The sequence below is a fragment of the Serinus canaria genome (assembly GCF_022539315.1).
Source record: "Serinus canaria isolate serCan28SL12 chromosome 7 unlocalized genomic scaffold, serCan2020 HiC_scaffold_29, whole genome shotgun sequence".
In the NCBI taxonomy this organism is placed as follows: Eukaryota; Metazoa; Chordata; class Aves; order Passeriformes; family Fringillidae; genus Serinus; species Serinus canaria.
In genome coordinates, this window is record NW_026108147.1 from 5175673 (window position 1) to 5313688 (window position 138016).

The following is a 138016-nucleotide window of genomic DNA, read 5'->3' on the forward strand; positions in this document are numbered from 1 at the left end:
AGCTCCGCCCGCCAGTCCCCGCTGACAGCCCTCACCCTTGTAGATGAGCAGGGTCTCTTCCTGCTGCCTCCTCAAGTACCGCCCTGCGACCCCTGTGAACACAGAGCCTGTTGTGGACCCTGCCCCAGATCCTGCTATGGCAGGACACGGAGGGAGCCCGGGCTGGTGGCTCACCCGTGAACCTGATGGCCGCCTCTCGCAGGGGCTCCTGTGGGCTCTCCAGGTAGGGTAGGGCCCGGCGCAGGTGCTCGGCCGCTCTGCTCCTGTCCTCTGCCAGCTGGAGAGAGCGGCAGGAGGGAAGGAAGGATAGCCCGGGCTCAGCCCCTCGGCCGGACACTGCCTGCGCCCGACCCCGACCTCCCCTGCCCGCGCAGCCCTGAGGCGCGGCCAGCAGCCGCTGGGGCCGGGCTCCCGAGGGGAGGGGCAGAGGGCCGGCTGCTGCCCGGAGAGCCCCGGTGCCGCCCCGCCCCGCAGCCCCGCCGGGCCGGGGCTCCGTGGGCACCCGGCTCGGGCCCGCGGGAGCCTGGAGAAGAGCCCGCGCGGCCTCTGCGCGCAGCAGCGGGCAGTGGGCAGAGCCGCCCGGCCCGCGCACTGAGCACCGCCCTCGGGGGCCTTCTCCTTCACGGAGGCTGGGGATTCTCGGTCGTCCTTACCAAGCGCTCGCCAAACCTCCATGGCTGCTCCTTCTTTACCAGCTGCTTCAGACGCCTCCTCTTCAGGAACTTGACGGCACAAAGCAGCGTTTCCCGAGAAGCCTGGAGAGCAGCAGAGACGCGGAGATGGCCCCAGAGCCCAGGGCACGGCACAAGCGTCCCTGTGCCAGGGCCTGGAGGAGGCTGCTGTCCAGCAGGCACAGGGCAGTAGGCGGCCGAGCCTCCTCTCAGGGGGACAGCAGCAGCACGCGAGTCCTCACCTCTGCCACACGCTGATTCTCATCATGACAGTGGAAGAGCAGTGGGAGAAGGTTCTTGCTCACATACTTCTTCAGGGGCTTTTTTCCCTCGTCCACTACTAGCTCAATCACCTCTCGGAAGAGGCGAGTGGAGAGCAGCTGCACGTGGCTGTTGTTCTGTTGGAAAGGAAGAGGAAAAGAACCAGCAATGGTTTCTCTGGGCCCACCTGGGCACAGGCCTGAAAATCCTATGGTCACAAAGTGTCGGGACAGCACCCAATGCCCATGGCTGGGGGCACAGAGCCTTACATTGTCAATGAGTGGCTGTAGCACCTCAGCCAGCTGCAGGGCGGTGGGACTGGATATTAGGGTGGCTCTGTCCTGGAGCTCATTCAGAAACACAGAGAGGATCAATGTAACCACCTCTCCATCTGCATCCTGCAGTAGGCCCATGAGGCTCTGTGTCAGACTCCGGATGCCTTCGGCCTGTGTGAGACACAATGCTGCACTGTGAAACCATGAACTGTAGAATCATAGCATATCCTGAGTTGGAAGGGACCCACAAGGATCATCCAGTTCAACCCCTGGCCCTGCACAGACAATCCCAGACTGTGCCTGAGAGCGCTGTCCAAACACTTCTGGAACTCCGGCAGCCTTGGGGCTGTGCCCATTCCCTGTGGAGCCTGTTCAGTGTCCCGCCACCCTCTGGGGGAAGAACCTTTGTCTAATATCCAGCTTCAACCTCTCTTGACACAGCTCCAGCTGTTCCCTTGAGTGCTGTCACTGGTCACCAGAGAGCAGAGATTGGTGCTGCCCTTTCAGTTCCCTTGCAGGGAAGCTGCAGACTGCAGTGAGGTCTCCCCTCAGTCTCCTCCAGGCCAAACAGGTACGCTCAGCCACACCACCTATGGCTTCCCCTGTAGACCCTTCACTATTTTCATATCCTCCTTTGGACAATCTCTAATAGTTTCATGGGTTTTTTACATGATGGTGCCCAAAATTGCACACAGCACTTGAGGAGAGGCCACGCCAGCCCAGAGGATGGACATTCCTATCTGTTGCCCTGCTGGTGATGCTGTACCTGTTGCATCCCAGATATCCTTCCTGGCTGCCAGGGCACTGCTGACTCCTACTCGCCATCCCAGGATCCCCACAGGTCTCTTTCCACAGCACAGCTCTCCAGTCTCTCATTCCCTGCTCTAGCCACACAGCCAGGTGGCCCAAGCCAGATGCAGCATCTGGCACCTGCCCTTGTTCAATTTAATATGGTTGGTGATTGTCCACCCTGCAAATCTTCTCTACAGGGCCTCTACCCTCAAGGAAGTCAACAGCTCCTCCCAATGTAGTATCATCAGCAAAGTTTTTCAGTATTTCTGCAAGTGCTGTGTCCAAGTCATTTATGAATGGCTCCACCACCAATGCCACTCTGGCACTGCACCCCCTACCCTGCTGCCGCAGGGCCCAGAGGCCAAAGGCCTGTCCTGAAGCTCTTGGGCAGCTGAAGTGGGAGGCAGGAGAGCTGGGAGCAGCTGCCCCAGAACCTGAAGCCCAGGCAAGGCCAAGCGACTGTGTTGCCCAGCCCCACACTGCCTGCACAGCTTCAGCCCTGCTGCCCCCTTCTCACCACCAAGGGATCTTTGCTGAGAACCACAAGGCCTCTGAGTGCCAAGCGACGCTTTTCCCTGGATTTGCTCTGCAGGCGCCTTGAAATGATCTCCAGGGCACTGTCACTCCATTCCCTCATGTCAGGGCACTCGAGGACCTGAAAGGCACAGGACAGTGATGGGGGAGCCGGCCAGCAGGAGCCTGGAGCCGCACGGGGCTGGGCCCAGACAGCAGCACAGGGCGTGTGCACCGTCCCAGGTAGCTGCAGTGAGAAGAGGGCAGAGAGCTGGGAGGCAGCTCAACCAGGCAGTGCTGGCCTTCAGGCTCACCTCCGCAAGGAATGCCAGAGCGGGCAGATCCCAGTGTGGCTCCCGCCTGCTGAGCAGCCCCAGCAAGCGGAGTGCAATGCAGGAACACAAGGGGTTCGAAGTACGGTGCATCTCCCTGGAAGGCAGAAAAAGACACCAAGACCCTGAGCCAGCAGGAGGAAACGTCTCCCAGCACTTACTCACACAGTTCTTGTCTTTTCCCACCACCCTGCAAGGAGACCTGGGCCCTTTGGGAGTCAGCTGCTCTCGGGCACCCTCCTCTCCCAGCCTTTTCCAGTCTGCTTGGCTGTCCCTCAGTGACAACGCCCTCTGGCCCATGGCCATGGGGACTGTGTGGGGCACTCCAGGCACAGGGCGCAAATGTCAGAGGCAGCAGGGAGAAGAGAGTCTCACCTGGCCAGCAGAGCCACGGCATAGTGATGGGTGTCAGCACAGAGCAGCGTGTCCCAGCCACGCTTGCGTTCCATTGACACCAGTAAATCCAGATACCGCAGATGGCGGAACAGTGCCCTCACAGTCTGCACTGCAAACCTGTGTGCAGAGCAAAGCCCAGGTCACACTGGGTGTGCTGGGGCCTGCCCTGGGGACATAGGAGAAATGGGATGGAGCACCTGTTGGGGCTGGTGGGAAGGCTGAGTTCCTCCTGGCATTCTTTCCAGAAGGTGTTGACCTCCTCTGGCATATCTAATGTGCTGACAAAAACTTGGAAGAGCAGAGCCACAAGGAGGCGGGGAGAATATTCCATAAATGGTGCTGGGCACCAGGGCAGGCGGAGAATCTCCCAAACCACCCTGGTTGCCTGCAAAGGACAAAGCCTCCCTGAGACAGCACTCAGTGCCAAGGTGTCCATGTGGCAGAGCCCAAGCTTGGCAGGGAGAGGCCCAGAGAGATGCAGGGGGAGCACGGGGCCTGGTGGGCCTGAAGCTGCCCCTGGGCCAAGCAGGGGCAGCACCTGAGGCAGGTACATGCAGTGGGGGAAGGAGGATGGAGAGCTGCTGGAGAGGCAGCCTTGGGGCCAGCAAAGGCCAATTGCAGAAACTCACAGCCAGGGCAAAGACAGCTGTTTTGTCCCCATCAGAGGTGGACACGCTGTGCAGGGGCCAGTCCTCCAGCACACAGAGCAGTGTTGGCAGCACTTTGTCCACTGCCATTCCTGATGAGGCTATGGTCCTCCACATGATTTTAGCAGCCCTGTGAGACAAAAGCTATGTGTCAGGAGGATCTCAGCCACAGCGTCATGGACTGGGCAGCTGTAGAGGCCCAGGTGACAGAGCCCTGGTGCCCTGAGAGGCAGAGAAGGAGCACGGCAGCAGACTGGGTGTCTGACATGCCACGACTGGGAAACAGAGAGCCACGTGGGTCCTGGAACTCTCTGCCTGTCTGTCAGACCCCACTGGACTGGCTGTACAGGGTGATGGGCCCTAAGGGCCAGTGAGCCCTGAGACCACAAGGAAGGTGGTTCCCATACCTGTCACATGATGGGGCACAGCGCAGGAGGGTGACTGCAACATCAGTGGGGTGTGCCTCGGTCAGCCTCAGGATGTCCATGAACAGCCTGTCATCTGGAGGTGCTCTGGACACAAGTCTCTGGTGCATGTTCCTCACAAAATCTGGCACCTGGAGGAGGCACAGGGAGAGCTGGAGAGCTGCCAGAACAGCAACTTCCCCAGCTTCCTCTGAGAAGTGCTTCCCTTTTCACCACACTCTGATGGCTTCAAAGGCTCAGGGGGGCCCAGCAGACCCAGCTTGAGGAGTCCCCAGTTCCTGGGGGGATCCAGCCCTGGCCACAGGCTGCTTACTTCATTTGGGTGGGAAACAACTCTCTCCCCAAAAATATCAAGGTTGGGAGCAGAAGCCTTCATGTTTGCCATGCTCTGAGTGGGTGTGATATCAGTGTTGGCCATGTGGTCAGTGTAATGTCAGGGTTTGCAACCTCCTTCTTCTCCTGGCCATGCTGGAAGGTCTCTCCCTTGTCTCACCAAGATCTGTCCCTAAGGGCATATGGGAAAAAAATTGTTAAAGCCTGGGGACAAGGAGCAAGGTGGCTACACAGAGCCTCCCTGCAGCACCACCCTGTCCCATTGCCTCCTCTGGACACTGTAGCCACCAGCACCTGTATCGTGATGTGTTACAAAGGGCCCTGTGACACGCAGCCACATTCCTTCCCACAGTGCCCACCGTCATAAAGGGTCCTTGCACAGTGCTCAGCCAGCTGCACAGTGCCATGTGCCCTGGGGCCTCTCCCCGCCCAGCCTACTTGCCCTGCTGTGGGGCAGCTCCAAAGGAGCCCTACAGGAATAAAAGACACGCTTATGTCTCCTGAGCCCACTGGGACACACGACTGGCACAGACAGTTTTCTTACCCTCCATAACATTGGGGGACATATGGGAGCCCCAAAATCAGAGTGTTCTGCCTTAACAGATTCCAAAGGGTGATGATACTGTACCAAGCAATGAGAAGGATCCACTGCCACTGAGGTTGCCCACAGGCCAACGCATCTTAGTGTTGTGCCTATGACCTAGGCAGATCTAGTGTTGGTTATTACTGCTTGCTTGCTTGCCCTTGTTGTTGATTGGTTTATCTCTTTGTCTCTTTCTCCTGGAGGATGAGAGGCCTGTGTGGAGGTTGCAGTCTGACCCTTTGGGACAAAAATAAAACCCTCAAGAAGAGTAGACTGAGGGGAGACTTCATTGGGGTCTGCATTCTCTCCTTATGAGGAGCAGTGAAGGGACAGCTCCAATCTCTGCTCTCTGTGGCCAGTAACAGCACCCAAGTGAATGCCTGAAAGTGTGCCATGGGAGGTTGAGGTTGGATATCAGGGAAAGGTTGTTCCCCCAGAGGGTGGTGGGGCACTGAACATGCTCCCAAGGGAATGGGCAGAGCCCCATGGGTGCCAGAGCTCTGGGAGTGTTTGGACAGTGCTCTCAGACACAGGGTTGGATGGTTGGGGTGTCTGTGCAGGGCCATCCTCAAAACAATGTATCCCCACAATCCACATTCCTTTGGATGGACATGATCTCTCCATCAATAAACTCATGTTCATGGCCACTGCCTCTCCAGGAGCAGACTCTGGCTTTTCAGTCTTATTAAAATTCACATAAAGTTTTGCTATGAATATTTTTTCCCCTCCTTTTAAATAATGAATGGGCACTCCCCACAGTGTGCCTCAGTGCTGGCTCCGGGTGAGCACTGATAACACTACAGATGCAGCTCGTTAGAGCATGGGCAGCAGGGTGATGATCCCACTGTGTATTCCGCTGGCAAAAACTCCTATTTTACAGCTTAAGCTGGCTGTCAAACAAGCGAGGCGTGCTTTGGATCGAGTCCTGACTCCAGACTGTACTAACGTGGTTGTCTGTGAGAGGATCCCTGGGAAACTGGTCCTTGGAGATGGCCGCAAACATTCTCCCGGCCAGGGACCGCCGTCTCTGTCCTGCCTATGTGTTGAAAGATCGGCAGAGGGCAGGGCAATCCCACCGAAGGATGGATGAGAACAATTCCCAGGAGGCGGTATCCTACTTCAATGCCGTGGGTGGCACATACGATGAAGAGGAGTCCAGGGTGCCCAGTCGACCTCCTCCCCAGGGAGGGTGCAGCCAGCTGGGCAGGGTCCCTGGCAGAAGATAGAGAGGGTGCCAGTGAAAGTGGAGGTGCCAGGGTTCCTTCTCTCGGCATCCTTTGGGAGACACAGCAGTGTGAGGTCCACCCAGGAAGCAGCAGCTAAGCTACCTGCTGCCCAGGTGCAAGGTCCACCTGGAGACAGAGCCATCAATAAAAACACCCTCCCAGAGCTCAGCCGGGACTGAGCTCACGTGCCTGGGGCTGTGACTGAAGGATGTGTGGGTGGGGACCCCAGGTGAGGCCAGCAAGAGCCTTTAGTGTCCTCAGGGGTCCAGCACTTGGGGCAGCCCAAGGTCCGAGAGGGGAGCAATGAGTGCGTTGAGGGCACAGCTCTGCTTGGGGCTGTTCCTCAGGATGGGGGCTGAGGGGAGCTGCAGGGGGTGCCCATGCCCATGGTTGGTCGTGACCAGCTCCCTGCAACCTTTTCCTGTGTGGACAGGAGTTAACGGATTCTTTTGGGGATGACCTGCTGGTTCAGAAAAGCGTAAAGAACTGGGCACTGTGTTTGTAAAGAGGTTCTGCCAGAGCCCAGAGTACCCCCAACACTTGGTACCTTTGCTTCTGTGAAATCCCAGGAGCACCTGGGTCATTGAACTTTGGAAAGGGTCATTGGCTGCCCAAGGCTCCTGGGCACTTGGCTTTCAGGAGTCCTTGGCACTTGGCATGTGAATGTGCGCAGAGTGGTCTCATCCCCTGGAGATGCTCTTTGCCCTTCCCAGCAGATGGGCATCAGAGAAAAACCCCAACTTTCCTGTCCAAGAATTGTAGGCAGAGAAATCAAGCACATGAGCATCCAGCTGTGCTGCTGAGATGTGCCTGAAAGCTAATTTCTGCCAGGGGCTGGGGGCCAGACAGGGGTAGAGGAGCTGCACCTTCTGCAGAGGCCTTGGGGAGGGGGAGTGGAAGGAAGAAGCATTGTGGACCCACAGCCCAGATCAGCAGCCTCCTTCCTGCAGCAACAGCCATGCTCGTAAATAGCAGGAAGTACGGAGAAGCAATGAAAAAATAAATAAATCACAAGAGGCAACTGCCCAAGAGTCCCCAGTCCTGTGGAGCACATCGAGAGCAGAGCAGTGCCCACTGCCCAGCAGGCAGTGTGATGGGAGCACAGGGAGCTGCAAACCCACACCCTTGTCTCCTACCTGCTGCATTTGGAAAGAGCTCTGACACCTAGAGTTCTCTCTGGGACAGAACCAGTTCTTTCCCTTCTACACTCAACCCCAGCATGGGAGGGGAGTGGAGAGGGCCCCTTCCTCCCCACCTCCAGTAGACAGCAAGGGCAGAAGTGGAAGAGAACATAAAGCCTCCAGGGGCCAAATTTGCACCTTATTTCGCTGCTGGGGCTGGGGGTGGGGGGGGGGGGATGGGAATTTGGCAGCTCTCTTTCTTTGGAAAGGATCCAGCTGCCTTAGGAGAGAAATTCCTTGCATAGCTTTGCTGTGAAGAAAGTGCTGACCTGTTTGGGGGCGTTTGCTGAGCAAGTGAAGTCGAGCCAAAGGCAGCTTGTAAGTGCTGGAAGAAAATGGCCCAGGTTTGCTCATCCCCAGGTGAGGCAGCAGGTCAGCCTCTCTGGGAGAAGTGGTTCCTGGGGACCATAAGATTCTTTGTGTGCCATAAGGGAACCCACGAGGGTGTCCCAATGCTCCCTGGCTTCACACACCTCCAGAGAGATGATCCGACTGCAGCACAGAGGCTGCTGGTGCCACGCCATGTGAGCATCAGAGGTGACCTGGCAGCTACATCCAGACACTGGGGCCCAGGAAAACCCCACCATTCCCAGGGGTGAGACTCAGGGGACACCTGGAGAGCTGGAATCTTGGGGTGGGGATGAGACAATGGGTCAGGGAGGGAGCATTTGGCTATGGTTTGACTCAGAGTACATCTTGGGATGCAAGGGACTCATACAGGACACTGATCACTGCAGTGTCAAAGGGGATTTAAACCAGCAGCAGGTGGCTGGGGGAGAGGGCATGGAGGGACTGGAGTGGGAAATGCACCTCATGTTCACTTCTGAAAATGCCAGCAGGAAAACAGTGTAGCTGCAATAAATATGGGAGGCAAATCCAACCTCTTGCAGTGCCAGGAGAGAACTAAAGTGCGTAACTAAGAGAGCGTTGATTTAGTTTAAATGTAAGGCAGCATTTTTTTAGGATGAGGGTGGTGGAATACTGGCACAACTTGCCCAGGGAGGTGGTGGATGTTCTATCCCTGGGAACATTTAAAGTTGGGGTGGACAGGGCTCTGAGCAACCTGGTCTAGTGAAAGGTGCCCCTGTCCATGAGATGCTGTTTAAATGTCCCTTCCAACACAAACCATTCTGGAATTCTATGATTCCATGACTCCATGTTCCTTTGCCTGGATAACATAGAAAGGACAAACCTAAATGTGCTTCCACATCAACACCAGACACCTAAACCAGCTGCTCACAGATTTTAGAGGAGGATGTAATTAGGGGACACTTCAACTTGCAGACTGGATCGAAATTTTGGGGAATAAGACATAAGGATAAAACTTTTGAATGCAGTACATGGTGTCATTCCCCCAGAAACAGTCTGACAACCACCAGGAAAAGGTGCTACTCTGGATCTGCTCTGACAATGAGGAAATGTGTCCAAAAAAAAAAAACCAAACAACTCCCAAAACCAACAAACCAGGCCAATCCCAGCCAAAAAAAAAAAAAAAAATAAGAGTAAAAGGAAAAGTGATGCTGAGGAGTAGAAAGTCTCCCAGAAGAACAGGAAATCTGAAAAAACACATCAAGTCAGATATAAATAGGGAAGCAAGACAAGTAGGAGCAAGCCGGAGGCTTGTCCTCCTAAATATGCTCAAACCAGTGGTGACCAGCTCAGCCAGTCTTCTGCAGGGACTTGGAGGTGGGAAGGGTGCACAGGGTTGGGATGGACACAGTGACAGGGCTTTCCCCTCGTGGCATTCATACTCCCACACAATTTTTCCCTCAGGGTGGGAAAGGCTCTTAAATTGGAATTAAAATCCTGGTGGGTTTATCCTGGAGAGACAAGCTAAATGTCCTGGACAGTTTGGAAGCAGCCAACACCAGGATGGGGACACCAATGGTCAGCAGGAGCATGGTCAGCTCCTCCTGTCCGAGGGGAGCACAAGGATTTTCAAGCCTGGGAATCCTCACAGAAGCAGTCCTTCCTTGGGGCCACTCCCCTCTCTGCAAGGGACCCTGTGCATCCTGGCAGAGGCAACTGGGGCAGAACCTCGGGGTATCCAGCTGCTGAGGAGCCTGGAGCAGTCCAGTCCTCAGTGGGGAGCTGCTAATTTCCATTTCCCAAGAAAGAAACAGCTCCTATTTTGAGTCTTGCTGGAGCAAAGGGCATTGATTTCTTTTTTCACTCTTTTTAATTTTTTTTTTCTCTTTTTTTTTTTTCTCTTTTTTTCCCAAATGACTCAAAATTGACCATTCCTCTGCAGAGGAGATGCCAAGTGCAGCCTGGGAGAGGTGACAGCCTTGAGGCTGCTGGGAAGGAAGCAGCAGGAACATACCCCAAGGAAGCAGCAGGAACATGCCAGGATCTTTAATTTTGAGGCTGTTTCCTCCGTGTTACCTGCACGCTGGGAAAGCCCAGGTATGTTCCACTATCCACAGCATCCCTAGGGCACTGCTGCTCCCTCATGCAGCCACCATCCTGCACTGCAGCCTGTATCCTGTCCACATCCAGCTCCCTGTGAAGCCAGAGACAGCCACGTCAGCGCTGTGCCTGCCAAGGTGACGGGGATGCTTTCAGGGCTGTCCCCCAAGTGACAGCCTGGGCTCAGGCCGATTACTCTCTCCTGGAGGTCCTTGTCTTGCCTGCCTGGGTTTCAAAGCTCTCCCTTGAGCAAACACCTGTCTGGCAATGTAGGAAGGAAGCGGAACATGTTCTTTTCCTCCAGTTAAAAATGAACTGCTTTTCAAGTGGTCCCTCTGGAAGGGCTGGTGAGGGGAAGCATGAATCCAGATGAGTTTCCTTGCTTTGTGTCTGCTGGCCTTAGCTCACACCCAGCAGAGAAGGCAGTCAGTGATTATTTGAATTGAATTGAATTGAATTGAATTGAATTGAATTGAATTGAATTGAATTGAATTGAATTGAATTGAATTGAACTGCACTTTGTGGGTAAAACAGCCACAAAGAGCTGTTTGTGGCACAGTCCATGGAAAGGAGGGAGATCCTGGGAAACCCATCCCAGCCAGAACTTGGAGGCTGCAGATAGCTCCCACTGGCCATAGGAGGGATGTAGAGGGGCTGGAGATGGCAGCCGGGGTGTTCTAGTGTGGGAGGAGAAGGACTCCTCTCTTGAATGAGCAATTCAGGCATCACAGAATGATTTGGGAGCTCTCCCAACCTTCCTGAATTTGGCAGAGGTGAGGAACAGCTCTTGTTACCAGCGAGCCCCAGCCCTGCAGTGGGATGGGGGTTTTGGGCAGGATGTGCAGTGGGATGGGGGAAAGGGGTGGTCTCTCCGTCCTCTCCAGTGGTTCTCTCGGAAGCTTTGGGGGGACTAAACCTAGACCCCCGCACCTGGGGCGTGGTTGCCCGGAGGTCTGAGGTGGCTGCAGAGCTCTGGCCCCCTCCTCTTGCAGGGCTGTCCCGCGACTGCAGAGCGGGAAGGGAAACAAGTGCCATTTCCCACAGCCAGCCAAGAGGCAGGGACCCGAGGGCAAACCGCTGGGATGAGGCATGCGAGAAGCATCCGCCGCGTCCCCTTTCCCATGGAATGCTTCTCCCGGTCCTTTCGTGATGTGTGCTGAAGTACTGGTTTTCCTCTGGAGTGGATGAGTCACGGAGAAAGTCGGGAGGGAGCGGGGGCTGCCCGGACATCCCAGGTGCCCTGTCCGCTGGGAAGGCTGTGGGGTGTGGGCAGAGGGCATGAAACATGCATGTGAACCGAGAAGCTGGGGCTGGCTCTGTCCCTGCAGACACCACACGGCACTCCCCAGTTCTGGGAAAGGAAGGAGGGTCCCTCCTTTGGCCGCCCTTCCCTGGGGAGGAGGTCACTGTGCATATGGGTGAGCTCCCAGCTGTCCCTCTGCTGAGTGAATGGCTGTGTCTCTGCTGGCTCCTCACCTATTTCATTGACAATGTCCAGCTTGGGAGCATGCCAGGCCAGCTCTGTCACATCAGGATTCCGCCAGATGGAAGCTCTCCACAGCGGCTGCAGGATGAGGCCAGGCCTGGGGTCCCCTGCCCAGCAGCTCCGTGTGCAGGGCTCAGGGCTGTGGACCGTGCTGCCTGGAACCTGTCCTGCTCCTGCTGCGCCAGGAGGTGATGGTGTGGTGGTTCCCCCGGCCCCACTTACCTCCCTGTGGAGCCTCAACAATCTGTGCTGTCCCATCCCATCCTCTTCCCATCCATGGGTGAGGTGCGGGTGGGCTCCAGATCCCGCAGCATTTCTGCTGCCAGCCCGGTCTGCAGCCACCCCTAGAACAGCTCATGCTCTCTGCAACCCCTTGCTAACACACCCACTAGCTCTGGCTGCCGGGGCCAGGCGTGGTGCTGCCTCACTCCCAGCCCCGGCAACCCGGCCTGGCTGAGCTAATCCCCCACCTACATGGGCAGGTAACTGTGCTCCCGACTCAGCCAAGCCCTTTTGCCTGCCAACTTTCCTCACTGAGGGATCATCTGGATTTCCAGTTGTTTCCACTCCCTGCCTTCGCTGCCTGGGTCCTTCCCAAACGCCCACTTTTGTGGCTGTGCATGCTTCACCTCTGGAAAGGAGGGATGGTTTTCACGTCATCCCTTGCCACATCCTCTCCAGAGGTGTCAGCTGAAGGTAGGGCATGATGCTGCCGTTTCCTGAGGACATCCTGGCAGGTCCTGGGCCATCAGCAGACACAGAGTTCTGAGCCATAGCAACAGATGTGGCAGCAAGACTCAAAACCAGCTGCTCCCAGTGGTCCTGAGCACTCACACCAGGAGGCTGCCCCGGGAGGAAGTGGCCTTAACACTGGACAAATGGCACATCAAAGTGGCAGCATCAGCCACAGGCTCCCCAGGGGGGTTGACCTAGATGGGACAGCCCTGTCTGGCGGTGGTTTTCTGCTCCCTCTGTCTGCTTCAGCCTTTGTTTTTCTGCAGGGACACTCGCCAAACATTGTCCTCTTCCTTCTCGTCCCTTATTGCCCCCCTGACCCAATTCCTACATCCCCCACTGCTCCCCAGCCTCCTCGCTCGGTGTGGTGGCAGCGGGACTAAGCAGGTCAAAGGAGACTCCGAAGGCAGCCGGGCACAAGCCACGTTTCTGTGCCCTGGTGACAACTCGCGGTGCCCGCTGGCAGCCGCGCCGCTCCCACGGCTCCCGGGTCACGGCTCCTCGGGCCGCCGGCGCCTGGCGACACTCCGCCCCTCCCAGTGCCGGGCCAGCCGTTCCAGCGAACCGGGAGGGGGACATGCGCCCTGGGAATGCATGCCCGCCCCGGAGCCACTGCCGGGGACGCTCCTGGGCCGCAGCAGAAGAGTTTCCAACCCCTCCTCTTTGCCCGAAGGAGGGAAAAGAGGCCAGTGTCCCTCAGGGTTGCCAGGGTGACATTTTTTGGCGACCGTGCTGAGCTGGCAGGGGCTGTGTGCTGGGAGCTGGGGCAGCACCTCTGTCCCCGCACCGGGGTGTCCCTGCCCGGCGCCACCCAGCAGCGTGGGACCACCGGCCCCGGGATGCAGGTGGGAGCCAGGCACAGGGGTGGGGGGACAGCAGGACACTGTCGGATCCACAGAGAGATGAAAAAATGCCAAAGCTTTGCTGGAGCTGGGAGCCTGCGGGGTAGGAGAGCCTTTTTGGCTGAGGCTTGGGAAGTCTGGGCTGGAAGCTGCAAGAGCCACCATCGGAGCACCGCTGGTTTCCATTTGGTCGGCTTTCGAAAGAGCTGCCTCCACTGGCAGCGTGGGTGTCCCTCCTCCCGCGGCGGGCAGTGTTTGTTTGCTTGGGAAAAGATGAGCCTCATTATCTGTCCTCCATGTCTCTTGGACTTTAAAGCTCAGCAGGAGGAGATTTTGCCATGGGAAACTGCCCTGCTGTCAGGCGGGCTTTGCATGGAGGTCTGCTGCGGGGGACTGCGGCCCCGCTGTGGCAGTGCGGACAGCACCAGGGCTGAGACAGGCGAGAGAGGAGGGTGGCAAAACGTGATGCACTCGAACAAACTCAGCCGGGTCAGGTGGAGTTCGGAGGTGCAGCGAGGAGGAAGTGTGGGATGTAATCCAGCTCCACATTCACCTGCAGCAGCGATAACATCGCTGTGCTCCGTGTGTGGGAAGGTCCGGGCAGGCGGTCAGTGTAGCCCTGAGTGTTAGCACCTCCCGACCCCGGCAGCGAAGATAACATTGGAAGGGCCAGAATTCCCCCGTGGAGCTAAAGCAGCCTTCCTAGACCTCCCAACAGACTCTCCCACCCTACCGGAGCACTTATCCACCCACTCTGATCCAGCCCACGTGAAGCCAGGTCACTTCAAACAGGTCTCTGCCATCAGGCAGGATTCTTCTCCATTTTAAAGAAGATTTTTTTTTCCAAGCACCATCCTTATCCCAGGACTCTCCTTCCCCTTGCTCCAGGCCCTGCAACCCATCCACCCCTCCAAAATCCCTTCACGGAAGTGCAACCCCGTGACTCAGGGCTGCCACCATGTTGCCTGTTGTGCAGCTCAGGTACTCCAACCTCTACCTGGAGGGAAGGAATCCAGCTGCGGGAGAAGAAAGGGCCGGTAAATCCCTCAGCATCCAGCTGGGAAAGCATAAATTCAAGCGTCCTGACCACATGAAAACATTCTGCAGCCAAACAAGAGGTAGCTTTGGTGTGTATTCATGGCCCCCAGACCGGAGTTGTTCTGAGGAGCTGCCTGCCTTTGATGCCGTTGAAAGATTTACAGCCAAAATTTGGAAAGTGCTAGCGTGCCCCGGTGCGAGCGCAGAGCCGAGCAGCTGGATGTCATGGTTTATCCTGCTGGATCCAAACCCTGCCTTAGACTAAACACGCCTCTGCCATCATTAGTGAATCACTTCTACATCCCCTCGAAACTTCCAGGGCTTGGATTTCAGAAGCTTTTTGCTACCGCAGGGCACTAAAATGCTAGGGAAGACAAAGCAAGGTGTGGCAGCAGGTTTTGTGGTGATTATCCCGCTGGGATAATCCTGGGGCTGGAGGAAGATGAAAGCTGGGGTATGGGGAGGAGTGAAAGTGGCAGCAGCCCCAGCTTTAACTCCTTTCCCGCCACGGGCAGGGTGAGGTGCGGGGCGCTGCTGCCCTGGCTCTGGCATTGCAGCCCGCAGCCAGAGCTGCCCCGGGAAGGTGTCCAGGAACCCACCGGCTCCACATCCTGCCGGGCTGGACTGGGCTCACGGCACCATGAAGGAGGCAGGATCGTGGAGTTCCCGAGCCCCATGCACTCAATGAGGGCGAACGAAGGACCAGGAAAGGAGAACTGCGGTGCCTTGCTGAAAGCGCCCAGCCCTGCTCCGTGCCCCGGGGCTCGGATAAGTGCTGGGAGAGGGAATGAGCTCAGCTCGCTGATTCACTCCCTCCTTCAAGACCAGACCTGGCCTGCGAGCCGCAGCCCAGGGCCTGGTGGAGTAGGAGGTGTCCAGGCAGGTCCTGCGGGCAGTGGGTGCCCTTTGGGGCCGAGGGTACTCTCCGGCGCCCCAGGCAGAGGTGGGGTGCTCCTCGGGGAGGGATGTTTCTCGGGAGGGATGCTCCTCGGCGAGAAGAACTGTGCCTCTCTCACTCACCAATCCCCGGGGAGTATCCCCGACCCCTGCAGCAGACTGTGAGAGTCCCGGCCCCGCGGACTGGGGGCGGGCTGAGCCCCGGCCCCGTCTCACCCGCCCGGGGCGGGCCGGCCCTGCCGCCCCTCCCCTCCCCGCCCCCCGGGTCGTGCTGATCCCGCCGCTCCGAGCCGAGCCGAGCCGAGCCGAGCCGAGCCGCGCTGCCGGCGCCGAGCGGGCACCATGCGCACGGGGTGAGCGCCGGGGCTGCGGGGGGCACCGGGCCCTTGGAACCGTCGGGGATGGGGGGCACAGGTAGTGCGGGAAGCACGGAGCCGCCGTGGAGAGGCGGCGCCGGGAATCTGGAGCCGCCGGGGAGGGAGACACCGGGACCCTGCGGGGCAGGGGGGGGACCTCGGTGTAACCGTGGCGGGACCCCAGGGGCGCCGGAACCGCGGGGACACCGGGGAAGGCCGGCATCAGGACCGGGAAGCCGCCGGGCTGGGGGGCACGGGTAGCGCGGGAAGCCGGTGCCCCGACACACGAGGGGCTGGGGGGTACAGGAACCCTGAAGCCGCCGGGGCTGGGAGTCCCGGCTGTGACCGTGGGAGGACCTCGGGGTGGGGCTGGGGGCCGCCTCGCATTTGGCACGAAGGTGAGTGACCTCTCTCTCCCCTTCCCTTCCCGCAGGTGCCCCCCGCCGCCGCTGCTGCTGCGGCTCTTTGTCCTACTGGTCCCCGCTGCTTCCCCGGAGCCAGGTAACGTGCACAGGATGCTGCGGGGTGCTGGGGAGGGGAGTGCCAGCCGGCGTACTCAGGGTCTCATACCTCTTCCCTGTCCTGAAGCCCCCCCATCGCCTGGGAGGCTCTCCCCAGCAGGAATGGGGGCTGGAGTCTCTCGAGCCAAATGCTGTGCCCAGTCATGATTCCCGAAGCTGGGGCTGATTCCTTCAATGGCTACATCCCTTGTGGCTCCCGAGCCTGGGGTGTCCCGTGTGCTCCATCCCATCAGCGGCCAGGGATTCTGGAGAAATCCTTGACTGCAGTTCCCTGGGAGGAGAGTGTTTCTCAGGTCCGTGCTGGCTGTGGGACAGGCAGGATGGCATTGCCCCAAAGTTGCCGTGCTCTATGTGTTAGCTTTTCTCATCAAATCCTCCCTGTGGCTGCATGTCCTTGGAAGTGTTGTGAGTGGTTGGGAGCCTCGAGCCTATGCCCTGGGGATGCAACACCTCCCACACCCTTCTGGGCTTTTCTCTGCCTTCGGGGCTCCCTGTAACATCCCACTTCTCAAGCTGCTGGTGCACTGGGAGAAGGGAATTCAGTGCTGACTCAGCTCTCCAGCCCTTTTTTCCCCACGAGGCACATGAGCCGGTTTTCCCACTGCCGTGTTTCTGGTGAACTTTACCTCCCCGACAGGGAAGCTTCCTGCCGGCTGCCAGGCAGGATGAAAGCCCTCCTCTCCTTGCAGCCCGTCTCTGGATGCATGCCCAGTGCCCGGAGGCGGGAACAGCCACGGCTGACACAGGGAGCCCCCACCTGGATCCCAGGAACCCTAACTGCCAAAGGAGCTGAGCTGCAAGTGACAATCCAAAAACAAGGATACAGTGGATTTTCTCTGGGGTAGTGGTCTGATCTTTGGCTTGTGCCAGCATGGTGTGAAGCATCACTCGTGTCCCTCTCTGCTGTCCCAAGCTGGGCATGACATTTCTGTTAGTGGCATCCTCAGGTACAGGTGAACTGGAAGTCAGCCATGAAATTGGTGGATTATTTACTGGATTAAGGCTTTGTGTCATCTAGGAACAGCTCTGGCATTGCTCTGTGGGCAGCGGGGTCAGCTGTGGAGGGGAGGAGGCTAGCTGGGGCACTGGGGATGCCCAGTACGCCCAGAGTGCGTCTGGGAACACTGGAAGAAGCTCTCCAAGTGCCCCGGGCTGCATTTATGATGCTGCTTTCAGTGGCATGGGTGCCTCACCAGGGTCCGCAGGAACAAAGTTCCCCTTGGAGATCTGCAGAGATGGGAACATTGTTCCCATGTGAAATCCTGAATTGGCTATTTTAGGTCCCTGGAGACTGTCCAGTGCAGCTAAGCTGAGCTGGAGGGCTGGGCACTGCTTTAATAGTGGGTATTCAGAGTTATCCATGGCCTTCCCATCCTCTCCATCAGCATCCTTGGGCACTCGGGGCCAGCCAGGATGCTCTGCTGAGCTGCAGGTACATCCTCCAGCTTTGGGCAGCCATGCTGGGGGCCCCCAGGAGGTTCCCCAGGGCGTGCAGAGGGGATGACTGCTGGGGGAATGCAGCCAGCACCGGTCACCACCGGCAGGGAGGTACCTGTCTCACCCAGCTGACTTGGCCATCTCCCAAAGGCAGGCTGCAGATCGGGTTTTAAAGGAATTCAGTGGGTTGGTGTGGTTCTTTTTCCTTCTTTTCTTTTTTTCTTCCCCCCCCCTTGGTTCAATGTCCAAGGACTGCAGGGCCTGTTCTGCCAGCCCGCCTTTGTGATGGCTTATGGGGAATGTTTGCTCCAAAGGCTGTCCTGGCATGGAGATAACCTATCTGTTTATCTGCCTGCCTTGCAAATTTGGGGGCTTAGCTGCCCCTAGCAGGGATGGCCTCTTATCACTGGATCTCTGGGATTCCTCAGAAAGGCCACGTAGCCATGAGGAATAGTGTGGGGATGCTGCCACACATCTGGTCTAGCGAGTGTGGGGGGAATCACAAATAGGGCTGTGAGTGACCCCAATCATTGGCTGGGTCAGATGCTGGCAAAATCCCCATTCCTGGGGGGCAGTCCTGTGCCAGGTCCCTGGATAGGGGCAATCTGCTGGCCAGACCACCCCAATCTGGTGGTAGAAGCAACCATGCATTGGAACAGACTGCTCAGGGAAGTGATGTAATCGCCATCCCTGGAAGTGTTTGAAAATGTGTAGATGTGGCTCTTTGGGACATGGTTTAACGGTGGAACTGGCTGTGCTGGTTTAGCAGTTGGATCTGATGATCTTGGAGGTCTTTTCCAACTGTAGTGCTTCTATGATTCTGTTATCTTCTCTCACACTGAATTTCTGTGCCTTAGTTTGGGGCTGGGAAGAGCCCCAAAAGCAGCCCCGCCTCTCTGCTGTGCTGCTGATGAGGGTGCAGGCAGCACCTGGGAATTCAAGCTGCCTCCTCCCATTGTTATGGACAAAAGGTGCTGGAGCTGCAGGTTGAGAGGCTCATTCCTGATAATTTCCATCCCCAGGGGGCTGTGAGTCCTTCTGGCTGGGATTCCTCACAAGGAATCGCTGTGCAAAACGCAAAACGATTTACAGCCTGTGACACAGCTGCTCTGTCATCAGCACCTGGGGGGGCAGGGGGGTTGACGGGGCATCAGAGCTTTCCTAGCATTATTTTAGGAATGTTCAAAAGACATGGGAGAATTGGTTGTGGGCAGCACCCAGTATTGTGGGTTTGGCTCGGGCAGGATTGGCACCTCTTGGCTCTGACAGCGTCACTGAGGTTCCTAGCAGGGGCTGGAGGAACTGGGGAGGATGCTGTGCTCCAGAAGCTCCTCAGGCTCTTCACCTCCTTATCAGCTAGCAGGACTGCTGTTTGCAAAACCTTATCTGTGCCGTGGGAGCTGCTGGGGAGGGGGAGCTGCTGAGGCTGCCAGCAGCTGGAAGGACACAAGGCTGCGGGCACCTCCCTGCAGCATCTCTGAGTTCCTGGTCAATCCCCCTGGCAGGTGGATCCCATCCCTCCTGCCTGTCCCAAGGAGGTGGCGGCAGGGATGAAGTGGCTGTGCTCGGGTGCTGCTTTGGGGCTGGAAATTAGGTTTAAAAAAAGACTGAGTATTCCTGCAGAGTGGCTGTGCTCCCTGGCAGGAGTTTGCTTCCATTGAAGCACACAACCTTATCAAGTCCTAACCCTAATTCTTCCATTACTTCCCCAGCTCTGTCCCTGAACTTGGTCCATCCACAGCAACCATTCTCCCATAGCTTTTGCCTTGGTTTTAGGTTTCCATGCGGGGTCTGCTGGCCCAGCAGCATGAGTGCCTGGGAGCTCCCTCCCCACTGCTGCTTGTCCCTGGAGGGATGGAGAACTGCTCTTCCCTGTGGCCACTAGAAAACCCTGCCCATACACTTCCATATTCTGGAGAAGCAGGGTTTTTTTGGCTTTTTTTTTTTTTTTTTTCTCTGAAGAGCAGCCTCTCAGTAACACTGCTCCCTATTTATTTTGGCTTGCAGGTGGACTAACTTCTCCTTCCAGTGTTTATGGCGACAAAACTTGGGTGCTGTTAAGCAGCAAATCCAAGCCCTTGGAGAAAACATTTTGCAATCCTGCTTCAAACGTCACTGCCTGGCTTAAAAACTCCCTGAGCTGAAAAAAATGTGCTGCTGGGAAACTGGCTTTGCTCTTGGGGGGGATGTCACCACTGCTTTATGAGGAGGCAGGAGCATGCGGAGCCAGGGGCGAGGACTCATCCAAGGCTGAATCCTCTGATAAAAAAGAGGGAGAGAGACTTTTTGCATGAGCCTGGAGTGACAGGACAAGGGTAAATGTCTTCACACTGATAGAGGGGAAGGTTGGATGGGATATTGGGAAGGAATTCTTCCCAGTGAGGCCCTGGCACAGGATGCCCAGAGAAGCTTCAGCTGCCCCTGGATCCCTGGAAGTGTTCTAGGCTGGGCTGGATGGGCTTGGAGCACCCTGAGATAGTGAAATATGTCCCTGTCCATGGCAGGGGGTGGAACAAGGTGAGGTTTGGTGTCCCTTCCAAACCACCCCATATTCTGTGGCAGGGACACCAAGTCTCTTCTGCACCACTCTGACCTGTCATAATTGTTAGGGATGATACTCTAAACCCTGGAATAACAATCCCAACAAGTGCGCTGTCTTTTTTCCCAAACTCTTGATAGTTTACCAAGAAAAGAATTAATTCTGGCATTTCAGTAGAGAGTTCAAAGTGCTGAAGGAGACATCTGGGATTAAGTATTGATGTATATCAGCAGCCCAGAGGTATGGGATTAATAAAACACTCTAACGATTCTTCTGTTGTATCTGATGACATTTGGGAAGGCATTGGAGAGGAATCCTTTCCAAGAGCATGCTGCAATCTCTCTGTGTGCAAGCCTGGAGGCAGTGTCTTGGATGTTATGAAGAAATTCTTACCTCTGAAGGTGTCAGGGCACTGGTACAGGTTGATGAGAGAAGCTGTGGCTGCCCCTGGATCCCTGGAAGTGTCCAAGGCCGGGTTGGACCGGGCTTGGAGCAGCCTGGGATGGTGGAAGGTATCTCTGGCAATGGCAGGGAGTGGGACTTTTGGGTTTCTACCCACTCAAATCACTCTGTGAAGTTCCATGATGGATGAGCTCCACCTCATCCCATGTCCCAGTTTCCTTTCTGCCAGCTGTGGGGGCGCTCTCCCTGGCTCTCCTGTTCTCCTGCCACATTCCTCATCCTTTGGGTAGCCATGTGTGTGGAGCAATGGTGCTGCTGCCCTTGGGAGGATGTGCTGTGTCCTGCTGATAGGTGGAAGGTGGTTCAGGGGAAACCTGCTATGATTTCAGCTGGTGCTATGTCCCCTTAAATGCTGGGGATTGGGAACAAGTCCCTGACTTTGTGGGTGGAGGAAGGCACATAGTAGCAGCAGCGTGTGTGACTTTTAGTGTCAGGCTTGGTTAGCCTGGGGAGCTCATTGCCAAAGATATCACTGAAGCACAAGGAGCTAGATGGGTTTAAAAAATGGTTTGGAAATTTGTGCAGCTACCAGGGGCTCTGGCATTGCCTTAATATGGATTTGGAACCACTGGGAGAGACAGAGGGAGAGGCTTGAGGGCAAAAAACCTCCTCGCTCTCAAGGTGTGAGCATGGTTAATCAGCCCTTTGAGGGTGAAGGGGTGGTTCCCACCATGCAAAGGTGGACGGCTTTGACCTCCTTAGGAGTGTTGGAATGAAGCAGGACACTGACACCCCCTGGGCTGTGGGCAGGGGCTGCTCCAGGGTCGAGGCTCCAGAGGCTTGCTGTGCTCCTGGCTCTGACCGGCAGCGCTGTTTGGCAGCAGCAGCCCCGGCGCTGGGGCTTTCTCAGCAAGCAACATCTGGTCCGGAACATCCCGTGTCTTAAAAAGGTTGCTTTTGCGGAATTTTTATTGCTTTTTTTTGGCATGGCCTCCCAGCCCTTTTCTAAGATGGAAATTGGTCATTAGTGGATTTTATTGTTGTTTTATTTTATTCCCAAGCTCAGTCTGCTCGTTTCCTCCTCCCCTGGGGACTGTAAGATCTGGCTGTTCCTCTGACCCTGTCCCCAGGTTGTGGGAGACTGCTCAAACGGCCCAGGGTGGGAATAGGAGCTGTGGCACCCAGGACCCACCATTACCATCCCCATGCTCTTCCCACTGTCACCACTGGCATAAATCTGTGAGAGCCCAATGGTCCTTGAGGCTACCTCTGAGTTTTTAATTCCTAAATTAGCCACTTGCCTTCTCTCTGGAAGACATGGTAATCATGTCAATTTAAAGCAATTTATTTGTTAGTCTGTAACTTAATTGAGTTGGAGATTGTTGACTTTTGGATAAACAGCAACTTCTTGATAATCCTTCAATAAGCTGGTGGTGCTCACTTGTGGCATGATGGGAAGGCATCTGCACAGCTTATTCCTTCCCCTGGGGTCCCAAAATGCTTTCCAGAGGGACCAGGAGCCTTATCCTGTGGACCCAGGATATGTGGATGACAGAGAACCCCTGGACACATGATGTGACCTTATCAGTGATGCCAGCATCTCCCCACCTGGGTTCTAAAACTGGAGAAGTGCCCTGTCGTGCTGGGAGCTGGGCCTCAGGGGGGTACTGATGGGTGGGAGTTGGTGGAGTAGAAACCTGCAATGATTCCAGGTGGCACTAAATCCCCTCAGATATCAGGGTGCGAGAGAAAGTCCCAGCCCTGGCACTGTGGGCAGAAAGAGGTGTGTGACAGCAGCACACCTGTGATTTTTGGCTTTTACTATAGATTCTTTGAATGGTTTGGCTTGGAAGGGACCTCAAAGCTCATTTTATTCCACCCCCTGCCGTGGACAGGAACACCTTCCACTATCCCAGGTAGCTCAAACTTCAGGATTTGATTAACCAGTTGTTACTTCTGCAGCTGCTGTAGGCACATCTTTTTGGTGGGGAGATGGTGATGTCAGGCCATGAAGGTGGAGGGTGTGTGGGTGTCCTGGTATCCCCCATGCCTGTGTGTGGTACCCAGTGGGCTTGGCTGGGCTCTTGATCAGAGTCTAATCCCACCAGGATTCTCCTGGTGCTGGGCTGGATGGAGATATCAGACAGTTCCCTCCCAGCTAGGATGCAATTGGGTTGTAGGCCTGGCTCCCTCTGGGTGCCAGGAGGGTGGGAATCCTCATGGCATCCTTCAAGGACGGGCTACCAGCCTGGCTTAAGCCCGCCCTTGGCTGATGCTGACACTGATGGCTCCTTTCCCACCTTCTCCTTGGGCTCAGCTGAAAGAGTTAAGGAAGCCACTGGAGAGGGGCCTCCAGAGGCAACTGCTGGAGGTAATAATCTTCCTTCGGCTCTTTTTTCTTTTCCTCTGCTAATTGCAGAGTTGACATCGTCCCCTCTCATGAAAGGCTCTTTTGTCAGCCGAGTTGCTGGGCAAAGCCCGGGCTTGGCAGCAGGTTTCAAGCCCCGGGCCGTCTCCTGCACATCCCTCTCCGGCGGCAGGTAGTGAAATGACTCTTTCAGCGACAGCGATGTCCCTCCCCCTTTGGCTCCCATCTGAAACAAAACCAAACACCTAAACAGCGGCAAAAATCCCTCCTTTTAGCACACGGGGCCTGATTTTCGGCCGGTTTCGGAGGGAAAGGTCAGCCCGTCTAGACTCTAATCCAACAAGTGTTTTATTTCTTCGCCCGCGGGTGTCCTAGCAACGGGATTAACCCGCGGTGCGGGTGGACATTGGTGGGATCCTGCTCCATCCCGGGCCGGTGGTCTGGATGTGTCACTCCGCATGGCCGGGCAGCCCCAGAGGTGGGCTGGGCTCCAGCCCTGCTCCCTGTGCCTGCCCCGGGCTCTGCTAGCGGCTCCTGGTGCCAAACGTCAGCCCAGCGGCAGGGGAATTGAAAATACTGATGGTAGAACAGGCTTAGCACTTCTGCCCCAAGAAGGACACCAGGCCTGGTTTGGGGACCACACTGGAGTGGAATGCTCCACCCCAGCACCGTGGGACAGCCTGTGTCACTGTAGATCTGACTCTCACAATGGAAATGGGTCTCCCTGTGCATCCCCTGATCCCAGTGCTCTGATCTCCCTCCCAGAGCATTCCTTACCTTCCAGTGCTCTGGTCTCCCACTACATCCCCTGTGTCCCAGGACCTGGGTCTCCCAGGACATCCCTCCCTCTGTTTCAACTGTGCAGAGATGGCTGTTAACCCCTGACATCCCTCTGGCCTCAGGGTCAGCCTTGGTGGCAGCAACACCAGTAAAAATGTGTCTGTTTGGGTCAGGAGCAAAAGCACTTCCCATTTCCTTCATTCAGCTGTTTAATCATTTTATCTCTCTGCTGCTGCTCAATCACCTGATGGCCCCAGTTTGCCTCCAGGTGTTACTGGTGGAGCCTCCCTGCCCGTGTGCAGCCAGTGCTGGAGCTCAGCACCCAAACATCTGATGGGTGGCTCCCAGTGGATGCTGTGCATCCGGAGCCCCCACATCCATGGCACAGCTGCCTGATAACATTGTTCCATTTCAGTCTTTTCTCAGCCTTTCCTCTGCTTTCCCAGAGGCCCCTTTCCGGGCTTTCTTCTGCCTTCTTTCCTCGTGGAGTGGCTAGCCAGGGTTTCTCCCAAGAGCCGTGCAAACTTTGCTATTCCCCCCATCCCGCTGAGCTCTGATGCCCCCAAGTGCGGGGTGCAAAGAAGCCAATTTAGTCCCTGCTGTTACGATGAGAGGAGCCAGGAGCTGGCTCCCAGTACAGCCCCAGGAACTCCTGCAGGCTCCAGCATCCTCCCAGGCAAGGTGCTGGTCCCAGGGCAAGGCTGTGTCAGGGCTGCTGGAGCCTCAGTGCTCCGGCTCTGCGCCCTGCAAACGGCCCCATGCTTTAATGAGGAGCTGGCTAAAGCTGGCGAGGCTGTGGGCCTGGGAGAAGGGGGGTTCATTTCCCCAAATCCCAGCTGGGTGCTCTGGAGACAGGCTGCAGCTTGCCCGGAGTCATGGAGCATAGCTCCTGCCTACGTGTGATTTTTTTTTTTTTTTTTTTTTCCCTGCAGCTGGAGCGGGTTAAGTGGGGTTTTAGAAGCATTTTCTTTTCTCCTGGGTGCTTAAAACAACAATAAATAAAGTCCCAGTCCTGCGAGTGACACTGCTGCTGCTGCTGTGAGGAAGGGAAGATTTATGGGGATTTTTTTTTTTTTAACTTTACAGGTCACTGCTAGTATTTGTGGAATTGGCTTTGCTGCAGGAAAAACTGGTTTCCCGTATTCCCGTTAGGAAGAAACTTCAGTGATCCTGTAATTAAAATGCAGGGGGGAAAAAAGCAATATTTAAGTAGATGCCAGAGGAGCTGGTACTCATAGCTGGGTCCTTTGGAGGCTGTGTGTGTCCTCCGCCTTGTTCTGACCTTGGCTATGCTGCCTGCAGCCTGTGGCAGGAAAAAAAGGGGTTTTTTTTTCACTTTTTCTTGGATTTGTGGCTCCTGTACCAGCCTGCAAAAGCAGAAAAAAAAAAACATTTTGACCACGGGAATGTTTTAATCCATCTTGCAGCAGTTTCCAGAGTTTTTCATCACCTTATCTGAGCTGGGGCTGGCACCAAGATGAACTCCTGTTAGGCAGGGAATGTTCGGACTATTACTCCTCCATTCCATAAATGAAAAATTATGGATTTGACTCATCCCCATCCTCTTGCAGTAGGACAGCTGCAGCCTGCAGGTCTCATCCTGGGGGTCCCAGTTCCCCAGAACTTTTAAGCAGGGAAGGGAAACACTGCTTCTATAGCATTATTTTTGGGGGTTTGTTTTTAAGTGGATTTTGCTGGGTTTTTTGTTTGTTTGTTTCATGGGGTTTTTTTGTTTTGGTTTTGGTTTTTTTTTTTTTTGTTGTTGTTGTTGTTGTTGTGGGGTTTTTTTTTGTGTGTGTGTTTTTGGGGTTTTTTGTTTATTTGTTTGGGTTTTTTTTTTTTTTGTTTCCAGAAAAGATTCACTGCTTAGACATGGATGCTTGGGTTGTAAACATTTTTACATCTGGGATGGTGATATGAGAAAAGACACCCTGACTTTAGGGGCACCTTGAACCCAAAGCGTGGCCATCAGGAACAAAACCATCCCAAATCCCAGAATGGCAGGTTTGGATTGGAAGGGACCTTAAAGTTCATCCAGTGCCACCCCCTGCCATGGGCAGGGACACCTTCCACTGTCCCAGGCTGCTCCAAGCCCCAGTGTCCAACCTGGCCTTGGGCACTGCCAGGGATCCAGGGGCAGCCACAACTGCTCTGGGCACCCTGTGCCAGGCCCTCACTGTCCTCACAGGGAACAATTCCTAATTCCCAATATCCCATCCATCCCTGCCCTCTGGCAGTGGGAGCCATTCCCTGTGTTCTGTCCCTCCATCCCTTGTGCCCCAGTCTCACTCCAGCTCTCCTGAAGCGCCTTTAGACTCTGAGCTCTCCTTCTCTGACAATGCTCAAACACCACCTGGGCATGGTCCTGTGCACCCAGCAGGTGAGCCTGCTTCAGCAGGGCTTGGATTTGCTGATCTCCAGAGGTGCCTTCCAAGCCCCAGCCCTCCGGGACCCTGTGAATGACGTGTGTCCCCCCCCCCCACCCCCGGTAAGGCTGCCCGGCCTTTCCCAGCCCGCCCCCACTTTGAACTCTCTGGTATGTGAATTTTTGCTGGTGTCAGAGGGTCGGAGGCTGCAAAATCCCTCCCGGTTAAAGGGTGGGAATACCAGTGTGTGCAGCTTGGGATAATTACCAGTTGTCAGCAAAACAATAGTTACATTGTAGGGCAGGAGTAAAGGGAAAGGGCCCCTGTCTTGAGAGTAATGTTACTTTTCTATTTAGGTTGCCATAGTCTTTGCTGAGAAATGGCCCTATTCTCTCTAATCCTCCCCTTTAGGCATGCCTGCTGAGTTTTTTTGTGTGGTTTGGGGTTTTTTTTTAACCCCTTATCAACCCAGGAAAGAGCTTATGGGTACCCGTCTCAGTGGTGCTGTGCTGCAGGGATGCCCTTGGCTCATGGCATTCTGCCCGTGGGCTGGGCAGCTTTGCCTTGGGATGCTGGAGTCTGAGATGGTGCCTGGCATCATCCCTGCACTCAGGAGGGGGCAAACCTGTTCTAGAATCTCTGTCTTCATGCAAGCAGGGACACAAATTACACCCCTCCTTGTTCTTGGCACCTGTCCTGTTACAGGTTGTGAACTTCAGTGCATTAAAGCTGTTTATTGCGTTGAATTTTGCTTTAAAACCAAGTGACTTGTAGAAAAAAGGAATAATTGGAAGGAATAATCAAATACTGGATCTGATTGTTGGTTGGAAAGGGATGATGTGAGTTCTGGCCTCATCCAGCTCTTGCTGGCTTTCCCCAGCACTTGCATGGAGCAGCAAAGGATCACCCACCTGTTTGACCCCTTTACTATCCATTTCCAAGGCTTTTTGAACTTCTTCAAAAGATCTAAGTTTTCCTGTTTAAATACTTGTGGAGACATGGCAGGGAAAGGGGGATTTCAGCCTTGGCTGATATTGGGTTGTCATCGCTCAACTTGATTTCAAGGTGTTCAATTGATTGATTTCTCACTATGGCGTTGGGACGTGCACAGCTGGGTGGGTTCAAGGCCTGGGTGATGCTTTCCCTTTTCCAGTTGCCCCCCATCCAAGCTGTTCATGACCCCAGCATCCTCCACCCTCAAAGGGCCTGCCAGGCACCTCTCCGTGTCATGTCCCCAGTTTGGGGGCCCAAAAGGTCTAGCATGGAGCACAGTGCCCTGCAGACAGCAGAGAGCCTGGGATGGGATGCAATGGGATGTGACAATAAAGCACAATGGCCAAGGTTGGCTGCCTGGTACAAGGGAAACTTTGGAAGGAACCAAAACTTTGGAAATGCTGCCAAAGTCAGCGGCACAGGCGAACTATTGTCTGAGGAGTGCAGAGAGGTGGAAGGACCACAGAGTGGACACAGACTCTTATTACGAGCACAGCTGGGGGCTTCCAAGCCAAACAAAGTCCCCTGCACTGCAGGAGGGCAGTGCTGACAAGATCCAGGCTGACTGGATGAGCTGAAGATTGCAGCTGAAATCCCAAAAGAAACCCCCCTCCCCGATCCCCCTTTTCCTTTCCATTCCCTAAGAAAAAAGCGTTCCTGGCCCTGCAGCAAGTGTGTGAGCTTGGATTCTGTTTGTTGCACACTGTGTTGAGGATGAGGTTAATGACCTGCCAGGTGGTTTTCCTCCCTGAAAATCCATGGTGAGGCTCTATAAAGCATCCAAAGCTGTGGCAATTGCCTCCTGCAGCAGCATGAACCAGCTGGCACCCAGCATTCCTAGCTGGGGCGGGTGCAGGACGGATGCTGTTCTGTGGGAAGGAGGCTGTGATGCTCCGTTGTAGCTTCAGGTACATCACTTGGTAGCTCTTCTGCATTTTGTTTGGTGAATTGAGGTTTTTAAGCTGTGTTGGTGTTTGCTTCTGAAGTCCTGGAAAACAGCTGGGGATGGGTGACTCCCGGTTTTTGTTGTGTAGACTTCAAAGCTGGTGCTGGGTTACCCACTGACAGTGCTTTGTTTCTCTGTCACATTGGAGGGTTAAAATCCTGGCATGGTTAAGGGACATCATTGGCTTAGAAAGGTTTGTTTGAACTCTGGGGACATGTACCCACCTGGGTGCCTTGTCCTCCTCTGATTCTCTGGTTGGGATGCCATCAAGTTGGATCACAAACCCTCCATCCCATCCCTCATCTCCCCTCATCCTGCTACTGCAGAATCTGTCTACAATGCTAACTGGGGTGCTAGGAGCATTGATCTCCCTGTATCCTCGGGGAAAGAAGTGCCTGGGAATGGGAATGCACTTCCTCCCTGTCCCTCAGGGACACTGCAACCAACACCCTCCACCAGCTGCCTGTCCCAAGAGTGGTCATGCTGCCGAAGCTGAGGCAGTACTCTCAGGAACTCAATGGAAATTTGGGGCTCCCCAGATGAGCCAGAACCTTGGTTGGGGGTGAGGAGCAGAGTCTTCTCCTGTCCAGGGAGCAATTAGTCTGCAAGATGATTTATTAACATGGAGGAAGATGATCCAGGGGGTTGCATTCCTTCCTTTGCCTTTGCCTTATCTCCGGGCTGTTGGTTGGCCCAGAGGCAGGTGAGTGATTGGAAGCAGAGACATGGCCCCGTGGAGATAGGATGAGGGGGGACTGGGAGCTACAGCTCACCCCAAACTCACCTTGAGTTTTATACACCTCCTTTGGGTTTGGCTGTGCCCAAATATTGATGGTCCCTCTCCACCATCCGTTCTCCGCAGGAAACCTCACGGAGTGGCCAAAGTCACTCCAGCCCCAATTCTCTGCTGCCTTGTCCACTTGTCCATATGGATGGGGCAGAGTAAGACACCAGCACCTCTTGGCTGTGCCTTTTCCAGCCCTACTCAGTTCAGGAGCAGGAGGAGGATGCAGATAATGACAGGGGTCTGGGCATGACCACCCTTCTTCCCCTCCTGGGGCTATTTGATGGCTCCCGCAGGCAGTCGTGACATTTTCATGGTTTATCTTATCGAGGAATTTGCCAGGAGGATGTTTCTGGCTCTCTATGAGTAAATGTTTAGGAATGCTGCGGTCCTGGGGGCTCCCTGGTGTTGCACAGCCAGAGGCAGGGGAGAGCACTGTCCCTGAGGCACAGCAGGGCCTGGCAGAGCTGCACCTGTGTCATTTTTGGGGCTGGGCTGGCTCCTGTGCACCCTTGTCTCCCGCCTCCCCATGTCCCTGGCTGAACGCCCACCCATGGGCTGGGTGCCTCTTTCCGAGGGTTGGCGGCAGGGGAGGTCAGCGTCTTGGGATGTGGAAACGTCTCGGCGTGCGTCTCCAGGAGGGCCTTTCAACTGCTGTGTGGGGCTTTCAGATGGAGAATGGATTAGAATCCCAAATGTCAATAGGATATATAGACACCTGCTGACAGTTCCTGAATTTTTCTAAGTCCGAGAGTGCTCCCACCTCTGTGCTCCTATCAGGATTCCCCCCCTTTCCCCTTCCCCTTCCCCTTTCCCGGGTTCCAGAAGGGCTGTGCCCAGCCCTGCTCCCTCCCAGTCTTTCCTGGAGCCCTGTGATCTCACGGCTGTGTCCAGCCAAGTGCAGTCTCCTGAGGAAGCGTCTGTGCTCTGCTCAGCCTGAGGCTCCCTCTGCTGTCCATCCATCCATCCGTCTCTCTGCCTGTGCGTCCATCTGCTCGGTTCTTGCTGGGGAATCCTTGACCTGTGCAGGATGAACTGCTGAGCTGGGCTGCAGCAGGCTCCCCATCCTCTCCCAAAATCCTGCCGGGAGAGCAATCCTTCCCGGAGAGAAACATCCGTGTTCTTTGACCACATAAAAGGCTGCAGGTCTGGATGACAGGCTCTTTTTTCCTATTTTTATCTATTTTCCCCTTCTCCCCCCACCCTTTTATCATCCTTTTTTGCTCTGTTTTTCTGTTTTTTCTTCCATCTCTTTCTTCCTTTCTCTTCCCCTCCCCTTCCCCCGTTTTGCCTTGTCCTCTCTTTTCCTCCTGCTCATCCCATTCTTCTCTTTTTTCTGTTCTTTTCTCTGTTCTTTCTCCTCCTCTTTCCCCCTCTTCTTTTTTCCTCTCCGTGTCCTTTCTTCCCTCTTTTCTCTTTCCTTCTCTCTCCTTTTCTACTATCATTTTCCACTTCTTCCACTTCCCCCACACACTTCCCTCCACTTCCCACCCTTTCCTTGACTTTCCCAATCTCTTTTTTTCTCTTTTCTTCTTTCCCTCTTTCTCCCCTCTCATTTTCCCCTTCTCTTCTCCCCACTCTCTTTCTCCCCACCCTCTTCCCCCAATCTCTTTTCTTCCCATCTCCACTCTTTTCCCCCACCTCTGATTTTTTCTCTCTTTTCCCTTTTCCCCCCTTTTCCCCCATCCCTCCCTCTATTCTTCAGGCCCAGGACTGAGCCCTCAGTGCCTTCTTAGGGCAGCCCAATCCCTCTTTTCCTGAGGAACTATGTTGCATACCAGACACCAGACAGTTTTGGGAAGATGCAGTCAGCCCCTTTGGGAGGGAACTGGGACCAGGGTGAGGGTCCAGTTTTGCTTTTCAAGAAGTCCAAGGTTATGGCAAGCCGACAGCAGCATCTCATGGAGTGTGCAAAACACTTTTTGTGAGCTTTTAGCCTGGAGTAGGCAAAAGCAAGGGGTTTTCCCTGCTCTGCCAGCAAGCCAGCTGCCATGGCTTCTCCCTGGGGGAATACTTCTCCAAAATATTTCACCAGCTGCTGCCTTCCCGGTCCCTGCCTGGCTGCTTGGTCAGTGGCAGAGCTGGTTGCACTGGACCAAGATGCTCTAGTGCCACCTGTGCCGCCAGCCCACCCTCAGGGCACCTAATTTGGAAATCCCTTTTTTGGGGATGCCCCAGCTCTGGCTCCTTCCTGGGGAGCTTCCAGTGAGGAGGTGTGCAGTGAAATGAAGATCATTTACTTAATGAGGGTCTCCCACGGGACTGCTGCTCCACTCCACTCTCATGAGCTGCCTAATTCCAGCAGAAGGGAGAAGTGGTGGGAATTTCTCTGGCTGGGCATCCTGTCTGCACATGCTTGGGCTACCCCAGCAGGGTGCTGCTGCCCAAATCCTCCTGGCAGAGACCAGGCAGCTCATGGTGGCATGTGATTCTCCCCATGCTGCGAGCCACACAGCTCTGTGGCGGGGAGAGGCTCTGGGAACACCAAGGTTTTCCATCCCGCCACTGGGAATGAAAGTAGCAGTCGCTCCATCCCTCTCAGATATGCCAAGGAGTTCTGCACCACACCCTGACGCCAGGACAGTCAAGCTGGTCAGGACACGCCCGAAAAGGTTGGCAGGCACCTGGCTCCTTCCCCAGGCTGATGGAAGTACTGGAGCTCCGGGAGGGGGCCATATGGAAGCTCTGCCATCTGGACAAATGCGTGTCCCGTGAGGATTGGTGGGGGCTGTTCCACAGCAGGCACCCCTAACAGCATTGGTCACAGGGAGAGCTGCTGGCAGCAGCAGCCAGCTCCCATTTTTAGGGGAAAACTCGCCTGTTTTGCTTCAAAAGTACTGTGGGAAATGTTGCATAAAGCAAAATGAACATCTGAGCATTTGTCTCGGTGATTTTCCTGAATATTTTTAAACTGGAGCATCAGCTCTGGCATGTGGAGATCTCCATTCTGTAGAACCATGGTATGGCACACTCTGACCTTCCTGGTCACACAAAGCCAAGGGGAGCCAAAATTGTCTCCTCCCCATCAAACCCTGTCTCAGGGACACTTCTTGCGCCATGGAGGTGACTTGCCTGGTGTCACCATGGTAGTGTAAGCCCTGGGAATGCTTCACCTCTGCTTGGCCATCCCTAGGAATGAGGGGCACCATCACCCAAGCTGGATAAGTGGATTTGAGGGTAACTTTTTTAAGCAGAGGCAAAGAACAACCAAAATTTTTGGGGCGTGGGAGAGTGCCAGCACTGCCCAGAGAAGATTTTCATCCCAGGCTCCAGGAAAACTTGTGATTGGGGAACTTGTGATTGCTCAGACCTGGCTACGAGGCGTTGCTGGTGCATGATGCCTGGGGGGGAGGGCAGAAAAGCTGCAGTGCTCCCCTGGCCATCCTGCAACAGCACCTGGGGAGTCCTGGCCCTGTAACCGAGCCGAGAAAGTGGCTTTAAACACTTGGCTTTGGGGACTTGTTTTGTTTCCGGCCAGTGGAAACGTTGGAAATGTTTTCTGGGATTTGTTTCTGTCCTCGTTCAGTTTTGCTCTAAGATTATAACCTTTTTCCGAGGCCTGAAGTGGGGTGTCCCACCAAAGCTGGGCACCCCAGGAGGACCATGAGGACCATGTCCATGCACGACCCCACCTTGTACAGCTCTGTATGCTGGTGATTTAACCAAAGCCATCAAGCAGGGAGAGACGATTTAGGATCTTCTGGGCAGGAAGGAGTTAAACATCTGGCAGCAGCTGCTGGGACAGGCAATAGGGTGTGTCTGAAGGCTGTCTTGGCTCCTGGAGGTTTTGGGGTCTCAGGTGAGTCCCCAGGCAGGCGGTGGGGTCCCCAAGGGGCTGTGCCAGCAGCGGGAGGCTGGTGCTGGGGAGAGGAAGGCTTGGCAGGGCTGGCCACTCCTCCTCCCCCTGCTCTGCTCCAGCCGGAGCTTGGGAGGAGAGAGCAATGTGAACACTCCCAGAGTCTGGCTGGGACAGAGCTCCTGCCTCTTCCCTCCTTTTCTTCCTCCAGCCTCTCCGCTCTGCTCTCGGGAGCAGCGGAGCTCGATTTCCCTTTCCGATGGCCCCACCTCGCTTGGGGTTTCTGCTCCTAGCTTGCTGCTTCTCCTGCTCCGAAACACAGCTCCTGGACTGGGTTTGGGACAGCACGAAGACCACAGGAAGCCCAGCAGTACCCAGTGAGGGAATCCCAGAGTTGGAGCCGCCAACCTCAGCGGCGGCTCCGGCTCCCAGCCCGTCCCCAGGGATGTGGGGCGGCGAGGTGGCAGGAAATGTCACCACCCCATGGCAGCAGGAGCCAGATCCTGCTACAGCAGCACCTGTGAGTGAGGGAACTGCAACCAAAATCATGGAGCAGTGGGACAGGAATGCCACAGGGCTGGTGAAGAGCACGGCATGGCCAAGCATCGCTCCTCTCCACAGCATGTCACCTGCCCCAGGACAGCAGGTGGCCAGCAGCCCCACCGACGACCCCCAGCTCCTGGGGACAGGGGCCCACAAGGACCTCCAGCTGCTGGGGTCAGGGACCACTGAGGACCTGCAGTTCCTGGGATCAGGGAACACCGAGGACCCCCAGCTCTTGTGGTCAGGGACCACCAAGGACCTGCAGCTCCTGGAGGCAGGGACTACTGAGCACTTGCTACTCCTGAGAATGAGGACCACCGAAGACCCCCAGTTCCTGAGGTCGGTGACCCCCGAGGATCCACAGCTCTTGGAGACAGGGACTGCTGAGGACCTGAAGCTGCTGGGGTCAGGGACCACTGAGAACCCACAGCTCCTGGGGATGATTAGTACCACAGACCTGCAGCTCCTGGTGGCGGGGCACACGAAGGACCCACAGCTCTTGGGGACAGGGACCACTGAGGACCCACAGCCCTTGGGGACAGGGACCACCAAGGACCCACAGCTCCCAGGCATGAGGACTACTGAGAGTCTGCAGCTTCTGGTGATGAGGAGCACTGAGCTCCTGAGGACAGTGACCACTGAGAACCCAGAGCTTCTGGGGAACACTGAGAACCCACAGCTCCTGAGGACAGTGACCCCTGAAGACCCAGAGCTCCTGGGGAACACTGAGAACCCACTGCTCCTGAGGATGGTGGCCACTGAGACCCCAGAGTTCCTGGGGACGGGAACTCCTACAGCACTGGAGACACAGGTGTCCTTGCAGAGACCAGCAGGTCTCCAGCCAGGTACTGCCCCTTTTCCTTTCTCACCAGGTGACAGTACCCGTGAGCAGGTGCCTTTCCAGGACCCCTTGGCACAACCTCCCCATTACTTCCATGCAGCATCACAGAACCCATGGCATGGCACTGGCCACCCAGGGCTGGCTCTGGCCAGCAGGAGTGGGAGCCAAAGCCCCCCTTGGCCTGACCAGAGGGTGTATAAGGGTGTGGATTCTCCTGCTGCCAATAACTCTGTCCCTTTGGAGTTCGGTTTACTAAATGCTACCATGCAGCTCTACAGGAGTGACGGCGTGGGGCTCACATCCTTCTTTCCAGGACTGATGCCAGTGGCCGGCCATTGCCAGCCCATCCCGACCCACCTGCCCTTCTGCAGCGTGCTGGGCACCAGCCATGTCCGAGTGCCAAATTACCTTCAGCATGGCAGCGAGGAGGAAATTCGGGCAGCTTTGCATGAGTGGGAGGGGCTGCTTGAGTCGAGGTGCCATCGCTACCTGGAGTGGTTCCTCTGCTTGCTGCTGCTCCCCGGCTGTAGCCCCTTGGTTCCTGTAACCCCCCCGCCATGCCAGGGCTTCTGCGAGGCCGTCAGAGACTTGTGTTGGACTCCCTTGGCCGGCAGGCACCTGCCTCTGCCTTGCGATGCTCTCCCTGAGGAGGATGAAGGGGTTTCTTGTGTCTTTATTAATGCTTCTGCAGGTAATGTGGCTGGGCAACATCTCTGTGTTGTGTGTCCCCTGCCCAGACTCCCCCAGGTGCTGGGGGATGCTTCTGCCTTGTGCCAATGGGATGCTGCCGAATCCAAAGTCACTTTCTATTCAGCCTTGGCTTTTCCAAGCAGAACCAGTGAGTTTTGCCTCCCTTCACAAGACCAAGCATCACTCCCAGTGAATCACAGTGGCCAGCACAGGGGATGCTCCCCAAGCGCATTGTGCTGGCATTGAGGGCCAGTTTCCAGGTGCCACAAGGCTTTGGGGTGTCCTGGCTGGGATCAGAGCACTTGGAGAGCTGGCAGCTCCCTGCAGGAGCAGGGCAAGGATGCAGACCCTGTGGCCATCCAGCCACAGCACCGTGGTGGCAAGGAGGTTTCAAGGTGACCCTCAGCCATGGCCACACACTCCCTCTCCCAGAGCAGCCCTTTGGGGTTAATGATTCACTCGATGGCGGCTAATGTTTGATCCCCGCTGCTTGGAAAACAGGGAGAGGTTACTTCACCCCCAGCTTCATCATTCGGTGGCTGTGACCTTCTAGGGACCCAGACAGGGCAGGGGGTGAGAGAAGGGAGTGGGGAGGGGGGTGACTGGTGCTTGGAGAAATGCAGTCGGGATGAAAGCTGGAGCTCCAACCCCCCCCCCCCCCCCGCCCCCCGCCCCGCCTGCCAAAGCCTGTGAATGAGGCTGTGTTTCTGTGACCCCTGCGCGCCCTCGGGGGATGGCTGGGAGATGCCAAGGAGGAACGCCGAGACTGGGGGCTGGCAAACCAGGGTCGAGGACAGGGTCCTTTTGGTGTCAAAGAGGCTCTGTTCGTGGGGGGAGGCACTGGGATCATGGGGATGCTTGCAGAGGAGGGGCATTCCTATCTGGGACTGCACTGTGCTTGCTTGGATGGGCAGTGACAGGAGTGAGTGGGGAATGTGGGGGCTGTGGTGCACCCCACTTGATGTGCTGCTGTGTGCTGGGGGTCCCCTGAATCTTACGCTAGCAGTCTAGGCTCAGGTCAGGCAGGAAGGTCATGGCAGAGTGGCAAGGTGGCTTGGAGCATCCTGGGGATGTTTCCAATGACAGATTCACTGTGTCCAGAGACATCCCCACAGCCATCCTGTGCCAGCACCAAACTCACTGCAGTCCCCACCAACTCTCCATGTTCCCTGGTGCATCCCCAGTTTGCCACAGGGATGATGGGCTGCGATGTTTGGGTTCTGGATGCCCTTTGGAAAAAGCAGGCATGGCCTGAAAGCTCTGGGAATGAGAAGGGGCACTTGGGTTTTGTAGGGGAGCAGACATTTGAAGGGGTCTCCCCTTACCCCTCTGCTCCCCAGTCCCCATCCAGCCTCTGTCACACAGGAAAAAAGTTTGTTTGCTTTGGGAAGTGCTAGCACCCAGCTCCCAGCCCGGCCTCGGGGGGCGAGTGGCATGTTTGAGGAGGAGGGAGACTCCCAGAGCCGGCTGCAGCTCCAAGGGGAGAATGGTTGCAAATTGCTCTTCTTACAAAAGCCTCTTGCAGCGTGTCCAGTCGTCCTGAGCCCTGGGGGGGACACAATGACTTGTCTGGCTGCAGGAATTGCAGCACTGGCTCTTACACCCCTGTGGACCCCCGGAAGGAAGCTCTGGTTTCCTTTTTCCTTAAAGCTGCCATGAATTTGGCTTCCTCCAACCCCAGATAAATGCAGTCCCTGTGTCCTGGCATTTGCAGTTGGAATGAGCTTGTGAGGTGCTGAACATGGGGTGGCTCAAGGGTGGGTGATAGGCTGAGAGTCTGGGGGAGCCCCACTCACTCACCCCATCGGGTTTGGTGTAGGGCTGTGCATATCTGGGAGTGAAAGGGTGCTGGACTCCAGGATCCAGAGGTTCTCCTCTCAGCAGACTGGGTTTGCTCCATGGGGAAGCCTGATCCCAGTATAGGGCACATGAAGGGGCTAGAACTGGTGGAAAGACTGGGAAGGAGATTTTCTCCCAGTCAGGTGTTCAGTTTTGGGATGCCAAGGTTGGGAGGGACTGGGGGCTTGGGTAGCAGGGTGGACACAGAGCAGTTTCAGAGCCAGAGTTTCAGAGGATCAGTGTGTCTGGCTCTGACAGAGCAAAACTTTGCCCCACGTTTAGTTGGTGGCAGTTCTTATGTCCCCACTGCTGGGTCCCTGTCATGGGGCTGTTGCTGGCATTGGGCCTTGGCAGTAGGGGAGCCTGGGAATGTTCCATGTCTCAGGCTTTGGAAGAGGCACCCAGATTTTCATCACCATCCCAAGAGACATGTTTTCCTTTTGGGCTGGGCAAGGTTGGGCTGATTCTTTTTTCTTTTTTCTTTTTTCTTTTTTCTTTTTTCTTTTTTCTTTTTTCTTTTTTCTTTTTTCTTTTTTCTTTTTTCTTTTTTCTTTTTTCTTTTTTCTTTTTTCTGTTTTCTTTTTTCTTTTTTCTTTTTTCTTTTCTTTTTTCTTCTCTGGAGGAAAATGCCTGGCTCCAGAGTTGGGTGGAGGTTCCTGGCTGATCCACCTGAGTTCAGCCCAGGTTACCTCAGGATACACCTCTGATTTCCCCCACTCCCCATTGCTCACATGAAAATCAGGGATGGAACTGGGGACACTGAATTGTGTCAGCTCCTGCTCCTGGCTCAGGATGGGGCCAAAACTCAGCACTGAGTATCCATTCCCAGTGCAGATGCTTCAGCAGTTTTGGAGCCAGGGTGGTTGGGTTTCCTCCCTCCCAGGAAAGGAGAGGTTAAAAAGCCTCTCCTTTGGAGCTGGCACTGGCCCCGAGCGGTTGACATAGGAGAGGAGGAATCCAGCGCCCGGTGTGTGGGCGATGAGGATGTGCTCTCTGCCAGAACAACGGGAGTTGGCGGACACAGAGCTGGCTCACCCTCACCAGATGTTCAGCTGCGCTGGGTAGGAGAGACTCTCTCCAGCAGAACTTCCCCAATTCCCTAATTCTCAACAGGAGTTGGGAAAGGAGGTGACCTCCAAATTTAGAGCATCTGGGAAGCTGAGCTGGCTTGAGCTGCATTCCCAGGCTGTTGCAAGGGGATGGCTCTGATTTATTCCCAGCTGGGGTGACCATTGGATCTTGTCCTGGGATGACACAAAGGGTCACTGTGATCCTGGAATGAGTATGGATGCAACACACTTACCGCGGCTCCATGGTGGTTCAGCATCCTGGGGCTTCAGCAGCATCTCCCTACCATGGGCAAGACCCCTTTGGTTTTATCCCATCTCAGGGAATCTGAGCAACCTGGTCTAGTGGATTGTGTCCTTGCTCATGGCAGGGGGATTGGAATGAGATGGTCTTTAAGGTCCCTTCCCACCCAAGTCATACTATGATTCTGTGATGTCCCAGCTGTGGTTGGAGGGCCAGCAGCTGGGAATGGGGAGCATTTTGGGAGATGTATCTGAATGATATAGTGGGAGCAGCTGAAGGTCATTGTCTTGGCCAACACACAAATCTTGGGGCCGGTGAGTGGAGGGAGCCACTGAAAGACAGTGTATTTGGGAGGCACGGGCAGGGGTGTCCTTGCTAAGTGACCATTCTTGTCTGGACCTGAGACCATCCCCTGTCCTTCCTCTTTGCAGAGAGCCTGAGTGCTGAGATCAGCCTGCTGGAGCTGATTGGGGACCCACCGACGGAGGAGATCCACAGAATTTATGGCCCCGACAACAACCCTGGCTATGTGTTTGGTCCCAACGCCAACACGGGGCAGGTGGCCCGGTACCACCTGCCAAGCCCTTTCTACCAGGACTTCTCGCTGCTGTTCCACATCCAGCCCACCACACCCCGGGCCGGCATGCTCTTCGCCGTCACGGACTCCTCGCAGAGCATCATCTACGTGGGCGTCAAGCTCTCGGAGCTGCGCGCGGGCCAGCAGCAGATCATCTTCTACTACACGGAGCCAGGTTCGCCCAGCTCCTATGTGGCCGCCACCTTCACCGTGCCCACCCTGCTCAACCAGTGGACACGCTTCGCCATCAGCGTGGAGGAGGAGGAAGTTGTCCTCTACCTGGACTGTGAGGAGCATGAGCGTGTCCACTTCGAGCGCTCTCCGGATGGAATGGAGTTGGAAGAGGGCTCTGGGCTCTTTGTTGCTCAGGCTGGAGGGGCTGACCCAGATAAATACCAGGTAAGAGCTTGGGTCACCCCAAGGAGTATCTCTCAAAAGCCTGAAGAGATGTGACACTGCCCATGCCCAGAAGACAACCAGCTCCATATGTGTCCCTGGGGAAGGGGACATGTGAGATGGAGGTGGCTTGAGATGCCACTGATTTATTGTCTTGGGGCTCACCAAGGCAAAGCTCTCAAGCTGGGCTGGCAGGAAGATATGAGGTTGCCATGCAGCTCCCACCTAGCAAACACATGGAGCCTCTTCAGATCTTCCCATTCCTAAAAATACCCAGCTCCTTTGGAGGAGAAGCTGGTTTGTCTGGGAAAATGTCTCTCTTACATGGAAAAAATGCTTGGGCTGGAGCATATCTTTGCTGGCTGATGTTGCATGGTATCTCCAGGAAGACTTTGGAGAGTGAGGAAGGATGTGATAGCTCAGCCCGTGCTTTGAACAGGACTCGTGTTCCAGATAAGGGTTATGGAAAGTTTGGGGAAAATGCCCAGCTGACATGGAAATTCCCAGCAGGACTCAAGGAGAGGAATGTTCAGGTTTATCCTGGGCTGAGCAGGATTTGCCCAGCAACAGAGGCTCTGCTGAGGGGAGCAATGTTTTTCCTGTGGAGTTCTGCAAAGCATGTTTCTGAGCTTAAACATCATCCTGACTGTACTGCCACATTCCCCCTGGAATGGCTTTGGACAGGGAAAGCTCCCCCAGGAAGGGGTTAATCATTGATGGGCTACAAACTGGTTTGCACTGGGATTCCAGTTGCTCCCTTGAAGAGCAATTCTTTGCTTTTGAATAGCAATTTCTTTGCTGTTGAACGTGCTGGGAGGGACAGGTCATGGCTGTGGAAGAGCTCCTCTCCCCAGCTTGAGGGGTTTGGCTCCATATGGAAGGCACAGCAACAGCCTGGGGCAGAGCAGACCCTTTTAGCAGGTAATGCTCTCAGGCTTGCCAACCCCTGATCCCACTGCCTGCCCCTGGTTTTCCCATAGGGAATAGCTGGCCGAGGAGGGAAGGAGGCCTTGGCTGGGTGAGAGGGGAGCGGCATCTGACTACCTCGTGGTGTTTCCATCACTGTCCAGCCCTGCCTCACGTTATCTGGAACTAATGGGCCATCAAGTGGATTAAAGCCTGGCTCAGGGTCAAGCCTCAGGATGAACTTGCTGGGAGGCAGCTGGAGGGGGGGTCCTGGCGCCTCTGCTCCTTCCTGAGTCGCCTTTGTGGCCGTGGCACGAAACCTGGAGGGGCAAAGCCTGCAGGTGATGCAGAAGCCCCTGGGACAGCAGCCCTCACGGGGGCAAATGGGACCTCAGCTAGGGCCTGGCAGGAGGGTTAGTTTGCAGCTGGATGTGGCACTTGGGGACATGGTTTAGTGGGGGACCTGGCAGCGCTGGGTTAGTGGTTGGACTCGATGGTTCTAGAGGGCTTTTCCAGCATTAACAATTCCATGATTCTATGGATTTACTATAAGATCTTTGGTGCTGCTGCTCTCTTTATCAGAGCAAAGAAGCTGCAAAGGTCCCCTATCACCATCCCTCGTGGGACTGCCTTGCTTCAGGGCTTGGAAGTGGCTTTTATGCCATGCCTTTGGAAAGCCCCAAATTTCAACCTTGCAGCCACTGCCCAGCACCACCAGCATGGCTGGACAAGCCATGCGCCAGAGCTGGCATCACATGGGCTGAGCAGAGGTAGTAGCCAGGACCCGGCCAGACACCCAGCAGAGCTTTCACAGGGATCTTTTGGCTGTGCTCCTTGTTTTCCCTCTGCTGAGGGCTCCCTGGCCACAGCTGACTGCTCTGCCCCACGCAAGGACAGCTGGCAGGTTCTGCAGCCCACGTGTTGTATTTCCTGGGATAATCTGCACTTACTATTTATTTGTGTTTTGCAAGCACCGTGTGCATCCAGGCCACTTGTTTATACAAGAAACTACCACATATCCCTTCCTAAGGATGCTGCCTCCAGCCAAACCTCTGTAGCATCCTGGACTCAGCAGGAGAGGTGGTGTGGGTACCAGCCTGAACCCCACAGCTCCCACTGCAAGCAGGGTCACTCAGCACATCCCAGAGCCCAGCCTGGGTCCTTGCAGCAGGGTGGGACACAGGGATGCTGTCGGGATAGGAGTCTGCCAAGTTGGGATGCTGCCCATCCATCTGATCTCAGTGGGGAGGAGCAGGGGACCATGCTGGGAAGTGAACTCTGAGAGAGGAGATACCTCCCCCTTGGTGTGTCTTCTTTGGGCAAGACAACTAAAATAATATTTGGGCTGGCCTGAAAGCACAGGGCACCATGTCTGGGCAAGGAAACGTGATGGACTTAGGAAAATAGGAATCAGGGCAGTCACAGTTCAGCCAGGCTGACTGTGACATAATAATATTAATGAATTATAAGTAGATTAAGTTATATAATAAATATATTATAAATACATAGTTTATATATAATTTAAAAAATTATATCAGTTCCTCTCACAAGCAAATGCCCCCAGCTGGGTGATGACTTTTTCCAGCTGCTCACAGTGCAGACAGCAGATCTCATCCATCCTTTTTCTCCAACTCAAGGACATGGTGGCCGAGCGGCACAGCAGGTCACATCACAGCTGGGTGGCTTGTCCGTGTCCCCCACCCATCCATGGTCTCCTTTCAGGGGGTGATCGCAGATTTGAAGCTCCGAGGGGACCCTCGGGCGGCCGAGCGCCAGTGCGAGGAAGAGGAGGATGACACAGAGGTGAGCACTGGCAGCACAGTCGGGGAGGGCTCGGGGTGCACTCCCCATGCTCCCAGCTCAGCTCTCACCCCTTGTCCATGGGCAAATGCAGGTCTCTGGGGATTTTGGCAGTGGGATGGAAGGTGGACAGCAGCCCTCAGGCAAGGTCGAGGTGAGTTGCTGCCCGCAGGTGTATCACTCAGGGCAGGACCCCAAAATTCTCATGACGCAGAGAGCTGAGTGCCTTGCATGGCTGAGGTCATGAGATGCTTGATGATGTCCCAGCACCTGTCCCTTATGGGACGGCACTGGGAGGTGAATGGTGTCATGGTGTCCCCTCATTGTTGGTGCAGGGTGTCCCAGGGCTGCTGGATGCTGTCCCCGTGACCTCCCCCCCTGTGGCGGGGGGCAGTGGCCCGAGGAGTAGTGGGGGATCCCCGCAGCAAGCCGAGAGGACCAGAGCAGAGGAGACGCTGCGGGTCTCCACGGGAGGTAATTCCAGCAGCTTTCCCCTTCCCCAGGGTGCACAAATGGGGACATGGTGGTGGTGTAGCTGTCTCCAGCCCCGACTGGGTCCTTTTCCTTTTCCACAGGCACTGGTCGGAAAGGCGAAAAGGGGGAGAAGGGGGAACGTGGCTTGAAAGGGGACTCAGGGACCAGTGGCATTGTAGGGCCAGGAAGTGTCAAGGGTCAAAAGGTGGGTGAGAGCTGGTCCCTAGGGGCTCGAGGGTGCCAGTGACATGTCTGTGTTTGACACACACTTCTCTCTGTTTCTTATCTTCAGGGGGAGAAAGGAGACCTGGGTGTCAAGGTGAGCATCACTGGGAGAGCTGGCACAGAGCCATGCCCTACCCAGGCTGCCAGCTCAGATACCTGCCACCCATTCCCATCTCCCTCCCCTCCCTAGGGCAGTGCTGGATTTGGCTACCCTGGCTCTAAAGGCCAAAAAGGAGAACCAGGTGACCCTGGACCCCCCAGGACCCTCTCTCGGCATGCTGATGGCTCGGAAGTGGAGCAAGTCACTGGCCCTCCAGGGGCACCAGGGAAGGATGGAGCCCCTGGCAGGGATGGTGAGCCTGTGAGTCAATTGCCCCCCCACAGGGTGTGCCTGTCCCCCTACTCTACCCACCTGCACACTGACCTGTCCTCTCTCTTCCATCCCTAGGGAGATCCTGGCGAGGACGGCAAACCTGTAAGTAGGGTGGAAGGGGTGGCAAGCTGATGAGGAATGGCCACCCCCTTGCCTTGCCACCTGCTGACCCCCCACTGCTCCCTTTTGCAGGGTGAAATGGGGCCCCCGGGGTTCCCTGGGATGCCGGGGGAGCCGGGCCTGAAGGGGGAGAAGGTGAGTTCAAGTGCTGCCCCCCCTTTCACTATCCCCAGCTCAGCTGCACCCCCAAACTGCACTCTCTCCTCTGTGCTAGGGTGACCCAGGCATGGGGCCGAGGGGACCCCCTGGACCACCTGGCCCTCCGGGACCACCGGGACCCTCCTCCAAGAATGACAAGCTGGTGGGTGCCCTCTGGGACAAAGGGATTTGAGGGATGGGGTCCATCAAGCCTCAGAGGTGTGGAGTGCTGCTACCAGCCCCTGGGTGAGCCCTGGTGCCACCAGGTGCCCTGACATCCCCCTTGTGCTTCTCCCCCAGACCTTCATTGACATGGAGGGCTCTGGCTTCGGTGGTGACCTGGAGAGCCTGCGGGTGAGTGGGGCTGAGTGCCTGTCTTGCCAGCTGGGAGTGGGGGGACACCCTCAGCCATGGCCCCCCCATGTCTCTTCCAGGGTCCACGAGGGCCACCTGGCCCCCCAGGGCCACCTGGCGTGCCCGGTTTGCCAGGGGAGCCAGGACGGTTTGGGATGAACTGCACGGACCTGCCAGGACCACCTGGGCTGCCGGGCAGGGACGGGATCCCCGGGCCCCCCGGGCCAGTGGTAGGTCTGTGGGGTGGTCAAGGAGACCCAGCCCAGGGCCACTCTGTGGCTGTGGGGGACTTGGTGCCCACCAGCCCTACAGGGTTTTCCTGTGCTGGAACCAACTCCTGGGATCTTACAGGGTCCTCATGGTCCTCCAGGAAGAGATGGGGAAGATGGGCAGCCGGGGCCCAAAGGAGAGCAGGTGAGTGGCAGGTTGGCCCTGTCCCTTGTGCCCCAGGAGCATGTCACAGCTGTCCCACAGGCAGCTGGCATCCCTGGCACATCTCTGGGAGGCCCCAGTTCCTGGGCTGGGGACCATCCTGCTCCTGCCTGGAGCTGGGCAGCTTCTTCACACCCTCTTCTCCCTCCTCCTTCCCAGGGTGATATTGGTGACCTTGGCCTCCCTGGCCTACCAGGACCCAAGGTACTGTGCCTGGCGTGGGTTTTTTTGGATTCTTTGTTGTAGACTGGAGGCAGGGATGTTGCCTGGGGGAGCCATCTTGCACAGGAATAGGGAGGGCGGTGCTGCTATTTGTGTTCCTCCCAGATCAGGGCCATATCTCAAAGGTGCACAGAGCTGCTGACCCCACAAAAGATGCTCACCGGGCTCCTGCCACCCTGCCTTGGCTTTGCTCCAGGCACTGCCACATCAGGAAGCCGGCAGGAAAACCAAGGAAGGGTGTTTCAAGACACAGAGGAGATTTTGCTTGGGGGGTGCCCACACCCCACTGGAAAACAACCCATCTTCTGTGCATCACACTCTACTGACTGCTTGCTCCAGCTTCTTTCCACCCTGCATCCCCAAAGGTGGAAGTAAAGGCCTGCTGAGATGGGAGCCCCTTAGAGTTGGGATGCTGCCCCTTGTGATGACCATCCACTACAGCCTGAGCTGGGGGCAAAAACCTCAAAAAATAAGGTTTCTTAACCTTAATTCTAACTTTCTGCACTCCTACCAGGGGGCAGATTGGCTGGCAGCAGGTATAAGGTCCAAGCCTGTTGCTTCCAAACCCATAGCAGTCCCAGGAATGCCTGTGAGCATTCCTTTATGGCACTGAGCTCTGCTGCAGCAGAGCCAGCCCCACGTGCAAAGACATTCCCATTTTATGATTTTAGACGAGCCTCTGGTGGCCACTGTGGACATTACATGGGATGAAGGATGCCCCAGCTGGGCAATACCCCCTCCCACAAAGCCCCTAGACCGGGGAACATCAGGGAGATCCTCCATGTCCTGTCCCAGAATGGATTTGTGAGGGAATGCTCTGCCTCCTGCTTGCAGGCTCCAGGCAGTGACCACTGCCATCTTCCATCTGTCCCCTTCTTGTCTCCTTTGCAGGGCAACAAAGGAGAAATGGGACCAGTAGGACCCCCAGGAGAAATGGGCTTATCCGGCCTTCCCGGGCCCGTCGGACCCCAAGGGCAGCCAGGACCCCCTGGCCCCCCAGGACCACCAGGGCTGGGCTACGAGGCTGGATTTGTGAGTGTTCACTGCAGGGATGGGATGGGATGGGATGAGCCGGAGCCAGAGACAGACACAGCTCAGCCCCTTCTCCCTGCATTTAGGGTGACATGGAGGGCTCGGGGCTGTCATTCACCCCTGGACTACCTGGGCCTGAAGGACCACAGGTAGGGCCGCTCCTGCCCTTTCCCTCCTCTCCATCCTGGGCTCCCTGGGGAATTCCTGGCCATCGTGTCCCCTGCCATCACCCAGTACTCATGGTCCCTTTGTTGCTTGCAGGGTGTGCCGGGACTGCCGGGGGTGAAGGTGAGGAACCCTTCCAACATGCTCCTGGCTCCATCCATGTAGGATGCCCGCAGGCAGCCTGTAGGGATGCCTCTGACACCTCTTTCCTTGCAGGGAGAGGTCGGCAGCCCTGGACAGCCTGGCTTGCTGGGACCAAAGGTAGGAGCACTGGGAGATTGAGATGGCTTTGTGCCAGCACCTGGGTGCGCAGGGCAGTGGGCAGGACCCCTGTGCTCTGTGACCTGGGGCTGCATCCTGCCCTTTCCTGCTCCCATTGCAGGGAGATGCTGGCATGCCTGGCATGGATGGCCGCCCTGGCCTGGAGGGCTTCCCTGGACCACAGGTAGGAGCCTCAGCCCCCCAGCTCCAGAAGATGACCCCCCGACTCCAGGCAGGAGTGATTGTAGCAGCTCCATTCCCAGCAGCCAAAATTCCCCCTCCCTGCTGTGGGACCCAGCTCACACCCCCTAGGATCCTGTCTCCCCCACCTTGTCCCCACACTGGCCACCATCTCCACTCAAAATCATTGCAGCTTGGTTCATTGTCTGGAGCTGGAAGCAGAGGTGGGGTTGCCTGAAGGATTTTTTGAGCCAGAGGTGGGAGGGGGTCTGCACTGGTGAGCCAGAGTCTCTCTCCATTTGGTGCTCACTCCCTCCTGCTCCTCTTTCCAGGGACCCAAAGGTGACAAAGGCAGCACCGGTGAGAAGGTAGGTGCCACCAGGCTGGAGACGAGGACCAGCCACTGGTGGCCCTGGGCTGATGGCTTGTGTTTTCCAGGGAGAGCGAGGCCAAGATGGAATGGGGCTGCCTGGCCCCCCTGGCCCACCTGGTCCCCCGGGACAGGTCATCAGTGTCTCCAGTGAAGATGTAAGTGGTGGCACGTGGCTTCAGCACAGGGCAGGGGAAGGGGTATACCAGCAGCCATTGCGAGGGAGACCTCGCCAGCAGCTCTGACCCTCCGTGCCAAGATCAGGGGGAAAAAACCTCATTTTGTCTCTTTTTGCAGAAGTCCTTGGTGGCTTTTCCTGGTCCAGAGGTAGGTGCCCTCCTGCCACCTGTGCCCACCCCTCAGCAGTGCCAGGAGGGCACCCTGTTTTTTGAAAGATGGGGTTTGCTCTTAGGAGCATCTTTGCTTCTCTCTGCAGGGCAGACCAGGCCGTGCTGGCTTCCCAGTGAGTTGGTGACACATCTGGGGACCACAGGGTGGCCCTGGTGACAGCTGTAGTTGCCAGTCCTGCTGTGCTTTGCTGCAGAGTGGTGGTGATGGAGGGGGAGTTTGGGGCCTGCCTTTGGTGGGTTGGGAATGACATGGACTCTGTGTCCTTTCTGCAGGGTCCGGTGGGACCGAAAGGAGACCAGGGGTCAGCTGGTCCCCAGGGTGCCCCAGGGTTGAAGGTAATTGCTCCAGGCCACCTGCACCCCATTGAGTGGTCACATTCCTGGTCCCCCATTCCACCTGGCCATCAGGTGATACCAGCTTGTCATGGGAGGGAGCCTGGTCCCTGTGTGTCTCCTCCCACCTACTCTTCTCTTGCAGGGAGAGAAGGGGGAGCCTGGCGTCATCATCAGCCCTGATGGGACCGTGGTCACTGCCAAGGTGAAAGGAGAAAAGGTGGGTTCCTGGCAGGAATGGGGGGCACATCCTCATGGGACAGGTGCCAGGTGGTCCCAGTGGTGATGCCCTGTCCCTCTCCATTATTTGCAGGGGGAGCCAGGGCTGCAGGGCCCAATGGGACCATCGGTAAGTCACCATCACCATCCTTCTCCTTGTGTCCCACGGGGAGGGATGGAGATGATCCTAGGCAGAGGGGATGCCTCCATACTGAGCATCCCTCACCCTCATCTTCTCTCCCTTCCAGGGTCCCCCAGGACGAGCAGGGATGAAGGGAGAGATTGGCTTCCCGGGCAGACCCGTAAGACCTGCTCCCAGCTTGTTTGTGTCCATCACCTCCACCGCATCCCCCTCCCTGTTTGCCCATCCTGCACCCACTGAGTCCCACACTCTGCCGTGTCCCTGAGGGATGGGGTGGTGCTGGGGTGTCGGAGGTGACTCGGAGCACCAGATGTGACACCAGGGGCTGGAAGGGGGACGGGGACGAGGCTCATTGTGCTGCTCATCTGCAGGGACGTCCTGGCATGAACGGGCTGAAGGGCGAGAAGGGTGACCCTGCAGACGTGCTGGGCTTGCGGGTGAGCATTGCTGTGACCCCCCCAGCTGCTGGCCCTGCAGGGCGGGGCCCACACCCCGAGGGTCTCCTCAAGGACCCCAATCCCTTAGGCAAAGGGCACGTCTCCTTCTCTCAGGGGCTGGTTGTCCCCCTCCATGGTGGGGACTATCCGCTTTGCAGGACTTTGACAAATCTCGACCCCCCACAGGGTCCCCCAGGCCCCCCAGGCCCTCCAGGACCCCCTGGGCCACCTGGCAGCATAGTCTACAACAATGGCAATGTGAGTATCGCCATGGTCACTGTGATGGACATGCTGGTGACTGGGCCCCCAGTGTCCCCTGCATGCCTGGAGGAAACTGAGAATGCTCTGGTGACATCCTGACTGGGGCTGGCATGTGGGACTGTCACCAGCATTGGGGGGGGTTCCCGAGGATGTTGCTGTCTCTGCAGCCACTCCCTTTGCATCTCCACAGACCTTCAGTGACTCCAGCCACCTGGCGTTCCCTGGTAAGTGGGTGTCCCTCTCCCCACCCCCTCTGGGCATTTTGGGGAACCTCGGCAAAGCAGGGCTGGGGGGAAACCCCCTTCCATCCCTTATAGCTGCAGCTCTGAGATGGCATCTCTGCTGCTCCCCACAGGTTTCCACCAGTTCTCAGGACAAAAGGGAGAAAAAGGTGACACTGGACCCCCAGGACCCCCAGGTAGATAACTGCTGGCAGAGGCAGGCAGAGGGTGGCTCATGCCCATCCTGGCTCCTCACCCCTTCTCTCCCTCTCTCCACAGGCCAGTTCCCTTATGATGCGAGTCACTTCAGTACTAGCCTGCAGGTAAGCCCTTTGCACACTGGCAGCTGGAACCCAGCATTACTTGGGGTACCCAGTGCATCCCAGCTGCTCACCCTAAGACTGTGCCATTCCACAGGGTGACAAGGGGGATGCAGGTCCCAAGGGTGAGAAGGGCGAGCCAGGCAGCACCCCACTCTATGGTCCTGGAGTCTCTGGACTTCCAGGGCCTCCAGGGCCCCAGGGATACCCTGGGCTGCCGGTGAGTACCTCATAGGGTGGAGAGTGAAGGAGGGCACAGTGGGGGGTGGCATTTCTGGGGGCTTTGCTCCAACAGATGTTCTCTCACACTGCCTAGGGTCCCAAGGGGGACAGTATTGTTGGGCCACCGGGGCCTCCAGGACCTCAGGGTCCCCCTGGTATTGGATATGAGGGGCGGCAGGGCCCCCCTGGCCCTCCTGGTCCACCAGGGCCACCCTCCTTCCCAGGTCCCCACAGACAAGGTGAGTACCTGCTCTAATGCATTCCGCCCTGCACCCCCATATCCCTCCCTGCCACCCCAGCATTCCTGCTTGTATCCCCTGCATCCCTCCTTTCAGCTCTGCATTCCTCCCCATGCTGCATCTCTCTCCATCTCACCCTCTTTCCCCCACAGCTGTCAGCATCCCTGGACCCCCAGGACCACCAGGACCCCCTGGACCACCAGGCACTAGCGGGATGTCCTTGGGGGTGAGTCAGGGCTCTGGGCAGGGGTTGCCCATGGTGCAGGCAGCCAATCCCTGAGCTCTGCCCTGGGCTGTGCCCACAGCTCCAGGTCATGCCTACGTACCAGGTGATGCTGAGTGCTGTGCACGAGCTGCCCGAGGGCAACCTCGTCTTCCTGACGGACCGGCAGGAACTCTACGTCCGCGTCCGTGGGGGCTTCCGCAGGGTGCTGGTGAGTGGGGGGGGGCAGAGGGGCACCCCTGCCGGGGCTGCACTGCCTGGCTTGAGGGGAGCATGGGCAGCACTGCCCCAGGGGCTTGGTGGTGACTCTTGGTGATGCTTGGGGTCCCCACACCTGTGCGCGAGGAAGAGGAGAGGGGGGCAGCTAGGATCTGATGTGCCATGCCCTTGCAGCTGGAGGAGCACAACCTGATCCCCAGTTCGGCTCTGGTGAGTCCTCTATTTCCCATACACATCCTCATTCCCGTCCTCCTTCCCAATCCCATCCCTATCCTTCATCCTCATCTATCCGCATCCCATCTACAACCAGCTCTATCCATCATCAATCAACTTCATCCTCTTCTCCATTCATCCCCAACCATATCAATCCCCATTTCCAACCATCTCCATGCCCATCTTCATCCAACCACAACCATCTCCATCCATCCCCAACATTCTCCATCTCCATCCCCATCCCCACCTGGGGGCACCACAGCCCCCTTCATACTGTGTCCCTCTCCCCAGGACAATGAGGTGTATGATAAGCCGCCCAATGTCCACTACGCTGGCCCCCAGCCCCGCGGGCCCCTGCACCCACTCCACAACCACGTCCCCTCGGCCACCGCCCGTCCCTGGCGTGGGGACGAGGTGGTGGCCAACCAGCACCGCCTGCCCGAGCAGCCCCTGCTCCACCACCAGCACGAGCTCATCAACGGGTACTACATCCATCACCGGCCAGATCCCGCCCCTGTGGCCGCCCACGTGCACCAGGACTTCCAGCCTGCTGTGAGTGCCACATGCCAGCTGAGGGGAGCTGATGGTGGTGGCCAAAGCCGTGTCCCTCAAGCCCTGTTGTCCCCTCTTGGCAGCTTCACTTGGTGGCCCTGAACACCCCACTGAGTGGTGGTATGCGTGGCATCCGGGGTGCTGATTTCCAGTGCTTCCAGCAAGCCCGGCAGGTTGGGCTGGCGGGCACTTTCCGCGCCTTCCTGTCCTCGCGCCTGCAGGATCTCTACAGCATCGTGCGCAGGGCCGACCGTGCCGCCATCCCCATCGTCAACCTACGGGTATGCATGTCCCATCCCCTTCTCAACACTCTTTGAGCTCTGATGGATCACAGAATAGGATCACAGAGTCATTATGGCTGGAAAAGATCTCTTTAAGATCAGCAAGTCCAGCTATTAACCCAGCACCACCAAGGCCTGGGATGCAGAGCATAGCAAAGCCACCATCCATCATGAAGCATCCCCTTCCCAAAGGCCTTGGAGCTTCTGGGGCTTGGAGCTTCTGGGCTGCTCTGTGCTGGCAGGGCTGAACCCCCTCCTCCTCCATTTTCCTACCCTTCCCACCAGGATGAAGTGCTCTTCAATAACTGGGATGCCCTTTTCACGGGCAGCGGGGCCCCACTGAGAACCGGTGCCCGCATCCTCTCCTTTGACGGCCGGGATGTTCTACGGGATGTGGGATGGTGAGTACAGAACTGAGTGATGGGGAATTGGGGTTTAGATTATGGTGGGGCAGCAGCAGCTCCCCACCTTTCACCCTTCCAGGCCACAGAAGAGTGTCTGGCATGGCTCAGATGCCAAGGGTCGGCGCCTGCCCGAGAGCTACTGTGAGACATGGCGGACAGAGGACCATGCAGTCACTGGCCAGGCTTCCTCCTTGGCCTCCGGAAAACTGCTGGAGCAGGCGGCCAGCAGCTGCCAGCAAGCCTTCATTGTCCTCTGCATTGAGAACAGCTTCATGACCACCACCAAAAAGTGATACCTGCCCTGGCACCCCTGAGTACCCCCATGTCCCTGGGGAGGGTTGGGCAAGCCTGCACCCCAGCACCTCTGGGCCCCTCAGCCCCCTCCATGCGCCCACTCTTGCCCCGCAGGGATTCCTTCTCCTTCAGACCTGACACCAAAGAGCATTGCCATGGCCCCTGCCCTGGGTCGGCAGGGGCTCAGGTCCCACCTGGGGCAGGGCAGCCATGGGCTGGTGGCCTTCCTCCTCCTCTTTTAACTCCTAATATTTAACCACTTGAGCTTGTTCCCCTCCCTGCCTGGATGCTGTTTTTGGGATGGCTGGGTGAGAGGATGCTTGGCAGGGAGATTTCAGTGCTGCCATGTGGGCTGTTCCCCGCAAAAGCCTGTGGGGCCTCTCTCACCAGCCCCCCGGCCCTGCGCTGTCCTCACCAGGAGCTTGGGGTTGGACCCAAATCCCTGCTGCCAAGACAGCAGCATCCCACCCAAGGGATTGTCCTATGGTGATGCTGGGGCTCTCCTAGATGGTCTCCATCCTCCCCAGGTAAGGCACGTCCCATCATCATTTTCACCTCCACCTCCCAGCCAGCAGAGCTCTGGTGGGGATCTGGTCTTCCCCATCCCATCCACGCACCCTGGGGACCCCCAGCTGTGCCCCCACAGCCCAGGTACAGCCCCAGCCAGCCCAGCACAGGTACTGGGTGACGGGGTGGCCCCAAGGCGTGGCCAGCTATGCCCCTGGCATGTGCTTCTCTGTGTGTGCCCGTGTTGAGCATGTGTGGTACCGAGGGCAGGCACTGCCATCCCCCCATCCCTGTGCCATCTTTGCTGGGCTCGAATGGCAAAGGCACAGCAAAGCTGGTTGGAATTGGTGGGGGTAAATCCAAGGTGCTAAAAAAAAAAAAAAAAAAAAAAAGAAAAGAGAAAAGAGAAATTTGTAACTAGCTTTTTTGTTATTCTATGAAAATTATTACCATAAAAGCTGTGCGAGTCACACGGTCTCTATTTCTTACAGTCTACTGTATTTTGTGTAATTAATGCAATTTAAAGCGTGTGGATCTTTATATTATTTTTTTGTCATCAGTTGTGTGCTATAAACCATTTTCTAAAGGCACTGAATAAAGAAACATTCTCTTGTAGCCTGGCTCCGTGCCATGATGGGGATGCAGTGGGATGGGGTCCCCATCCATACCCCTATGTGACAGACGGCTGTGGCACATGGGAATCTTGCCCCCACTCTGTGTGTGGGGACAGGGAAGGGGCACAGCCCTGTCCTCACAGAGCAGAAAACATGTCCCAGCAGTTACATCCTCGACAGAACAGCACCCAGGACTGGCAGTGGGACAGGACACCAAGCACACGGTGGCGATGACAATGCTCACTTGGGGAGCCAAGAGCTGGCCACAGTGTCATGATACCAGTGCTCAGGCTCATACGGTGCCCGCCTCCGGGCTTTTCTCTTGTGCTGAAATTTCCACTGGGAGCTGGCATGGCTCCTTGGCCAGGGCCAGCTCCACTGGCTGCCTGCGGTGGCTGTGCTGGACACCCACTCTGATGGCCGCCAGGAGGTAGACCACGGCCAGCAGGGTGAAGTAGCCAAAATACACATAAAACTGCAAAAGAAGAGAGAGGGAAGAACAGCACTTGGAGCCCTCCCTTCATCCTGCACCATTCAGGGACCACCTCCATCCTAGGTGTGACCCCACCCATACCTGGGGATGCACAGATAGGCCCAAGCCCCTCTTGTCAGCCACGATGATGGTGATGATGGTCTTCAGCACTGTGGCAAAGAAGGTGTTGACTCCGAAGACCAGAGCACAGAGCTCTTTGGAGAGGGAGGTAGCAATCTGGAAACTGGGAAAAATGGGAGCACTAGTGAACTCCTGGCATCAACCTGGCCACTGGGGTGGGAGTGGATCCCCAGGAGCACCACGCACATGGCAATGGGAACCAGGAACTGATGGGAGCCACGGAAGAGGATATAGGCAGCATAGCACAGCCAGATGTTGGTGGTGGAGTTCATAAGCAGGAGCAATCCTGCCTGGAATGCCGTAACCACTCCAATCACCAGCTCTGACCACAGCTTCCAGCGGATCTTCACGTAGCCAGCACCGAAGGAGGCAACAGCTCCTGAGGAAGGATGAAGGATGCTGTGAACACCTCAAAGATCCCCTGCCCTACCTAGGCTGGGACCCAGCCCAGTAACCATTACATCATCCCCAATGCCAAACCACAAAAATACCATAAGGACCACAATTCCCAAGGGGTGCAGCAGGACAGCAGTGACCCCCTGCCTCTTTGGTGTCCCCAGCCATTCCCATAGGAGGCAGCTGGATGTGAGTGTCCCCCCACACCCCCAGTGTCCCCATCCCAGGCGAGTTACCCAGCAGCGTGGAGGCAGCATCCACGCCTCCATTGTACACCCGGCGGTTGTCCGTGGTGGGAGAGATCTCGTTCCAGAGGATGTGAGCATAGTACAGCATCAGGTAGTACCCAGCCGAGTTAAAGACCCACCACAGGGACCAGAGGCGGAGCTGGGGCTGCCTGGCCAGCGCTCCCAGCTCCTGCAGCATCCGGCACAGCACCATGTCCCGCCAACCCCGTGTCCCCCTCCCGCTGTCCCCCCTGGCCATCCTGTCCAGCTCGGTGGGCACAGCAGCGTCACCAGCCCCCCCAGGCCGATTGAAGAAGAGGCTGCGCCGGGGCCGCTCGAGGAAGAGGGTGAGGATGAGGCCGAAGCTGACGAAGCCCAAGGAGACGTAGTTAAGGGTGAGGAAGGGGACACCACCCAAGGTGACGCAGAGCTGGCCCAACACGGAGCTGGTGAAAACCCCCAGGAGCACAGCGGAGCGGGAATAACTGGCCATCCGCTGGTAGCGGGACGGGGTGACCAGGGAGAAGATGTAGGAAGAGTAGGCAATGCGGGCAGCCATGGTGATGCCGTAGAAGAACTCCATCAGCTGCATGGCCAGGACTGAAGTGCCCAGCACCAGCAGCAGCCAGATGGAGATGTGACTCAGGCTCTGCAGCACCAGCACGGGCTTGTAGCACAGGTAGTCTGTCAGCAGGAAAATGGGCACCAGCACGGCCATGTAGGAGTAGGACAGCACCGGTGTGATCGCATTGGTCACCTGCCATGAGGGCAAAGAGGGGCTGAGCACTGGGCACATCCCTGGAGATGTCCCCCAACCTGCAGATGGTATGAGCACTGGCTGCTGACCCTCATGGCAGCACCTCCTCAGGGAGGACTGTGACCAGCAGCATGCTCAGCTGGGGGTCTGGCTGAGCCTTGGCTCCTTCCCGTGCTGGGAATGCAGTGTTCCCACAGGCGCAGCAGCCAGCTGGGATTGAGTCCCACATCCTTTGGTTGGGAGGAGATGACATTGTGGCCCCTCCTTGTCTAACCCCATCGTTGCCAGCAGCCTGGCAATGCACAGTGCCATCATGGAAAAGTCTCCCCAGTGGGATGGGACATGACTTCTCCCAGCCCAACACCCTCCGACAGGCTGCTAAGGTGGGCAGGGGTCACACACTGCCCCCAAAATCAGTTGCCAGCCTGGTTTTATGCCAGGGCAAGATGAGCCTGGGACTCAGGGTGACCTCACAGCCAAGTGAAACAAGGCCCCACAACATACCACCTTCCCTGCCCAGAAAGCACCACCATGAGTCACCACCATGCTGCCAAGCCCAGGACACGACACCCCTGTGCACCCCAGAAGCACTGAGGGATGCTCTGGACAGCACCAGAATGGTGATCATGGCCATAAAGGGGGACATCAGGGTGGGAGACCGGATGCCCACCGCTCACCTCTGCCTTTGTGAAGTTCTTGTCGGTCCCCAGCAGATAGGGGGTGATGAAGCTCTCCCCCGGTCGGATCTGTGTCATGAAGCCATAGAAGCAGAGGTAGCAGACTTGTAGCTTCCAGCGCTGGTCCAGCACCATCTCCAGCGCCGGCTTTTTGGTGCCATCATTCTTGGGCATGGCTGTGCAGCAGGACAGCAGCATTATCCTGGGAGCCATTAGCTACACAGGCTCTGGTAGACCACGCAGCCTCTCTCTGTCCACAGGCACTCTTGGACGCATGGAAAACCAGGGCTCTGCAGTTTCTGTGGAAAAAACAGCATTTGGCACAGGCTCAAAATTCCTCCAGTATCACAAGGCAAATAAATACCACTACCTTCTCCCCAGGAGATGTTCTGGGAAGAAGAAAAGCAGCCATGCATCTCGCTGTGCAGAAGCGGGGGGGGGGTCGTCATTTTAGGCAGCATTCGTACATCACGTGCATCCGGAGCCTGGATGCACGGACATCTGGATCCACAGCAGGGCATCCTCAGCTCCCATCACCTCCTTTTCCTCCGCTTTAAGGCTCAGTGGGGTTTTGCTGCTTCTTGGAGCAACACTTCCCTCTGAGCTGCAGAGGCAGAGGGATACAGATGCCCTGCACCCAGAATTTTCTGGAGGGGATGGCACAAGAATGTGCTGGCTGTGGAAGTGAGTTAATGTGCACACCGGGCATGGGGCCACCTGTGTTACTCAGTAGCGGAGTGGCTGGCAGGACTTCAGCTGAGCTGCAGGCAAGCGGCTGCCCCTTGGCTCTTCCCAGGGGGACACAATGCCCAGCCTGGGGAAATGCAAAATGCCACGAGATTCATGGTCCAGAGGGGGATTAAAAGCTCAAATCCTGTGGTTTGGCTGCAGAAAAGCTGTCAGTGCCAGGAGATCCAATTAGCAGTCATGGGATGAGGACAGGGACAGGAGAAGGCCTGGACTGACGTCCTCCCAGCACTCCCCACTCCCACAAGAAGTCACCAAGTGACTTTTCGTGCCACATGATTCCTTATATTCCAATACACGCCACAGGAGCAAGGTTTAGAAACTTGATTACCATGATAACCACAGAACAACTAATCACAGTCATTAAAAAGTAAGTTCATGGTCCCAGTCTGCGTCCCACTGAATCCTGCATGGTGAAATTGGGGGATAATCGTCCCCCTGCTGCCAGATAACAAAGGATAAACAGGGACATGAGCCAGCACCGGTGGTGGTAGAGGAAGCTGGTGGTAACCTAAACCTACAGGACGCTAAGTGTCCATTTGCCCAGTGAGGAGCAGTGAGGATCCACTGCTCCAGCAGCATTCCATGGGATTTCAGCACTGGTGCCTGAGTGTCACCAAAACACTGGTGTGCCAGAGCTCATGGCTGGGCAAACAGCCCCCAGCCCCTAAACAGATCCCTGGGGATCACAGAGGTGCTCACTTACTCGCTGCCCAGTGTGCCTGTCCAGCACTGGCTGGAGCACTGGCCCCTGCAGTGGCAGGAAGGGTAAGGGGCAATGAGCAAGGGCTAAGCCCCGGCAAACACCCACCCCAGCACCGTGCTGGGGCCACTGCCAGCTGTGAGTGCCTGGACTCTGCTCCATCACTTTCTTGTCCCCAGGCTGGGCTGTAGATGTCACCTGCAGCAGCTGCTTGCCGCCACGTGCACCATAGCCCCTGTGGAACGTTTGCCACCCTCTGCTCTCCATTCCTGCTCTGTCCATCCAGGAGGGATATATACATGCATCCCTACCCCAAAGAAAACCATCCACACTAAACCCATGATGCAGCTCCACGAAGCTGCTCCACTGCCAGGAGCACTGGCTCCTAACTCCCAGCATGTGTGTCCCCATATACTAAGGGACTCCAGACAAGAACCCACCTGGATGCACCCAATCCCCCTTCTGCAGAACATCCACGGAGCCTCTCTGCTCAAGGTGAGTGGGCACGAGTCCCTGGTGCAAGCCAGGGAGTGGAGGGAAGAGGTAGAAGGAGAAGAGAGAGGGAGGAGAGGGAGCAGAGCCGGTCCATTATCACCGTGTGAACCTGTTTATCACCGAGTTATCTGGGTGTGACCTTGACATGGATCACTGTCACGCCACACACCGCTGTCAACTCGGGGTCAGAGGTGACACGGGCGGCAGAGCTCAGGCTCAGCTGCCCGCAAAGCCACCGTGGTTCAGACGGGACAGCCCTGGGGGTCGGCGTGATGCCCTCCGCCCAGCCGCGTGCCGGTGACATACAAGGCACCACGAGTTTTGTGCGGAGCTGCCACGCCGAATGGGGCGCGCGAATCCTTGGGGTACCTTCCCTAAAACAAGGGCTGGGAAGCTCCTGAAAATGCACCCTCGCCCACCGTACGAGCACCTCTCTGCCTCCCACCGCCCAGCACCAAGGGATGGGCGCTGCGGGGTGGTGAGGGGTGCACTTAGCAGAGGAGAGTGTTGGAGGTAGGCGGCACCTGCTCACCCTGAAACAACGGCGGGGGAAACAACAGAGCACGGGGAAACAACACAGCACCGGGCACACATCCCCAGCACCCGGGGTAAAAAACACTGCCGGGCATCCCAGGGACCCCACCGGGCACGTCACCGCCCCGGCGACACCCGCACCCCGTACCTGCTGGGCGGCGGGCATGGGCACTGCGGGCAGGGGCAAGGCGGGATCCGGGGCTCCCGGAGGCCACCCGAGCCCGATCGGCGGTGAGCCCGGGACAGCGACAGCAGCTGCAACAGCAAGAGCAGGAGGAGGAGGAAGAGGAGGAGAATGTAAGAGTACCTCGGGAAATGTAGTCGCTCTCCACGTACCGGGCGGCGTGGGGACTCCGAACCCCACAGTGCAGCGGGAGGGAGGAAGGGGAGGAGGAGGAACAGGAAAAGCCCGTCCAAGCCGGAACAGAGCTGCGCCGGCACCTGTGTCCCGTAGAGGGACAAATTCCCCTCCAAAAGCGTCGGCAGGACGTGAACGACCCCCTTTTCCGCTGCCCTCAGCCGGGGTTCGCTGCTTGCCCATCTGCCGTGACCTCTGGGCTGCGGGCCCTGGGGGACGCTGGCCCCGCCTTGGCTCCCTCCGCTTATTTATGAAACCCATGCCTGCTTTCATTTATTTCTGTACCCCGTTTGTTTCCTGGGAATGGATTTGTTCCAGTCTACGCTGTGACGTATCCCAGAGGGTCCCGAACAGTTCCCCGCTGTGCTCCAAGCAGAGCTCGCGAAACTTCTCATCCCCTAGCCAAGCCTGGCAGCAACCCCCGAGAGTTGCTTTTGGGGTGAGTCCGGCCTTCAGGACCTGAAGGGGCTGAAGCACGGCCGTGCACTTCTTCCGGAGGGAAGAGCATCCCTAGAGGAGGTGGAGGCCCCCGAGAATCGGGCCTCGGAGCTAGTGCCCCATCTCCCGGGAGATGATGCATCTTCCGAGTGCATCTTCCGAGGGCATCTTCTCTCCCCTCCTTTCCTCCCCCTTTCCCAGCGCTCACGCTGCCATAAGCAAATGCAAGCTGACAGGCCTCGGCTATTCCGCTGAAATATTTATGTCTTCCCTCCTGGAAGTGCGGCAGCAGGATCCCAAACGTCCGGGGACTGTCACACATACACACACACACATGTTCCACCCAAGCCAGCCAAAAGGTCTAGGCAGCTCTGGATATTCCAACCCAGAGGCTTCCAGCCCTACTGAGCCCCCCCAGGTGGTCCTGGGGAGGGTGCCCAGATCACAGCAGACGTGTCCGCCAGCTCCCTGTCTTCACTCTGTCCCTCCCGCGGGCAGGTGGGACCTCCCTGTCCATCGCTGATGGCCAGGATGGTGCCAGGGTTAGGTCCCTCCCTTAAACGCAGCCGGATCCGGGTGCAGGAGCTCCGCAGGGCGTGGGTCCGGGGTGGTGTTGTCCGGGGCACCCGGGCAATGCCAGCATCCTGGGGTAGAGTCACCGTGGGGCAGTCACTGTGGTCGGTGTCACCTGGGACTGTCCCCAGCCACCACAGGGCAGCGGCAGGGACTGGGTAGGGGCAGAGCTGGTTTAGGGGCAGGAACAGGGGCAGGGGCTGTATTAGGGAGAGGGCAATGACGGGGCAGGGGCAGGAGTAGAGACTGAGCAGGGGGAAGAGCAGGAGTAGGGGGAGGGGAGGAGCAGGTACGGGGCTGCGGCAGGGGCTGAATTAGGGAGAGGGTAGTGGAGGGGCTGGGGCAGGAGCAGGGGCTAGAGGAGGAGTTGGGGCAGTGAAGGAACAGGTTTAGCGACAGGAACAGGAGCAGCGCCTGGATCTGGGACGGGAAGGGACGGGGCAGGGGCAGGAAGTCGCGGGGGCGGGCAGAGTCGGGAGGGTGGCGGGCTGGGCTGAGCGCTCCCGCTCGGCTCCTGCTGCCACCGCCCCTGAGTCAGCCCTGCCGCTCCCCCGCCCTGTCCCAGCCGTCCCTCGGTCCGTCCGTCCGGACACAGGTAGGACTTTGCCTTCTCTGAGGGGTGTGTTCTGGGAGTGGGTGGCCCGGGACTGGAGGGGGAAAGCAGGGTCCTCGTGCAGGGGCGCCGATGGGTGTGGTGGCGGCAACATCGGGGCTAGGCGGCTCCCGGTGCGCCATCACTCTGGGGAGCGGAGGGCGTGCACCCACCGACCCTGTCCCCGTGTCCCCCCCCGTCCCCAGGAGGTGCCCCCATGTGCTGCCACCTTCCCGGCTGGGTGGCTCTGCGAGGCTGCTGGGAGTTTTCGGTCCCTCGTTCCCAGCCTTGGGAGGCTCCCGGGCTCTGCTGAAACAATCCCAAAGTGCTGTACCCGCTTGGGGATAAGTGGGGGTCCCCAAGGGGAACTGCTTTCCCATCCCGCTCCCACTCGCTAGTGCAGGGAGAAGCGTGCATAGGGATGGGTGACGGCGGGGATGCTGCATGACTTTGGGTGGGAATATCCCGAGGGGTCCCACGGTCTGTTTCTGAGCCCTGGCTGCTGGTTTTTGGGTGCCAGCACCCATGGTGTCTCATGGCGTCTCATGGTCACACTGATGACCAGACACTGGCTGGTCACCAGTGTCTGGCTGGTGGTCACTTACGAGTTCGTGCTCCAGGTGTGGTGGTTACCAAGTGGTGCAAATGCAGCCTCAGCATCAGTACTGGGGGGAGAAAAGGGGTCCCAGGCCTCAAAACTTCTGCTGTAGCTGGGTAGATATCTCCTGGGAACCCATTTCCCCAGGCAGGACTTTTCTGTCCTTCCTCTGAAGACAGAATCATCATAGAATCACAGAATTATTTGGGTTGGAAAGGACCTTAGAGACCATCTAATTGTAGCTCCCTACCACAGGCAGGGCTGTCATCCACTCGGTCACTAAGCTGGTTCTTCAGCATGTGCCTCGAGGGACCTCGAGGAAGCAGTGGGTGCCCTGCGCTGGGCTTTTCCCCACTGGAGCCACCACCTCTCATCGCACAGAGCAGGCTCAGGAGGGGTCAGTTTATTCAGCTCTGGCTCCTGGGGCAGTGTTTTTTGCCCACTTCCTTTCAGCAGGTCCTCCCGGGGTCTGGATGACACCCATTCTGGGGAGGGATTTGTGCAGCAGCCTGGCCAGTGCAGCATTCTCCGGCATGCACTGTGCTGCAGAGATCCCTACCCCATGCAGATGCTGCATGGCTCTCCAGGAATCACTGCAGGGATTCCCCCAGTCCTGCAGTCCGGCAGGGCAGATGGGGCAGCTTAGAGCCGTGGTGCCCCTTGGGTGTTGGGGAACGCCCACTGCTGTGGCACAGACTGGGTGTTCCAGGCTTTCGAGGCCTGGGAGGTTCATGCTGCCCATCCCTAGGAGAGCCGAGAGCTTTGGTGCATCATGGGGGATGCAGTACAAGGGAGCGGGTGGTTCTGGTGGGAGGCGCACGGCGCTGCACCCAGGGTCTGGGTGAGCTGGCAGGGGCACAGGGATCCCCCAGGGTTGAGGGCATGCTCAGCAGCCCCCACAGCAGACTGTAAGGAAGGAAACTGGGGATGGAGAACCCTGGGGAAAGTGAAGAAGCCATTTAAAGTCTCCGTGACCTAATCCATGCTTTCAAGGAGCATTTGCATAGCAGCCTGTGGGAGAATGCGAGAGGGAAATCTCTATCGGAGCTCCTTTAAATGCCTTGGGCAGGTCCATGCAGATACCAAAACACTGCCAGACTGCTGGGGTAGGTCGAGTGATGCTTGGGTTTATGGGGCTGTAGCAGGATGCTCCAGCCCAGCTTAGTGGGTATCAATGTAACCCTCAGCACCTTTCCCTTCTCTTTTTGATGGCCCCAGGAGAGGCTGGGCTTGTTTTGGGGCTCTGTCCAGCACGGCTGCAGTGCAGCAGCCACTTCCAGGTGGACTATTCACTCCCAGCCCTGGACAAGGAGCATCATTCTCCATCTTCTTGCCCTGTCCCAGCTCAGTGATGCTCGTGCCTACTGCCATGGCCATGGTTTGAAGCTCCCACCTTTCCACACTTCAGGAATATTGTTGGGGACTGGTTATATGACAAAGGTCATGTAGACATGCTCTAGATAGCTGAGACATAGAAAAGTACCAGACCCAGCTAATCTGAGGCCCCGCACCTGTGAAGATGCTGTGGCCTTGAGTATAGCTGTATTAGGATAACAAAGATGCTGTAGCCGAGAGCAGAGCATGAGAAAAGAGAGATGTAAGTTGTAAAGAATGAGGAAGTAAGAATAACCAATAGATTGCTTAGCTTACAGAATATGCATGAGTTTATTATGTGTTGTGCTTAAATGTCTGATGCTCTAATCAATAAAGGAAGCTTGCTGATTCTCATATTGAGATGACCCGAGCCTCCCTCACTGCGACAGAATGGGTCCATTGTCATCAGGTGAGTAGGAAAGCAGGGTGCTGCTTCCTCTCTGCCTGCCTGCAGGGAGGAAAACCTCCTTCTAACACAGAAAATCCCACTTGTCCCCAAGGGGCACTTTTCTGTCAAGGAGGGAATATGGGATTCTCCAGCAGGCTAGTTCCCCCTATTCTGGGGAAAGCTCATCAAGTCTCGGCACACCAAAAATGAGGATCCCATCAGAGCTATGGATGGTTGGTGGGTTCCTAAATGAAACAAAGACTCAGGACTGCAGAGATCAAGAGCCTTCCCCTCAAAGCAGTGAAAACTGAGAGCTTTAAATTTTCCACCTTATTTTTTTGAGTTGTGTTGTCATTTTTGTGGACCCCAAACATTGTCCTGTTTGCTGGTCAGGCTTTGTGGTGGGGCATGGGGAAGAGAAATGACGTTCCCCATTTGTGGGGCCTGTATTTCCAAGCCCATTTGGTCTGGCAGCAGCCCATCACTAGGATCTCATGGCATGTGCCCCCCGGCCCTTGCCAGGGCAGTGTTGGTACCTGGTAGGTGCACACAGGGAAAACCCAGCAGTGAGCAGAGGAGGAGAAAGGGTCTGCATGGCAGGGCAGCCAGCCAGCTTCTGCCAGGAACGGGTTAATCCTGGAACTCCAGCTCTGGTATCCTATTGCTGGCTACTTTGGATAAAAGCTTTTTTGGCTCTGTTTCAAGGGCATCAGGCTGGAGGATGACTCATACATCCCTGCCACCAAGGAGCAAACACTCTTGTCGCTATTTTCCTAGCGCAAGGTGATGATTTCCTGAAAATCCAAGTGCCCAGATGCCTCTGATCATGCCTTATAGGACTCTGCTCAGCTGGGCTGGGGAAAGCTGCATCTAGGACTTGCTTGTCTTGAGAATTGTGGTGATGACATCTCTGGCATGGGTTCAAACGCTTGTGTCCCCAGGATGGGGACCTGCTGTGGGGGGCAAATTGTTTGCAGGATGTTCTTGCTCCATAACTGCCTATCATCCCTTTATTCCGCAGGGAAGGAGCCACCCATCCAGCTGCAGCACCACCCTTCCAACACTGCCAGATGTGCCTCCAGGTTGTTCTGTGCCTGCAGCCCACTCCAGAGGTGAGGAGGCAGGAGCAGCCCCACCCCAGGCTTGGTGCTGTTCAGGGGACCCTTGGGGTGATGGTGACATGTTCCCCCCGGCAAAGGTCACACAGGCTGGTGGCCATTCGAGGCTGGACACTACTGTGGGAATGGGGTCACAACCATGAGTATGGGGACATCACCACTGTGGGCACCACTATGGAGTGGTCCCCTTTTATCCAGGTGATGAACAGTGATGAGGTCCCTGCTGTACAGCCTGCTCTGAAAAGGATAAACATGAGGCCTTTGGGTTGTGGCAGTGGCTGAGGACATCCAGGGAACATCTCCTTGTGTGCAGGCAGAAAATGGAGGGCTTGGAAAAAGTTTTGAGGTTTCAGGGTAGAGTCATTTCATAGCAGGCAGCCTAATCCATCTCTGAAGTGACCCTGCTTGGGGTCGGAGCTGGGCCAGAGACCTCCAGAGATGCTCACTCACTCCATGCCTCTAAACTTTCCTTAAAACATAAAAACAATTCCCTATTTAAAGGCTTTTATTGGACTGCTAACATGAAGACAGGGCATGACGACATGAGCCCAGGGTATGGGAAATTAAGCCCTTCCCTGGCGCTGTGTGGCTCCATGGGACAGGGAAGCCTGTCCATGGTGGTTTCCTCTGTGACTCAGTTTCCCCACCTGAAAAACAGGTTTTTCTGGGGCTCCCTCAAGAAAATTTTGGGATTTTCCCCAAATCTCCCCTCCAGCGCATGGGGATGGATTTGTGGGGGACTTGAAATTGCCTGTTTTGACTGCATAGCTTGAGTGATCATGATCCCCAGGGACACACCAATGGCTTACCATCTGTCCCAGGCCATTCCTTTAGATGTGTAGTGGCGCCCAGAGAGGTGGCACTGATGCTGTGCCACACTTGTGTGTATCACACCTCATCAGGGCTTCCCCAGGCTCTTCTGGCCATTCATGATCCTCCATCTGAGGTGTAGGGTGCAATCCAAACCCAGATGCCACAGATTCCAGCCTGTACCTTTTCCATCCTCTCCCTGGGCTGCAGCCTCCTCCTTCCAAGCATTTCTGAGAGCTCTTGTGCCTGTCCTCATCAGTGCTCCCGCCTTGGAGTTTTCTGAGTAGAGCTCACAATATCTGGCAAGACATTTGTCCATTGCAAGCACACAGGAGGAGTTTTCCAGCCCTTAGGGAAGGGAAGAGGGGCACTAGAAGGAAAAGAACACAACCCAGAAGAATGAAGGGTGGCACAAAATTTGCTGACCTTCTTACTTTCTGGGGCCTCGGGAGCAGAAGGAAAATGAGTTGTAGAGGGTTGGTGCTAGTGGATGGCCCTGGGAGTGGGACCAGGCTATGTGTCCTTGGACTGACCTGTGGTTTGGGGTCTTTGGAGCAGAAACACCTTTCTGAAGGGCATGGGGTGAACATGGCTGTGGGTGGTGTCCATGGTGGGATCTGCTGTGGGGCTTTGACATTGGCACATTGTCATTCCCAGTTCTTCTAGGGATATCTGTGTTTTGGAGAGAGCGTGTTTGGCTCTCTAGATCTCATCCTGTGAACCTGGACTAACCCTCTCCTCCAACAGTGAGGAAGGACCAGGGATTCCACTGTGGGTATGCACCTTATCCCAGTGGCTGCTCCTCCGGCTTTCCACACCCACCAAGCACCTGAGTCTTGAAGAAGCCTCAGCCTATCATGGCTGGAGAGCATTTTGGAAGTTTTAAGAGCTCACCAGATGTGGTTTTCCACAGAGAGACACCAGCTGCTGCACCTCTCTGCACAGGGCATGTAAGGCTTTGCTTTCTGTGACCTGAATGTCTGCTTGTCCCCAGACTGGGTCTCCACTAGGTACCCAAACTCCTGGTGCCTCCTCTGCCCTTGGGAGTGCTGTGATCCCTCTGGGTATGCTGGGTGCTGCTGGGTTTGCCAGAGGAGGGAGGAAAAGGTAGAATGTTGAGCTTCCCCCCGCCTTGCCAACCGATTTGTCCTCTAGGGGATTAGTCCCTTCCCTGGCTTGCAAGGGGATTTGTGGCTGCTCCATCTGCTCGAGCCCAGCAGGTGAGCGGGTTCCAGCAAGGAGCAGCCTGAACCCAGCTGCTGTTTGCATTCCCAGGCATCCCAGGGAAAGGGTTGCACCTTTCTTTTGGGCATTTCTGTCTATATTTGCTGGAAAGGAGCAAAAATCCCTGGAGCCAGGCAGGTGAAAGTCATGCTTGTAATGGGGTTTAGACCTGAGACTGTTTGCTGGTGGAGGTGGTGAAAACCATGTGAAATAATGTCAGTGTTTTTTAGCTGCTTTTTAGGCTGGTGAAAAGCCTTGAGGATGCTCCAGGATATTTGCAGAGAGGTGTTTTCTCTGTAAATCCACTTGGCCTTTAGGAAAGCAGGCAGGCAGGTGGGGAGAAGAGCATTTCACTGTGGGATCTGGCGGGGAATGGGGCTGTTTGCTGGCTCACAAGTACTTTTAGATCCAGGTTTTCCTGAGGGGAAAGCTGGGAGATTATTGGAGTGATACAGGGCTCTCCCTTCTCCTGCTCCATCGCTTCTGTCTTGTCACTAGTGGAAGGTGGTGGCTAGGGAAGAGGCTAGAGGTGAGTCGGGGAAGAGCTTGTGACAAGTGGGCTTAGGGAGGCTGGATTTATGGGGACTGGCAGAACTAGGTTTGTGGAAGCGTGGAGGGGCTGCTGGGTGACACCGGGGCCTGAGGCATTGCTGAGTGCCATCATACTCCTGGGATGTGGAGACCACAGGATACAAGGAGCCTTTACCCGTGCCCAGATCCCAGCCTAGAGCAGGTCTGGTGTGCTGCTAGACCCAGGAGTGTGCTCCCTGCCATGCTGCTGCCTTTTCCTGAGGTATGGGGTGACATGGGACCCTGCCAGACCACACCACCCCCGGCTCCCATAAAGCACCAATTTCTCTTTTAAGGTGGCAGAAAAACACAAGCAGGGGGGATTTGGACAGCATGGATGAGCTGCTGACATGTCAACCCCGCGGCCTTCGAGCTTACCCACCCCTGTGGAGCTGAGGGACGACCGCTGTTCTCCTTCCCCTGCTGTGTGGTCAGGAACACCGATGGAGGCTGCCAGGTGTCAGCTCAGAAATCTTTTAACTTTTCCTCATCTCCACAAATGGACAGTGTCTCCACTCATTAGGACCCACCCAGGGGGCTGCTGTCAGCTCTGCTCATGGCTTTTCTCAGCTCGTCTCTGCCCAGGCTCCTGACAGCTCTGCAGCGCTCAGGTTCCATCACATCACGGGGCTCTGCCTGTGGGGCTGCCCCTCTGCCAGATGATCAGCACCTCCCCTCTGACCCCTGCCCCAGGCTCGCTGCCTCCCCCTCCTCATGAGTAAAGTTTGCAAGGATTTTTAGTTAAAAGGCTTGAAAATCTCAGGCACTGGTGACACAGTGTGTGTCTGTGTGTGTGTGTGTTTCTGTGTGTGTATATGTGTCTGTGTGTGTCTGTGTGTGCTTGAAGCTGGAGTTGGTTTCCCTCGCCCAGGCAGCGCATGGGAGGAGAAGGCAGCTCTGAAAGCTGCCCTTTGAGGCTGATGCATCCCGACAGCTTGTTCACTGGGACATCAAAGTCATTGCCTCTGTCTGCGTGGAACACCCGAGCAGGCGGGTGATGGGAACACAGGTCAGGGGAGGATCCCTCTCTCCCTGCACAGGGAGCGGCGCCCAGAACCCCAGAGCAAAGCAGATCCCGGCAATGTGGGGGCTGCTGCATCCCCAGGGGAGGGAAGGGAAGTTCCCTCCAACACAGAGGGGGCTGGCAGCTTGGGGGTCGATGCAGGTGGAGCCATCTCACTGGTATTCCTGTCTTTGGGGTGTAGTATGGATCAGGGTTTGGTAGTATGGTGGGAGAACATCCCATCCCATCCCATCCCATCCCGTCCCGTCCCGTCCCGTCCCGTCCCATCCCATCCCATCCCATCCCAATCTCCATTCCCATCTCATCTCATTCCATCCCATCCTATCCTGCCCCCTCCCATCCATTTCATCCTGTCATATCCTGTCTCATCCCCATACCATCCATCCCATCACAGCCATTTCTATCCCCATCCCATCCCATCCCTCCCTCACCATTGCACAGCATACCTTCCAAAAGACCTTGAATTTTCCCTGGAGGGTCACAGCAAAGCTATAGGACCTCTCCAAGCTCTCCACTCTCTCTGCAGCGCTTGGATCTTATGCCAACTTGTGCCCCATGGTCCCAAATATTCCAAGGAAGGTTCCTGATGGTAACAAAAAGCCAGGGACTCACCAGCGAGGGGAAGCTGAAGTCCTGAGTTTGCAGGAGAGGCAGGGTGGGTGTCACAGCAGGCTTTGGTATTTGGGAAAGGGGAGTGGTGTGGAGTAGGGGATGTGGTATTAGGGGTGGTAGGAAAGCAGGGAGTTTTCACAGCCCTGTGGGACCAGGCACGGGAGCTGTTCCCACATGGAAGTACCACCAGCTCACCTTGGAAGCTGGGTATGAGCAAGGACCCACCCTTGGCTCCTTTCCCTTGGCATTCTGCTGATGGCCTGAGATTTGTCCATATGTTTGTGTTTCCTCTATTCCCATCCCAGACTAAATTTTGAGCCCCCTGGAATGGGGTGGCCGAGGGCTCTAGTGCAGGTGTGTTCATCAAGCTGCAGGTGCTGCCCAGCCCCTGAGTCCCTGTGGCTTCACTGGGATGAGTTAAGGGCAGTGAAATCCTGTAATCTCCAGAGGCTGATTTTTAGGATTGATCACATCGGTGGATTGGAACTCCTTGCATCCTCAGGTGCTTTTATCTGGGAGCAGTAGGTGGGGTTTTGCTGGGATTTGGGCACTCTGCTGTTCAGAAATTACTCCTTCAGCATCCTGAATGATGCTTTTGAACATTCCTGACCAAATTTCTTGATGAGATGAAGTCCTTGAGAGCTAGCAGGCGAGCTGGCCATGCAGGGATGGAGCCATGCTCTCCACTGCCATGGATCAGCAGGTGGAAAGTTTTTGGTGGGAGAAGCCTACTGCTGCCTCTCCTGGCAATGCATGCTTCATTGGAGAGAGCAACCAGGAAAAAAATTCAATTAGTTCCTTTGCTTTTACTGTCAGGGCAGCCACAAGGTGCAGGGCCTTTAGCCATGCTGGAGGGAGGATTTGGAACATGATGGCAAGGGTGATAGTCCCCCAGCAGCCCAAATGTTGCTTATCCATCTCATGATACCTTTTAAGACAATTCCTGAGTGCCTTCGACTGGTCAGTGATGTGCCCAGCAGAATGTCGTGTAAACAGCCCCACTGGAGTTGTCAGATGGTGCTTAAAGCAGCCAAGATGTCCTTTGCAGTGCTGAGGTTTCTACCTGGAGGCTGCTTTTGAGTTGCTTGAGGTTCACTCTTACCTGTGCTGGAACTGAGGTTGTCTCAGCACAGCAAACCAAACCTCCTGTGTGCCTGGAGTGACCTGCACCCTGGTGGCAGAGAATACCTCCTGCATGTGCACTGGTGCCTGCTGCAGGAGCACAGGGTCATGGCTGGGATCTCACCTGCAGCTTGGTGGGTGGAAGGGGTGAGACATAACAAGGAGCAGAGCTGCTGAAAGATGGACCCATTTTTGATTAAGAAAACTGCTAAAAAATTCCTTAATGCTGTGGTTGCTAAATGCTAAGCCTTGCCTTGGGATAAACCTAGGACCCTGAAGATGTGTAGAAGTCTCTTCCCCCATGAATTTATGGGATGCAGGTTGATTTGTGCCCACACTGGCTCTGGGAAGAAGGATTGGGGTTTCCTTGCAACCCCTTGTCCTTCCAGCATCCCTAAATGCTTGCCTGAGCTCCCTTTTCATGGGTATGTAGATGAGACTGGTGCCATGATGGGGATTCTCCCTTCTTGTTAACAATCCTGGAATCAGTGACCAGCAATTGGTACTGATTGGGATAAAACAATTACCAAGGACTCCTCTGATTTGGCCCTGGGCTTCCCTGTTCCCTGTGTTGCCCTTGGCCGCGGCAGCAGGGCTGGGAGGATGCTCTGTGGATTCCAGGTGGGGGGGCTGCCTGGGCTCCTCAGGGTGCTGAGATGTGCTGTCTTCCAGATCCTTCCCTGCCTCCTGCACTGCTGACCACCAACTCTACAGGATCCCCGACCTGGCCCTGCGTGTCCTCCAATGGTGAGTCACACTTCGAGGTTTCCATCCTTTCCAGACTTTTAGTTTTGGCCAGAGCCCATGGGACTGGATGTTGTGATTGCAGCAGTTACTGTGATTTAAAATTTATCTGGCTGGTGTAGGCTCAGTGGAGAGCAGGGAAATCCTTCAGAGTCCATCCTGGCACCTGTGCTGCTTGCAGGTGACACCAGCTAGGGATCTAGCTACTACCTTGGAGGACATGGAGAGAACTGTTGAGAGAAAAACCATAAATTCTGAGGACAGCTGGTTGCTGAGAGAGGCGGTGTATGCTCCATCCTTGGAGGTTTTCAGCCCCAAAGGGATAAAGCCCTGGGCAACCCGCTCTGACCTTAGTGCTGTCGCTGTTGTGAGCATCAGCCGGGCTGAAGACTGATCTCAGGAGGTCCCATGGGCTCCCCTTCCACTGACAAGCTCCTTCCCATAGCTGAGGTCACTGGGGATGAGCATGGAGGTTGCTGAGTCACCGGGAGAGGCAGGTTTTCCTTGTTAACGCATAATGTGCCCCAGCACACCAAGAGCAGCACCAAGTTCAAGCAGGGGATCTACAGCTCACCCACCCTGCTGCCTGGGGAATATTCTGGGCAGTGGAGAGGCTTTCCAGCCCTCTGGCACTCGGTTTATTAGTGGCTGAGGCTGCTCCATTGATTGTATTGATGGGTAGTGCATGCCCCAGTTAACTTATTGGGAACAGAAGCAAAAATCCAGCTGGCACTCGGAACCCATGGTGCTGAAACGTGCTGGATCCTTTCCACCACTGCTGTATTTCTGCAGGAAGCAGGCCCCTGGCTCCACAGCTGGGCACAACCACAGGCAGGTGACCACAGAGGAGGTCTGCTGGGCTGTGATCATCGTGAAGTCTCTCTGGCATTCCAGGGATCTTCTCCACAGGATGAATTCCTGTGGTTGGTGGATGCTGAGGATCTGCCCAAACCTGTTTGCAGTGTAGAAAAAAAAAAAAAAGAAATTCTGCTTGCCTACCTAAACACAACCTGGAGGTGATGCTCTTGATCATTCTCCCCTGACCCCCAACCCAGTTTGTGTTTTATTTCTCTCTCAAGTTCACATTAAGCAGCTTTGGTCTTTCCTCTGTGCCATGTTTTAACCTCTGCCGTGTCCTGGTCTGCAGGCTCGTGCTGTGGACTGCTGGGTTCCCCCCCACGCTCAGCATGCCCTTTTCTGGACCTTCCCAGGTATCACTCTGGAGCTCAAGGCCATCCTGTAGGGTAAGGTAAGGTCCTTTCCACATCATACAATCCCAGAATGGCTCAGATTGGAAGGGGCCTTAAAGCTCGTTTTGTTTCATGTGGACACTTCCCCAGGCCTTGTCCAATCTGGCCTAGAACACTTCCAGGGATGGGGCAGCAACAGCTTCTCTGGGCAAATCTTGGAGGAGGGATCTTTGCAGGTCCCTCAGGCTGTAAAACCACATGCAGGGAGGGTGCTGGGGTCTCTCTCCTGCATCTGGGCAGGTCTCTCAACCCGCCATCTCCTCCCTCGCTGCCTGCTTTCCGCCACACTGGCCATTCCATTAAAACCAGCGAAAGAGCTAAGCTGGGAAGTGCAGAGACAGGGTGATTTTCATCAGCCACCCTGCTTTTGTGACTAAAATAGATCTGGAGTGGCCCTAGGCCATCGTGCTGTCCCAGGCATTGACTGGCACGAATGGATGGCAGGCCAACATTTCCATTAATGGAGGGGAGGATGCATGTCTCCAAGGGAGAAGACAGCTCCATAAAGCAGAAATGTACTGACAGACAAACCCATTTCTCTTTTCTCCCATTCCTTTTATGAGTGTCACTTATCCCTATTTTCTGCCCAGAAAACATCGGGAGAGATTGGCCAGAGCAAACAGCCTGCACCTGCAACACAAGGGTGTGTTTTGGATAGGGGGATGGAGGTTTTCCAGCGGAGCTGCATGTGACCCAGTAAGGTGCAGCAAGGATAGAACTTGCCAAAAAAAACCTGTGAGGAAGTTTATCCATGGCCTCTGGTGATGTGGTGGGTACTGGTTGTGTCTGGTCTGAGGTTTCCCCCATCACCTGTCCAACAAGTGTGTTTTATTCTCTGGCTTTAGTGAATACACTTTCCTACAAGATAAGGCTAAGTTTTGGTGAACATCACAGCATCTCATAGCTCCCATCTCCCTCTGGTGATGCCTCTGACATAATTTTTCTGCCTTCTCATGCTCCCTCTCCACCATCCCATCTCTTCTCCCAGGTCTGTGTCCCCAGCCCCTCTCTCACATCCACAGGAGGGAGAGGAGCCTGATGCTTGTCTCTGCCCAAGCCCTCCCCAAGGTTGTGTCTTGGACCTCTTGCCCCATGGGATTCCATCGTCGGAACTCAAGGCTGGTCCTGTGTGTGTGGTGACATTTTTTATAGCAAAACTACATCTGGGAGAGACACCTGGAAGAGCACAAGGTGGGATTGTGGGCATTGTCCTGTGCAGGGTCAGGAGCTGGCCTCGATGATCCTTGTGGATCCATTCCAACTCAGGATATTCTGGGACTTTACATGAAAAAACTGCTGCTCCATCTCCCATCCAGGTGATGGGATGAGTGGTCACTACTGATGCTGGAAGATGGAGACTCTATGGGGTTAGCAATGTGCTCAGGTGGGAATGCTGATCTGGAGATGCTGTGGGGTGGGAATTGTCCATTCCAGCAAGGCAAACAGCTGTGACATGAGGCTGCAGGGTGGTGATGGGGACGTGCCCGCCAGTGCCAAACCATTTCCCAGTTTGACCCTTCTGCTCAATCTGAATTTGAAGGTGAATCACCCATCGATCCAAGCTGGGCTGATTAGCACCATGCCCTGCGGAGAGCTCGGCCCCCAGCACCACCACCTCCCTCTCTCCCCTTTTGTTCCTGCCTCCCCTTCACGCCTTTCCAAAGCCATCAGTCAGAGCATAGCACCCTGGTCTGCTGACCTTGCTGGGGGCTAGGGGGACAACATATAGGTCCCTGTGGAGAGCTGTCCCACCGTCTGATGGGCTTCTCCCGGTTGCTGCTGCCACCTCTGCACTGCTGGTAAGCCTGGCAAGTGCCTGCCATCAGCTCGGGGGTGTGGGGAGGCATGGGACAAGGCAAAGGGGTTGATCCCCATTGTGCCAGAAGCCACCTTTTTAGTAGGCAGTGAGGTTATCTGCCAAGCCATGCACTAGTTCTCCTGATGGCTTCACATGGGCAAAATACAATTTGAAGAATCTCTTAATCTTTAGCTAAAATGTCATATGAACTGGGAAAGTGTATTTTCTTACCTATTGGGAAGCAAAACCTGATTTGAGGTTGGAAACTTAGAACTTGGCTTGGCTAATATGTAAAAAGTTCGGGTTTTGGGAGGAAAGAAGATGATGCGCCTTTGCTTCACGTCTTCTGCGCTTTAGCCACAGATATTTTCCTGCAGCTGAAAATAACAAACCATTTTAATCTAAGTATTGCTTGTTCTGATCTTTTAATCCAGCTTGCTTTCTATCGGCACAGTGGCCTGAAATGATTTATCCGCCTCCCTCTCTATTATATAATTATTGGGAAGATTACTGGGGAGCCAGCTTTAGCTTTGCTGGGGAAGGAAGAGGGGGCTGAAAGATGGGGTGGGGGTTCATGGAATCACCGAATCATGGAATGCTTTGGGTTGGAAGGTACCTTAAAGGTCATCTCGTTCCAAACCCTTATGTGCAGGGACACCTTCCACTATCCCAGGGTGCTCAGGTTTCTTCTCTGTGGCCATCAGAAAACATGTGAGGGGCAAGCAGTGAGCTGGATGCTTTGGGTTGTGGCCATAGTTTGCATTTGAAAATTTTAGTGTAGGAAGTTTCTCCCTCAGCGTCTATTTATTGGAATTGAGTGTCCCGTGATCGGGCTGGAGCGTGACCCTCCAAGCAAGAGAAGATTTGGGTGAAACCCTGCACTTTTCTGCACTTTTTGGGGCCTTTTATGGCTGTACATGTGGTTTTGGGAACAGCATGGTGAGACAGTCTGGCCTTGGGAAGGAAGAATCTGGAATTAGGGACTGTGCTTCTGATGCTTCCCGTCTGTGCAGAGCTGTGGAAGGGGGGTATCTACAAGGAAGAATCAGCATTTGGAACATGGTGGTGATGCCAAGAAGGGCTGGAGGTGGCCATGGCTGCTTCACCAAGCTCAGCTGGTCCTCCCAGGAGCCTTAGGTGCCACCCCATGATAAAAGGTCTTGATCCCTTGGGTGTTGGGGTGGCTGGGTACAGCTGCTCTGCAGAAGGGCTCTGCCAAGGGCAGATGCCCAAGGTAGATTTGGCCTTAGCTTTCAGGTGAACAGGTATATCCCTGGCATGGAAAGATGGCACAGCCAAGGGTTGGCACAGCCCAGTGGATACTTAGGTTGCCAGAAAAATGCCTCTTCTGGCTGGTCCGACTGGCTTGAGCTCTGATGGACAAAACATGAGGGTATCTGAGGGCTCCAAAAATTCCTTTTCCCTTTCCCAAACAGAATGTCTGGACACCGAAGGGCTGGTACCTGCCCTGACTACTGAGGGAAGGACAGGAGATGGTTGGCCTGTGGACCACAGCCAGCTGGGATGTGGTGGCTCACAGGTGGGATGAGGGGACACCCCGAGCACCAGTCAAAATCAGATACTGAGAGCAGTGGCTTGGCTTTCCTTGCTCCACATGGTCTTGGGGATCTTTTTGGGATGCCCAGAATTGTGCTGCATTTTGGGCTGGGTGAGTGTCTGGGGAGGGGACACTGAAACACCTTTTGGGCCTGGCATGGCCAAGGGCTGGTGGGAGCGGGCAGTGCCCACCTGGACTGTGCCACGCTCCCTCCACTGCTCTTGGTCCAGACAAACAGCTTCCCAGAAAGCTGTTCCAGCAGCCTCCAAAGGAGGAGATTGTCATCTTTTGCAGTAGTTGTTTGGTGCATCAGCCAGGAGGGCAGCAGAGGATGGGAACAGCTGAGGAGGGATCAGGAGCAACATCGGGGCATGAGATCATCTGGTTTGGGTGATGGAGCAGTTGTAACATATCCGCTTCCTGCAGGGAGCCAGCTGAACTCTGGGATGTGCAAGGCAGGGCTTCAGCCTGCTCCTTCCAACCATGCTGCTGCCTCTGAGATGGAGGATTTAACACAGCCCTCCTATCCCTCCTGGAGGCTCTGGCTCTGCACTGGGTGGCCAGGCACCCTCTAAAACATGCCTAAGTTTCCCCCTGCGCACAAGCAGCGCACCAGAGCTCATTTGGTGCTGAGATCCTTTCTCCTTCATGTTGGAAGCGTTGGCTGGTTCACCCTCATCGCCTCGGGGCATCCAGATTTGCTCAGTGGCCTTAAAAAAAAAAAAAAAAAAAAAAAAAAAAAAATTGAAGTCCATGAAATGGCAAGAGCATCAGCAGTGGGTGCATCCCCCTTTCAAGCAAACCCAGGGATTTGGGAGAAAATAGGTCACGTGCCCTTCATCCCATGCCACGTGGTGGATCTCCCAGGGCCAATGAGGTTGGGAGCCCTTCCGTGCTGAACAGCGGAATAAGAAAAAAAATCACTGGGATTTTTTCCCCCCTGTAGCATTTTTCATCCTTTCCAAACGTGAAAAGACTGGCCATCTGTCTGTATCCCCCTCCTGCCAAAGCGGCACGAAAGCAGTTCTTTGGGAAAGGTAAGGAGATATCATAGATTGTCTTGGTGGAAGACCACCCGCCGCGGGCAACTTTTCCCACCGGTGTAAGTCAGGGAAGAGTCCTGGAATGAGCTGGGTCCTGGACTCTGGTGTGGGTTGGAAGAGCTTTGAATGCTTTGGAGCAGTTTTAAGGGAATCTCTCCTGGAGGAAATTTACATCTGTGGGAGTGTGAGGTGGCATTATGGGGGACATCGGCACGCGAGCAATGGGATTCCCTTAAGTTAGCGGCTGCTCCCCAAATCTCTCCTGGGAGAAATTTCCAGAATATTTTTGGGATATTATTTTGCTAAATATCTTTTTGGTTTTGTTTTTGCAAAAAAAAAAAATATATATTTCCGAATATTTTTTGTGAGTTAAATTTGCCAAATCTTGCTGCAACTTTGTTTTGCAAAATCGTCATTCTCGAAGTATGTGCTTTAGTTAAATTATTTATTAAATAGTTAAATTAGTTATTTTAATTAAATTCCATTTTACCCATGCCCGGCAGCCAGTGCCACCGTGGGTAGGGAGGCATCCATCTCTTCCTTAACCAGAATATCCAGATGTTCCTAAATTCCATGATTTGCAGCTCAGGCTTTGGACTGTAAGTTGTGTGTGCTTTTGGGTGGGAATGGCACAAATGGAATTTCCTTCAAGGAGTGGACACTAAAATAACAGAACAGGGATGTTAATCGTGTCTTAGTGTGGCAACATAATAAAACCCCCAGCCCTGATTCATTTGATTTTTATCTTCTGTTATTTTGTTTTGTTTGGTTTTAGATATTTCTACTTTTTAGTTCCAGTATATTTCCAAACTTTTAATATTTTTATTTCCATGGAAACTAGAATTCCATTCTAGTTCGAGTATTTTAAAAAAATATTTCTGATTCTATTCCAAATCCATTAATTTTTAATGCTATAAATATTCTTATTATTTAATTCTATCCCATTTTCATTCATTTTCTTTCCCTTTGCTGTGGAAATTTGATTTAGAGAGAGGAATCCCTTTTATTATGATGCTCGCTTTGTTTTCTGTTTGCCCTCAGATACCCATTTTTCTCAAAAAGGGTGTCAAAATTCTTCCTGATACTGTCATGTTTCTGTTGCATTCTGCTTGGTTTTATGATCACATTATAAGTAGAAAAGTGAAATATTAGTGGCAAATGTTGTAGAGTACTTAAAAGCTGAATCAACCCCAAATTATCATCTTCATACTATAAAGGAAAAATATTCTCAGATATGTTTTTCTCATAATTGGAGATTTCTGGGATAATGTGATTTGAATGTGACCATCTTTAAAAAAATATAATTTTATTAATTGGAAGTCACGTCCAGCTTAAAAATAAACAAGAAAAAAACAGTAGCTCAAGGACGTTGTGTTTAAGTTTCCATAAAATGATTGACCTTTGTTTTGACAGATGCAAGGACAGATGCTAGTCTGCATTTTGATACGGAAACCCAACCCTGAATTAAAAAAAAACCAACAGGCATTCTTTCCTAATAGCTGGGGTTTTGCTCTTAATACAGAATTCTAGAATAACTCAGTAATATTTCCAAAGCTCTTAATCTTGGACTTCTCCCTTTCTTTTAGGGATTCGTTTGTATAAATATTTTCAGCGTTCTCAGACACAAAAGCAAAATTTTCTTCTTGGGAAATAACTGCAGGAAATGTTTTTTTAATCTTGCTGAATTAAGAGGATGCTTATTCCTTCAAAGAAAAATGGTCATTTTGAGGTTGGGACCTCAAAGGCTGCTGGGGCAAATCTCTTTATAAGTGCCTCCAACATTATTTCGTTGCTTTCAAAATAGCATTGGAGAAGCTGCATGATATTAGCGTGGAATGCGGGGAGAGAAATGCTGTTGGGATTGCTGGCAGATGGAGCAAATCCCTCAGTGGTGGCCAGGTCCCTTTGGGGGTGGACCAGGGGCGACGGGGAGCTGCTCACCACCCACCTTGAGGGATACTCCCCTTGTATCCAGGTATACCAGCCCGCCATGCTGCTTTGGTGGTCCCAGGATTGCTTTTCCCAGGGGATCAGTTGCTTTTTCCAGGTCCCCTGTTGAAAAATAGGTGTTTGCTGTGGAGCAGGTGGAGAGGGCACCTTGCTGGTGGCATGGGTCTCCCTGGTGGGGTGGAACGTGCCTGGCACACTGGGATGAGCTTGGTCCTGGTGGTGGTGGAGCACTAGGAGCCCTGACTGTGTGCCTTTGGAGAGCAGGAGATGGTCCCCAAACCTGCAGGGTGGCACCTCTGCCCTTGAGCCCCCCAGTCCTGCAGCATGAGGGTGGGTGACAGCCCCGATGACGGGAGTCTGATGGTTCTCTGCAGCTGCTTTATGGCCAGCTGAGTTGGAAAGGGAATTTGAAAGCTTCCCCAGTCAGTAAGGGCTGTCTCCATCCGCTGAGCTTTTTCCCAGCTTTCTGCTGAACGCATCCATCCTGGTGCTGTGATAGCATGCACACACATGGATCTGGTTTAATTTATTTATTTAATTTGGGGGTTGCTAAGTGAGCTGGCAGCAGGCAGTGGGGGCACCCTACTGCCACCAAACCCCCTCCATTCCATGGATGCAACTTTGGAGCTGGATACCACCCATGGCAGAGGCATGATATTGGTGGCGCATTCCCCACAGATATTGATAGAGATCCACAGCCCTTCAGGAATGCAACCACTGCAGTGGCTGTGCCCTCACTTCCAGGGCCAGGTTTGGGGACAGGGGCAGTCATGACCCCATCTCTGACAGCCCCAATTCCCAGCAGAGCCAGTTTACCCATTCTCTGACTGAGGTTTGGCTCAGCATTGAGACCTGAGGTAGGAGAGGACCTACCACAGGGAGAAGGGGGAAGGAGAGGCGCCTCTCCTTGATTGTAATTGGGGTTGAGGTTTAGCTGAAGTGAAAACAGATCAGGAGTGACAGTTTTGGAGCCTGCTGTCAGGGTCTGAGTGCAGCACGCTGGCGATCCACCCCCGAATGCTGAGGGGCCCCATCCTCCTCCTTGCCAGCTGGAGCGGGAAGAGCCAGCACTGTGCAGGATGGGGACAGTGCAGCCCAGCAGAGCCACCACACAGCCCTGTCACACATGACCCTGCAGCCCCTTCCTTTGGGCTGGGGACAGTGTCGGGTGGGACACGGCCCTGTGGTGGCTGTCGGTGTGGGATCCCCTGCTCCTGACTCTTCTGGCCCTGCATCAGTGGGGGCTTGGCAAAGGGGGGATGGGGTCAGTCTGCATGCAGACCAAGCCCCTCGGGGTGCTGGGTCACTACTCCAGGGAAGGCAGAAACAAGAGTCCAATTGCCCACTGATCAGTCTCCTGTTCCCAAAGAACATCCATGGCCAGGGTGAAAATTATGGATTTGAGATTGCGGACAAAGAGCACTGGATTCAACCAGGATTGATGGGACCAGGGTGTTTGTAATTCCCCCCATCACCCTTGATTGATCCCCACATGTTTTCTGTGGTGCACCTAATCTGCCCGTTACATCCCCAGCATGGCAGCTGGGGGGGGGAGTGGGAAGACCTGTTCCCCCATCCCTGGATCAGGAGGGGCTCAGACCTGCCCCAGGTGCTTTGAGAAGTTGGGTGGCATTCATGAGAGTAGCCGCAGCCCCCCATGTTTCTGTCCAGCAGTGCCTGGACAGACTGCTCCGGGGCAGCCCATGTGCTCCAAACCTCATCCCTGTTTCCAGGGATTAGAGAAATGGAGAGGGGATGAGATGAAGCAGTAGATTGCTTTGCTCTCAGGATGAAGGGATTTGTGGACTGCCCCCAGATCACTGGATTGAAAATGGAGGGAAGTAGATTGAAAATGGAGGAAATTATTGGGATGATGCTGCCTGTGGGATTAAAGCCAGGGCAGCCGGCAGGCTCTGGAGGAGGAGGTGAATGAGGGGGGTTGTGGGATGGCTTCTGCTGGGCACTGTGAAGAGATGCTCCTGGTTGCATCCTTATCTGTTTTGGAGGATGCCCTGGAAGGTGGGCACTTTCTGCTTTCCCAGGTCCATGGAGGGCTTCTCCTCTGAGCTGTCCCCCAGCTGCAAGGATGTTGGGAATGTGCCTGGAGCTTTTTGCAGTGCTGCACCTCTCATTTCCAGAATGCTGGGGGACAGCATTCTGGAAATGAGAGGGAACAAGCTGCTTGTCTCTGGAGGTCCGCACACCTCCCTGTGCTCTCTCCTTTGCTAGCATCCAGCATGGATCTGTGGCCATGAGCATCCTTTTTGGGGAGTCTTTTGGGTTCCCCTGAAAAATGACATCTAAAATCTGGCACTTAGGGGGCTGATATTTGACTGTCTCATCCCTTGGGGTATTTTTCCAACTCTGATGGCTCCTTTAGGGCAAGATATGGGTCCTTTGGGGCTGATGCACAGCCCTGGCAGAGCATCCCTGGGGCATCTGTGGAGGCATCTCCTGCTGCAAGGTGGCACCTTCTGACTTCTGTTCCTTGGCCTTTGGCTGGGAGGAAATAACCCTGAATTGGGTGCATTTGGCTTGGTGTCAAGGTTGTAAATGTGGTTGTTTAACAGAAATGAGCTTTATTTGCAAACACATGAATGTTTGGAAGATTTAAAGAGGGATAACTGGCAGTGTGGCGTGGCTGTGGGGAAGCTCTTTTCTGGGATCTTCTGCAGTGCAGCTTAAGCCCCTCACTCAAAGCCCTGTGTCCCTCTGCCCTCCTGTGCTGCAGAGCCTTGGTTCCTCCAGCCCTTCCCTGTGGGTCCGTGTTTGCTGGCCCCAGGGGTGTGGGGTTGCTCTCTGCTGCCTGGATCTCCTTTGAAGAGCCAGTTCACCATTCCTGGTTTCCTTCTCCTGGTCTTGCAAGTCAGCTTGTCACTCTCAGCCACTTTCAGGTGGATGGGGAGCATTTCCTCTGTGCACTTAATTGCACACAGTTAAGTTGCAAAGTTCTATCTTATTTTCTTCACATTGCCACACTCATTTTGGCTTCTTGCTCTGCTCGCCAAGAACTTCTCCCACTTGGATTGTCACCTGGCATTTTAACAGGAGTTAAAACCAATGTTTTGATCAATGTTTTGGGGGGTTTTAGAGCATTTCCCAGCCATTTTCCAGTGGTTTCACCCACCCCAGCTCCCTGCACATCCCACAGTTACTCCGCTCGCCAGCAGGCTTGGTCTGGCTGCCCTCTGCAGCACTGCTTGTGGTGCTTCCCAAGTCCCACAGGCAGTCAGGGATGTGGATGCGGAGTGTGGCACTGAAGCAGTCCCTTTCCTGGTCTCTGCAATGCCAAGCGATGACGTTTGGGATTCTTTTCCCTGGCTCGGCTTCTGCAGCAGAGCCCGCCCCACTCTGCAGTGCCGAGCGCCGCAGCAGGTCCAGGCTGGGGGGGCAGTGTGGCGCTGCTGGCTCTGCCTCCCTCAGCCCACTGGGGCACCTGGCATCAGCCAAGACCCAGCCAATGCTTGATCCTCGCTGGACCATCAGCAGCTCCCATGGATGCTCCCAGCTTCTCTAAAATAATGGCTTGATCTTGGAGGGACAGCTGGTATTTCAGGAAAAAACTGTAATTGCTTTTATATATCTTTTAATCTGCTGGCAGACCAAAGGAGAAAGAGTTGATGTTCCTTACCCCAGGAAATGTTATTTCCTTGGCACTCAGGGTCTTGTCAAAGCTTTACAGACATCTGCCAGTGCTTCTGGTCACCGAGTCATGGTGGACCCAGCTGCAATGAGCATTGGCTTTCATCACCTCATAGGGGGAAGTTTCTGATGCACTTATGCAGTGTGACATTCACTGAAAATACTGTTTTCATTTGCAAGTTGTTCCAGAAGTAACTAAAGGAGTGATTTGGAAGTGGCTGAATTATAGCACAATGTTCCCATCCCCTCCCTGCTCACCCCAACCTTCCAAAATCAGCTTTAATTAAACAAATGAAGTGAGGACCCATTATTCTTTGAATAACTCTTAATAATTCTAATAACCTTGTTGAGGTGGGGGTTAAACAGGTTCAAGCCACTGGTTTTGCTCAAGGTCTCACAATCAAAAAGCCCCAAAAACAGCCCAAACAAGGTTTTCTGGCTTTCCTAAAGACATCTTACATCCTGCTGCTACTACATTCCATTTCCCTCACTCTGTGTCTGACCTCTGCTTGCAACACTGCAGCAGCTTGTGTGAGCAAATGGGAATTCTGCATCCTGTAGTTCTCTGCAGATGCATCTCTAAGGTACCTGAATTTCATCTAAACCTGCTATTAACAGAAACCTCAAGGTTTTGTCTTCCACAAATGTATCAGGGCACAGAGATATGTACTCTCATCCTGCTGTCCTGTTGCAGTAGGGAAAATTATGTTCCTAACCGTCATCCTGGGGAGGCTGGCAAGGAAAGGCTGCAGTTTGATCCAGTGATCTTGACACAAAAGACTGCAGTAGTGGTTCTGCCATCACGACAAAACGAGCAGTTCTCCCTGGACTGAGCTTGCTTTGGTGGAGGCTAATGCCTGAGCCCATAAGTGGGGTTCACCAGATAACGGAGAAAACCAGGAAATTGGCTAGGAATTTCCTGGAGGAGAGGGCAGGTGTTTGGCTGGGATGTGGCTGTGCCCACTGCAGTGTGACTGCGCTGGAGCTCTGCATCATTGTATCAGTGCAGACATTCAGAACAAGAGGAAATGACCTCGGGATGTGCCCCGGGAGGTTTAGATTGGATATTAGGAAAAATGTCTTCATGGTAAGGGTGGTCAGGCACCGGCACAGGCTGTCCAGGGCAGTGGAGGAATCCCCATCCCAGGAACTGCTAAAAAGGCACATGGATGTGGCACTTGGGGACAGGGTTTACTTTGACAGTGCTGGGGAAACAGTTGGACTCAGTGGTTATAGAGGTCTTTTCCAACCTAAATGATTCTGTAAGGCTGTGATCTCAGCTGTAGGGGAGCAGGGAAATGGGAGCAGGTGACTGAGGAAGAAGCCTCCAGAGATGCCTGCTGTGGGGGCCGGAGCAGGACATTAATCTCCTGTGCTGCTTTTAATGATTATTGTCAGGGAAGTGGCAGAAATATCCTGCTGGCTGATGGATAGCATAGAGCATCTTTTTGGTAAAATGTTTCCACCAAAGCTGGAGAGTGGAGAAGAGGAAAGGTCAACCAAAATGACTACAGCTATGGAAAATGGCAGCAGCTGGAATTGCAGCTTTGTTCCCAAATAGCTTTTGGTGTCACTCATGTAGATGGCGCTACTGCCCTCCCACCGCTTCATCTCCCAACAGCTAAAGCTCGTTGGTGGCTGATGCATTTCCATGTGGTTTAAGGTTTTTCCTCCTTCCAACCCTGTCTTGACCTGGCCAGACTGTGCTGTCATCATAATCCCAAGCTGGCTGCACTGCCGAGCTTCCCAGCCTCTAAAGCACCACGCTGGAAATCACCGGATTAGGTCTTAATAGCAAGATCAAGTCAGCGTGATAGGAGTTGGGAGAAAGCTCCTGCTTATGGAGATGGACAGGCAGCCCTCCTTGAGAAAATGGGCTAGAAAGCCTAAAATATCAGAAAAACATCCTCTTTCCTGGCCTCTCTGGCTTTTCTCTGCTTTTAACACATCCATCGTTTTCCAAGGGTTAGAAAACCCTGGTCTGAATTTTGTGAAGATGCCCTCACAGAGGAAAATGCTGTCTTGAGTGTTGGATGTTCTGTCCCAGATGTTAATTCCCAACACTAAATTCTGCCACCCCTATTTGAAATCCTGGCTGTGGAACATTGCAGTGTGCTGGAGGATGCCAAGGGTTTGTGGCTGTCTTTAACATCTGTGCTGGTGGGGTTCCTGGAACACCAGAGAGTCTGAGAAGTATGGTGGATGTTTTCCAGGATGGCATTACCACTGAGCAACCGAGATGCTCCAGGGCGGGGTTTTGGGTGTGGTCCTTCGGGGAGGTGGCACAGCAGGGATTGCACAGACCAAGGCCTTGCCCACCCTGCTCTTTACCTGCACAGGTCATCACAGGCTCTTGGTCCACAGGGCTCTGAGGTGTTGGATTTTATCAGCCTGCAATGACCAGGAGAAGCTGTGGCTGCCCCATCCCTGGAAGTGTTCAAGGCCAGGTTGGACTCCAGGGCCTGGAGCAACCTGGGATAGTGGAAGGTGTCCCTGCCCGTGGCAGGGTGGTGGAACAAGATGAGCATTAAGGTCCCTTCCAACCCAAACCATTTTTTGATTCTGTGATATGCCTATAAGAAAGTGGGATTTTTGGAGGCCCGGTGATGGGTGTGGGGGGGTGATGGAGACTTTCTCCTTTGCATTGGCTTGGTGGTGCCTGTGAACTTTCCACTCAGATGTTTCAGGGAGGGGGTGAGTTATGCAAGTGGGGCGTCTTTGCACAGAGTTCTCCTTTCTGTTTTTGGACAGCTTGAACAAACATTACTATGCCCCCCAAAAACAACTCTAGGAAGCAAAGCTTGCTAGCATGGGGCTTGTGCACCCAGCGAGCCCTAGGAATGCATGGCAGGAGGAAGAGAAGGACAAGGGCTGGCTTCAGCAAGCACAGAGCCAGCAATGTCCCCCAGCACCCCTGCAGAGATTTGGGCTCTGCTGAAGCTCAGCTGAGTCTCTTGCCATCAGGGATAGCAGAGGCATGATTCCCTGGATCCCAGCATCTGCCTTTTCCAGCTCCTTTGTGGAAGCTAGGCTGGAGAACAATATCCAGCCCAGAGCTCCATTTCCCTCCTCCTGCTCTGCTTTATGTGCCTCTTCCTGTATGAGAGATGATCGTGTTATTAAAGTAATTCAATACACAGTGTTCAGATTTCCCCTAATTGAAAGGGAATTGCTCGAATTTTAGGGATGTGTTGGTATTTGTGAGGTATCAACATGCATAAACACAAGAGCACCAGCTGAGGGAATTGCTCCAACCTCTAAAAAATTGGAAAAGAGAAAAATTGGAGTGTGTATGTTTGCATGTGGGGAAGAGGAGTCTTCCTGCTGTTCTGGGCTTTAATTTTCCTTCCTATGCCTTGATCACTGATTCCTGAGTTGCTTTCTCAGACATAGGGGGTTCGTGATAGATTAAGGAAATTTCCCAGAATTTAATATATTTCCCAGAATTTAATATATTTGAACTGAGGAAGAACCAGATTGCTCTGAGAACTGATGATGTCTCCTCCAGGCACTTTTGCAAAGGCAGCTGCAATTAACAGGCCTATTTACTGTGGAATGGGATCATCCTTTGGAAGGACATTGTCCAGCTTTGGTGCAAAAACTTTTGGCTGCTCCTCATGCATGGAAGAAGGATGCTCCAGTCCTCCACCTGTGGTTGCCCAGGTGTGATGCTTGGCAGAGCCTGGCTTGACTCACTGTGCAGCTTCCCTTTTGGGGCCTAGCTTGACTCTGTCTCCTAATTCCATGCCTTTGACCTCTGTGGGGCTGTACCTGCTTCTCACTGGGCTGGAGCTGGGCTCTGTATCTAGTCTGGACATTGGGCTGCCTGTAATGGTGTCCTCAGGGCTTTCAAGTGGGTGGACAAAGGAGCCATTTCAAAGCTGTGGTGAACAAGGCAGAACACGATGGTGAAGAGGAAGGGGCTGAGATTGTTCTCTCTCCAGGCAGGGAATGCTCTGAAATGCTCAAAATGGCATTCCGGGGGATAATTTTTCCCAGCCCTTTGTCCATGTAGAATGAGGGCTGTTGGGGGAGGCCTGTGCCCAGAGTAAATGCTTTGGATCTATTGTTGCCATGCCTTCCATTGAGCTCATGAGCCCCCTATAAAATACTTACCTTTCACTAGTATGATTAAGAAAAGGCCAATATAGCTTTCCTGCTCACTGGAGCATGAAGCGTGTTTAATTTAATAATGCTGATAAATCTTAAAGCCAGGAGCATTTGGCTAACACATGACCCACTTTTTCAATCAATTGGAAGCATTTACGTAATGGCCTGATGCAGGGTTCTTCCTGCAAGAGATGTGGAGCTGGGGATGGCAAACACCCTCCCTGCCACAGGACCAGGGGGAATGGCTTTAGACTGAAAGAAGGGAGGATTAGATGAGATTTTAGGAAGAAATTCTTTCTTGTGAGGGTGGGGAGGCCCTTGCACAGGGTGCCCAGAGAAGCTGGTTCCCTGGAAGTGTCCAAGGGCAGGTTGGACTCCAGGGGCTTGGAGCAGCCTGGGGTAGTGGAAGGCGTCGCTGCCCATGGCAGCGGGGTGGAATGGGATACCTTAAGTTCCCTTCCAACCCAAACCATTTTATAATTCTGTTATGTCTCTGGTGAGGAGTTTGTTTCCTGGCACATTGTGAGCACTGGAAATGCTGGCCTGTACCTATCTGCTTATTGACCCTTTCTGGCACTGCCTTCCATGCATAGGAGTCAGTCTGGGGTTAACTAACACAGCTAGTTATTTTCCTTCGTTGTACACCTTACAGTAGGGACAGTCTTGACAATTCCTGATCTTGCCTGTTCTGTTACAGTCTCTCAGCCCATTCCTATTACCTCAGTCTCCAATGTCATCACCTTTTTCCTCGAAAATATTCTCCTTCTCCCCACCCTTAAAAGCACCTTTTGGCTTGGCATAGAACCAGATGGTTTGGGTTGGAAGGGACCTTAAAGCTCATTTCATTTCACCCCCTGCTATGGGCAGGGACACCTTCCACTATCCCAGGTTGCTCCAAGCCCTGTGAAACCTGGCCTTGGACACTGTCAGGGATCAGGACCCCACAAACTCTCTGGGCAGCCTGTGCCAGTGAATCTGTTTTGGTGTTCATCACATTTCATTTCTTATCCTTCTTGTGAGGATTCCATCCTTTTTTTTTTTCATTTGTAACATGCAGGAGCCTCAAGTCCCATGTTTGCATGTAGGTCATAAGCAGCCTCATTCCCAGTGAGCCAGTGTCCTTTAGCTTCAGGGAATTCTATCCCCCTGCAAACCACGTGGGTTTATCCATTTTGGGTTTCATAATAACCTCTGGGAAGAGGTTTTGCATCAAACCCATATCCCAGCCACCGTCTGTGCATTGCTGCCATTTATTCATCCTGACTTGCATTAAAGCAGTACTTGAGAACTTGTTTATCTCCTGCTTTTTTTGCTCACATAAGTCCCTGTCTGAGCAAAGGGAAATGCCAGATGCTTGTGAGCAGGATGAAAAATATCTCATCTGATACTGACTGAGGGATTAAATAATGTGAGGGAGAATTGCTCTGTATCCCTCAGCATTGCACGTAGAAGGATGCTGGCACCTCCCTCTGGGACGGGACTGCTCTCCCCATGCAGTGGGCTGCAGGGACATGTCATATGCCACATCCTCATGCAGAGATGCTCCTAAAGAGGCATCAGGCATGAAAAATGAAGGATTTGTTGCCATTCTGTGGTTTTTATTTATTTCCCCCCCCCCTTGACTTCAAAACATCAGTGACCCTCTAAAGGGCAGAGGAGGAAAGAAAGAGAATGGAAAAGGAAAACAGCATGGCTTCCTTAGATATTTGTGACATGAATGGCTGGAAGGGGTGTGGTCTGCAGTCTGTCCATCTGGGAGCTCTCAGGTCAGGATGTGTGGCAACCAGGATGCCAGTTCTGTCCTTCCCTTTCAGTGGTCCTGGAGTCAGATAGACAATTCCTGACCACTGAAAAGGTGCCTTGTGGTTTTCTTTATGCTGGAAATGGTGAGCTTTAGTTTGCTAGATAGGTGCTGTGGATGCTTTAAAGCCCCACTGCAGCTGCTGGCCCTTGGCCAAGCTGCTCATCTGATGCCCAGGTCCAGAATTGCTTTTTATCTACTCTGTGGGGGTCTGTCCCACCCCAAGGAACTTATTCTGAGAGCCAATAGTCCCCGCTGTGTCCCCAGGTGATCCCGCCAAGGTGCTGCCTGTGCCGGGCTGCTCTCCCAGCTAGCGCACGTCTCTCGTCCCTGGTAGGAAATGGAGTCCAAGGTCTCCGAAGGCGGCCTCAACGTCACCCTCACCATCCGGCTGCTGATGCACGGCAAGGTAAGGGGTTCCCACAGTGGGGGTGTCCTCACAGATCCCTGTCCCACCTGCCCAGCCCCACACACAGCTCTGTCCAGCTGTCCCAGCCCAGGAATAGCTGTCCTGCCGGCAGGGAGTGTGGCATGGTGCTCCTACTCCCTCTCATTCCTGCCCCTCAACCCTGTCCCTCTGCTGGGAACAATGTCCACCAGGTCTTCACTTCATTATGGGGTTGGGTTGGATTCTCATTGCGTTTTCTAATGTCAGTTCCTCTGGTTTTGGCTTTTTCTCTGTGTAGGAAGTGGGAAGCATCATTGGGAAGGTAAGGATGCCTTTTAATGTACCTTTGATGCTGTTCCTGCGCCTGTGGTGTGGCATATGCCATAGTCACCTCTTCCCTGTGATGTCCTGAAAGGTGTTGGGTGCCTGGGCTAGTTGCTGCATTTGTCAGCCAGGAATTAGGAGAAACCCACAGAGGTGTCAAAAGACCATTCCCCTGAAAACCTCACCAAACTGTTTCCAGCTGCTTCACTGGGTGATGGCTGGGAGTTTACAGTCATGTTACTCTTGTGTTTTCATCAAATAACTTCATTATGAGATAACACACAGGTACATTTAAATTATATTCTAAGTAATTCTATAGCCCCTGTCTCTGAGGCCAGGGGACTCCATTTACCTTGTCCAAAAAAGCTTCCTGAGTTGCTCTGGTGTTTCCACAATGTTTTGGAAAGTCCTGGCTATACAGGATTAGGGGGTTTTTTGTGTGGTTTTAAAAGAAAGGTTTATGGTGGCAAAGATTTGCAGCATGAACACATTTTCCTGTATGCTTGGGCCTTATTTTTCCATCAGCATGTCCAACTCTGGGAATATTCACAGTTGTGAATTTGTATATATATATTTGATGATTTACATGCTCAGCTCTTCAGCTGACCATCATGTGGGGAGGCAGGGCCAGGCATCACAGCTCCCATGTTTTTGGCTTCACATTGGTATTATTAGGGAGATGCATTTTTGGTAGGGTTGTTTTAAGGGTAGAAGTTGTGAATTTTCAGTAATGGCTTGGTTTTCTCTCTTGTTTCAGAAAGGAGAGACCGTGAAGAAGATGCGTGAGGAGGTGAGCAGCCAGAGCTGCACATTGCCCTCTGTGATATGTGTAGTAATTCCCAGGGTCAGGAGAAGCAAGCCAGCTGTCCCCAGAGCTCTTTATATCAGTTTTTTCCCTTCAAACTCAAACTCCTGTCACATTTTCCAGAGTCAAGTATTTAATGAAACATTAAAATTAAGTCACTTGTGAGATGCTTTGAATTTTTCCAGGGTCTTTGTGCCTGCAGCTCCCAGGGAGTTGTCAGGACAGTGAGTAAAACACTTCACAGGCAATGACCCCACAAGCTGGTCTTACCTCGATTCCATGGGTTTGCTTTGCGATAAAACATTGGAAACCCTTTCTAAGGGTTGGGATAAGGCAGGGCTGAAATCACTGCAGAGGAGGGGTGGGAGTTTGGAAGGTTAGCTGGAATGCTGTGAGGCTGGCACAGGTATCAGGCTGAGAGAGGACCCACCTGATTGCTTGGCTGTGGCTATTCCAGGACTCCTCTTCTCTTTCCAGAGTGGGGCAAGGATCAACATCTCAGAGGGGAACTGCCCTGAGCGGATTGTGACCATCACTGGCCCCACTGATGCCATCTTCAAGGCTTTTGCCATGATCGCCTACAAATTTGAGGAGGTGAGAAATGTGAGCCAGCCCATGGCTGGGGACAGCAGTGTCTGCTTGGGTTTTACTAACTGGGACATGGCCTCAGCATAGAACCTTTCACACATCTCTAACTAGGGTGGGTCTGGAGCACAAGTCAGGGAGCTGGGGGACTCAGCCTGGAGAAAAGGAGGCTCAGGGGGGACATTCTCACTCTCTACAACTGCTTATAAGGAGAGTGTAGCCATTTAGGTGTTGGTCTTTTCTCCTAGGTAACAAGTAACAGGACCAGAGGAAATTACCTCAGGTTTGGGTTGGATAATAGGGAAGATTTCTTCACTGGAAAGTCTGTCTGGCCTGGGAACAGGCTGCCCAGAACAGTAGTGGTCACCATCCCTGGAAGTGTTCAGGAGGGAACTTTAGTCACCTGACCACAACATGTGTAGATGTGCCACCTAGGCACTGGATGTGTCTCTGGTCAGGTACCAAGGGCTGATGTGCTGCACTTTTCCTTCCCAAGGACATAACCAACTCCATGAGCAACAGCACCGCTACCAGCAAACCTCCAGTGACACTGCGGCTGGTGGTGCCAGCGAGTCAGTGCGGCTCCCTCATCGGCAAGGGGGGTTCCAAGATCAAGGAAATCCGAGAGGTAAGGCAGATTCCATTTAATTATTGCCCTTCAGTGCAGCTCCTTGGAGCTGATCTGCAGCCAAGGGGGAGCTGCCTTGGGAAAGGGGATCCCTGTGCTGCATCACAGATCACATTGCTTCCCAGAATGGTGTGGCTGATGTACGAGCAGCATCCCATGGAATGCCACGTGCCGGGCCCTTCGGAGGTGCTTGGTGTTGGGGCTGGAGCTGGCTCTGAGTGAAGGCATTCAGCTGTGGGATTTCTCCTTCCTCTCTCTTTCTGTCTCCAGTCCACAGGTGCTCAGGTCCAAGTGGCTGGGGACATGCTGCCCAACTCCACGGAGCGGGCAGTGACAATCTCGGGGACACCCGATGCAATTATCCAGTGTGTCAAACAGATCTGTGTGGTGATGCTGGAGGTACAGTCTGTAACAAAGAGGGTAAAGTACATATGGAAAAAAAATCCCAGCTGGCCCCACCAGAGCGCTGGGAGCTGTAGAGCGTGTCTCTCTCGTCCCCTTCAGCACGCGTTGTCGGACCACTCTCATTTCCTGGTACCTCTGCTGGAAATACACCTCATGTCTTTTCCTCACCATTGTCCGTAGTTTCTAGAGTCCCACACTGGAAGCCTGTCTGGTTGGGTGCCCCAAAGGAGGTGGTTTGTGTCAGAGCAGGGGGTGGCTTGCGGGCAGAGGAGTACCAGCAAGCTGGGACAGCCTGGCATCCCAGCAGCACTCAGGGTGCTGTGAGAAGGATATGGGGGCTACAGACAGCTACTGCTCCAGGAACCTGGTCTCTGCCTCACAAGTTCCACAACCAGGAGGAGAAAGAGGCCAGAGCATCCCCTGAACTGGGGGAGCTGGGACTGGGAGCACAAGGCTGTGTTCCAGTGAGGCACAGTGGGAATGGTAGTGAGGAAGGCTGGTGGAGAGCAGGGACTATAGGGCACATGGATGTATGTCCAAGGTGCCCTTTTCTGGGATAAATGGTGACAAGCAGAGCTGGAAGATCTCTGCCATGGAGAAATGCTGCTGTACCAGTTGCTGGAGATGACCTCAGCCACATGCCTCATGTCCACACTTGCCACCTCAGATGGGAGAAGCTCGAGGAGGAAAGCCCCTGGGACACAGGATGGTGACACATTCCACTCCTGGTGCATCCCAGAGACAGACAAAGCAGGGACCAATGTAAGGCCCTCTGCCTAGCTGAACAGCCCTTTCACAACAGGAAGGAGCATGTTTCCCACAGAAGAAGCTTCAGATGTGGATGGCAAGGTTTGGTGAAGGTGCTGCAAAGCCAGATGGAAGCATCTTCAGCTTGGCAGCAGCACATCTCAGCAGGGATAGCCAGGAGCCACATTACCCATCCCTGCTGGTTGTGATGCTCAGGCAGCTGCACTGCTGCCAAAGGAAATTTGGATGACGAGGTCACAGACTGCAGCACCGATGACATCCGGGTCATCATCAGACTGCAGCAGAGATGAGCCTGAGGTGATGCTTACCAGGTGTATTAAAACGTTTTTCTCACAAAGCAAGATGTGCTGCTCCTCTGTACAGCTCAGCCATGGGAAAGAGAAAAACCCGCAAGTCTTCTTGCAGTCTGAAATCTGGAAAGTGCCCTGGCTTTAATGGCTCACAGAGATGTTCCATATCACCTTTCAGTCTTAAACAGATAATCCTGTCTCGTCCCCTCCAAGATTTGTAATGCAATAAAAGAACAAGTGGGTTTGGGATGATGGAGACGTACTTTGATCAGCTTTCCCACAGACAGGTGCTTAACAGCAGGATTTAGATAACACTGCTTTCCTACAAGTAGATATCCAAAGAATGACAGGAAAAAAAATTTTTCCATGAGATAGTGTAATTTCTGTTGCCTGTCCTTATATAGCAGTCGCCGAGTTGTTTAATTTTGGGTAGAAAGCAAGAGGAGAGCTGAAATCTCTCCTGATCCCTAGAAACTTCCATGTTTCCTATAGCCTGTAAGTTGTTCAGGAGAAAACCAGAGGAAGAACCTGGATGAGCCGCTCCTGTGCATCACACCTGCGGCTCATTCACTGCAGCTCTGCTCAGACCTACCCAGGGGCCCGACAGAGAGCAGCAAGAGCACAAAATCATGGAATCACAGAATGTGTGGGTTGGAAAGGACCTTAAAGGCCATCTAATTCCAGCCCTCTGCCGTGTGCAGGGACACCTCTCAGCTGACCACAGGTGCCTCACAGCACCTGCATCACAGCTCAGATGGCAATGACCGCATCAAGGCCTGAAGATGACCTTGTTCCAGTGGTGAGGAAGATGAGGGCAGCCAAAGAGCTTGAGTATGGTGCTGCGTTGCTCAGATGGGCTGTACCTCCCCGTCTTGCTGTTTGAGGCTCTCCTCAGGGTGTTCTGGAAAGGGTTCCGGGAGCCTAGAGCAGGCGATGTGGTTTGCGCAGAGCAGAGCAAAGCTGAGGGAGGCAGCGGAGGTCCAGGAGGCCATTTAGGGGCCCGTGCCTTGGCAGAGGATCTCCCGTGCCCCAGGATGTCCTTGTTGCCCATGAAACCCCTCTTTCCCCCATGTGCTCCTGTCCAGAAACGCAGTGTTGCCTGGTGTGGGTGTTGCCATGGCGGCCCCGGAGGCCATGCTCCATTAGGTGCTTTCTAACACTCATTTTGCCGCCGTTTCAGGAAAGCTGTTCTAATGTTCTCTCTCCCTCTCCTTATCCCTTTTCCTAGTCCCCACCAAAAGGTGCCACCATTCCCTACCGCCCAAAGCCCGCCTCCACCCCTGTCATTTTTGCAGGTGGTCAGGTAAGAGCCGACCCGCTTGCAGCCTCCACTGCCAACCTCAGCCTTTTACTGCAGCACCAGCCGCTGCCCGTTAGTGCACTCAGGTTTCTTGCCTTCTGACTTGCATGGTGTCATCCCATCCGTTGTGTGCCACGGCAGCTGGACTGAAAGATCTTGGCTTAGCTCCTATGATGGATGCTGGACAGTGAGCAGAAGGGAACAGCAAGCCTGGGGAGACACAAAGGAAGGGCTGGAATTTACTTCACTAGACCCAAGTTCAGTATTTGTCAGTGGTTGAGAAGGAGATGATTAGAAAAGCATGGTTGAACAAGAGGATGTCACTGCTCTCTAGCACCTCAATTAGAAAGACCTTTGTGTAGCTGTAATTGATCCAAGGTTAGGAAGGGTTTGTCGCAGCTACTCCTCTGCTCAGGGCAGCCACCATGGGAGAGCCGTATCCCCCTCCCTAGTGCTCAGCTGGTTTGGGGTACTGCTTCCCCCTGTGCCAGAGCCTGCACTGTGTCACCCCACTGACACTGCAGCCTTGCAGACATCACGTGCTATTTCCAACCCTGAGCTTTGGGGTTGTTTTTCCTTTGTGGGATAACCATCTCACAGGTGAGCTGGAGGTTATTCTGAAAACAAAAATCAGCAGAAACAAGAGCAACTGAGCACACGGCTGTTTCTAAAGAGGGAACTTACACTGTTGCTTTCTCCACCTCATCTCATCACCCTACCTGGTGACCGAGGGCCTGCCTGTAGATGCTACCCTGCTGAGGTGCATGACATCTAGCAGGGGATGTACCTTCCAAGAGCTCCAGCATCCAGGTAGGGCCAGCACCACAAAACCACAGCTTGTGCCACCCAGAGCAGTTCCACACAAGTTACTTAATTTCTCTCCAACCATAATAAATGGAAGGACAAAGTAAGAACAGGAGCAAAGCCCAGAGCACAGGCTATTTCAGGCTGAATTGGTCAATCATTGGGATCAGGAGTGTGTCACTACATCTTAGCAGCCGTCCTGGAAAAGAACTTTGAGTCCAGCTGCCTGGTCTGTTCAAAAGGGAGAGTGAGATGGAGGCAGCAGATCTTCTGCTGTGAATGGCTGGTTTCTTGGACAGAAGTAACATCATGGGAAGAAGAAACTGTCTCTGAAGTGAGAGTTCTTCCCAATGTTGGGAGCCCTTAGGCTCTGCCCAAGGGGTGGCACGGGGCAGGTGGGCCGAGAACAGATGGTGACAGTGGTGACAGGTGTGTGGGGTGGGATGAGCCTTCAGGAGCTCAGTAGGCTGAGTGATGTAGCAGCCAACAGCAGCTGCCAAAGAGACCAGGCGTCAAAGGTCAGAGTTGAGTTGCATCTGTCCAAGACACCTTCCTGCCCTTGATTACCTTTTTAGACTCAGTTTTTCTAATCAAAAACCAATGGCCAAATTAAACCACCAGGACAGACAACTTTTCAGCCTCTGTCATGTCCCATGTGCTGGGATGCTGGTGGGCACTGGGACAGCCGTTTTCTCTTTTCCTCCTGCATGATTTTGGGGGTTTCCTTCACACAAAGCACTTTGCACTTTGCAAACAATGCAGCAAATTTGCAGGTGGTTCCAAGGTTTTTTCCTTTCATTTTTCTTGGCAATCTTTACTCTCCCTTTTCAAAGTGTTCTCCATCTCTTTTGCCATTTCAGAATCATCTGAATAATGTGTCAACATGTGAGATATATTTTACTATCTGGTTAAGTCCTAAATATTGGTCTCTCTAGTGTCTGGCTCTTCACCCACATTGGTGCTTATTTTGAGATTATTTGCAAACAAAAGAGGAAGGATTGCTACAAAGGATGGGAAAAACACACAAACCCCTTTGCCTGGCAGATACTTGCATGGATTTATCAATTACAGCTGGTGAAAGGCATCACAGTGCAGGCAGCCCTCGCCTCTATGCCTTTCCAATGCCCCAGCAGAGCACTGGAATGTACAGGGTGGATGTAAAGCATCCACTGGGACTTGTGCACCTGGAAATATGGAGAGGCTCACGGAGCTGGCTTGCTTTTTGGGATCACGCTTGGGCAGTGATGTCAGTGTGCACCTGCTACACAGGTTCTGTTGTCAGAGGGGCACCAAAGATCACCCACTTTCAACCCTCATGCAACTGATCCTTATTTTTTGTACAGCAAAGACCAGCCACAGCCTGATATTCCTGCTCCATGCAATGCTGGCACCTATAAAGAGCTGTTTCATTCCTTCTGAAAAAGCCAAACTGAGCCTGAGCCCTTGAAGTCAGATAGCTCAGCATGCTCTAGGTTGAATGGGAGGTGGAACATCTCCCTTCTGCCACAAGGATTTGGTGTCCCAGGGAATTTAATGTGATACAGGGGGTCCCAATGGAGGGATGGAGTTCTCTCCTCATGTCCTGCCAGCCCTGGTAACATCTTTGCTTTTCCTTTACAGGCCTATACAATTCAGGGACAATACGCTATTCCACACCCAGATGTGAGTTTTACCCTAATTTTTCTTATACCGTTTTCTGTCACCTGCATGCTACTGTCAATTCACATAATATTAATATTAGCCAATAATATTAATAGCGTATTTTCAAAGTAACTGGCCGTTGTAGTATCTCTAATACCTTGAGTAGCCTTTTAACCTGTTAGCACTAAACTTTATTACTTCTGAGGACTTGGCCTGATGCTAAATTGTTTGCAATATTCAGTGCTATCCCTTTGTTCTGAGAGAAACCTGTGCATTTTGTGCCTCAAAATGATCAAAACAGGGAACAAAACCCCCAAAACCTTCCTTTCTATTTTCCCCTTGTCTTTAAAATGTTGGTATGCCAAGGGCATATTTAGCTACTGAGTGCCTTGGTGGGGTGGGAAGAAGCTAGAGCTCTGGCTTCTTCCAAGCCTGGGCAGGGATGTGGCTTTCTGAAAGGGTGCTTCTTTGGGTGACATGGAAATTGGACAAACCCCTCACCGTGTCTCCCAGAGGGATGGGGAAGGTGTTCATGCTGAATCTCACCTTGCTGAGGGCCCCAGACCAACGTGGTCACCCTGGATTTGGTGGCTGTCTCGCTGCTGTGGGTGGCAGGGCAGCATGGGGACAGCCCCCACTTCACCTTGGGCTCCTTGGTGCAGAGACAGGAGCTGCCCTGAGCTGCTCTCACTGAGGCTTGGGCTCATCCCCTGGGCTCCCATGCCTGTGGGGGGTCAGGGAGCACTTTTGAGGGGGGACATGGAGGGATCAACAGCTGGAATGTGTGCACCTGAAATTACCAAGGGAAATAGAAAATCAGTCTGTTTGAAGGATTTCTTTGAGGAAAGCAGTGAAGCTCAGCTTCTGAGGTGGTCATGGCTCTTAGAAAAGTCAGGGACTTTCTAAATGTGTTTCCAAGGGGATAAAATACCCATCAGGTCCCATTGCAGATGGTCCCTCCTGCTGTGAGGCAGGGGTCTGCGGTGGGGCTGAGGATGTGGCAGTGGGTGGAAAGCCTTCTCCAGTCATCCACCCATGGCAAGGGGTTGATGCAGCTCAGAAATCCCTTTTCCAGTGAGTGCCTTGGGTACTAATTAATGGAATTACTTTTTCCATAGTTGAGAAGGTGGCAAGGCTGTTTGATACCATGAATGCCTGCCCCATATGGGAACATTTGGGAGCTGTAAGCTGGATTTTCATCCTAGGAGAAAGGGTTTCACTGGAATTAGAGGAATCCAGGCTTTGGTGTGCCATGTGACACCAGTATGTGTGTACTCTGAATAGCCTGCTGTGATAGTGGATAAGAAATATTCCTAATTATGTACTCTTTGCTTTTGCTCCATAAGCAGAATACAACTAAATAACCTGTATAGTTAGGGTAGATCAATGCAGTCTTTATCCCCGTATTTCTTTGCAAGTGGTGCCAACAGCTCAGTGTTTTCCTTGTTCGTATATTCCTCTGATTGTCAGGATTAAAATACAATTGCTGACTGCACTCTGCCCCACTCCCAGCAAATTTCCTGAATAAAGCTGTTGGTACAGGAGCTACTCACTCCATCCTTACTCTCAGGGTGTTCTTTCAATGGTTGGTCATTTTAAACAATGTTCAGTGCATAATCCAGTCTAGAATGTGCTTTTAGGGCATTTTAAACACATTTTAGGTGTCTATGTTTAGTGGCTGCCTTTTGCAGAGCGGGCAGAGTTTTGAATGCCCAGCATGTTCTCCTGCCATGATTTTGTCCCTGGAGAAACACTCCAGGACCGGGGAAGCTTTGGCTCATAAGGGGCTTCAGCATTGCCTGGGTGTTTTTGGCTGTTTGGGATCTGATGGATAGGAGGATCATAGAGTCAGAGACTGGGTTGAGTTGGAAGGACCCTTAAAACTCATCTCGCTCCAAACCCCTGCCATGGGCAGGGACACCTTCCACTGTCCCAGGCTGCTCCAAGCCCTGTCCAACCTGGCCTTGGGCACTTCCAGGGATCCAGGGGCAGCCACAGTTTCTCTGGACACCCTGTGCCAGGGCCTCAGCACCCTCACAGGGAAGGATTTGTTCCCAGAATCTCATCTAACCCGGCCCTCTGTCAAGGTAAAGCCATTCCCCCCTTGTCCTGTAACTCAGGGCCCTTGTCCAAAGTCCCTCTCCAGCTCTCTTGGACCCCCTTTAGCCCCTTGGAGTATCTCCATGACCTCCTCTGGACTCACTCCAACAGATCCATGTCCTTCCTGTGCTGAAGATCCAGGGCTGGATGCAGTACCTCAGGTACAGTCTCACCAGAGCAGAGGGGGACAATCCCCTCCCTTGACCATGAAAGATGAGGAAGAGGTGGACATAGCAGCTTTTTCTATGACACCTGGATGCAGCCATCTTCTCCTCTCCTAGATTTTATTGCTCTAATTGCAGGGGCTGTGTAAGTACCACTATCTGAACTATGTCTGGAAGGTCTACTAGGTCAGTGTTAGAAAAGATTTTGGTCTCCCCCACTCGGCAAAGCAGGACCTCTGTCCCAGGGCATGGCTGGAGCCCACTGGGCAAAGAGATTTCATCTGGAGTCCTGCCAGCGGGACCAGGTGTCACGAGCAATTCCAGAAACATGATGCAGCTCCAGGATAGTTCTGAAGTTAAAAAACAGTAGATGCTGATGTCCCTGCTCCCTGCAGGAGCAGTAGCATGCCCAGTGTTATCTGGAGACAGCTGTGTTGTGGCAGGAACCCATCATATCACACCTTTGGCTAAAATAAGCCAAAGACAGCCAAAATAGGCACAGAGATGTGCCTATTTTGTGCCTAAAGATGTGCAGACACCTCTTTTTGCTGAGTAGTGAGACCTCTCCCCTGAGGCAGCAGAGGCTGGGTGTCCTCATGCCTCTCCAGGCAGGACAGGGATCCCTAGAGGTAACCTGTCCAGGAATTTTCAGGTGCTTCACTCCTTCCTGCTGCTTCCCTCCAGCCTCCCCCAGTGTGTGCAGGCCCCCACATCAGCTCTTCCCAGCATTTCCCCCTCACTGCTGCCAGCCGGACCTCCTCACTCTCCCTCCCCAGCCCTGCTGCAGCAGCAAGGAGGTGTTTGAGTCTTGTTGTCCCCCAAAACATTGAAACTATAACTCCTGCCTCCCCATTGCCAGGGATGATGGGCAAAAGAAGCAGTTTAAATTTGGGGGAAGATATGGTGCTGACAACTCCCAGAGCACCTGTGAAAGTGGGAGGTTGTAAAGAGTCTCCCTCCTGCTCACTGCCAGTCTTCAGCCCAGTTTGGTTTGTATTATTTTCTTTTCCTGTCTTTTTGGTTTTTTTGTTTTGTTTGGTTTGTTTTTTGTTTTTTGTTTTTTTTTAATTTGGAGCAGTAAAACTGAGCACAAAATGTATTCCAAACAAACACCTCTCTATAAAACTTCCTGACCAGGCAGCAAAACCTCCTCGGCACAACAAGGGATACAAGGATCTGAAATACCTACTGGTCATGACTAAAGCCCATAATTCCCCATATTTCTAACAAGCTGGCATTTAGAAATGCAGTTCATCCATCTCCCAGGGGCACTTCCCATTGGAGGCACAGCACAAGAACGTGTGCTGCGGGGACAAGCGGTGACAATGTGGCTCTGGTGGCACAAAGAGGGTTCCTGGGTGCTGGCTGTGACACCCACTGGCTGGCCCTGCACTGAGGCAGAGGAGTTGAACTGACACTAAGAATGGGCTCCTTGCTGGTATTGTACTTCAGACCCTGACCAAGCACTTCTGTCAAAGATTTGGGCTTTATTGTGCTATACCCAGGCCAAGTCCTTCCTGCTAATGTTTTTGCCATGTCTCACCATGGCTTCCTGGTTTGGTTTTTTTAGTTTTTTGGGGTTTTTTTATTTTTCAGTTTGTTTTCCTTCTCCCCTACCTGCCCCGTTACAATTTTGTTCTTACTTTTCAGTGTGACTTGTTGTACTCTATGACAATAACCTTCTTAGCTCTAATGTCCCTCCTACCCCTCAGCAGTTGACCAAGCTCCACCAGTTGGCTATGCAGCAAACCCCCTTTACTCCCCTTGGACAGACCACCCCCGCTTTCCCTGGTACGTACCCACACACCCTTTCAAGATATCCTTCTCTTACCTGTAGACTCTCTCTCTTTCTAAACTCTTGTTGTTTAATGGAAGTGAGCAGGTCGAGTAAAAAGTGGCAATATACATGGGGAGAGGTTAAGGAGAGGCTTGACGGATGTTGTGGGGGGTTATGGTGCTCAAGGCTAGCTCTCAGCCTGGGCTTTCCCAGCAGAAGCCGTGAGCACCATCCCTCCCTCCACGGAGGAGGCAGCATCCTCTGCCCTGCACCGCTCCAGATTCCGGTGGGACGCCTGCGCTCTCCCAGTGGGACATCTGAGCTCTCCCGGTGGGACATCCGTGCCTTCCTGGCAGGAGCGGCTCGGGGCCGGCTGGGGGGTGCTGCCTCGGGGAGCGGTGCTGAGCCAGGCAGGACGGCCCTCCCGCAGTGGAAGGAGGCATGGCTGGAGGGGGCTGCGCTGATGGGAGGACAGCCGGCCCCGGCATGGCCCACGCCTTGTCCTCAAGGCCAGCATGTTCCCGGTGACCTGGGAAGCAGATAGAGCACAGGGGATGGAGGTACTTAAAGTACTGCTTGGAAATTACTTTTCTGACAGTATGTTCATCATATTTTGAGCTTCCTAGATGAAGTGACATTGCTTATCTCCTTGAAGGGAAAAGCATTAAACCTGTTTCTTCTTTGCTCTTCAGGAGAAAAGCTGCCCTTACATTCCTCCGAAGAAGCTCAAAATCTGATGGGCCAGTCATCAGGTAAAACACAAAGCTAGAGGGAAGTAAGCAGGCTTTGGTTGAAATGTATTCTGTAAATAGGACTGTGCTGATGTTGTGCTCCAAGAGGAATCATGGCATTCATGGAGAGGACAGCAGATTGTCTTGGTGGGCAGGGAGAGATCAGGCAGCACTCTTCTCCTTGGTGCAGCACGTCAAAGGAAAAGTGCCTGGGCTTTATTACCTGGCTCTGTGATGTTTGTGTGTAACTGCCATAGAACCACAGAATATCTTGAGTTGGAAGGGACCCACAAGGATCATCCGTCCAACCCCTGGCCTTGCACAGACACCCCGACAATCCCACCATGTGCCTGAGAGCATTGTTCAAATGCTCCTTGGGCTCTGGCAGCCTTGCTGCCGTGCCCATTTCCTGAGGAACCTGGTCAGTGCCCCTGCACCCTCTGGAGTAAGAACTTTTTCCTGATCTCCAGCCTGACCCTCGCCTGGCACAGCTTCATACTGTTCCCTCGGGTTCTGTCCCTAGCCACAGAGAGCAGAGATCTCTGCTGCCCCTCAGGTGTGGTGAGGTCCATCTCAATGCTGTCTCTGTACCAGGAAGATACCAGAGTCATCACCCTTATTCCTGCATTTAATTTTACATAAACTTTGCTCAGAAACAACAGAACAATGCCAATGGGAGCAGCCATGACATGCAGTTCTGAGCCATTCAGGGTGAGTTGCAATTTTAGTGGGACAGGACCCTGAGGAGCCGAAGCATGACTGCAGTCTTGGAGAAATTTTCCTGTCAGATGTCCCACATCCATCTGTATGTGAGGAAGAAATTTGTCTATTGTTTCCTACCATTGCATAGAGGAGCTGTCTTGAGACCTGGAGGCTCACAGTCAGGATAAGCCAGACCTGGGGCACACAGCCATCCCATGCATGCCTCAAAGGTTTGGTGACAGCATCTAATTATGAAAACAAGCGTAGCCGAGCAAATAGACCCCACAAGACTGCAGAAATACAGATTTATGACACTGACCTGTGCAGCCATGTTTTCTGCATGCCCCCTTTGCCCTTTGCAGTCACCCAAGGCATCAATCCTGCCCTGACACCCTCGTTACAGCCTCAAGGACTGCTTGTACATATCAGAAAAGGAGGATCTGGAGTGATGAAATAAATAGTCTCCAGGTCATGGAGAAGAATGTGGCCATTCCTCAAAGGCTGTGTGATGCAGGGATGGTGCAGTACCATGGCACCAGGTGTCGCAAGGGCTTTCAGCATCATCCATGTCATCTGAGTGTGGGATGGAGGATGCTGCCTAGAAGTTTGAGGAGTTTAGTTTCTATTCCCTAAGATCCCTGGATACATCAGTGCTGCTGCTGAGCTGAGCCTTGTAACACATGGCCAAAGGAGAGGGACACCCTCACCAGAGGGATATGTCTGTGATAGGTGCAGTCCACCTTGTCCCAGACTGTGAGGAGGCTCAGTGTACCAGCCAGTCCAGGTGAAGTGTGTGCTGTAAAGTCAGCATTGAGCATTGACTGTGATATAATACCTGGGCAGGAGATGTTTTGTGCAGGTTTTGGCATTAGTACCCCTGGCAGGGGTGAATGACAGCAGAGGGCTGCCAGCTGGAGGATCTGCATCCTCATTCCCTGCAATTCCTCTCCTCTCTGTGGTCCCAAGTGAAAAATCTGGTGAGGAAGCCTCCTGCAGGCAAATGTCAGCAATGTGTGTCTGGGAAGATGCCTTCAGGAAAGCACAGGAAGTACACTGTCACATAATCATGGAATGGTTTGGGTTGGAAGGGCCCTTACAGCCCATCTTGTTCTACCCCCCTGGCATGGGCAGGGACACCTTCCACTAGACCAGGTTGTTCTAAATCCCATCTACCCTGGCTGTGAACACTTCCAGGGATTGGACAGCCACAGCTTCTCTGGACAGCTGGTGCCAGGGCCTCCTCACCCTCACTTCCTAACATCCTAAGATCATGCATGAGCACATCAGAGATAACCAGAGCTCCTCTTCCTCTATGCTGAGGCCCTCCATGGAAATATGTGAAGAATTGGGTGCTGCTGCTGTCTTGTTTTGCAGGAGCCCTGCAGTTCCAGTCTCTTTGCATTTCTTCATTCTGCACCTCCTTAACCACCCTTTTTCCATGGATACAGATCTGGCAGTCTCTTCTGCTCTTACAAGCTTTCATCAGTGGTTTATATCATAAGGATAAGGACTTTTCTTTTCCCCAGTTACTGCAAATCCCTGTCAGGCACCATACAGCTTCTTTCTTGCAGAATTCACACAGGACGTCCCTGCTTCAGCACTGAGATGATTTAATATGGGAAAGCTAGGAGCACTATGGCATGGTGTCCTCTTACTTCTGGAGCTGCAGTCACAGGGTATCCTGCTGGCGCCAGCCATTCCCACCATGGAGGAGAGAGCTCTCCCTGACCCAGGGGAGGGTGGGAGGAAGCATGCCCCTGCCTTCGCTCCTCACTGTGTGACTTTGGAGGGAAGCAGGATCTAAATCTCCATAATGTTCATCTTGCTTTTTCTTGGGAATAAGAGGGACAGCTGGTCCTGGGTCCAGCTAGGTTGCATGTCTTAGCAGTCTGGCTCAAATTAAGCATGAGAGTCTGCGGGGCTTAACTTGCAGAGGACTTGTACTGCTGGATCCCGCAGGGACACTGGTTTTGGGGCACCAAGCTGCTGTCACACACCAGCAGCTCAGTGCTGCTGCATCCAGAGGGGGCTGGAGTGTGCATGGACAGCATTCCTGTGGAGCAGATGGGTGTCCCAGCTGGCATGCTGCTGTGTGAGAAGGTGTTTAACCCACCTCTCTTCGCTGATACTGGAACCTTGCGCCCTCCTCTGAAGCCATTCCCAGTGGAAAGGATGAAGGGTGGGAAGCAAGGCACTCGTGGGATGCAGGGAAGGTGACACCCAGCTCCAGCAGAATTAGGTAGCAGCTGTCTTCCTCCTCCTTGTCCCAGAGTGTGTGATCCCCTTCCCCTCCCAGCCCGGAGCAGGACGCAGCCTTGGCAGTGTTGTGGGAAAGCAGCGGAGCTCCATTGCGTTGCCTCTGCCAGCTCTAACCATGTTCCTTTCAATCTGCCCAGGTTTGGATGCCAGTCCCCCGGCCAGTACTCATGAACTCACCATTCCCAATGATGTAAGTAAATCCAAGTGCTTCCTTGGCATGTCCATGTGTGCGTGTGTGTATACACAAATATACTTATATATATATACATATATCTATGTATAATGTGCAGCCATTTGGCTTTGTTAAATATATTTAGAGATGCCCCTTCCCTATGTTCCGTCATCCTTGTGTAGTCCGTTGGAGATCAGTCTGCAGCACAAAGTGCCCATTGGGCTTTACTCCATCAGTAGCTTGCCTAGGTACAATCCGTAATGCTCCATTTTCCTTTCCAAGTGAACTCAGAACTCGTGAAACATGCCCAGTTGACAGCATTTAGAAAGGGAGAGAGCTCCCATGCCAGCCCTGATTAAACTCTTAATTGCTTAATCAGGCCGTTGGGGGTCTGAGATGATGTTCCAGCTCAAGGGTAGTGATGGGGGTGGTGGGGAAGAGGAGGTAAGTAAGTGACATTTCTGATGCCACAAAGTACCATACAAGTGTCTGAAGGACAGTGCGTCTCATCTTAGTACTGCTGGCAAGCAGCTGTGGGGTCTGACAGGTGGAAGCTTTTTGTTAACATGGGTGCTGGACCAGGACATTTGCTGGGAGGAGGCTGGAGCCATGCTGGGCTGGGAGGAGGTGGGATGGAGAGCACGACACAGCCACCACCTTGATCCATGAGCCTCACTTGCTTCTGGACTGGTTTCTATGGATTAAGACCCAATCTGTGCTCACATCAGGATGAGGGCAAGTGGAGGGATGACATCCAATCTCTGTTCCGATCTCCATCACTAACAAGCACCTTCAGCCCATCCTCATCAGGAGTCTCTGGACAGGGCCTGGCAGCTGTTGCTCCTTCTTTCTGCTGTTCACCAGCAGCTGGCAGTGCCCTGGAAGGTCAGCAATCCCGCTGCAGCTGCCGGGCACCTCTGCCAAGACTTCTGTCCACCCAAGAGACATGGCAGTGCAAGAGCCTGTGAGCACTTGCTGACTGAAACCCTTGGAGAGGCTTCACCCTGGGCCAAATCACCATGGGAGGGATCTGCAGAGGAGACAGTGGGGGCTGATCCCAGATCTGCTCCACCCAGCAAGGACCCCTCTCCAGGAGGCTGCGGAGACCTCTTCAAGCACTCCTGAGGTTCCAGCAGCCATGTCTGCTGAGCATGGAGGACTGTAGCAGTGAAGGTATCTTCAGAAATATAAAGAGACCCCTTGCAAAAGAACTCACATGGGAGGAAAGGATGCCAGGAGACCTCTGAGAAGTCAGGAGCACTTGGAGCATTCACTCACCAGAGACCCAGCTCTCACCAGACTGGGGAGATATTAGATGTTATCACCTGCATCTTGGAGAACTGCTCCTTAGCTCTCCCCATTGTTGTTTCAAAGGCTTTTAAACACCCACTGCCACCCTCTCAGGAAGCAGAGGACAGGTTTGGATTCCTTTAAGAGTCACCAGGTGTGTTTTAGTAGTGTAGCTTGGAGTTGTGCTACAGTGGAACGAAATTGGATGATACCCACCTTGCTGCTCTTCTGACTGTCGGAAACTTGAACACTGTTCAGCTTGGGTGTAGCTGAGCATCTGCCTAAATAGTTTGGCTCCTCAGGTCTCTCCAGCAGATTTTCACTTGCTGAACAATCTCAGAGTTATTTCTGTGATGTGAAGATCAGGATGGGCTGAACATCCCCCCACAGACCCTGGGACAGTGGATACCCTTCCAGTGTATATTCAGGTCCATATGGGATAAACCACCATGGCAGCCCCATGGTCTGATCAAAGGATCAGGGAGTATTTGGAGGAGTAATCATCTTTACTTATACTGTACAGAAATCCAGCAGCTGCCAAGATAAACATCCCATGTATAAAATGCCCTTGAAAAAGAGCTTAAATGGCCAAAAAGGGCATTTAAGAATGAGCGCTTCATGCCTGTGTTGGTCAAGCTGGATATCCCTGTATGTGTTACCAAGCTTTGGAGATTATTTGAAGGAGATGCACAAATGAGCAAAGACCATTGAGAAATTCAAGATACTAAGGATCATTGAGGAAGTTCAAGGGATGAACAGTTGAGGAAATTCAAGTCTCCATCTGGCTCTGAATTTTTCAAAAGAGTATGAAAGACATGTTTTTACATAGGATCCACCTTTTCTGTGGGTGCCACAGCTGTGTGGTGCTCTCTTGTGCCCGCTGGCAAGCCACTGGATTGCACCAAAAGAGCTAGAGGCGGTAGCAGAGGCACTGAGGGTGTCTCAGTGGGATGGAAGGAATGTGGGATGGGGTCACTGCACCAGCTGATGACAGGACTCCTGCGGTTGGCCTGTCCCCAGTGAAGGCAGCAGGCTTGTTTCCTTTTAGTAATGTGTCCAAACCACCTTTGGGTTTGCTGTGACTGGGAAGGGGATAAGTACTTGCAAAACACTGACCATTCATTAAACCATGAAAATTATTATTACTGAAATGAGCCCTCCTTGAAGCCCTCTGAGGTGCTGGGCATCATGTGCAGATAATGGAGATTCTTCCCCACAAGGAGCAGAGCAGGGCAGGACTCTGGATGTGTCCCTGGAGGACCACACTCAGGCGCTTGTAGAAATCACCCCAGCCTGTCCCTCTCCTGTTTTCATGAGCATTAAGGTCACTCTTGTCCCAGGTGTGCTCACGTCCTGCTGGTGACTGCCAGAGCTGCTGCTTCTCAGACATTCCCTCCATGCTTTCTTTCCTAGCTAATAGGCTGCATAATCGGACGCCAAGGGACCAAAATCAATGAAATTCGGCAGATGTCGGGAGCGCAGATCAAAATCGCAAACGCCACAGAAGGGTCATCGGAGCGCCAAATTACCATCACAGGAACCCCTGCAAACATCAGCCTTGCGCAGTACCTCATCAACGCCAGGTGAGACACCCTGTTGGCCTACACTGCCTCCCACCACAGCCAATTCCATCCCACCACAGCCGATCCTGTCCCACCGGCTCACTGGGAGCAACCCACACTCCTGGTGCCATGGGCCAGCAGGGGCTTCCCAAGTCTGGCTGGGATGGACAGTGTCTTGCTAAGACCTCTGAGCAGGGACCAGACATCGCCAGCAGGGCATCTGGCCTCAGCTGGCACTTTGGCTGGGGACCAGGAGCCACCATGCTGCTGGCAGAGTGGCCACAGGTTGCTCCAGGCGCCTGCCTCCCCTCCACACTCACTCAAGGATTTTGCTTGTGGGTGGGCAAAGTTGCCACCATCTTTCCTGTGGATGAGGCAGGGGACAGGGATGGGAATGGTGCTGAGCCACTGACAGGGAGGCGTCACTTGGGACCTGCTTGCTGGGATCCCAGCATCGCTTACTGCCTCTTCCACGTGCTTCCAGGCCTCCAAAAGGCTTTCCTCCATTCAGTGAAAACAATCAGTTCAATAAACGCAAGACATGGGAATGGCCTGACTGCTTCCTTTTCATGAAAAGCTTGGCACTGCAGGACTTCACAGGGGCCAAGTGTTCCCAGCACTGCTACTGTCTGGGGAGAGATGCAGCCCGTGCCATGGGGAGGCATAGCTGCAGAGATGAGCTGGGGACCTGTTTGCCTGTGTCTATGGACTTGTGGGAAGTGAGTTTAAGGGGATACAGGACCTTTCTGGTGTCTTTGCACCCACCTGGCAGAGCCACTCAAAAGGGCCCATCCGCCTGGGCAGGATTGATGCCGTGCCAGCCTGCCACCAGCCCTGGATGCACGCAGGAGGGAGGCTGCTGGCAGGGCCTCGAGGACGGGGGGCTGCTGGCACTGACGGACACATGTTGGGGTGTGGGCTGGGAGCACCGGTGAGGTCTGTATGTGCTTTCTTCTCCTTGCACCCAACCCACTCGAGCCCCAACCCGTAGTAGACCCCCACCATCCCATCCTGCCCCTCAACCCCGCTGCCTATGCCTGTGGCACCTCTCCCCCTGCTCGGGTGAGGGATGGGGCCAGCCCCCCACCCATGGGCATGGCTGAGTGGCTTCCCTGCAGATCCTTGCCAATGCCCCTTCCCCCTCCCTGAGACAGGAGAGAGAAAGAAAAGAAAAAGAAGTGGCTCTTAGTTGCTGGAAAGGGCTGGCTGAGCTGCCCCTGTGCAGAGGTGACCTGGTGGGGCTGCACAACAGGGCTCAGCCTCTCCCATGGTTTCCAAACCAGAGCAAAACAAAGTAGCCCAGGGAGCTGGCATGGCTGCCTGTCCCCTGTGGAGGGATGCTGCTGGAAAAGAAGCTGTGCTCTGGGATGACTCCTGCCAGCACCTCTGGTAGGTGACACCCCTGCCACAGCCTGGCTACAGTGAGGAGAGGGAAAGCCAGCCAGCCATTGTGGTGGCTCTATGCTCCAGCCCCCCATGCCCTCCTCGGGGGATCGCCAGGCCACCCAGTGATGTTCTGCCCACTCCATCTACACAGGATCTGGGCAAGAGGAGGAGCGCTGCCCCGCAGGGTCTTCATTTTCTTTTCTGCTCTGGTGATTAAGCACTTGTTTTTTGTCTCCCCCCCACCCCTCTCTCTGCCCCTGTCTATTCTAGGCTGACGTCTGAGGTCACTGGAATGGGTGCACTCTAATTTCCACCCACCATCCTCCACTCCGCACCACCCGACCCTCTCCAGCCACCGGCACTCCACCCAGCCTGTACTGCCTGTACATTTACTGTCTTCCCTTTGCCTCCACAGATACTCTTTTCTTTACTAACGTATATATATATATATATATATAAACACACGGGTGCATATGCACACACTGGAACATTTCTTTACAAGCTCTTTAATCTGTGCTCCCGAAGCTTCTCCGAAACTCTTTGGTTATGGTCCTTGTTTTCAGCGTTAGGGTGTTAATTCTTCATCTGCTTCATCTGCTTTTTGGGGACAAGGGAGGGGGGAGGGGGGACATTGTTTTTTTTCTCTCACTGGCAAGACTTCAGGAGCTGGCGGGGTCTCTAGTGTCAGTCTAGAATAGCTACCTGTCGTTGGAGCTGATGTTGGCTGTACTTTCTGTAGCATATGGACATAATGATGCCACCCAGAGCTGTGCATGTTTCAGACAACTTAATTTTTCTCACCCTCCTTCCTTTGGTGCTCCCCCTTGCTTGTCCTGGCTCACCTTTGCTGCCTCATGCTACCGCCCTCAGGGTAAGGGCATATTTTCACCCTGTGTTATTTGGGAAGCAGAAGCCAAGTATGGGTTCAGCCTGCAGGCTTCTCTCTTGAAACATGGCATGGTCCAGTCAAGCCCATTTTCCTACTAAACTAAGGGAATCACACACACACACAGATATATACAAATGCTCTGGGTTTTTTAACTAATAAGCACCTAGAAGTGGGAAGAACTCAGCTGTATGGGATTCATACCCCCAGGGGCCTTTGAAAGCACTCTTTTGGCAATACTCCACAAGCAAAACCTCAGGAAGCTCTGTGAGCCAGCTGTGTTTGTCATTGTTTGTGTTCAATAAATGTCTGTGCAGCTCTGGTACTGATGGGCTCTGATTGTTCTTCTCCTGGGTCACCCCAACAATGCCAGCCCCAGCCTTCCCTCTGCATCCTTCCACACCTTTTTAGCCACTTGGAGGGAAGGTGGGGGTTGTATGCAAGAGTTCTCCATTTTTTTTTATTATTATCATTATTATTACTATTATTACTATTATTACTATTTCTCATCAGCATAATAATTTTTTTTTGTTTTTATTTTTTTAGAGAAATGACCAATGCACTTCCTGAGTGATTCCATGCTTTCTGTTTTTCATTTTTATTTTCCAAAGGGAGAGTATTTGGCTTGCATAATCCTTTGGTTTTTTCCTAAGATTAATTTATAAGTTATGGTGTGACAGCCATCATCTCTCACTGCCCCCTTGTCTGGACGGATCTGCCATGTGTGTCTCCCACACCCTTCCCCAAGACCCTCTCTGCCCAGCCCTGCCTTCTGCTTCCAGGCTTTTCTTCTCTCTCCTGCCTCTCCAGCACGGAAGTGTACATTTTTCATCTGTTAATTCCTGACTGTCCCTTTTCCCGGATTGCACATGAGGGGACCATGATGCACCGTGTCCCCAGACAGCTGAAGCAGCCACACAGTACATTTTTGCACTGTACCACATGGGAAATGCATTGTTTTTCGAGGTAAGCCCCAAGACTTCCTGGGCCTTTCCCTCTCTTTGACCCTCAATACCAGCAGGCACCATTGGCAGTTTCCCACCCTTCTCCTGCCAGGATGCTTGGCCACTTCTCCTCCTGTCTCCAGTACTGCCTGCTCAGCACTCACACAGGCTCTGTCAGGGATCCCAGGCGATGCCACTGCATCACTGGAGCAAAGGATGGGCAGGGGGTTGTGGGCTCCAGAAGGGAGCTGGTGAGGATGAGAGCACAGCCCAGGAGCCCAGAAAGGTGAAGGTGGTGCCACTGAGCATCAAGGTTTGCTCTGCCCAGGTATCCTGAAACCTGTCCATGCTCAGTTGTCTGAAGCATTCCAAGCTTCTGTGGCTGAAAGGTACTGTCAGGTGCTCCCAGATCGTCCATAAGGTGCTTTGCTGCCTGTCTCCAACCCCTTGTCCTGCTCTCCCTGGCACTTAGGGTTCAGCTGTGCATTTTGGGTGGCCCAGCAGCCACACAAGCTCAAGAGCATCCCCTGATTCCCCATCCAGAGGAGCACAGCTGCTGTGGGGAGTGCTGAGGGGCTCAGGTGGAGCTGGCAGCCTTTGCTGTCACCTCCCCCATGTATTTGTGCTGATGCTGAGGATAGAGGGAGGCAGGCACCAAACAGGGCCTCCTCCAAGTCACCTACTGGCCAGCAAAGCACAGACCCACCTGCCAAGGTGGTGAGTCAGCTATTGGCAAAGGGCACTCCTCATTTTCTTTTGTTCCTCATTCTGCTTTAGAACAAGTGTTTTATCTGTTGGAAGAATGAAATATCTGTGTGTGAGACCCAGTGAAAATAACCACCCCAGTGGCCTGAGGGTGAGGCATGGCAAAAGCTTCCCATCCCACTTCCACCACACTCTATGGCAGCCTGGGGTGCTGTCCCCTCAGAAGGGCGATGGTGTATGGAGGAAGCCAGCCCATCTTGCCATTCTTAGCTCCTCTGTGGAGCTGTAGGACAAGCTGGAGCATGAGGAGAGCTTCTTCATGAGGAGAAGATGGAGGCACAGCAGCAGCAGAATCACATCAACCAAGATGGAGAAATCCATATCAGGCCAACAAGGTTGTGGGATTCAGACACCTGGGGAAGGCCAGGGAGTGTGACAGCATCCTGGATACAGAAATGGCTTTGCACAGTGCCTGCAGATCACAGCTGCCCTGAATTCCTCTGCTCTGTTTGTGTGCTCCCTGTGCCACTCCCCACCTCCACTGAGAGAGTACTGCCGAAAATAGCAAATGCCAGATTGGGTCTGCTAGATGCAGCTGAGCTCAGACACTGCTGGAGAGGGGGAGCAGACTGCAGCAATACCTCTGCACTCATCCCCACACCAGTGAACCCACGGATAACACCCCTTCTGGGTACCGTCCCCATCCCAGCCCACTGCCAGGCATCCATCACCCAGCCAGGCTACAGGAAAATCACCTCAGGAATCAGGGGTGAAGCAGAAGAGGCTGGATATGAGTGTTGCTCTGGCATCAGGCAGGTGTCCGAGACGAGACGTTGTGTCAAGGCTTGTGCTGCTACAAGGATCTGTGCTCACGGGAGTGCTCCAGGGAATGCTGGATGCAGCCACAGGGGAACAGGGGACAGTCCAAGCAGTAGCAGTCACCTGGGTCACCTCACAGGAGCACTGCACAGTCATAGAATCCTAGAATATCCTCACCTGGAAGGGATCCACAAGGATCATTGAGTCCAGCTCCTGATACTGCACAGGACAACCTGAAGCATCCCTCCTCCTGGCATTCTCTTTGACTTCACAACTTTTCTTTGGGGGTCACATTGCCAAGCTTATTTTGCAAATTTAAAAAGGAAAAAAAAAAAAGATGAAACTGCAGTGTTATGTGGTAATCAGCTTATCCATCATCATCTGGACTTGGGCTAGCTTTGAAGAAAGAGGTGTTGAAACCATTGCAGCATCTCCTGGGAGCATGTTGATATCAACAAGGATAACAACAAAATTATGGAATGTATCAAATTCAGCTTTGATTTCCTTGGGATGACTCAAAAGGAGATTTGCTATTTTCTTTGGAGGGAGCCTCAGTGTTTTACTTTGATTTGTGATAGGTCTTGGGTTTCCATTGTAGATGAACTTAAAATACTGTGATGATGTGTTCACAGCCATGCCATGGGGAAAAATCTCTAATATTGCAGTGAATATTCAGTACAAGGTGAATGTTCCAGTTAATCAATGGAATAGCTTTAGTACATTGCTTTTCTCTCCCAAACAATGCAATATTATCCAGCCAGAATGATTTAACATTTCTGGAAGCAACCAACTCAGTCAAACTCTTTAGGAATGAGTGATTTAGGGGGATATTTTGACTTTGACTAGAAAGTATTGGTCCAATGCCCCCTCCAGCCCCTGGAGTGTGCGGGTCTCCATCAGAGAGGGGCCAGTTGAGGTCTGTGCTCAGCCCTCTAGCCTCAGCTAAAGGTCCCCACTTCCCTGGCATATCCTTGTCGTGCTCCCAAAATTGTTTGGAATATTGTTCTGTGCATTTTTCCCCCCTAGACTGTATTTGCAGATCTAGTACAGAATAAGGCTGAAAAAAAATAGACTGTTTCCCCTAAGGGAAAGTGACTTTCACCGGGGAGACTTTAAATTTCATACTCTCTTTCTGCTGTTATTCCAGCATTTGTTATTGTATCCATGCTAGTCACTTTTAATTATATTAATTCCCAGTTTATGCTTCATTACCAAGGGTAATCTCTTGCCTCCTGTACGGGCAGAGGTAGAGTTTCTGGGAGATCTCTGTGTGGTGTGGCAGGGATGAATGCTTAATCCCATTTTCTCCTTGGCCACAGGGATGGAAAGTGTCTCCCCCAGCCTTGCCTGGCTGAAGCCCCCCGCTCCGGGGGCTTAGCCAGTCCCCGGCCCTGGGCCTCTCCGGCTGGTCACTAGATGTCCCTATTGCCCAGCTTTTCATGGATGCATCCGCAGCCACACCGGGATGTGGGCGGCAGTGCGATGTCCGTGCTTCCAGCCGCTGCTCCGAGACGTGCAGAGGACATCCCGCGCTGCTGGAAAGGGAGCGGGCTTTTGTGTGTGTGTCCGTGACACTGGTGATGGGCAGTGACATCCTGTGAGCGGGTGACTGGCACCGTGCCCCTCTGCAGGAATGGTCCCGTCAGTGCTGGGACCTTCATGGAGGCAGTCCACATGGGCAAGGATGTATGTCGGGCATCTCCTTGGCCATGGGTGGCACAAGCCACCCCCTTATGCTGGCCTGAGCCCCTCTGGCTGGCAGGAGGACAAGGTTTTGCTGGGGAGGTCCAACGGGTCTCCGTGCCTGTGGTCCCCAGGGAGGCATTCCCAAGCTGGCTGCTCTGTGCCTTGGCTGGCAGCAGGAGCCTCTGCAGCTGCCGGAATGACTTGCAGAAAGGTCATGGTCTCCATGCAGTCCCCCTGCTCCCATGCTGGATGTTACAGGGAGCTGGGACTCTGCTGAGAGGGATATTTTTGCTTTTCCTTCAAAAGGAATGCAGCTGCAGATTCTGATCTGCTGTGCTATGCAGAGAGCCCCAGGCCCCCATCCAAAGGGTAACGTGGCAGTGACTTTTAGGAAGTACTGAATGTACCAGATGTGCAACTCCCTCCACCCAGCTGTGCAGCCTTCCTCCCACTCTGCCCCAGCGCCCTTGTCCTGCGAAGAGGAAGATGACACTCTAGATCGCTCCTAAAGCATCCCAGAGATCAAATTCAGCCAAGTTCAAAGCCAGGCTGGCTCTGGATTCCCACACTTGTATTTAGGCAGTTTAACTGCAGCGATGTCTCTTCCCAGAAATGATGATCAAGTCCACTCTGCACAAGGGGAAGAAAACCAGCCAGGAGAAGGGGATGAGGATGGAGCAGTGGGAGGAGGCTTTGTGTGTGAGCCCCACGCTGAACAGCAGAACTGTGGCTGATTTAGGACACACGTGCTGTTTCCAGAAGGAATTGCTTTGATTCCAAATGGATAGGCAGGAATGTGCATGAGGACTGGAATATTTGAAACACACTTGGAGTGCTGTGTCCTGGTTGCCTGCAGGCAGTGTCACTGTTTGTCCCTGGAGAAAGCCTGTGTCTGAGAGAATTTGTGTCTGGATCAAATGGGATGAGAGGCACTTGTCTCTGGAGCTTCTCTGGGTTTTCTTGTGTCCAGTGGGACTGGGTGGCACAGGACTCCCCACGGGAGCACGGGCACATTGAGGATGTGAGATGCTCTGTGCAAGCATGGGCGCAGTGGTGATGGGCCAGCAGCCTGCTGGCAGCATGGCCAGACACACAGAGCACTGAGGGATGGGGCAGCATCACTCTGGAACTGAGGATTGCGTGCACAGCTTGAGATCAAACCGCAACAAATATCCAACAGGATTTCCCAGTGCAAAGAGGAGCAGGCCATAACGTGCTCACCCAAAAGCAGTCAGCGGTGTGGAGGGTTTTTTGGTGGGACGACATTGCAGTGATGTAACCTGACACTGCTGCTGCAACTAGTGATCTGGTTTTCCCAAGGAATGCTGCTCTGCTGCCAAGCATGTGGCCATGCTCCCAAATCTCTTACAGGAGCACTGCAAAGGAACTGCCAGTAAAAAGCCAGTTAAAAATGCAAACCCAGAGAAACTGCCATCTCTCTACTTAAAACAAATTTTCAGTTGCAGACTAAAATTTATTCTTGTTGCAAATAGACCTCCCTTCAACATATTTTGAGCTGAAGTGTGATTTCCAGAGGCAGGGTGGTGCAGTGCAGCACCAGGCAGAGGTTGTAGAGAATGTGTGCCCTTCCCCAGCACTCCTCTCTCAACAGCCCATCACCCCTAGCACAGCTGTGCCCTTGCTCATCACCCCCAAATCTTGTTGATGGGGTCCAGCAGAACCAGCTCTCCACAGTCACCATCCCTGCAGCCTTGGGTTTGTAGGGCAGAGGACAGGCAGAGATACTCAGCCTGGCAATAGCCTCAGTGTGTTCAGATGGCTTCTCTGAAGCTCCCAAAAGGCTGCTCTCAGCTCTCAGTGAGAGCCCATTAGGCAAATGCAGCATGCCAGGCAGCACCTGGGCTCACCTGGCAGCCCAGCTCATGCTGGATGTGTTTGGTATGAGCTCCCATGCAAAAAAAGGGAGAATTGCTGTGGTGCAGCAGAGCTCTGTGTGGGCATGACTCCTCCAGCTTGGCTTTTTGTGTGTGGGTGATTTCGGCATCGCACTGGAGAGTTGCTCAGGGTGTTGAAGCAGCCTCATGTTCATGTAGCCTGAGACGCCAGGTGGCACCGGTGCGGGAGCCCTGGCTGAGCCCTGACCATCTCCCTTGCTTGCCCCCCAGCTCTGCAGACCCTGACCCCCACGGGAGGAACACCTTCACCGCCTGACCTGGTGCCAATGGCTGATGCTTGACCCCCCTCTGAGGATGCTGCCGGCTTCCTGCGAGCTTCTCCCGCTCCTTCGTGGCACCCTTGGGGCCACTGCCCGAACCCCCCACCCACGGCTCTCCAGACCCTGCTCCCTCGGCCTGGGCACAGGGCAGCAGTGGGCTCGGGGGGCTGGGGCAGCAGGTCTCAGGAGGACAGCAGCTTGCAGCCAGAGTGCAGCGGTACCCACTGCGAGCCAGTGCTTCCCACCGCCCTTATCTGTGCTTCCTCATCGCCCCTCACGCCCCTGATGCTTTGCGATGTATTTTGTGGCTTATCCGTGTCATTGCAATAAAGCTTTTGTTGCTTGAGGTGCCCTCCGTGGTGTGTGGAATGAGGCTGGGGAGCCAAGTTTGGGCAGTGGGGCATCCACAAGGAGAGAGGTGCTGGGGGTGCTCCCGTAGCAGAAAAGCCTCCATGCCCCCAGAATGTTTCATGGGGAAACAGCCCATGAAGCAAATCGTGGTTTGGGAAATGGGCCTCAGAGTCCTGGTTCCACTCAGCATCAGGAAATGATCCCACATGGGAGCAGGGCTGCCAGGAGGGAGGAGGAACGGGACAGGGAGAGCACAGCAAAGAGAATCCAGAGCGTTCTTGAAAGGCAGTGACAACTGGGATTCATTATCCATCGGGAGACGTGTTTATAGCAAGTATGAGTCACTGCCGGGCCCTGGGAGCAGCCCAGCAATCCAGGGGCTGCTAGCGATCCAGATGGTCTACAGGCTCCCCATCAAGCCCCACACAATGGTAGCTTTCAAACACACCCCACCAGCCCACCATGTGCCAGCCCTGCTGGACCTTGGAGCAGCCCTGGTGCTATTTTTGGAGACACTGGGGCATGGTTTTCCTCTGGGATGCTTCCTTTCTACTCGAGAACAGAAGCCAGAGTCCTTCCCCAGCTCTGCATGTTGCCCTGGTGCAGTGAGGGTCTCCATCGCCAGCCCATCCAGCCCTGGGCTTGACACACATCCAGGAGAGGCCAGCACTGCCTGCCCATACCTCTGCCTTATGTGGAAACAAAGGCAAAAAAGCTATATTAACCTTTTTTCTCCATCTGGAATTATATTTACTGAGTGCACATCACCCCTTCTCCTATTTGGCCCTGCAAAGACGCCATGGCAGGCAGGCAGGGCAGTTCACCCTTCTCTGCACCCTTGCTCAACCCCAGGGAGCAGCAGCACCAATATCTGTGGAACCTGGAAGTTGTCCTCCCCTTGTTTGTGCCACCTCTGACATGTCCTCGGCTGGAGTGCCCAGCCCTGCTCCCTGACAAGCCAACCACAACATACAGCTCCAGGCCTGGCACCCACTTTTTACTAAAACCCAGGTTTTCTGGGTTTCTCCTGCCCAGCAATTTATTGTATGCTTTCACTTGGAGAAAAGCCGCTGTTGCTGTTCCCATCCCCTTCCCAGAGGAGCAGCGCCATAGAGACCACCCCAAAGCAGGGTGTCACCAACAGGGCAATGCTCTGGGAAATGAGGCTCAGGACTCCTTTTCCCCCTCCCTGCAAGCCCTGGGCCATCCATGAAGCACCTTCTGTGGCCTTTGCTGAGCTGGGAGACTTTCCCAGAGTCAGAGCCAGCCCCAGGTGGGAGCAGCCCTGGGGAAGGAGTCACTGGAGCTCTGTGTGCAAACCCCCCCAAAGGTTATTGTGTCCACCCACCCCAGCACACAGCTTGAATCCCTGCCCAGGCTGGAGAGGTGGGATGCAGAGGCATGTGAACCACCTGAACACACTGGCTTAACCTCTGCAGGACTCATCAGCTGCAAGAGAAAGCTTCTGTGCCCCACTGAAGGCATTTAAGGGTGCAGAGGCCCCACAGCCCCGTTCATTGCATCCAGCCCTTTTGGGCTGGCTGCAGCTCTGTGGCTTCCTGCTGAGAGGGTGAGTGTTTGGACATTAAAACAGCCTGTTTACCTTTGGCTATGCCTCTAAAAAATAATAAACTCGTGGGAGGGAGAGGCTTATCTTTACACCCTGCTGGGATTCCGCTGGCTGCAGCTTGTGCTGGAATCTGCTGCATGGAGCATAGGCTTGAGGAGAGCAATCCTAGAACCATGGGGTGGTTTGGGTTAGTAGGGACCTTAAAGACCATCTCATTCCACCCCCTGACATGGGCAGGGAGACTATCCACTATCCCAGGCTGCTCCAAGCCCCATCCTGCCTGGCCTGGGACACTTCCAGGGATCCAGGGGCAGCCACAGCTTCTCTGGGCACCCTGTGCCAGGGTCTCAGCACCCTCAAAGGGGAGGATTTCTTTCCATATATCCAACAAAAACCTATTTTCAGTGTAAAGTCATTCCCCCTTCTCCATGGCTGGATGGTTTGCAGTTGCTCCTCATCGTCTGTGAAAGATCCAAGGAAGATTCACGGTATTGCTTAGAGTGGGCTGGGAAGGCATTCTTGCCAGGAAGGATGGTTGACTTGTTTCATCCTTCTAGGAAAAGGCTGCAGCTGGATCTGGCTCTGGTGTGGAGGGAGCTGGGCTGCACGCCTTGCTGCATCACAGCACTGCTCTGGAAGGGCACAGACATACCCGGAGCCTGGACAGCTGCTGGGGTGGTAAAAATAACGAGTATGAACACGCATGCTTAATAAAAATGGGAGCAGAAACAGCCTGGGAAGGCGCTTCTGGGAACTTCTGGGAGTTTGCTAGACACATGCAAGCTCCAGGGCTGGGGTGGACCATCCCTGTGGAAAACTATGGAAAGGATCCGGTTGGCTCTGTGTTGTACTGTGCCAGGAAACCAGCTGAGATACACAGAGGGCAGCCAGCAAGGAAGATGCTTTTTATGTCTTTCCCAAGGCTTTGGGATTGATGCTTTGGTTTGATGCCTGCATCCACACGGATGCAGAGGGGGGCTGCAATCCACGGCAGAGGAGAAGCAGGTTTTCAGCCTGTGTAGCTCGTCCCTTTGCAGTCCAGTGATGCAGGCCAGGCTCTGGAAGCGTGGGGCTGGCTGGAACCAGATGGAGGCAGGGCTGTGTCTGGTGGCTGCTCCGCTTTTCCTTGAGTGCCTGAGGCCTGCCTTCCCCAGGGAATATGTGCCCAGCCTAGCAGGAATGCTCTGCTTCCTGGGAATCACCCAAGCCATGTCTTTTATCGCAGAAGAGCGGAAAATATTCCCTGCTCAGCTGCTGATGGGGTTAGTGCGTGGTTTTCCATCCATTTTTCCTGGATGTACTCCACAAGAGGGGGTTCCTCTGTCCCCTGCCCTTCCAGTGATGTCCCCAGGGCTGAAGGTGGCATGTCCCAGGGTGCTGCCTTTTCTCCAAGAACAGGAAGACAGTGCAGGTGCTGCTGATCTTTCTGGTTTGAGCCAGTTTTATTCCCAAGCAATGATGCTCCCAACTCCCCAAACCCCATGCTTTGGGCTGTTTCTATTTTCTGAGTGAAAAATGGAGGTGGGGGAAAAGTCCCGGAAGTGAATCTTGCTGCCCACCTTCACGCCTCCACTGTGGGACAGAGAAAGAGAGGGTAACTCTTAAACTGTGGGGTACCCCAAATGTGTGTCATCCTGGCATCCTGTGGCTCCCCTTTGAGTTGTGAATCCCTGCAAGCACTGGGGTGGCCCAGGAAAGGATCCTGAAAGCATTATCTTCTCTCCTCCAGCTCCCATGCCGTATCCACAACCTCCCTTTCATTCGACCCTCTCATCTTCCCTAAGAAGCTGAGCCAAGCTTTCCCACAGATCCAGACAGCTATTAGGGAAATATTATTACCAGATGGTTTGGTTTTTTCCATAAGAACAGAGGCCAGAGTGAAGTAATGGGGAAAACATTAACCCAGCACGCACCATCCTGGGTGTGGGGACATGGATTTGCTGCTGGAGCCGTGCTGTGTCCTGTCTGTGCCAGCACGGTCTGCAGAGTGGGCTGGAGGGGGCACTCACACCCTCTGTGTGCTGCATGGATGGGAGCTGGAAATCCCCACTGGAGTGATGGTGACCCCCTGAGGTGTCTTGGGAAGGGAAGAGTGTATCCCCAAGCAGCGCTGGAAGGGAGGGAAGGTTCCCCCTGGCCAGCTCGGACACAGCTGGCAAACAGCACAGCAGGCAAGATCGTGCCGGGTCAGCGGTTCAGAGAAGCATCATGTCCCTGCTGGGCTGCATCTTCTGGGGTGGCTTCGAGCCCTTAGCAAGGAAAGGGTGCCAAGCCCGCTTTGTAGGACTAGCAAGGGTTTTGGAAGATGGTTTGTCTCTTCCACAGGGTGTTTTTGCAGGTGGGTGGATGCCAAACTCCCCTCTGGTGCTGCCTAGGCCTGCTCTGCCATAGTGAGATTTTCCCTAGGCACCTCTGGGAGACGTGACATTTTCCTCCTCAGAGGGGTTTCTCCATTGCCTCTTCCTGCAGAGATCCGCTGTGGAAAGCTGAATTGTCATGAGCAGAAGCACCACAAGCCACATTCTTTCCAGTGGGGTTTGTGGTTGGTGCAGCACTGGGCTCACAGCATGGTTGCTTCTATAGCACAGGACCGAGCAGAGAGATGGGGAGGTCACTGAGATGGAGGCTGGGACAGACAGCTTGGGGTCCTACAGCCAGTCTGGAGAGGTGCAGCCCCTGGTAACCAGACACATGGAAATATCCATCATCCCTAACATTTCCATCACTGGGTGCCCACATCCCCAAGAGTGGGAGGAAGGTGAAAAAGATGACTCAGGCAGTTGGCAGGGCACTGGTGTGCTTTATGTGGTTACAACCAGGGAAATTTTGGTGTTCCCCAACTGGGGCATCTCCCAGAACCATCTGAGGGGACAAAGTAGCCCCAGCTGCAGGCTGGCATTCGGTCCTTCTCTGCTTTCCAAAGCACCCTTTGGTTCTGTATGTACTGATGGGTTCAATCCTGGCTTCTTCCATGGGAATTAATTTCAGCTCCTTTCCATGTTTCCTATGGAAGCACTATTTTCCGTTTCCAAGTGGATTTGATTCAAGGGAAGAGTTAATATCAGAAAAACAGAGCAAACTCACTCTTTTCTCAGTCTCTGGGAGAAGAAAAAATTCTGTCCCAAGTGCACTTTTTTTCCCCAGCACACAGTTTGGTCTGGAATTGGACTGAAAGTTTAGTACAGTGCTGTGGTCTGGGGAAAGAGAACACCCATTCCCTGGGGCACTTAGGCACCCTGGAGGGGCTTCCCTCACCCATCTTCATGACACTCCACGGGGAGGATGATAGATGGAGGAGGTTCTCAGCTCTTTTCAAAGGGGATAGAGCCATAGGGCTCAATTTCTCTGCCCTCATTGGAAGAGGAAGGGGACGGGGACATCCCTCACAGGCATGTGTTGGATTTCAAGACGTGGTAGCATGCTGCTAGTTCCACTGTCTTGGGAGTGCATTTGTTTCCTGCAAAACTAGCTCACACTCTTCCAAACAAATAGCTATTCAATGTCCTGAGGACACTACTGGGTGTTGTCCATAGTTTAGCACCACAGACCTGGAAAAGACAATGATTTAAAATGCTTTGGAAGCTGGACACTGCTCCAGTCCAGCGATGTGGTGAGATGCTCCTGGGACATTGTGCCTGATGACAGCCCTGGGGGGGCCAGGCCTGGGTTCTAGGCAGGGACTGGGGTCCCCAGTGGGGTGGGAGGAGCTCCCCAGGGCATACGGGATCTGACAGGCTGCAGCTGCTCGGGGCCTTGTGCAGTCAGCAGGCGCGTTGCTCAGGCCATACCATGAACATTAAATCTTTGCTGACACAGCCAGCTGGCCTCCAGCTTTCTCCAGCTCTGCAGAGCTGCTCCCAACAGGGGTTTGCTTTTCCCTGCCTGCAGGGAGAGGGTGGTCAGCTCTTCTGCTTGGGGTAATCCCTTGTGAGGGGAGAGAAGAAGGGAGAATGCCAAGAGGAAATGACTCTGCTGAGCTGATGCATGAAGACAGATCCCTTCCTAGCAACCCCTTTCTGGGAGCTGCTGGCTGGTTTTCAAAATCCCAGGAGAGTTCCCTTGTGGGAGCCTGAGGAGGTGTGTTGGAAAGCCATATCAGGTCTGATCCCCATGAAGTGTCAGGCAGCAGGACTTGGCCCTGGGCAGGTGCTTGCTGTCTGGGAGAGCATCTTCAGTAGGTTTGACATGTTGTGAAAATTTGCCTTGCAGTGCCTTCATCTCCTGGTGCCACGTGTGCAGCCCAGCAAAGCCTGCACAACTCAGTGCCTGGGTGGTTGGCTGGACTCGATGATCCTTGATGGTCCCTTCCAACTCAGCTTATTCTGTGATTCTGTAAATTCATGTTGGAGTGAAAAAAGGGCGCCTGAAGTTTTTTGTGTTCATGAGGTTTCAGTTCAGCACAGTCTGCAGATTATTTTCCACTGGTTTTGGATGCTGTTTATCCAAAGAGTCATTATTTGATGTATCTGCCTGTGTAGAGTGGGCAGGGTCCTCCACTGCTTAAACTTGTAATTAGTGGAGCTTCAGGGTTCTTCTGAGTTGTCTCAACTTGGGACACTTCCAACAGCCAAACCTGCAACATTTCTGCATGACCATCCCCACAGAGATGCTGTCAGAGGACAGGCAGGATGACAGAGGTGATAGCAGCCCTGCATGGTCCCCCAGTGTGGCAGGTCTCCTGCTGCCTCCATGCCCCCAGCCTGGGTGCAAACTTTGTGCCAGCTGGGTTTCTGCTGTTGACTCTCTGTTCTTTGGAGCCACCAACATTTTATTTAATGCCTAATTTTATTTTATTTTATGCTTTAAAATGTTTTATTTAAAGCTTTTGGTGCCCTCCTGTGTTTCTGGGAGCAAGTTACAGCTAAAGCTGTACCAGGCTCAGCCCTCAGGTATTTCACCTCTTCCCCTGCCCCTCCATAGCAATTAATGCTCCCACCCATGCAGGGTTTGGCAGGACCTGGGACTTCTCCAGGACTATCTCCAGCTCTGGCCATAAAGAGCAGATGGTCAATCCCACCTTGGGGTGCCTTCCTCAGGCTCTCCTACCATCTTACCAAGTGACAAGATGCTCATCTCCAGATATTTCTAAGGACTTGTGCTCCCTTTTCTATCTCCTGGCCTTGACAGCTTTGACCATTTTCCCAACTCCCTGCCCTGAGCATGGCCCTGAGGAGAAGGGCTTTTTGCAATCTTGGGTGACCCTGTGGGTTTCTCCTCAGTAACAAGCCTCTCTTGTTCCTGACTGGCTTGAGCAGAAAGCCCTGAAAGTCAAGAAAGTGAAGAAAGTGCTTCTCCAAAATTGAGAAGACAGTCTCTCCAAAAGTCTTTGAAGAAAGCGCATCTCAAAAATTGTTGTGCCTCCATGGTGCCCCCATGCCCCCAGCTTCAGCTGTGCCGCATGTTGGGGACTCTCCTGGCAGAACCCAGACCAGATGTCCTGCAGGTGGGGATGTGATGGGAATGTCTGTCCCCCTGGCGCAGCTTTCTTGTCCCAGGAGCTGAGAGGAAAGTGCTGGCAGGTGTCCCAAGCCCCCCTGCTCCAGCAAGCAGGCTGAGCCCCGACACTGGTGGACACTGCCTGCTCCAGGGCTCCCTGCCAGGCTTGTGGGGGTCCCAGGCACCAGTGGCCGGGCTGCCATCGCAGGCACAGTGACATCCATTAAAAGGGTAAGGAGAAATGCTTCCTAAGTTTGACTTACAGCTTACACCTCCTGATCCCTCCCTCTGTCCTCCAGCTGGAGAAGTCTCCTCCTCACCCTTACCCTCCTGCCTTCTCTTCCTCCCACAGAAACCAAGAGGAAAGCGGTAAAAAAATAAAAAGTATCTTCAGCGACTCCTGCCTCCGGACCGTGGCCTCGCTCAGCTCCTAGTTTTTCCTGCCCTGCTTATTTCCTTGGATCCAGCTCGATGGTAATCTGAACCGAGAAACATGAGGCTGCGAGACTTTCTGCTCACTCTGCTGCTCCCGGCCAGCCTCCTGTGGGGGGGCTCATGTGCTCAGCGCCCAGAAATCATCACCCAACTCTCAAGCACAGAAGGTAAGCCTGGAATGCTTTCCAGGGTGGTTTGCCTTCCCGGGATCAGCAGAGAAGCCTGACTGCTGTTTCTCTATGAGATGGATGCCTCTGCTGCAGACACACCGCAGATTTGTGGGGACGTTTGGGCTTGCTGAGGAGAGCAGTGTAGGATTAGAGAGGATCTGCAAGAAGTACCCACTTTCATGTTTTTTGGCTCTTTTTCCTTGGTTCTTTCTGGTCAGGAGTTACCTGTAGCGGTGGGATGCAGGAGAGGGGTATAACAGCAGATACCAATCCAGCTTTCTGAACTATTCTGGGCTGGATGCTGGCTCTTAAGGGAAGTTTATGTTGTTGCTCTTTCTTAAAATAGTATTTTTGGCAGGATGGGTCAGAAAATTTTTACTTTCTTATTGCATTGATTGCTAAAATGGTTTCATTTTTTTGAGTGGTTCCTGCAGCTGCATGTTATTTGGTATAATAAGTAGTATAGGTCTTGCAAAGCTATCCTTTGAATGGAAACAGGGAAGAAAGTATAAGTGTTAAATGACACAAAATTATGTTTTCTGAAAAAGTGAGCTTGCTTACTCTTGATTCCAAGGGGGTAAGGATGTGAAAGCATTCCCCTTAGCCCAGATCCCAGGAGTCTGCTAAGAGGGAAATGGGGTGGGCAGTGCAGGAAGCCTGGGAGGGGGAGGCGATGCAGCAGGACTGCTGGCCAATTCCTGCCTCTCCACTTCTTCCCAGACTGCCCTGTGGACCTGTTCTTCGTCCTGGACACCTCAGAGAGTGTTGCCCTGAGGGTGAAGCCCTTTGGGGACCTGGTTACCCAAGTGAAAGATTTCACCAACCGGTTCATTGATAAGCTCACCCAGAGGTACATCCCCCAGGGGTTCATCCAGACTGCTTTGGGGATGGAGACTGCTGCTAAGTGGGATGCTGAGATCCTCTGTGTGTCTGTCCACAGAAGGAAAGAAGGAAAGCAGGGATGCTGGGGAGGGGGATAGGAGCACCCCCCCCCCCCCCCCAGTGCTCAGCTGCTCGGTTTTGTCTTTGTCTGTGCTGACAGCAGCCGCATGGCTTTAACAGGGCTGCTTGCACCCAACCCTCAGGAAAGGCAGGAATTGCTGGAGTGGCAGACATGGCAGCCCAACCCTACCACCTCCGGGTGGCTGTGTGGTTATTGTGCAGTGCCGAAGGGATGCTGGTCCCTATGCTCAGGCCCAGAACCACCTGGGTGCAGGGGTGGCAGCAGGACACCTCTGGGGTTAAACTCAGCACTCACAAGGTGAGCTGCAGAGCAAACCCTCCCTTGCCACTGGTGCACCCCAGCTTTGGATGTCCCTTACCCACACCATTCCCCAGCTCTTTATCTGCCTTCTCACCCCACCCTGCAGCCACCAACCAAGGTCAGACCCTGGCTTTCCCAAGGGAATGCCCAGGGATGCCAGGGTGCACTAAAGCTCCTGGATATCAGAGGGGGTGGTGCTGGGCTTGACTGCAGGCAGGAAATCCATGGATGCACAGGAGCACCACAAGTGCTGGAGGCATGTGGGTCTTGCTGAGCTCCTCAGTGCAGCAGAGGATGTGTGCTGGTGCCCAGAGGGGCACTGTGGGGATGTCCCAGTGCTGCACCAGCAGGAAGGGCAATACCCTATCTCAGGAGGGTTAGGAGGGGGGCAGCTCACCTGTCCATTGCCCAGGCAGAAGAGGTGTCTCACAAAGCTTTGAGTGACCAGGAGCCTTGTGCTTGGGAACAACCTGCCAGGCCTCCATGAGTGCAGCATCACTCTCCCCTGTGTTCAGGCCTGCAGGCTCAGTTCTGCAGTGGGATAGAGGGAACAGCAGTGGACAAGGCTCAGGTGGCTTTGAGACAGCTCCTGATGGGCAGAGAGAAGATGTGAAACACCACTCCTTTGGGACTGGCCCCCGCTTACTGAAAAAGAAATCACATCCCTTTGGAATTGTTCCCCATATCCTGAAAAGATTTTTTTTGGGGGCAGTGGCCAAAGCACAGGTGGTGCTTCTTTCCCAGGGAGTCACAGGTGCTGGATATGTCAGTGCACAGGACAGGGCTGTAACACACACACACACACACACACACACACACACACACACACACACACTCATCCTTCCCCAGGTCAGAGCATCCTTCCAAGGGAGGCATCCCTCTCTGATTTTAACACATCTGGCACTGGAAAACCTCTTTGCAGGCAGTTTTAGTGGTTACCTGCCTTGCACACACACACACCTGGCTGTCTGGCTCAGCCCCTCCTGTCCAGCTCCAGCCCCTGGCACCTCTTCCAGAAGCCTCTCTTGTCAAGCTGTTTTATCCCTGCAGATGCCCACCCACTGCATCGCTTTGCCCTTCCACCCACGGGACAAGCTACCCTGGGATCCCATGCTGTGCTTTGCATGGGAAGCATGTGCCAGCTTTGCAGGAGAGCATGGAACCCTGGCAAATCCCTGTTCTGCAGAGGATTTGCATTTTCTATGCTGGTGCGAGGGAAGTGAACCCTGTGTCCTGGTGTGTCCATGCAGGTACTACCGCTGTGATCGCAACCTAGTGTGGAACGCGGGAGCACTGCACTACAGTGATGAGGTGGTGCTCATCAAGAGCCTCACGCCGATGCCCAGTGGGCAGAGCGAGCTGAAGAACCGTGTGTCAGCTGTCAACTACATCGGGAAGGGCACCTACACCGACTGTGCCATAAAGCGTGGCATCGAGGAGCTGCTCATCGGGTCAGGCAACGAGGCCACAGCAGGCACAGCAGGGTGGGGGTGGCGTGCCTCTGGCTGGTGGAAGGTGGGAACTGCTGGGTTGGGACATCCCTGTGGATTGTGAAGAGCTGTTGCCAGGCTGGGAGAAGATATCACAGCATGGGGACAGGGGTGGCAAGTTGCTCTAGCTTTGCTGGGAATGAGGCACACCCTGACCACAGGCTGGGGCACTGTCTGGGGTGAGTGTCCCCAGGTGTCCAAACCACTCCTCTCCAGCTAAATTCTTTCAAAATTAAATCCTGTGTTTAAACCCTTCCAGTGGTTCCCATCACAAGGAGAATAAATACCTGATTGTGGTAACTGATGGACATCCCTTGGAAGGTTACAAGGAGCCCTGTGGGGGCCTGGATGATGCTGCCAATGAAGCCAAACTCCTGGGGATCAAAGTGTTCTCTGTTGCCATCTCCCCCAACCACTTGGTAGGGACCACACAGCTGGGATGCTCCCGGCAGGGGGTTCCCAGTGGGACCATTGGACCCCCAGTGTGACAAAGAAGGGGCACTCAGAGCCTGCACAGGTACCCACAGGTCTCACTCTGCCCTCCCCACCCCCAGGACCAGCGGCTGAACATCATTGCCACGGACCATGCCTACCGCCGCAATTTCACTGCCACCAGCCTGAAGCCCACCCGGGAGGTCGATGTGGAAGAGACCATCGACACCATCATCAACATGATTGTGAGCACTGCCCACCCCTTCCCCAGCCCGCCCCTCCCCAGGTGCCCCGTCCCTCTTAAATCCCTTCTCTTTTCTTTCTTGTCTTGCAGAAACTTAACACGGAGCAATCGGTGAGTGTCCCCCTGTGACGAGCCTGTCCCCTGTGGGTGACCCATGGCTAGGAGGGCTTGGTGGCACAGTCCTGCCCTGCAGGCAACCTCTGTAAGCCTGGGAAGCCCCCCCCCCAAAGCAGGGTGCAGGCTGACCCTGCTACTGCCACCTCCTCTAATGCTGTTTCCTCCTTCCCTATGTGCAGTGCTGCTCGTTCGAGTGCCAGGTGAGTCAGGATTTTGAGAGCCCTGTCCCCTTCCCTCTTATCCCTTGGTCCCAGGCTGTGCCTCAGGCTGGTCTAACTCACACATCTCTCCTGCAGCCTCCCCGAGGGCCCCCTGGACCTCCTGGTGACCCCGGCCATGAGGTGAGGGACTGGTTGTGGCTGTGCTGTGGGACTGGGACAGTGGGATGGGCTCACTGGGGATGCTCAGAGACCTGGAATTATTATCACAGAACCAAAAAGGTTGGAAAAGGCCCCCAGTGTCACCTGCAGGGCATGGACCCACACCATGCTCCCATATGGCCAGCACCATCTGCTCCTTTTATCCATGGAGCATTTCTGCTCCCATCCTCCCTGCTCTTCTTTCAACAGGTCATTGTTCTGTTCCTGGGGATGATAAACTAACTATGTTTCTTTCCTGTACTGCAGGGAGAACGAGGCAAGCCAGGTCTTCCCGGCCAGAAAGGAGAGGCTGGAGACCCAGTAAGTGAAGGACCAGCCCTGGTGACTCTGCACAGGGGCTGTCTTTTGGCTACTTCTGGCCAGACCTCTCGGATGCATCCTCACCAGCATCATCCTGTTTCTATGGGGTGTGCAGTCATGCATGCTGTGCAGTGGGGAGGCTCCTCCTCTTGCTACAAGGCTTCCTTGTTCCTCACTCAAAATAGCCATCCCTCCTGCAGGACATGTCTCTGACTCATGTGTGCCAGCCCAGGGGTAGACTCTGGGCTCCCTCCTGCGTCCTCTGACACAACAAGCACAGCAGTGTTAGAGGGAAATCTTTGGTAAACAACCTGAGAGCATGAGGAAACTATTTCCCTCCTCCTCCTCCCTCTTTTATTTTACTAGGCACACTTATTTTTGGGAGACACTTTTCTCCCTCACACCTAAGCATGCAGTTACCCATCTTGTATGCTCCCAAACTGGAAATCCCATCCCATGCATTTTTTTCTTCCCAAGGGTTTTCTGCCCTTCCCTTTCCTTCCCAATGACATGTCCCCAACCACCCAGTTTCCCTCACCTCCATGAAGAGCTGGAGATGGTGGAGGTGAAGGCAGGTCCTCTTGGCCCTCCACAATGATCCTGTGCTCTCAGACTAGGAAAACAAGGAGCAGAGTTATGGGAGAGGCTCCTGTGTGACAGAATGGCAGCTGTGCCTCATATCAAGAGTGAGAGGGGGGGTGGTAACTGTATCTGCATCTCTAACACCGTGTTTCTGTCCTCTAGGGCAGACCAGGAGACATGGGACCTGTTGGCTACCAAGGAATGAAGGTATGAAGGGCTGCAGGCTCACAGAGGTGGTTCAGAGGTGGGCCATGGGCTTTATGCTGCCAGTGTTCTCATCTTCCCATTTCCCTTTCTCCCTTGCTCTCTAGGGTGACAAAGGAAGCCGAGGAGAAAAGGTGAGGACAGCAGGGATGTTTGGGAGAGATACCTATGTCCCCATGAGTGGTTATCCTGGGCTGGCCCTGCAGCTGCATGGTGTTGGGGTCTGCTATATGCTCCCACATCCACCCCTCCTGCTGGCACTGCCTGAGCCAAGAGCTGGGATCCAGCAGGATCCAGTGGTGTGCAGAGGAGTGGTGAATGCCTGAGTCCTCAGACTGAGCTGGTGTGGGGACTGCACTCCTGTGGGGGGATGGATCTGCTCCACATAGCTGTCTGACACCTCTGTCCTTATCTCTGCAGGGCTCAAGAGGAGCCAAAGGAGCCAAGGTCAGACTCTGCTTTTGCACCATTTTCCTCTGACGTTTGGGAGGCATTGGGAATTTGGGAATCACTTCATGGTCCTGGTACTCTGTTTCAGGGTGAGAAAGGCAGGCGTGGAATCGATGGCATTGATGGCATGAAGGTAAATCTCTGCTCCAGGGCACTTTGCTTGGCCTGAGCACCCTGGCTTTTGTCCCTCCAAAACCACTGTGGAGTCTGGGGATGAAACCTGTGCGGCAGTGGAGTTCCCTCCCTGCAGGGCCATCCGTCTGCCAGCCAGGGATGGGGCTGGAATGTCCCTTCCAGGGGTCTGGGAGGATGGATGGGGTCTTCCTGTGAGTGTCACTCATTGGAGACCCCTGTTCTGGCTGCCTGACAGGGTGAAGCTGGATACCCTGGATTACCTGGCTGCAAAGGCTCACCTGGATTCGACGTAGGTATCCTGTGGGTGCCCTTTGCATGCAAGTGAACGGCTCTGCCATGTCGGTGTGTGTAAGCAGGGAATTGCTTGCAAATGTGAGATGCTTATAATCCAGGCATGGCACCTTGGGGCTGACCAGGCCTCATCCTTGCCTGGAAGCTGTCCTCAGTTGCCCTGGGGTTGCCTGACATTGCATTTTCCCAATTTCCCTGCTTTTTCCTATGCTCCCACACATTTGATGACACATTTGTGGTGGCACCAATGTCACTGTAGTCCAGCTACAGCAGCCCAAAACCACCTTTTCTGTCATTTTCCTCTAAGCTTCAGAAGTGTTTCAGCAGTGTGGGTGCAGCATTGCTGGCACAGCTCCATGGTGCAGAAGTCCCTTCTGGCCATGTCCCTTCTGTCCATCCCAACTGGGAGCCGCCTGTCAGGCTGCTGTGATGCTCTGTCCACGCCCAGTTTCCTGCAGATGGCGTCACCAGTTGAGATTTCAGTGATGCTGCCTTTAATTTCAACAGGGAGCTCAAGGCCTGCCTGGACCGAAGGGAGATCCTGGTGCTTTTGGACCTAAGGGAGCAAAGGTGAGTTGCTCTGCCCAGCCTCACACAGAGAAGGGATGCAGGAGGGAGAGGTGGAAATTCCTTGCACTGACTGGGGCAAGCCTATCACAGTATCAGAATGGTTTGGATGGGAAGGGACCTTAAAGTCCCCCTCATCCCACCCCCTGCCATGGGGGGTGGAACCTTCCACTAGACCAGGTTGCTCCAAGCCCTGTCCAACCTGGCCTCTTCACTAGAGGAGGCCCCCATCACCCACAGTGTCGACGGTTCAAGGGTGCCCACAAGCCTGGCACAAAGCATCCCTGAGATATGAGGGGAGTGCTGTGTAAATGTGGCTTTCACTGGGAGTGGAGTAGGGAGGGATTTTTTGGGATGGAGAGACACCAAAACCTGAAAGAGGCTTGGGGTGCACTGTGGCTTCTGACAGCCTCTGTGCTGTGGGAGCTGAAATCCACTGCTGGATGCAGTCTTGATGGTGCCTTGTGTTCTTGTGAAGGGGGAGCCTGGGAATGATGGAAAGCCTGGCCGACAGGGGATTCCTGGCAACCCTGGAGAGAAGGTGGGTGAAGAAGCACCCTAGTGTGAACATCCTCTTGCTCTCTGTGAGAGGACTCCTGCTACAGCCTGGGCTTTGAAGCAGAGCTTGCCCAAAGCTCTCCAAGTGTGCAGGGCTTTGATCCAGAGCTGTCTGACTTCTTGTTTGCATCCCTGTGCATTGCAGGGAGCTCCTGGCAACCGGGGTGAGCCTGGACCAGACGGAGAGACTGGTGACGAGGTGAATTCTCTTCCTGTGATGCCTCTGTGTGTTGCTACTGGCCATCCCCACCCCCTGACCACCCATCTTGTTTCTCCACAGGGTGCTCTAGGTGAGGATGGTCCTCCCGGAGAACGGGTAAGTGAGAGCAGCTCTCACGCACCCCCAGGGCAGGGGCTGGTACCCTCTGGAAGAGGAGGAGGGGGCCTGGGGCTGAGCCTGCTCAGAGGTGGGCAGTGAGGGATGGGTTTGGCCTGCTGGGAACAGGCCCTGATTTTGTGATGCCACCCTCTCTTTGCAGGGCAGCAATGGAGAAAGAGGACCCCCAGGCTCGCCGGGTGACCGTGGGCCAAGAGGACAGCAGGTAACTACACCCACAGGGCACCCTTCTACATCTGCTTGCCAGAGGGGTGATGCTTGGAAGCCAGCGGCTGGGAATAGGTGTCCAGTAGCTAACTCCACCAGCACATGGGCCAGCAGGCAAGCTCAGTGCCTTGACATGCCAGTTTGGGAGGGATCTGCTGTTGCCCCTTTATGCTGGCAGGTGATCACCAAACAGCCAAAATACAGAGGAGAGCACGCCCAGCAAGCCAAGAGCAAGTGAACAGCTGTCAATTCCTTCCTCACAACTGGAAAACTAGTTAATGAAGAGGAAAGAGTCAAGGTGTCCTCCTCTGGGTGCTCAGGGGCTTTGTGAGCAGGCAGTGGCTTGGGCAGGAGGGCACAGGTACAATCAGCAGCAGGACAGCATGAGTGGGCATGGATGGAAGGGAAAACACTCTTCCCTCCCCTTTTGAGTGGTAGTCACTAGGAAAGTATGTTTCCAGCCTGCTGGGGTGAGTCATCAAGCGTGAGCGTGGGAGGGACAGGCAGGAACCCTCAGCAGGCCAGGACAAACATATGGCAAGCAACAGCCATGCCACACATCATAGGGAGGGGCAAAGGGTGCTCTGTATAGGGTGGGGGTGGTGGGAGCCAGGGCATGGCACAGCAGCATCCCATAATCCCATCCACCATTGTACCACTCATTTCCTGTCCCTGCAGCGAGGACAGCCAGGATCCAGCACCAGCTTGGAGGGGGGCAAAGGTCTGCCTTGGGGAGGGGGCAGCTCTGGCAGGGGGCTTCTGGCAGCCTCCCCCTTCCTGTTTACTGCTCAGGGAGTGTCAGCACTGCTGCACGGGGTGTGTGGGGCAGATGTGCGGGAGATGAAGGCAGCCAGTGTCCTGCAGTTAAATTGTTCAGCAGACGATGGGCTGTTCCTTCCAACTTTGAGTCCAAGCACGAGGCTGTGTAGCCTTGCCAGAAACGTCTCAGGGCCATTTGGAAGTTGGGTTTTATATTTGTTGTTTGGTTTATGCATCTGGATGCTTCTAGGTTGCAAACAACATCTTTAGGTCACCAACCTCTCAACTGCTTCCCTCAAATTCCCCTCTCCTCTGCCTCCCTGACTTGTTTGTTCCTGGCTATGTGTCTGGATGGGGAAGGTGCTGCAGAGCCAGCCTCAGTTTGGCAGTCACACTGCCCTGTTGAGATGCAGCTCTGCTGGATTTGTGGAATGCTGTTCAGGGAAAGGGAACTGAGCCATGTCCATGGGGTATTTCCTTCTACTGGAACTGTTGGGGTGCAAAACCATTGAGACTCAGGTTTTCTGTGCCCTACTGGCCTGTCAGTTCTCTGCAAAGCGCCCTAGCTCAGGCTTCTGAGTGTTAGCAAAGGAGAGGGGAAAACATTGGCAGTGAGAGGTGAGGGTGTCTCTCTTCATCTGCGTCTAATTCCCATAGAAATCCCCTTAGCTCCATAGGGATGGCAGGCTGGAGGAAGGATGCTGCTATTCTGGAAGCTGTGCTCCTCTCCATGCAGACTGCCCAGGGCAGGAGCTGCTCTAGAAGGGCAGCCACGGGTGCAGAGTGTCGCTAGTTTGGGTCCAGGGCCAGCTCTGTATATCTGCAAAAGATTAATCTCTCCATACTTTTGCTTTTGTGGCACAAAATGGGCTGGAAAATGTCCCCTAGATGCAAGCTTCACAAGGCCTTCCTGTTAGGGCTATCTTCTTGGATTCAGTATGGCCACCCTAGCCTGTCTTTATCTTCCTCCATCTCTGACAGCTTGCTGCTCAATTCCTGAATCTGTCTCAAATACTTGCCTGTTTGGGTGACTGCATTTCCATCCCAGTGTGGGTGCTGCACCCCTGCTCCCTGTTGTACACAGGTCCCTTTGCACCCACACCTGCTCCTCTGTGTGTGTTTTCAGGGAGAGCCAGGACCACCTGGTGACCAAGGGCGGGAAGGACCCCTCGGTCCACCTGGCGACCAGGTAAGAGCTTGGTTTAACCTTCTGGATCTTAGATGGAAGTGTTTGGGTCATCAGGGAGAGTGGGATGGGAGGTTTAACTGATGCCACAGCATCTTGGGGCAACTTCTCACAATCTTCCAGACCAGGAAGCAAAGCTGGTGAAGAAGGGCAGGGATTTCTATGAGACCCCAGAATATGAACAGGACGAAAAAAATGGAGACTTAGATGCTGGGCTGTGGGCAGAACAACCTGCATACCATTTCTCAATCCCATGGAAACAGATGTCAACACATCTGACAGAACTGGAAACTGGCAAGTGCAAGATGCAACCACACACAAAATGTTCAGGGGCCAGAAAAAGCTCACTTCAATCAGGAGTGAAGTGTCAGTGAGATATCTTGTGTCAGTGAGGATATCCTGACATGACCCCAGCAGTGTCCCTGACACCCTTGGCATCCTGCAGAGACAGCCTCTCCCAGACCCAGTGTTCTTCAAGTCTGCTGACTGCAAGGTGTGACTCTCTTGCTCTGGGGTCTGCCTGTGCCTTGTGTGCCTCAAGGAACAGATCTCAGACTGCACAGGCTTGCTGGAGAGCAGGGTTGACCACCTCCAGCCTCAGGAAGGTTTCTGTCCCCTGCTCAGTTGAAGGCTCCTTCTTCCCAGTTAATAACTTGAGGTCTGGAGGTGTTGCTGGGTCACTCCTTCATGGCATGGCACTGATTGCAATGGTCAATAGGATATTTGCACCTGAGCAAGCACACTTTGACATCACCCTTGGATTGGGGTCTGTAGGACAACTCCCCTTCTACCCACACCATCAGAGTTTTGATGGATCCCAAGATAGAGGAATGTTCAAGATAAACACTCCCACACTGGCAGAGCGGGACTCCCACAAGAGGTGAAGCATAGAGGCCAGCATGCAGACAAATGTGAGATAGCTTTTAAACTCCTTTCTCCTTGGCCAAGTGTTGGAGAGCCCTTGGAGAAGATCTGGAGTGCAGAACATGAAGGGGAGGCTGTTGCATTCATATTGTCCCTAGCATGGGTGACCCCCATGTCAGACCTGCACTGTGCAGAGAGAGTTTGGCAGTGTCCAGCTTGCTCAGGTGCCTTTTTGGGAGACAGCCCTGGTGGGAAAGCAACTCTTCAGATGTGTGTATGTAATGATCCACTGATCAGTGCTGCAGGCTGATGCCAGCAAAAGGGGGGCTGGGGCTGGAGCCCCAGCTGCCTCTACCTCTGTGTGGTAAAGGCACTTTCCAGGTTCAAGGCGGAGAAAGACCATGTAGAAGACAAAAATTTGATGTAAGTATGATGGGGAGCCAGGCTGGGACAGATCCTACTTCCAGCCAGCCTTTCCTGTTGGGGAGGAAGAAGAGAAAGAATGGTCTGTCCTGTGGGCCACCAGTTTTCCCTCCCCACCACTGAACTTGAGTCAAACCCCTGTCAGAGAGGGAAGCATTACAGAAGCAGCTCCAGTGCCTCCCCAGGCCAGAGGCTGCCCCAGTGCTCCCACCACTCCAGTAAGATTTGAAAAGCAGTTGCAAAGTGAGGATAATTTTTCCATGAGCTGAGGAAAAATGCTTGTGTTTGGCCAAATTAAAAATAAATGTGTGATTAGGTTTGGGTAAGAGTGGAACCTTGGCAAACACAAGTATTTTTCAAGCCGTGTTATCTGTACCTTGGAGTGTGTTTCTCTTGGCAAGGGGAAAGTTCTCCTGCTAACCTGTGACTCCCTTTCATCCTGTTTCTATCTGAGAGAAGCTAAAGGCCAGCACGCTCTTTCCCTGAGCCTCATGGGACAGATCTTGTGGCCCTTCTCTATTCCTGGCCATGGTGTCCATCCCTTCTGTTGGGTGATTGTTGCGCCCAGAGAAGTAGTGGACAAGATTTACTCACCCAAAATCCTGCGTCATCCATCATAAACTCCTCCAAGGCCATGAGGGATTTGTGCTGTGTGACTGCAGTGAGGATGAGAGTGGCCAGTGTGAGCCAAGGGTGCCGTGGCTCCAACCTTGGCTGGTGTGAAGGATCACAAGTTCCTGTCCTTCCTTCCAAGATTTCTCTCTTCTGGGCTTTTGTACAGAGGTCACATGCCTTGAAGCAGTTCAGTGCTCTGCACTGTGCTATTTTAAGTTTTCTACACCCACAAGGACACCTTTCCTTGGAAGAAGGGTGTGTATGGCATGTATGGATGTTCAGCACCAGCTCTCTGCATCCCTCTGTCCTCTCCATTGCCCGGGGACTTGCTGCACACTCAGCTCCATACAAAATGCTGTCTGAATATTTGATGTGATGCCAGAGCATCACTGCCCACTCATTATCCATCATCATATCCCACCTCCTGGAAAGCAAACCCTGCAAAGGGCTGTGGGCACTGAGCAGAAGGTGGAGGGGCTCCCTTGGGCATCTGCAGAGCTCTCAGAGAAAAAAGCCCTCCTCCTGCCTCCTCTCCTGTCTCGTGGTATCCCTGGCCAGCCCTGCAGCTGGTGGAGCAAGCAGCTGCTGCCTAGATGGGATGTAGCAGCATGACAGCTTTGGTCTATTCCAGCACACGCTGCCAGGGCTCTGCAGCCTCCTGAGAATAGAAACTCCCCAGAGCCACCCTGGCTGTGACCCAGACTTGTACAAGCCATAAGGCACATGGAGGTTTGTGTCACCTTCAGGGTGATGTGCTTGAACCAAGGACTGTCCTCCAGGGGCTCCTGTGTAACAGCTGATGAGGTGCCACACAGTGTGCTTTGATGCTGGAAAGCATCAGCCCCTCCTCCCTGGTCCTCTTCCCACCAGATCCTCTGTTACTGGGGTGAGCTCTGAAGGAGAGGGATGGCTTTGAGGGCCTTGGCTGCCACTAAAAGCACATGATGCGTGGCCCATACCTGCAGAGTCACATCTTGGTCCAGAAAGGTTTTGGGTTTGGTTCATGCTCAGCAGGGATCTACCTTCCACAGGGTTTCCCAGAGAAAATGGTGTTAAGGGAGGAAGGAGGAAAAGGAGAAGCCAGGCATGGCTCCTGAAGCAACTCCCCATCAGTATTCAACCTCATCTATAGGTCCATTCTGAGGCTTTCCAAGATGGACCTAACTTGCTGATGGGCACCTCTACCCATCAAATCACAGATCAAAGGAACAAGCCCTTCAGGGCAGGAGTGGCAGCAAGAGAAAGCCCCTTTCAGAGAGCTTTCTGTGTTTCCCTAGGGTGAGCCGGGACCTTCAGGACCCAAAGGCTACAGGGGAGATGATGGCCCCCCTGGCAGTGAGGTCAGTGCTGTTTCATCATTGCTTCTTCTGCAGGGAGGGGATGCAAGGACGTGCAGCAGGTGCTGCTCATTAGGGCTTTCCCCAGCTCCCAAGGATACTGGAATGCTATTGAACCTATCGGTACAGGCTCCAGTACTGGCTTCCTGGCAGACACATCCAGGCATTTCCATGGGTCCTTCAGGCCACAGCTGCCTTTTCCCCCACCTCCCACAGGTCATGACTTGGAGAGGTTATAGCTACACCACAAACCACATAGCTTCCCATCACAAGAGGTGGGGAAGATGCTGTCTGGGGGCAGCCGCCTGAATCTGCCAGCAGGTTTGATCCCCAGGGTGGGGAGCAAATGGAAGCCAAGCACAGCTGTTGGCTTACATAGAAATCCTAGAACATTTATCCTAGTTTGAATCCTAGTTTGGGTTGGGACTGATCTTAAAGCTCATCCTGTTCCCCCCCATGCCATGGGCAGGGACACCTTTAACTATCCCAGGTTTCTCCAAGCCCCATCCAACCTGGCTTGGAACACCTCCAGGAATAGGGCAGCCACAGCCTATTTGGGCAATCTGTGCCAGGGCCTCCCCAGCCTCTGAGTAAAGAATTTCTTTCTGGCATCAATCCTCACATTGCTCTTGTATAAGAAGAACACCTCCATGGTGGGCTTGTGTTGGTAGCTGGTTGCCTCAGAAGTCATTGTTTTCCCAGCTCAGGTGATGTTGTGCAATGCTTGACTCCTTCTTCTGCCCCTTTCAGGGCCCAAAGGGATTGCCTGGAGCACCTGGGCTGCCTGGGGACCCTGGGCTGATGGGAGAAAGGGTGAGTGGTACTGCTGGGGAGATACACTCTCCAAGGAGACCATCATCCTGATGCCATGCTATCTGAGGGGTCTGCATTTCTTTATCTCATCTCTGTCTGCCTTCCTTTCCAGGGGGAGGATGGTCCTCCTGGGAATGGCACAATTGGATTCACAGGTGCCCCAGTAAGTTTTTTGTGCTGCCTTGAAATTGTAATACCACTATGTCTACTTGTCCAACCTAACACACTTCCTTTTCTCCATCCCCAGGGGCAGCCAGGAGACAGAGGCAACCCTGGCATTAATGTAAGTGTGCTGCTTCCTCAGCCACACAGGATTTACCCTTGGTGGTGGTTTGGCACTTGGAACTTCTCCATCAGCTGCATGTTGGAATGGGCTCCTTGAAGCAACCTGCATCCCCAAAACCCTCTTTTCTCTCTGCCCACCTCTCCCTGCAGTGGATGCTGCCAGTGGAAGTGTTCTGCTCTGGCCTGTAATTAACACCAAAGGGCAGCAGCTTGCGCTGGGTGCTCTCTGAAGCAGTCCCAGAGCCAGAGTTTGGGGTTGGGAATGTCACCCAGGGGGCTGGATAATGCTATGCTAAGGGATTGATTTAGTGTTGGGTTAATGTTTGGCTTTGATCTTAGAGGTTTTTTCCAACCTAAATAATTCCATGATTCTGTAGCAGTGAAAGCCACTGAAGAAGTTCTCATCATCAAGAGCACTGAAATCTGGTGCTGCTCTCCACCCCTGTCCCAAGCCAGCTTTCATGAGTTCACCACACACCAGCATCAACTTCACCAAAATAGCAACAGCTAGTCACGCAGCAGTCTCATCCATACTGTTTTTCAGGGAACAAAAGGCTATGTCGGACCTAAAGGTGATGAAGGGGAAGCTGGCGACCCTGGCAATGATGTGAGTAATCATGCTGAATCCTCTTTTCCTATGAGCACAGTGCAGGAGCTTTGGGCAATGATGAGTCAGAGCTCATCAGACTTTGTAAATCTTCAGCGTTTGCCTCTGAGCAGTGACTGATGGATAGCAATGGGAGCTCCCTCCAGGTGTTCATTTTGTGTCTGACAGCTGGCAAACCTCCACATTTATTAAGGTGAGGTGGACATCACCTCTGCAAGGCTTTGTATGCTTCCAGGTGGCACTGATGATGATTGCACTGGTTATCTGAGCTTTATCACTAGCCCATGGAGGGAGAATTCCCCAGTCCCTTCCAAGTCTTCATTTAATTTGGTACAGCAACCTCAGATAACACTTCAATGGTGAAGCAGGGCTCATCAGACATCTGGAGGGAAAGGTGCTGGGAGGGAATCCTTAAAATCAGAGGGTTTTGGTAAAGCTGCAAAAGGCAGGCCTCAGAGACAGCAGAACTGTGATTAGAGCTAAGGAGTAGCCATAAGATTCGTCAGTAGAAAAGTTATATAAGGAGTAGAAAGTAAGGACAAATAGAACAATGGTCTGTGTATTAACGCTTGGATAGAATAACTCATTAAGCTACAGAAAAGTTTATCTACCGAGATATTAGGAAGTTCTAAGCTTAATAATGGAGCTCTATGCATTGTGTTTTAAGGCTTACAAGCAGGTATTGTATTCAGAATAAGCAAGCATTGTTTTAACTAAAGGTACGTGTGCTTACAGTGGTTGGATAGTACTACTGTCAATATGCTTTTGCTTTGTGTGATTGGACAAAAAACTTTTAAAGTGAGTTGTAACATTGAGTTCTTTGTCTGCTGCTGGGGACGTGAGCTGCGGGCATCTTCTCATTGTCATAACCATGTAATGAGACTGATGCTGGAAAATGCAACAGCTCGAGACGTGTTCCCCAGCAGTCCTGTCCCGTTGGTGATTAGTACAGAGACCCCTGGCCAGCACTAGTGCTGCCCCCTGACACACACAGATTTATGAGTTGTGATTTTGTTTTCATTCCAGAACCTGACCCTTGGGCCCAGTGGCATCAAAGGAGCAAAGGGCCACAGGGGACGTGAAGGTCCCCCGGTAAGTAAGGACCCTGTCAGGGTTGGTCCCAGTGGCATGCATCACACCATCCCTCCATCCCTTCATCCATTCCTCCATCCCTTCATGCCACACCATGGGAGCAACACCAAGCCACGCACACACTGTGTGTGCTCACTGCCTTCCCATCTGGGTGTATGTGGCACATGTGGAAGTGGATCTCTTCCTTCCACCTCCGTGCAGCAGCAGGGAATCATGCAAACAAGCAGATACACCTTCTCCTAGCCCAGTGCAGGGGCCAGCAACTAGGAAGCCAAGAGGCTTTTCACAACTCTGCATTGCTTGGCAAGGTATCCTTAGAGTACAGATAGGACTGATTGCTCCTGTAACTCCTCTGTGCTTCTGTCTGACAGGGACCACCAGGACCCGTGGGGCCTCCAGGACCAGATGTGAGTGGGACAGGATTGGGGTGCTGCCTGCTGGCCTGCTCTGTGCATTGCTTTTGCTGTTAATCAAACATTTATTCTCCTCTGTTTTCAGGAATGTGAAATCTTGGACATCATCATGAAGATGTGCTGTGAGTATCCCTGTACCTCTCCTCCCACCCTGCTCAGTGCCTTGCTAAGCAAGAGGCGGCTGGCTTTTTCCTGTCCTCAGGCAGCGGAATGCCATCCATGGGCATCTCTCCCCTTTCATGAGCCACAATTAAGTGCCCTTGATCCACAGACCTCCAACTCCATCTCTAGAGTAGTTCATACAACTGTGTCTCACTTGTATGTGGCATAGACTGGTTTGTCTGTGGTTCTGTACAGGAAAAACATGAGCAAAATTGTGTAAAAGTCCTTGAGCGGCCCATTTTGCAATGCTTTTTTTTTCTAAATATCATGGTCTACTATTCCCCCCGGGGGAGAGGGGGGCCTGCTTTGGGTGTCCTGCCATGGGGAGAAGCAGCACATATTTCCTGCAGAGGACTTCTGGCCCATGGCCGGTAATGAAGTGCTGGAAGGACACAGGGTACATGGAGAACTGACTTTAGGCTCCATACTCTGGTGATTTACTTAGCTTTTATTTTTGTTTAGATAAGAATGCACCAGCATGTGCAGACACAGAGCTATGTGTGTGTGTGATGCTCCAGGTCAGAGCATCACAATCTGAAATAGGAAAGAATCTGGGTATTTCAAGTGGGAGAGAAACCTTCACGAGCTTGGATTCTCCAGGCCAGGTGTCTGTGGGTTTGCAGAGACGCAAACCTGCAGTCTGCATTAGGGTGTGAAGAATCCTTTTGTCAAGTATTTTAATGTTGTTTCTTTCTCTCCCTTTTCCTCTAGCTTGCTGCGGTGAGTGTTACTTGGCAAAGTTGCTCTGCAAACATTTGCTAGTCCTTCTCCTTCCTTGCACCCCTCCTCCCCCACTCTCACTACATGGAGATGTAGTGAGAGCCTGTGAGGGAGAACCAGGTATGAGCTGGGCAAGGGAGGGCAGGAAGCAATCTCTGAGAGTGCAACACAGATTAGAGGCTGATGTGGCTGGGTTCTGCAACTGGAAACCGGCTGTCAAGGTGCCCTGTGTGGCACCAGCAGCGTGGATTTTCTCTGCCCATTTTACAGTTGGGATGTCTGTTCTGGGCACACTATGGATCTAGTTCTGTCCTCTTCCTTCCAAATCTTGTGCTGGTCAGCAGAAGAATGTGCTGGGCTTTATTCCCTGATGCTGCCCTGATAGGTTGGGTTTGCGGTCCAACAGCTTGAAGGGAGAGCCAAGGGCACATTATATTCTTCAATAAT

At 53.9% G+C, this 138016-nt stretch overlaps 4 protein-coding genes across 32 annotated transcripts in view; 3 read left to right on the forward strand and 1 right to left on the reverse strand.

The window, feature by feature from the left end:
* The first annotated feature begins 15343 nt into the window (after positions 1–15343).
* On the forward strand, positions 15344–51631 carry COL18A1 (collagen type XVIII alpha 1 chain). 5 transcript variants are annotated; one of them, XM_018911847.3, is made up of 43 exons: positions 15344–15395; positions 15832–15899; positions 37986–38530; positions 41156–41236; positions 41328–41387; positions 41569–41707; positions 41809–41912; positions 42000–42026; positions 42123–42293; positions 42381–42407; positions 42498–42560; positions 42640–42726; positions 42864–42917; positions 42998–43147; positions 43269–43331; positions 43509–43553; positions 44463–44603; positions 44690–44752; positions 44865–44891; positions 44985–45029; positions 45151–45213; positions 45542–45577; positions 45648–45737; positions 45877–45906; positions 46016–46042; positions 46203–46265; positions 46408–46482; positions 46576–46611; positions 46730–46783; positions 46995–47060; positions 47247–47318; positions 47512–47545; positions 47677–47739; positions 47822–47865; positions 47960–48082; positions 48179–48323; positions 48476–48549; positions 48629–48757; positions 48940–48975; positions 49270–49530; positions 49614–49811; positions 50097–50212; positions 50295–51631. In XM_018911847.3, the coding sequence occupies exons 1-43, from the start codon at positions 15385–15387 to the stop codon at positions 50506–50508; spliced, it is 4020 nt and encodes a 1339-aa protein (XP_018767392.2). In that variant the 5' UTR covers positions 15344–15384; the 3' UTR covers positions 50509–51631. The 5 variants fall into 5 exon arrangements, with proteins under 5 accessions (XP_018767392.2, XP_050843505.1, XP_050843503.1 ...); XM_050987546.1 differs by lacking the exons at positions 15344–15395; positions 15832–15899 and adding an exon at positions 32805–33718 and having other exon boundaries at positions 48653–48757; XM_050987547.1 differs by lacking the exons at positions 15344–15395; positions 15832–15899 and adding an exon at positions 32805–33718 and having other exon boundaries at positions 47677–47712.
* SLC19A1 (solute carrier family 19 member 1) lies at positions 51423–57220 on the reverse strand. Of its 3 annotated transcripts, none has more exons than XM_030233178.2 (6): positions 57087–57220; positions 54301–54599; positions 52876–53623; positions 52430–52622; positions 52205–52346; positions 51423–52105 (listed from the first exon to the last, which is right to left on the reverse strand). In XM_030233178.2, the coding sequence occupies exons 2-6, from the start codon at positions 54511–54513 to the stop codon at positions 51923–51925; spliced, it is 1479 nt and encodes a 492-aa protein (XP_030089038.1). In that variant the 5' UTR covers positions 54514–54599; positions 57087–57220; the 3' UTR covers positions 51423–51922. The 3 variants fall into 3 exon arrangements, with proteins under 3 accessions (XP_030089038.1, XP_030089037.1, XP_030089039.1); XM_030233177.2 differs by lacking the exon at positions 57087–57220 and adding an exon at positions 56928–57075; XM_030233179.2 differs by lacking the exon at positions 57087–57220 and adding an exon at positions 56191–56887.
* A 1361-nt stretch (positions 57221–58581) lies between these two features.
* PCBP3 (poly(rC) binding protein 3) lies at positions 58582–113119 on the forward strand. 23 transcript variants are annotated; one of them, XR_007780569.1, is made up of 18 exons: positions 58586–58743; positions 62122–62212; positions 68253–68327; positions 69472–69573; positions 85744–85885; positions 86163–86186; positions 86946–86978; positions 87471–87587; positions 88075–88206; positions 88477–88626; positions 90898–90972; positions 93394–93435; positions 97391–97469; positions 98148–98207; positions 101285–101337; positions 104023–104192; positions 105828–107409; positions 112724–113119. XR_007780569.1 is itself a non-coding variant. In XM_050987550.1 (17 exons), exons 5-17 carry the CDS (start codon positions 85817–85819, stop codon positions 112767–112769), a joined length of 1050 nt encoding a protein of 349 aa, XP_050843507.1. In that variant the 5' UTR covers positions 58583–58743; positions 62122–62212; positions 68253–68327; positions 69472–69573; positions 85744–85816; the 3' UTR covers positions 112770–113119. The 23 variants fall into 23 exon arrangements, 15 of the variants coding, with proteins under 15 accessions (XP_050843519.1, XP_050843512.1, XP_050843513.1 ...); XR_007780570.1 differs by having other exon boundaries at positions 97394–97469; XR_007780571.1 differs by having other exon boundaries at positions 58587–58743; positions 88477–88605.
* A 7309-nt stretch (positions 113120–120428) lies between these two features.
* The window catches only part of COL6A1 (collagen type VI alpha 1 chain), a 23267-nt gene continuing 5679 nt past the window's right edge, over positions 120429–138016 (forward strand). The window contains exons 1-29 of the mRNA XM_009088203.4: positions 120429–120732; positions 121456–121585; positions 123250–123450; positions 123749–123908; positions 124044–124166; positions 124256–124276; positions 124462–124482; positions 124579–124623; positions 124909–124962; positions 125707–125751; positions 125856–125882; positions 126169–126195; positions 126287–126331; positions 126569–126622; positions 127132–127194; positions 127670–127732; positions 127895–127948; positions 128030–128065; positions 128229–128291; positions 130179–130241; positions 133418–133480; positions 134228–134290; positions 134403–134453; positions 134538–134573; positions 135120–135182; positions 136209–136274; positions 136646–136681; positions 136773–136809; positions 137561–137569. Coding sequence (XP_009086451.1) covers positions 120624–120732; positions 121456–121585; positions 123250–123450; positions 123749–123908; positions 124044–124166; positions 124256–124276; positions 124462–124482; positions 124579–124623; positions 124909–124962; positions 125707–125751; positions 125856–125882; positions 126169–126195; positions 126287–126331; positions 126569–126622; positions 127132–127194; positions 127670–127732; positions 127895–127948; positions 128030–128065; positions 128229–128291; positions 130179–130241; positions 133418–133480; positions 134228–134290; positions 134403–134453; positions 134538–134573; positions 135120–135182; positions 136209–136274; positions 136646–136681; positions 136773–136809; positions 137561–137569 — 1828 coding nt within the window. The 5' untranslated portion in view covers positions 120429–120623. The remainder of the gene's footprint in view (positions 120733–121455; positions 121586–123249; positions 123451–123748; positions 123909–124043; positions 124167–124255; positions 124277–124461; positions 124483–124578; positions 124624–124908; positions 124963–125706; positions 125752–125855; positions 125883–126168; positions 126196–126286; positions 126332–126568; positions 126623–127131; positions 127195–127669; positions 127733–127894; positions 127949–128029; positions 128066–128228; positions 128292–130178; positions 130242–133417; positions 133481–134227; positions 134291–134402; positions 134454–134537; positions 134574–135119; positions 135183–136208; positions 136275–136645; positions 136682–136772; positions 136810–137560; positions 137570–138016) is intronic.

Bases quoted from the DNA above. Each gene is read 5' to 3' on its own strand.
- PCBP3 (XM_050987550.1), top strand. From the start codon at position 85,817: ATGGAGTCCAAGGTCTCCGAAGGCGGCCTCAACGTCACCCTCACCATC. The intron at 87,588-88,074 runs GTGAGAAATGTG...TTCCTTCCCAAG, and splicing joins TCGCCTACAAATTTGAGGAG to GACATAACCAACTCCATGAG. The intron at 90,973-93,393 runs GTAAGAGCCGAC...TTTCCTTTACAG, and splicing joins TCATTTTTGCAGGTGGTCAG to GCCTATACAATTCAGGGACA.
- COL18A1 (XM_050987545.1), top strand. From the start codon at position 32,878: ATGGAGCAGTGGGACAGGAATGCCACAGGGCTGGTGAAGAGCACGGCA. The intron at 42,294-42,380 runs GTGAGTCAATTG...TTCCATCCCTAG, and splicing joins CTGGCAGGGATGGTGAGCCT to GGAGATCCTGGCGAGGACGG. The intron at 49,812-50,096 runs GTATGCATGTCC...CCTTCCCACCAG, and splicing joins TCCCCATCGTCAACCTACGG to GATGAAGTGCTCTTCAATAA.
- SLC19A1 (XM_030233178.2), bottom strand. From the start codon at position 54,513: ATGGCTCCCAGGATAATGCTGCTGTCCTGCTGCACAGCCATGCCCAAG. The intron at 53,624-54,300 runs GTGAGCGGTGGG...CCCTCATGGCAG, and splicing joins AGAACTTCACAAAGGCAGAG to GTGACCAATGCGATCACACC. The intron at 52,106-52,204 runs GTATGGGTGGGG...CTTCTTTTGCAG, and splicing joins GCCTATCTGTGCATCCCCAG to TTTTATGTGTATTTTGGCTA.